Source organism: Oryzias latipes, chromosome 18, assembly GCF_002234675.1.
Source record: "Oryzias latipes chromosome 18, ASM223467v1".
Taxonomy (NCBI): domain Eukaryota; kingdom Metazoa; phylum Chordata; class Actinopteri; order Beloniformes; family Adrianichthyidae; genus Oryzias; species Oryzias latipes.
In genome coordinates, this window is record NC_019876.2 from 1,268,512 (window position 1) to 1,411,567 (window position 143,056).

General features: G+C 44.7%; 1 protein-coding gene across 2 annotated transcripts; it reads left to right on the forward strand.

The window, feature by feature from the left end:
• The first annotated feature begins 56,135 nt into the window (after positions 1 to 56,135).
• On the forward strand, positions 56,136 to 111,778 carry LOC101162714 (neuropeptide Y receptor type 2). 2 transcript variants are annotated; one of them, XM_020711532.2, is made up of 6 exons: positions 56,136 to 56,615; positions 93,115 to 93,344; positions 93,520 to 93,652; positions 104,019 to 104,184; positions 107,027 to 107,180; positions 109,242 to 111,778. In XM_020711532.2, exons 2-6 carry the CDS (start codon positions 93,159 to 93,161, stop codon positions 109,815 to 109,817), a joined length of 1,215 nt encoding a protein of 404 aa, XP_020567191.1. In that variant the 5' UTR covers positions 56,136 to 56,615; positions 93,115 to 93,158; the 3' UTR covers positions 109,818 to 111,778. The 2 variants fall into 2 exon arrangements, with proteins under 2 accessions (XP_020567191.1, XP_011485483.1); XM_011487181.3 differs by lacking the exon at positions 56,136 to 56,615 and adding an exon at positions 85,365 to 85,448.
• Positions 111,779 to 143,056: the final 31,278 nt, after the last annotated feature.

Consider the following 143,056-nt stretch of genomic DNA (forward strand, 5'->3'; position numbering starts at 1 on the left):
GAGAAAGAGCGCGCAGTAGCGGGGACGGGATGTGTGAGGGAGAAAGCAGAGGGTGGGGGGTGGGGGTGTGTGGGCACGGCCAGTAAGGTGAATCGCGCAGGGATTGTAAAAACGTAAACCCGCTGCCCGTCACTCACTGCAGCGTGTGAGAGTGTGTTTGGTTCCATGTCTGTCTCACATCTACAGAACATTCAGACCTACGATCACGTTTAAAGTCTCAACGCCTGCATGAAGCAGAAACTCACCACGTATCAACCAGACTAGACCATCAGCAAAACTACCAAGAGAAATACTCATCATTTATTAGCAACAGCATAACAATGTTATTAAAAAGAATCCACAGACTTATTGTACTTTAAAAATGTTGAAATTAAATCAAATGCACACATTCACTTGTATTTTTAGTTTTAAACATTTTGTTGCGGTCTGAGTTGGACTGGGTGGGTGTTGGGCCGCGTTACAGGTTCTGGAGTTCATTAAACGCATCAAGCAGAGATCTGATTGGCTCTCAGTTCTGTCGCTCAGCTTGTTGTTAGGTAGTTTGGACCAATTGGGTTCAGCTATGGGCCGAATAAGGCAAATGGGAGGGCTGACGCGGCAGTGAGGGAATATAAATTTGGGAGAAGCGCTCTTATGAGGCCAGAACAGTTCGCTCTCGTCTCGGCGGGAGAGATTCAGGAGTTGCTGAATTAATTATACGGCGTTCGTTGCGGTCTAGAGTAACCAGAATAAAGAACCTTAAAAGAGGTTAAGTCTCCGTGCCTCAGTGTGGGAAAGGGACGGTACATTAATGTATGGCTCTTTCAAAATTACATTTAAAAATATGTGGCGTTTAGGGCTCTCTTGGCCAAAAAGGTTCCCGACCCCTGCTGTAACAGATTCTCCCTTTAAAGGCCTGACGTTCCTATGTGTTGTCATAGTAACAGCGGCATCTCTATGATAATTATTTCCAGCTCTGATCCTTCTGTTCTCTGCTGCTCTCCGAAGACTGATGACGATGATGAGCCTTCATCCTGCAGAGATCTTCATCTGAAGCTGCTTCCTGCGCGTTTGTCAAAGTTTTTCATCCAGTGAAACAACAAATTGGCTGAAGTCATTTCTGTTAAACTATAAGCTTTAAGTGAAAAATGACCAACGTAAGAAAATAAATGTTTTATTAGTGTAAGAAAAAAACTAGGAAATACATGAAAAATAAAAGGAATTATGGGTAATTTATACAAAACAGATGAGTAAAAGTTAAAACTCTGAATACAAACAAGAAGATGAGGTTAGGAAATGATGTGGAAAACAGTGAAGCTGATCGACTGAAACGGCAAAGACCAGAGACTGGAACCACGCTGGTTAATAGCAACAAACCTTTGAGGTTCTGTAACACAGCCGCTGGGGGGGGGGGTTCTACGTTCTACGTTCTAATGCTATGTCTGAATTCCCACCCTGTGCACTATATAGTGCGTTCTCCATTTGTAGTTCCTTCCAAAATCCAGTGTCCTAGAAATTTCCTAGAAGTCTCTGTAGAAAACCAGTGTGGATCGATGCTCACTAGATCGGTGAATATAGACCACAATGCATTGCGTCAGAACAATTTCTGCAAAAAAATGTATTTAAACGTAGTTTTTAAATAAATCGTTTTCCTCTTCAGTAGACAGTGGATTTATAAATGCCAATAATCGTCGCTAAACGCTCATATCGATTAGATTTTGACGTAACAACGACGTCATATTTGCCGTTTAAGAAAAAAAAGTAGTGGGGATGGTGTCAGAATATAGTTTTTTAGTAGTTTGGGGTTATGGTGAGAACTGGGACAACGTAAGTCCATAGGCTGTGCGACTGTGGCGCCCTCACCAGGCTGAGAACATTGTTCATGGACTGAAAGGTTCTGGTGGGTGACATCAAACTCTGGTCCACTTTGATCAATGACAGCGATTTCTACGGCGATTTATTTGCATTTAGTGCAACAATCCATCAGCACAGATTCGCCTTACGCCAGGTTTACACGGGTCCGTCGGCGGTGCGTCTCCTTTGCGTGGGGAGTCTGTCTCACCTCCGTCAGTTAGTTTACATCGCCTCTGTTACGTCTCCGGTCCGTCCCCCAACCCCCCCAGGGGAGTGATCTGTCCTGCCCCCCCCCCTGTCGAACAAACTGCATGTTTGTATCATCAATGATGTGTTTTTGTACTTCCAAAATTCAACTTTTGTCACTGAACACCGGCGTTAACGTGTATTACTGCATGAACACGTCACCTTGAATGTGAAATAGCTTTATTTTGACAGTGCAATGGGAGTTTTTATTTTGAAACTCCAACCTGTTTCCTGTTTCTCTGCAAAGTGGAAGCACCAACGGACTGACAAAGCAGACATTACGTGAACAGAATGAACGGACTCTTGTATGTGTTCAGCATGACCTCAGAGAAAAAATGCATTTTCTCTCTGCGGGTTCGTCTGGAACAAAGACTTTTTGGGAGAACAGGCTGCATATGTCTTATTTTAATGATTTCATTGACTTGCTGTGACAGTACCACATGTTTTTAGAGTGTTAACAGCTTTGCACTCACAAACCCCTCAGGCCTTCTCTGTTTGGCCTTTTCATCTGATGACAAGTGAAGGCGTCGTTTCTGAGCTACAAAGACGCTATGAAGGGACGAACATGGAAGAAGTGGTGGAGTGACGACAGAAATCAATGATAGAAATGTTGAACACATCTAGCGAAGGTGGATGCAGAAACACTTGAAAAGCAACCTCTGTGTTCACGGAAAGGATGAAGAGACGGCGTTCAAATGAACCCCATGCAAATCGGTCTCCTTGATGTAAGTCAATTCAACAAATCTGCTTCTTAAATCTCAAAGATGAGCTGCTCCTCGACAGCTCCTCTCTGCATTCCGGCGTTGATTCATTATCTAGGAGTGAAGGTCTGATGGGAAAAGATCCGTCTGTGATGTGAAGGTGGGACCGCGGGACGCCTTCATCAGAGAAATGCAGTCATTCAGCTGGGATTAGATCAATGAAGAAACTGATGATGCTTCTCTGTTAGAAGAACCAGCCTAAAACATCTGAATGGCTCGAGTACATCCGTCTGCAGGGAGTCCGTCACAAGAAAAGCCATGGGTCAGCCTGTCTGCTCACATGGTTTCCGGCGAGTGTTTGTGGTTTTCAGGGTTCGGACTGAATGCTCGCACACCGGATCTTTGGATTTCAGGGGTTCATCAGTCTACTGAGGGCACAAAGGGTTTACTAAACACCTTTCACCAAATGTTGGATTACAAACGAAGCAAATCGTGACACAGCAGGACAGTTTCTGATAGGTTGAATAGAGTCTGGAAGAAATCAAAAGTTCTACTCGGATGTTTTCCAGCGAGTATTCATGGTTTTTAAGGGTTTGGATCTTCACACCAACCCATTGACACGCCAGATCTTTAGCATTAGTGTTTTGTCAGTTTTGAGGAAACAAGAGTTCTTAAAGGATCCACCAAACTGGAAAAAGGAAGAGGAGGTAGCGTTGTTCGTCCAGGAGAACCTGAGGGTCCAGAGACCAAAACTTCTGGAATCAAATGCTAGATTTTAAATGAAGCAAAATTGTGACACAGCAAGACATTTTGAGAGGTTGGATAGAGACTTGACGAAAATCAAAAGTTCAGAACAGAACCGCCACCTTATTGTGGTGGAGGAGTTTGAAACCTCAAGGGATCCTAGGAGCTAAGCTGTCGGGGGCTACCAGGGGCTCAAAAATCTGGAGTCCCTTAGGTATCTGGACACGACACCAAAGTGTAGCAGCTTCCCTATTCCTTTGGATCCATCAACGTCGTGGAGAGGGGCGACCATGGGCAACAGCCTGCCCTCTATTATTTCCCCACCCTAGCTAGTATCGGATAGGTCATCCATGGTCATCAGAGGGCTGAAGGCGCTGGAGGGACGGGCCATTTGAGCAGCCGCTGATGTCTGTAGACGGCATGAAAGATCACCTGAACTCTGGAAAGTTGAAACTTTGTGGATCATTCAGAGTTTGGAACAACTTTTCCAAATCCATCTGCTGGTGATGGAGTCTCTCAGGTGTCAAAACTTAAAGCTAAGGAGAATTTACAACTTTCTATTTTCCTGAAGCCCTTTTCTTCTCTAAGCGTGGACGAAGAACTGCACCTGAAGGAGACATGAAAGATTCACATCCGTTTGAGTTATTCTGACCACTAAAAAAGTTTCTAAATCCTTGAAAGATGGAGGAAACTCTGGAGAACTCTGGGGTCCTCTCCTGGTCTTCTGGGGGCTGCAGGTTCTGGATGAGGCTCGGACACGGCGGGGGTTCTGCTCTGATCTCCTGGTTTCTGTCCTCCAGGGTCACAGGCAGGAATCAAAGCTGTTGTTCCGGGTTTCAAACCGCCAGCGTGGCGCGCCGGTAATTTCTCCCTCACATCTCAGCTTTGATGTGAGGCTCTGAAGAGCCAAGGTGTGTTTGAAATTCTGCGTTTGAGCCGAGCTCCAGAGGAGGAAGTTTGAAGAAGATTTAAAAAAAAACACATGCAAGAAAAATTTTAAACTCTCCAGAATGTTTTAAAACAACAGATGAGTTTCTGAACCGACCTGAAGCTTTGATTTTTGAAACTGAAAACATTAAAATAGTTTCACATTTTCCCATGAAGGTTTTATTTTTCTTTTAAATAGATTTTTATCAGCTCTGTTCTTGGATTCATTTGTCTTTAGTTCCCCCTGCAGTGTTCGTCATAGTGGGACGGGTTGACTGAACCCTCAGGCGGACGCCATTGTTGTGTTTCACACGGAGAACGGACTCAGTGAGTCGGGTTTAAGCTCTTTAGGTGAGACGGAAACCCGTTTACTACGACCCAGAGAGAGTCCAACGACGACACGCATGAAGACGGAGAAGAAACCGTCAAAGCTTGGCTGGAAATGAAGCAGAGGATACTAAACTCCTGTTATCTGCTGCTGTCATGGAGACAGACATGACCGGAACCTCACACAGGTGACAAAACACGCACATCCGTCCTTCCATCCGTCTTGGTTCAAAGGCCTCTTAGAAAGAAGTCAGCAAATGTCGGAATTTTCTGTAAATAAGCAGAACATCTGCTGGTGGTTTTACCAAGAATTTCTTTTTTAAGAAAAAGATTCTAGTCACTCGTGCTCTGAACTTATTCCAATAGAGGATTGTGGGTAATCTCAGCCCCCTGTGGGTTCAAATGGGGAGTTGGTGCTGCACAAACTCTTCGTGGAGTTGATTGCACCACAGCGACTCCGAGACCTGTGGATTGACAAACTGCAGTTGATGCTGAGAAGAAGACTGAACGTTGAGCTTCCTGCACAACTTATAGAAGAAGAGCAACGAGCACAAGAAGGATGAAGAAGTAGAATGTGAGTTGTAAATGTCCAGTGGAGCAGAATGGCCCTCTTTGTATTTACCCCACCGGAATGAGCGATGGATAATAAACACTGTAGCTGATATGAACGACGCCGTCCGGAGGCATTTACACATCGAGTGGTCAGAGGTGCTGCCGGCTGGCCGGCGATCTGGCCACCACTGCCCTGTCGCCGGGTAATGGCGTCATCCTCAACTTACTGCCACTGTCCTCATTCGTGACCACGCCAACGGTTTTCAAAAAAACACACGGAGGAAGAAATCCTAGAGATTGTGCTGATGCGTCCACATCCCACGGGGGCAGCTGTATTTGTGACCGTAGCCTAAAACACGCTTTTTTAAATGAGATTATTCTGCCAATGAAAACATTTCATACAGGACAGAAAATAAGACGATTTGTCTTAAAACTAAAATCTTTTTTAATTTTCTGAGATTCAGTGTTTTTAGTCTGTCTGTCTGTCTAAATACATAAATACATTTGTGTTAAAGCTACTTATTAAAAGAGCAAAGTAAAACAGCCGTTGGAACAGCTGGTAAATGGTGTATAGAGTACTTCTATAGCGCTTTTCTACCTACAAGGCCCAAAGCTTTACAGTCACACACACATTCACACACTGGTGGCAGCCACCCTGCCAAACACAGGCGCCGGCCTACCACCATAGGCAAGATGGGGTTCTATGTCTTGCCCAAGTACACATCGACTCATGGGCATGCAAGGCGGGAATCGATCCTGCAACCTCACGATCATGGGTCGACCGCCCTACCACTGCTCCACGCCGCCCCCAGTTCCTGACAGAGCAGATCCAGATCCTTTCAAACGGCAGACAAATGTTTTAGTGTGAGTCCAGCGAGGAGGAAGAGGGGTGGAGGTCACAGAACAGAAAGCAGGCGGGAAAAGATCACAGGGAGGAGGATTCAGGACGTCAGAGCAGCTCACAACATTCACTCTGACGTTCTCTGGAGAAAAGAATGCGGCTGAGATACAAGCGAAGGACTCCTGCACCTCCTCATCAGCAGAGGAGCAGGAGGCGCATGCAGCCAAGCATAGGTCGTCTGTTTCCTCCTCTTCACTTGTCGGCTTCCTGCAGACGTTGACTTGATTCATCTGTGGGTGAAGGTCGTCGCTCCTCCTAACCGGCTGGAAATCAGGGACGAAAGATGATCAATAACTGAAGAGAAACTTGAAGAGGAGCGCCTCCTGATGGATTTCAATTAAATCTGTGCTGGAGAAATGAAGAGGAGCGTCTGATGGGGAGGAAGAGGAAAAGCTTGTTTAATAACAATCGTGTTTCTCCAAACGCTCCAGCGGCGGTTTGAGCTTTGGGGGAGCGTCAGCCTGTGGCGACAGTCCTCCGGAGATCAAACAGCTTCTTGAGCGGATCAATGGGAATATTTGAATCGATAAATAACAAACAGCCAGGGGGATGTTGTCTGGCTTTGACAGGAACTTTAATCAGGTCTCATCTGAGGACGCCCACGCACAGACGCAGGTTTGACAGCCAGACTCCCCATTTATCAAGGAGGAGGACGCTCCCGACGGATGATCCGGCTCAGAAGAGTGACGACGAGGAGAATGTGATCCCAGGAAAAAGTAGTTTTAGATGAAAGATTCATCAAAACACGTTTTAGTCAAATAGAAAAACTGTGTTTGAGGCTAAATGATACATTTAAAGATCTGTCCACTATTCTGAACATCAAGAAGGTTTTGTGAGGCACAGATCACCTGACCAGCAGAGGTTAAAGGTCAACCAGGAAATCCTGTCTTGTCCAGTCAAAGGAAAAACAATTCTGGTAAATGATGGAAGAAGCATCCATAAAAATAAAGATATTTGAACTTCAGATGTTGGAGCAAATAAGGTCCACAGCAGAGCTGATGTCCCACTGAGTATCCTCTGATGTCCCTCTGATGGCCCTCTAGTGATCCTCTGATGTTCCTCTGATGATCCTTTAGTGATCCTCTGGTGATCCTCTGGTGATCCTCTGGTGATCTAATGATGTCCCACTGATGTCCCTCTAGTGATCCTCTGGTGATCCTCTGAGTTTAGCAGGTGTCCCACATTCTCACCCTCATCTGTCAGGAGGAAGACATTTTGGAGAATCTACCGACAGTAACATTGAAATGATGAAATCTTTTTTCTTTATTTTGAATCTTTTTCGATGACATTTTGGAGATCTAAACTGCAGAATGTCAATTGTTTTCCAGTTCTTGACTAACAATTATTTTAAGACACGTGAAAGTTTGATTGAATTTGTTCCTCTTTTATTTGACAGCCGTGTTTGTGAAGGTGAAACAGGACTCCATGCTGCTGCTGCTGCTGCTGTTGCTGCTCTTTTCTTCTTCTTTTCTGTTAATTGTGTTTCCATGCTGCAGCAGGCAGACGTGGCGATAAGGACTCTGCCTTCAGTGGACTATCTTCTTCATGATTGTGTTTGTATTTCTCCGTCCTCTCCTGAGTTTGCCTCATAACAGCCCACAGCCCACTGATTAGGTTTCACTGCAGACCGTGTAAATAAAACGTGGTTTGATTGGAAAAGGCCGTTTTTCTTCCAGCGCTCTGGAATGAAGGCGCGTCCACCACATTCTCAACGCTCTTTTCACTTCTGTAAGCATTTATTGATAAGTGCATAGAATATTAAAACACATTTTAATTAGCTGGAGTTGGACCAGACTCAAAGAATTTAATTATTCTGGGTTTGATTGAAAAAGTTTACCTTAAAGTATAAATATGCAACATTTGAATCGTTTAGTGTACTATAGAAAAGTTAAACGTAGAGCCATTGAGGCAGAAACTGCTGTGAGGTTCTGGTCAAACTCCACCTGACAGTCAGAACCTTCATCGTCATCCACAGACCATGACTCAGCAACTCTGCAAATGTTTTGTTTACGTCTGACTCCAAACTAGGTAAAAAACAAATATTTTCCACTGATTCAGAATGAAGCGTTCAGGCGACAAATGCTAGCTTGGAGCTAGTGCCAACGTTAGACGGGACGTTTGGAAATGATTTCTACAAATATTTGGGTCTTTGATGAAATTCCAGCTCCTGAAACTGTTTCAAGTTGGAGGAATGTTTACGGTTTACTGAAAATGCAAAATCACAAAGAATTTATGAATTTGTGTGTCTATGTCTGTGCGTTTCTGTATGTGTATGTGTGTACAGTTTGAAATAGTTTGTGTGTAGCGGTGTGTTTCTATGTGTGTACAGTCTGACATATTGTGTTTATCACTGTCTGTGTGTGTGTATTTGTATATTAGTGTGTGTGTTCAGTCTGAATTCATGTGTGTGTGTTTTGTACTGTCTGTGTTTGTAGTTGTGTATTAGTATGTGTGTGCGTGTATGTGTGTGCAGTCTGACATAGTGTGGCTGTGTTGTGTATTTGTGTGTTTCTGTGCTTCATTTCATTTTTCATTCGTATCATAAACTGCTTTCTTCTCCTCCTTTAATAATTGAAGATCTTCATCATCTCTGTGTTTCTCCTCCTCCTCTTCTGCGTCCAGTCCTCCCCTCCCCCTCCTCCCCCCCCCCCCCCCCCCCTCGTCTCCACCTGAACCCGTCTCTGCTTTGTCCTCGGGGAGGGAGGCAATGAGGGCAGGGAGGGTGTTGCAGCAAGTGTCCGGACGCCTTATCCATCATGGTGGACCTGCGGTTTTCCTCACACAACAACACAAAAACACACATCCATCCTCACAACCTCAGCAGTTTCTACATCTGGAAGGAAACCTTTGGTCCACTAATCAGAGCTTCAGCCTCGACCCGGACCGGTTCTGGTTCTGGAACCTCAAATCCTCATTTCTGTTTCCTGTCTGCTGAGTTTCAATAGTTTGGTTTACATCACAATGTTGTTCCGTGGTTTACGTCGTTGACTCCATCCACCTATCCATTCATCCATTCATCCATCCATCGTTTGCTCTACTGGGACCTGTGGGGGGCTCTCCTCCGAGCTCCTCCCCATCTCTAGGGGAGCGTCTTGCCCCCCTATGAAGGAAGTTCATTTCAGGTTCTTGGGTTCTGGACCTGGTTCTGGTTCTGTGACCAAAGGTGAGGAACGATGATCAGCCAGTAAATGAACTGCTTTGCTTCATGGCTATTTTTCTTTCTGAAACCGCATAAATAAATTTTGTATTCTGTATTACTTTGCATTGATATGAGATTTCATTATTTACATTGTTTTACTTGGAGTTGGACCTATGATGAATATCTCTCATTCTTTTCTCCTCTGAAACAGATTTGATTAAAATCGTGTCTGGGCTGAGTTTCTGTTCTTCGTCCGGCCGTTCCTCCTCTTCATCATTTGCTGAGCTGCTAGTCTGGAGGGTTTCTCTCTCTTCTTCCACCAGAGATATGAAGCTGCTCTGCTGAGACTGGAACTGTTTGTAAAACAGTGACTCATCCTCAGAAAGGCTTGAATAGCTGTTTCTGCTTGTTTTCCTCATTTCTACCGTTTCATATCCGCTCTGCATTTGAATCAGCCACAGATGGAAAATGACAAAAGGCTTGAGGGTGGGGGGCCCCTGAGGACCAGCACGTCTAAAAACATCCTTCATAGTAATTACACGGAAATGGTCTGAAAAGATGCACTTCAGAGGAGAATTTCAGCTGTTTATGGAGAATAAAATGAAGGTTTGCCTTAAAGTTTGACAGGGAAAAAAATCGTAGACGAATATTCGCCAGGCGTTATTCGCCAGCGTTTTTCGCCACGTTTTTTGTGTTCACACCCAGGCGATTTTCGCTGACGATGAGCCGAGCGAACATACAATTTCCTTCCCTGACATTAGATGGCGCTTAATGTAAACAGAAATGCTCCTGTACACAAGGTGGCGCTGCGCAACTTTACGCTTCTTAAAGTCGCTTTTCACTCAGAAGAAGAGAGCAAGTATTTACGCGCTTGTCAGAATAATACAAAGAAAACATGAATATTTCAAGCACCAGTAGCTCCAACTGGTGCTTGGTTCGGGGATATTTTAGAATGTCCGTCATTATTTCTCCGTGGCAGTGTTGACGCTACTTGGCGTCTATCTTCTTCGCTGGTATGTGTGCTCAGCAAGGCAGTTTTGTGTTTGAGCGCCCCCAAGTTGTGTTTTACTGTAGCTTCAGAAGCTCCAGACACGTGTGCAAAAGCGCCGTTCTCATTGGTCGAATAGATTTCGACGCGTGGCGTTTTTTCGCGTCGGTGTGGACACTCTCATTGGTGCCTTTTGTTTAGTCACGAGGCATTAAACATCGGCAAAAATCGCGCGCGAAATTTGTCCCGGTGTGAACAGGCCTTAAGAGATAAATTCTCACGTCTGTAAATGAAAAAGGACGTATATTTAATTGCAGGAAGGTTTTATAATTCCTCTAAAACAAAGAATTTCAGTCAGAGAAGACTTGAACCATCAACGGTTCTGCCCTGACCAACTCTGCTGACAGGAAGTGAAGGCGGCGGTTTTTACCTGATGGTCGTTGTGTCTTTTCGGTTTGTTCTTCGGTGCAGAGACTTCTCTCCACGTCTCAGAGCTTTGGGACGGTGGAAGCTTCTCTGAGGGAAACGACGAACATGAGGTAACTTTGCACTGAAAACCTCAGTTTGATGACGAATCTCTGATTCCCTGTTGGGTTTTTTGACTCGAACAGACTTCTGAGAAGATGGAGGAGCATGAAAAGACGGAGATTCTGAGTCTGAACCTCAACGAGAAGAACGAGTTCTGACTGAATTCAGAGGAACTGAGGAGAAAATCCTGCATCTGTTCAGTTCATGTTTGAGGGTCTCTGTCTCATCAGGAAACTAGACGGGATGGGACGGCCCGGGAATTTCTTCATTCCCACAGATGTTTGGCTGAAGCTCTACCCTATTATGGGATGGCCAGAGGACATGCGGCTTGGGGACCATTTGGTGGTAAAGTGTGACATTTGGGGATTAAGTCCCAGCTAGGGATTTGAATCCCTAACCTTTGAACTCATGGAGCATCATTGAGAAGCTACGTAAAAAAAATAGTTACAAATAAAGTTTGTAGATTTTGAACAGCGTTAGCGTGGTTAGCTCACAAAAGTGGCGTTTCTCTACCGCTCATATTTTTTGCTGGAAATTGTAAAACATTGTATTAATGAATTCCTGTCTCAAGCTGAACAAAATGATGGAACATACAACATGAACATAGAATTTGTGGGCGTGGTTAACAAAAAACCTCTGTTGCCAACGAAACCAAAAATGTACTTTTTGCCAATTCTTCCAAAAACAGCATAGATCTGTTCATCTCCTTCAGGTAACCAAGAAATAAAATGGTTGCTATGGAGACGAACCAACAGAAAAGCTGCCATTTTGAACAAAAAAATACGTTTTTTTTTCCCCTAATTGTTTTTTTTTCTAGGAATTTGTCACGTACAGCCCTGTCGTATGGTTGAAGGGGGGGGGGGGGGTAGTCCTGCCTGTCATATGCCGCAAGTAAATAAAAGTACTACTACTGCTATACTTCACGTCTCCATCACAGGGTTTGACTCTCTTGTAATTTGGCTTATGGCTTAGAGCGCATGTGTCAAACTCAAGGCCCGCGGGCCAAATGTGGCCCGCCATGTCATTTCATGTGGCCCGCAGGTAGGGCTGTGATGATGACCTCATCACCACATCCCTGCAGTGTTTTTTTTTAAAGTTTTGCATATGGTGCATGATTGGAACTATAATAAACACATTAAACACGTTCATCTTTGCTGATTATTTCCTCTTTCTGCTAGTCCTGTGTTCAGACTTTCCTCCTTTCTTTCAGACCGTTCTCTCCTTCTCTCCCACCGCGCCTGTCACTCTCTCTCCTCGCCGCGCTCTCACTGCCTCTGCTGCACGCGGCTCCCTTTACACACACGGGCGCCGCTTTCAGAAGCACACATCCTCATTCTACAACAGAAGTTTGGTCTTGTGAGGAAATACGACAAATTTACTGCTTTCTAATTGTTAATTTCCATTTGTATTCATTTCCGTTACTAGCTGTGTGCGTTCTTGAGTGCGCGACACGGCCGCCCGCCAGAGGATTTTGTGTTGGGGGGGTTTATTACAGTTCTCAGTCACTCTGTAACACCAAACATGAACGCGCGCTGTTAGATTTCCATGAATATCACTACATATTTTGTTTGGGAACTATTTTGTGCAGCGTAAAGTTACGTGTCTGTATAAATAAAGGCGGAGCCTCCTGCCCCGCGTTCTTCATGGTGTCAGGCTTCATGGCTACCAGAAAGGTGACAAAGTGTCTGCAGTCTGTTTATTTCTGGGCAATATAGAATATTCTGAGAAGATGTCTGTACCAGAGAGCACAGGTGAAGGCTCACCTGCAGCTAGAGAACGGTCCACTGCAGAGGAATCAACACGCACCCCCAACACACGTGTGCGCGCTCCCTCCTCCCAGTCCTACACACGACGCAGCGCGCTCACACAGTCACAGTCAATCTACATCACCTATATAGTTAGTTCATTAGTTAGATAGGTAGTAGTTACTGTTATTTGTTAATAAAGAATACTGCGTTGTAATTGTTTTTATTTCTGATGCGGCCGCTGCGTGATTTTGTGGTTTTTTTTGGGGGGGGGCTGCGGTTATCCGCGACACCACGCCCCCTGTTGGTTCATCACCGCGGTGATAAAAAATGCGACACGTCACAGCTCTACCTGCGAGAGCATAACAGTTTTTCATTTCTTAAAATAAAAATTGTTGTGTATTTCTTCATATCTAGGGGGAATTGGAATTGAAATACCAGATTGGTCAACTATACATTAGGACTTAAACACTGTTCATATAACCTGACCTGACAGAATCAAATGTAAAAGGATTTATGCTAAAGTAACAAGCAAACATGTTTTCTATGCAACTGGAATTGTCAATTTAAAAAGTTATAATAAATAAACAATTAGTTATTTAACATTAAGGAGTTGTTACATTTATTTTTCATTACATTTAGTTACATGTAGAAGTTATATCTGGTCCTTTGAGGACAGACACTATACTGGTGTGGCCCCCAGTGAAAATGAGTTTGACCCCCCTGGCTTAGAGGCTCCAGTGTTGTGCACACATACTACCGGAAGTTTAGACTTGATCTATAGGATTTCTGTCAAATTCAAACTTCCTGTTTTCCCTTGACGGAAATTTTTTACTCAAAGAAGTAAATTCCTTTAAGGGGGCTGATTAACACTCAGATACGTCATTGGCCCGGTCGTGGGATGTTCAGCATTTCATGATGTCATCACTTTGCTCCGCCTTTGAGCGTTTTACTTCTTCACATCTGTGCTTCCGTCTGTTTTCTGGCCTTTCTTTGCTCTGCATTCCATCGTTTCCTCTCTGTGGTTCCCTTTTATTCTCCGCTCTATGGAAGTCGGTGTGCGTTCACACTGAAGTGAACCGCACCTGAGTCCACTTCCATGACCCCAGCTCACCGGTTAGCCATGTTTAACGTGGTCCATGCCTGTGAAGGGCAGAGCTCTGAACTCTAAAAGGTGACATTTGTCCGGTTCACTGCTGTGAGCTCAAACTGATGCTCACATCATGACCTCCAGCAGACGTGGCTGTTGGGTCGGTGGTTCAGGCTGCAGGACAGCCGCTCCATGTGACCCGCTGGTCTCCATCCGGACGACTCTGAACTCTGCAGCTCCGCTTTATTCAGATCTCACATTTCTGAGCAGAAATCACTGCATTTTCTTTGCTTCTTTCAGAAGCAGCCAGGCTGCAAATTGTTTCTAAAGCAGAGAGAGAAAAGAGCGTCGCTGCAGATGACAACAGCCCGACGCCAAACTGAAGGCTGCTCATTGTGTGGAGACGGCTGACAATCAGGACCAAGAAATGACAGCAAACACAGTCAACCTTTTCAAACCCGACACGCAGGAAAGAGCGGCGATAAGCGGCAGAAAAGGTTGTTCCAATCTCTGGAACTTTTATCAGTTGGGAGGAAAGAAAAGACGCGTTCAAGTTACACATTTGAACGCCCCCCCCCGACACTTGATGCCCCTCCCCCCGCGGCCATGGCTTCTGCTACTGTTCGGCATCACAAAACAAGAGGCTGTAAATAATGACTGAGCGAAACATAAGAGAGTCATTCAGATTCTACAGAGACGTTTCCACAAAGGTCATCATGCAAACATTGACTCTACCGATGTGCAGCCGATGTTTTACACTAGCGGGTTCTGGAACCTGGCTGGGTTAGGTCTAGCTGGGTTCTGGACTGTGAGGACGGTTAACAAACTCCAGCTCACAAACTTCTGTCTCTCTTTATGCGCCGCGTAGTTCGGTGCGGCTTTCATACGACATCATTTCTAAAATAGCCCCTTCATGTCCAGTGTGCCCTATAGTGCGTAAAATAGATCCATTTATTTATTTATTTTTGTTTGTGAAAGTATTTGTTCAATAGAACTGATCTGGATTACATCTGAAAATTGTTCTAACACATTTGTAAAGAAAAATTGACATTAAAAAGATAATTTCAAGGAGGTTTTTTAAGGACCAAAGATTTTAGCTCCCGCTTCGCTGGATCCCGGACAAGCCCCCACTTCTGTTCCAGCTCAGTGTGGGACATTAAAAGTGGAAAAACCTTTGGAGCTGACATAAAGAGACAAATCCATAAAAAAAGCCTCTGCATATTTCATGATTGGACCACAGAGTTCATGGGAAAACTTTTCTGTGCTGCTCTAGGCTGGTTCCTCTAATCATCATCGGGAAAACCGATGCCTGCTGTTCCAGCAGAGCCACAGATTTGTTCTCACAAATGATGAAAGTGGACCGAGTGCAACAACACACACAGCTGTATGACTTTAAAAAATGTCCTTTATTTGCTTTAAAGCATTTCTCTCCAAAACCATTGATTATGCGCCTCTACACAGAGCTCATTTAGTGTCATTTTTCCCATTTGCTGCCCCACTTTTGCTGCTTTTCACGTCTCCATCACAGGATTTGACTCTTGTGTAATTTGGCTTATGGCTTAGAGGCTCCAGTGTTTGCTGCACATTTTACGCTTCCAGACTTCCAGGGTGAGGACTTGAAATAGCTTTCTCTCACAAAGAACAAGGGTTTTTAGACACAGAAATATAGTTTGTGGAGTACAGTATGGCAGCAGGAAGTCTATATCTGCTCTGCTGGCAGACCAACACCTCCTATGGAGCAGACCCCCCCCCCCCAGTGGAGGTGCAGGCTGGAAGCCAACATCAAGGGAACTTTAAGACCACGAGGACAATGCAGAAAAAAGCACCACGCCACGGAGGACGAGTCTGCTCACAGGCCTGGACATCAGGGTTCAGTCGGAGGGCGAACGCCGTCACCATGATCTATTGAAACGGAACCAAATAGAAAAAATAAACCCCAAAAATGAGGATCTAAAGAAAGCTGGTTGGAGTCTGCAGAACTATCTGTAGATTTCAGTGCACCTGGATAACGCACGCCGTCTGACATGACGTTACTCTAAGACTGTTTACGTGAATCAGCTGATGGTGACGCGGAGAAAAGTGAATTTTCTTATCGGCTTTGCATCGTTGTGCAACACTTTGCTAACAATGTGTTGCACAACGACACAAAGCTGCTTTTCTCCTCGTCAGAATCCGCTGGGGTTACGATGATTGCATGAACGGGTGAAGAGTTACGGTGGACTGCAAACACCGGAGCTAAAGCTCTGGGGCTTAATGATTGAGTTTCAAACGCACCCGGGGTCGTGGAGAGGAGTGGCCGTATCCTAAGGTCGGTGCAGGTGTGAGGCCCGTACGGCCACCTCAAGGGAAGTCATAAAAGTGGAATGTATCCCATTGTTGTGCACGTGGAAAGTGTATCGTGAAGTTTTTTTAAGGCCAAGGGAAGCTTCATGCACTTCTGACGTACGGGTGATGCTGTCAGACGGTGTCTTTACGCCAGTCGTAAACCTGAATGCTGCTCTGACGTTATTCAGACCTCTTTGACCTCAGTCCTCAGTGACTGACGCTTGTCTTCTGTGTTCTGCAGCGGCTGGATCCAAATCCTCGACTCGTGTCAGAAATCTTGCTGTGCTTCTCCTCATCCAGGCTCCAACACTGGTGGATGTCTGGTGTGTCTGCTGCTCTCTGCCTTCAGTGCTGCTCAGTCAAACCAGCAGCTTCAGCTGGTGGAGATTATCTTCATGCTCGGCGATGCAAACATGATTAGGAGTTCAGGTTTTTTGGAGATGCATTAAGGAGTTCCGTCTTTTTCCATCGCTCGGTCTTAAACCTCCAAGCGGAGCTGTTTCTGCCAGGACGGCCTTCTGCCAGCCAGGGAGATGATCCCGAGGCCCAGTGGTGGAGCAGAGCAGGCTGAGACCGAGCAGGAGGCGTGTCCCGGTGCGTCAGGAACAACAGCGGAGCGTCGGCGCCGAAGCTGTTCACCTGCAGACAGGTGGGTGGAAAGCGGCTGCTTTAGCTAAAGGAGAGTAAATCAGATGAGATCCCACCTCCTCCTGCATCTCTGTGAATAATCTGCTTATGTAACAAAAGCATCAACGTTCTGATCCGGAGTCTGTTTTCCTTCCAGATCCTCCTCTGCGTTTTTCCACGGCCTCCTCCTTCATCGCCCAGGATCAGTCTGCCGTGGAGATCTGTTTCAAAACAGTGAAGTTCTGCGTCTTTTTATGGTTTTTAGGGTTTGCAGTAAAATGAAAAAACATCACTTGAACTCTTCATAAATGAACTTTAGCCCCTGCTTCTGTTCCGTCAGCTAAACGTCCTGGAAGGTTGGTAGTTTGAATCCACAGGCTTTTTTCCAACTGTTTTCACGAAGTGTTGACTCCATTCAGGCTGCAGATGAGTTTCATGACTTCAGCAGCTTCCAGAATGTTTTATCGCAGAAACAGAAATGTCTGATTGTTTTTCTGCAGCAGAAACTTCAGAAAAGGAATAAAGAAACGTTTTTCCACGATCGTGTGTTTGGTTGATAATAGAATCTTTTCCACGTCTTTTTATTGCAGTCCTTGAAGGATGTAGAGCAGAGCGGCTGAGGTTCCTCGAGGTTCGTACCACCACTTCATAGGACGTCATGAGAACGGAACGTACCATTGTCGCGCGTGTGGTAAGTGCACTCTATGCACTTGAGACGCCACTCTCTAGTCGTCTGTTAGGTGTGAGAAGCGGCGCCTTACAGGCTGAGCACAGGTGCACGTGATGTGCAAGTGCCCGTAGGACGCCGCAGCAAGGAGCGTGCACGTGTCACGTGAACATCACTGACGGGATCCTTTTGTAGGGTTTGAGGGGTTAAAGAAATGAAAGGTCTGAACTTGAGTCTCAAGTCTTCGCCCTCGCCGAGCCTCACGTGTCACCTGACCTCTACGACCTGTCGCCCGCAGCACGCCATGGATAAATGTAGTTCACCAAACGTCTACGGCCTGAATATGTGCTTTGATCAGCTGTGACCAACAACCAAGACTTTGAGGAGATTTTCTGGATCAAAATCTGGACCCAAACAGGAAATCCGGTGTAAGCTAAACCTGAACTGGTTCCTTCTGTTCATGAAGGAAGGTCTGCATCTGAAATATGATGAATTTAAGCAGCAGTGGTTCTTGAGGGGAGGGGCCAAAGCACCGACCTGTAGGAACGGATGGGACTCGAACTTGGATGACCTCCTTGACTCGTCTAAAGAAGACCTGGACCTGCCCCGTCCTCTAACAGACGTCTGATCCGCTCCCTCCATCCAGTCACGTCTAACCTCTTGGTTCCGTTTGGTCCGTTCAGAGCAGGAAGTTCTGGTTTCTGCTCCACATCAGAGGCTGCAGTCAGCTGGACGGACGTTTGCATCCAGCAGCCTCAAACCCTGCAGTGAAGGAGGGAGAGGATGCCTTCAGCTTCCTGGAGCTGCTGAAACGGCTGGGACGTTTCTGTCCTCCTCCTCCTCCTCCTCATCCTTCAGCATCGCTGTCTTCAGGTGTTTTTTTCTGTTTGGGTCTCATTTTCTGGTGAAACTTTTAACCAAAAACAGAAAAAGAAACGAGTCAAAAGGACAACGAGGAGCTTTCTGGTCAGAGCTGGATCTCCTGTTTAGACGTCTGGATCCTGTCGTCTTCCTCATTTCCTGTATCTGTGCCTTCATGCCGCTCCTTCACCTTGCTCCTCCTCAGATGACCCCCCCTCTCTTCATCATTTCCCTCCTCATCCTCCCTGTCTTGCCTCCTGTCCTCGTTCTGCTCTGCCTGATACTTCCTCTGGTTTCTCAAAGGCGCCGCCGCTCGTCTCCCTCCTCTTCCTCTGCCCTCCTCTCCCTCTGCCCTGCTCTCCCTCTGCCCTCCTCTCCCTCTGCCCTCGTCTTGTGAGGAAGCTCTAACGAAGCCGTTAGCAGGCAGATTCCCAGACGACTGGGACGAAGCATCAGAGAGAGTTTGGCTGTTTTTTTCTCCTCCTTCATCCTCTGCCTCCTTCCTTTTGTCTCAAACATGAACTCCTGCTGAAATGTGGAGGACAGAACATTTGTTCAGGAAGATCCGGACGTTCTTCACCAAACAAAAGCATCCCCCCCCCCACACACACACACACACTTCTTTCTGAGGAAATGTGAAGGAAGCATGAGTTAAACACAGACTGCAGGTTCTGGCTGTCGCCCACAGGAAGATGAAGAGCTGCTCTTTAATACATGGGAAGCATCGTCATGGTAACGCCGTTAAAGTCAACAACTCCTGAAACTGACCCCAGGTGACTTCCCAGTGATGTGGGCGGAGTTTGGAGGAGAGAGGTTGGAACCTCCATGAGGATTCAGATGTGTGGATGGCAGCCTCTTCCCGAGGTCAAAGGTCAACTAAAGTTCACGTTCGGTTGCAAAGGAGAATAGTGAAACAATCTGGTCCTGAGGCGGGACGGAATCAAAACCAAGCTGGGGGGCTGCTGACGACACTTCCATGGAGGAGATTTTTAGAACAAATGTTGAAGAAGGTTTACAGATGCAGGTGTTCATGGGAAATGAAGCATGCGGAGGGCGTGGCCAGCAGGTAAAAGGGGCGTGTCCCCACCCCCCTCACATTTGAAATTAGAATACTGTGAAAATGTAAAACGTGACCCTAATTGGGGTGGCAGGGCGGAGGGGGCGACTGGGGGCGAGTAGCAGCCGCTCAGCCCGTAGGGGTGGGTCTAAAGGGGGTAATGGCTCCTTAGTGTGGAGGAGGAGGGGGGTCAGTGGGATTCCATCTTTTTTTAACTTCCTGGTTTGTGGTGAATGTAGTTTCTAGCTTCCTGACATTTTAACAACATTTCTTTACAGGAAAGGTTTTTCTTTTTTCAGCGGTTAAGTGGAGACGTAAGGCTGGAAATGTCAGCCGCCGCCTGTGACCCGTCCGTGGGGGGGGGGTCGTCTCTGTAAAAGCCTGTAATGAGCAGCTTCACAGCTGAGAGCGGCTAGAACACACGGTCCTGCGCCTGCAGGCGGCACTCAGGGCGGCTTTCAGGGCGGCTGTCGTGTCCTGGTTTCTTCTGACGTTCATGTGGCTGGAGCCCCCGGGGGTGAGGGTGGGGGTGGGGGTGAGTTAAGGCCGACAAAGCTTTCAGAGACGACAGACAGCAGCTGGATCTGCTCTTCTGTCTGCTCTTCATCCCATCATCATTAAGCTTCACTCTCATCTGCCTCAGCATCTCATCCATCTTTCACCTTTCACGGATCCCTCACTCTGTGTCAGGTGCTGATGAAGACTGATGAAGACCGCTGTGAGGATCCAGTCCAGTCTGGAACGGGGATCCATTCTGGGCTTCAGCCGGTCCTCCGTTTGGACTCTGACGGTTCTGACAGGAGGAAGTGAAGCCTGAAGCGTTTATCAACGGACCAAACATTTTGAGCTTGAAAATAATCAAAACATCAGACTTGATCAGGTTCCATTTAGGCGTCAATCTAGATTTTTTAAATAGATTTAACATTTTTACATTTTGCGATCATCCCCCGGTGGTTATCTGAGGGACTGCAGCATTCTGGAACTCTAGAAATGCTTTTATTTAGAGAAAGAAAGACTCAAACATGACGATCCACTCTCACAGGAACTAAACCTTAACTTTATTTTGGGAGGGGGGCTGGAGGGCTTTTTAAATATTTACAGTTTTCTTTGCTGAAATGACATTTTTATCCAAACAATGTGGCGTTTTACTCGCCAAAGGCCTCCCATGTGTCTGGTTCTGATTGAGGGCCGTCCGGCTGTTGCAGAAACATCCAGACTTTTGGACCCGGCGGTCGTCCAGGTGGGACAGAACCCCCCCATGTGGCTCCCTTGTCAGATGAAGCAGAGCATTCCTCTGTTAGGACATTTGGAAGATTTTCTTGTTTTTGCATTCAAACCTCCCTTCCTCCATCCCTCCTTATCTGCCTTTCTACCTTTACCCCCCCCCCCCCTCCCCCTGCGGCTGCTTGTTGTATGACAAATGCTGACAGGAAAGGGGGGGGCTGTGAGGCCAAAAACAAGGCAGACGGGTTAGGAGAAACCTGTGAAACGCCAGCAGGAGCAGGAATCCAGGCAGCCAATCAGAGCGCAGCTGCCGTTCACGGATGAAGCGGGGATCCAGAGGGGCCGTCAATCCTCGGCACGCCGTCAGGCGGACGCGGCCACAATCGGTCAGAGCGGCGGTTTGTGACGAGGCCGCGATCACGTGACGCTGGTGAAACAAACGTCTGCAGAGATGAGAAGCAGACGTCTGGTCTGTCCTCCAAATAACCACGGCGTCCTCCACTCAGGACGCCGTTCCAGGACGCTGTTCCTTCATTCCTGCTCTAAAGACACGAGCTACCACCACTAAAGTCCAGACTGACCCTACAGGCGGATCCGGCTGTCTGCAGGTGGAAAATCCAGGTTGTAAATGGCTCAGAGAACCAGTAGAGAGAAAATGTTCATGCATTATTTCTAGGGTCATGCTGTGGGCCAGAGGTCATACAGAACACTTCCACAACACGTAACGGTACGGAAGGGGAAGTAGGTGACACTCAGGTGTGTCGTGCTGATTTGTGACTTTTTCAACCCCTCAGATCCTGCAGACTGAACAAGGGGCCGTTCACGTGACACATGCACGCTCCTGGCTGCAGCCTGACTGATAGGAATGAGGTTTGTGTGGACGTCCTTCAGGCGCTTCCAGATCACGTGCACACTCCGTGCATTCATGCGGTTAGTATGGAACCAGAACTCACTCCTCCATGATCATGGAGACTAAACAGACTCACCTGATGAATGTGGCCGTGATTCTGGGTTTGTGACTCATATGATACATTCTGTGCATAACTGCAGCTGTGTTTCCATCCACTCTGAAATTGTGCAAAATGCGATAATAACGTAACACGACATTTTCAGAAAACTCGTCTTTGGATGAGCTGGATTTTGAATTTGAATTTAATTTGAAAAAAGCGTTTCGGCTCCGGTTTCAAATGTCAATAAGTTAATAAGTCCCGTGACCAACAGCCAGTCGTCCCACAGCGTCTCACGGCTCAGCAAACGTTGGGCGTGTCATCATGTCGTGTGGAATTGTTGGATCCACAGCTCCTCTGGAAAACCACCAACCACCATTTTCCAAAACGGCTTCATCCGTAGCCCCTCCCACGTGTACGGAGCTCGCCGCTCCACGGCCTGAGGAAGACGCCGACGTCTCCTTTGATGGATGATGATGAGCGCTAGAGCCGCGGCAGAAATCTGAATGGATCTGCTGTCAATCAAAGAATATTTCACATCCGTCGCCGTGTTTCTGAATGAGCTTTAGTTGGTTTTGTGTTTATTCACGTATTTATGATTGAATGGAAACAGTCTGACTGAGAAATTATGTTTTGTTTTTGACATTTCTAGAATTTTGATAAAGTTTTGCACATATGTGTGATGGAAACACACATATTTGTACACAAAGCAGCTGTGTACAAATATTTAAAAAATACAGAATATAATTTAGGTTCTCTTCAAATAATGGAAATGAAGGGTTGTGTGTAGATGATGCGTTTAAGTGCTGCTGGAATGCTGGGTCTTTAGGGTTTTCTGATCAGCATCTTTGAACTTAGACAGTTAATAATATCTGGTAAAAACACTCCTCACCTTTTATTTTGTAGTTTTGCAGAGCTACTTCCTCCTCGCGGTGGACCCGCCCCTCACAGCTCCTCCCCGGGTTCTGGTTCTCTGTCACGGCGATAGCGGGTAGCCCCGGGTCCTCCTCCACACCCGGGTCCTCCCCCACTTCCGGGTGGATGACAGCCAGAGAAAGTTAGAAACCAAACTTGCAAAAGCTGCACGTTTGCTATTTTTATTGTCCGTTGGTTTCAGAGGAAATGTAAACGCTTGATCCCTGCAGAAAACAGCCAGCTTATGTTGTGTTTTGGTTCCATGCCAGGATTCAGCTTTGAAATCAGCAAATAATGGTAAACATACGGACTATAATTGGTCCTGAGGGACTTTTGGAGACAAATAAACGAGCTCAAACAATCTCCTTCATTAGATTTTCCTGCAGACTGAAGCCTGAATCTGTCAGATTCAGCGTCACAGCCGTGTCCTACATGTACCCGTACCGGGGGTTGACCCGATCGGGCTGTGCGGGTGGTGGACAGCTTTAGGGGGGCGTGGGGGTGTCTTTGCCTTCATTTGAGGCTTGTAGGGACATCTGTAGGGAGATCATGAACATGGAGCGTACCATGTGGTAAATGGGGGGAAAGGTGAGGCTGGAGCGGCGTTCTAGTTTCAATGTACAGATGACATCTGAGGTCCTGCGGCGTGAAGTGACCATCAGACACGGTCAGGTCGTCTGCCGACTTTGTGTTTTGGGTGTCAGAGCAAAAATTCTTCAGCATGAGTTCAAATATCTGAACTTTGAAAGATTGGTGTGGCGTTAACCAATCAGGGACTTTGCTTTGACCCGAGTCCCAAACCAACATGGAGGACAATCTGATGGTTCCTTCCCTGAACTTAATTTGTCCTATTTTCATGGAGACAGTAATGAAAAGTTTCTCTTTTTTCCCTCATGGACTGATGACGGACAGCTGTCCGTCATTCAGCTCCTGCAGTGATGCTCCTCCTGCTGGGAGAGTCTCTGAATGATGTCATGAACCACACATGAAGATGGGATTACCTACCCATGAGCCCGTCAACATTAATGGACTGACCTCTCAGCGTCATCCATCCCTTCTCTGCATTGACTGGATATTCGTTGGTTAGTAGCCCCTCCCACACGCGGCTGTAGCCTCTAGCTTAGAAACACAGTTTTGAATTTGTCGTGCATCTAAACGGAGGAAAATTCTTTCATTTTGAACGGAAGTTACACGCATTCCTGACAGTTACATGATGCTTTCGGACGATGCCCTCACGCCACACTCTAGTCGTGAGTAACGGCGGGTTGTTGTGGTTTTCCAGCAGGAGAAGGAACATCGTCATAAGTCGTAAGTGTACTGGGAAGTTTTTATGAGGCTAGTGAATAGTACTTGTATTTATGATATTCAGGGATGCTGCCGTGTTCTTAGGCCACGTTTCAGTCATTACGGTGAAATACTGGCTTCTCCTTTACCTTAGCATGTTGCATACGTGTCCTCTATGCCATGTGGTCAGGGCACGGCTGTAGATATAACATGTTCAGTGAGCAGTCTGTGACCTTGATGCAGTATTTGCTGCGGTTGACCGCCTCTCACCTGCAGGCAGCCCGTTTCCACCTGTTGAAACCAAAACTTGACTACATGAACTCCACACATTCCTTCATATGTAACTTCATGACCCACTTTCAGATACATGTAGGTTGTTCTGATCTGGTTCATCCAGACTAATGTTTAATATTGTTTTATGAGACATTAGAGAATCCCTTTGAACAAAAGCAGACCTGATTTCTGCATCAGTGCTGATAACAGCTGCTTGTGGTGCATCTGATCACGATAAACCTGTTTGTCTAAGGCGACACTGTGTGGACAAAAGCCCTTTCAGCTCGCTGTTGGCCCCCAATCCAAACAGTCCAATCTAATCTTATCGTGGACCTCAACTTAGGATGAAGTCAATCTTTAACCAAACCTCAGCTCCGGTGAGCGCCGCCTCCAGCACTCAGAGAGAAACTCCGACTCACACAGAGTGTAGTGTTGCTGAATCCTCCTGAGACCAGGTTGAAACGCAGAAACAAGACAAAGATATGGAGCAGAAAAACCTAAAAGACTTAGTATCCCACCGAGGAGAACTTCACGTCTTTTGTTTCTGGATTTGTTGGCAGCAGAACAGACAGAAGCTGGGAGTCAGCGGGGACGGCGGAGTTGTCCAAACATGAGCTAAAGCTGCTCCGACATTCCTGCAGTTTGTGCCGCGGCGGCCCAAAGAGACGCCGTTCTGCTGTTTGGCAGCCGCTTCCAGAATGCTTTTCATCAGACAGTTCCGATTAAACGCTTTACTCCACGCACAAAATGAGGGGGAAATAAGAAATGCTTCGGTCCTTTGAACATTCTGCCCAAAAAAACAAAACATACAGCGCCGTGGAGAAAAGGAATGATGGGAAAGACGGCTGTAAACAAACAAAAACAATCCCAAAGTGAGCAGACAAAAAATGAACGTTTGGTTTTTCTATCTTCAAACCGGCTTCACCGCCACAACGTCAGGATTCTGGAGGATCAGATTCAGTTTCATCAAGGCGGTCTACCCAACAGGTGCTGAAGATCATCAATGGTTCAGGGAGGATGAGACCAAACCAGGACCTGAACGGTTCTGTTACGATCCAATCGAATTAAAGCCGACAGAAAAACAACCTTATTGATCATAAATGGAGGCTAAAGCAGCGGATCACTCAAAACGTTTGTAACTGGAGCCAGAAAACAGAAACACAAAACTGCACTGTTGTTCAGTTACACTGAAATCCAGAATTGAGTCTAAAACTTTAATTTTAATTTTTTTACCCGGACAAGCCCCCAAAAAACCTTTTAACCCCCCCACCCTCGGGTCGATCTTTGAGGTCTGCAAACCCAAATCTTCTGGAAAATATTTCAATGATTTTTCTCTGAAACGAAGACGAGAAACGAAAGAAACAAATGTGGAAAAGTCACACACGGATCACACAAACACACAAATAAACACACTCCACAAACACAAAAAAGCATAAAGAGACACACACAAACACACACCCAATCCCAAAAACATAAAGAAACACAAATTTAAAAATAAGCACACAATAAAACACACAAATACACAAATCCAGATACAAGTATAAATAAACACAAGCAAAAAACAAGCACTCAAAAAAACCTGAAAACACAAGAAACACATACAAACGAAGGCACATATAAACACACACAAATACACAAACCACACAAAACACACAGTTGTGTCTCACTGTGATGAAAGTTGGAACCACAGAGTGAAAACAGACGTTGACTCCGCCCACAATGCTGATCTGAACGGTTTAACGGTTTAAGGTGTGTCCAGAACCCTCAGACTGGACGGGTCGTGTTTAGGACCGATGGGACGATGACAGGAACCTTTCAGAAACTCAGAAATGTGGAAGAACAAGATTCAGTCAGTCGCTTCTGGATGCAGGATTCTAAGGTTCTTTAGGGTTCTACAGTTTGTGCATTCTATTAACGCAGAATCATCCATCCGTCCGTCTGTCCATCCATCGATCTGTCCGTCCGTCCTCCCATCTCCTGCAGGAGGACGGTGGGGTGATGTGTAAAAAGGGCCAGCAGACCAGCGACATAAATGTCAAAGCTGCAGAGCCGCTCAGGTGCTGCTGAGTCGTCTTAGATCAGCAGCAGCTTCTGGATCACTGAGCCTGTGAGTCATTAGATCGATGTCTCACCTCAGATCCTCTGGTTTCCTCTGGGGGTGCTGCTGGACGTCCCGCCGCTGGACTGTGACAGTCGAAGCAGCATCGGTCTGGGACAGAATCCCATATAGCTGTGGAGCAAAGTTCTGATGTTTCTGGTTTAAATTCTGGTAAAAACAAAATGCTGAAAGTGTTGAAGGGTTTTTGTGAAGTTTGAGAAACGAAGATGAATCAGAAACGTTAAAACATCCAAACTCTAATTTACTGAATCATTTTGAAACATTTCAATGACAGTAATGGACATTTTTTAAGATAAGAATCCTCTTCCTCACTAACTCTTCACTGGTTTAGTGAATTATGTTTGATCCTTTTCTCCAGTGTTTTCATTGATTAGAAAATATGTCATCTTCACTTTTGTTTACCTTTAATTTATGGCATAAAGCTCTGGGGTCAAATCAGGATTAGCTTTAAGTAAAAAGAAAACCAGATTGTAAATAAAAAACAGAATAATATTGAAAACAGTTTAAATGAAATGTACACATTGTTGGAAATTTGAAGAAATAATGAAATCTATAAACTATAAACCTAAAAGTAAAAAAAATAAACAAAAAAATGTTCTATTAGTAGCTGCTGTTCTGTATTTTTAATTTTGGTTTTTCGTTTCTCTCCCTCCTTATTTTCAGTCTTAATTAACAGTTTTAATTTATACTTCGTGTTTTTGGAGTGAAGCACAAATTTTAGTTGGGGGCGGGGCTTGGAGCCCATTGGCTACCAGGACTTGATAGGCAGACATATCCTTTGGGATGGACTTTCACTGTCTTACAACAGAGACGGGAGGACCTGATGTCAGTCATGTCCCAGGAGCCAATGGGCTGAAAGCCCCGCCCACATGTAAAATAGGCTCAACCCACTGACGTGGTCAGAGCTCTGAGTGTGACGTCGTCCATAGAACATGGTTTACTTCCTGCTCCAAATGAAGTCAATTCTGTCGCCATTTGCTGTTCAGGAGCCGCCATGTTGGAGCCAGATGTCGTCATGAGCAGTGATTGGTCCGAGTCGGTCTGAGTTCCCATGGCAACCACTCTCACCATGCAGGAGGGGGCTTTTTTAAAGACCACACCCCTTCCATTTGAACGTGAGCCACACAAAACAGTCAAGACGTTTTTAATGTGGGGGCCAACAGGCTCCACCTACTTTTTTTGAGGCGTCTGATTGGTCAGTTTATAACTTGAAAATGTGAAATACAGAAGAAATATAAAAAAGAGGATCATCAAAGAGATCTGAAAAAAACAACAGTTTTGATTCAAAAATACCTTTTTTGTTTCATTTCTTTACAGTTAAACAGTTTCCAGTTTTTCCTTCACTTTCATCCTGTTTGACCCCTTATGACCCCCCTCCCCGTGTCTGTGTGTGTTTATTATCAAGGGCCAGGAAAAGAGAAAGATTCCAGCTGCTGTGGCGGTTTTTACATCATCACTTCCTGCTGCAGAAACTCTCCGTCGGGCTCATTTGTCTGCGTTTTCTCCTGTAAGACGTTTTTCCTGGTTGTTGGGCCGAAGACATTCGCTGCAGGAAATGCTCTGTGAGAGCGTTGAGGGGATTTAAGCGTGTTCCTGTTCCTGCGCTGCAAGCGTGTGCGGGGATTTCCTGCCGGTCTGAGCGTGAGCTGGCTCTGCAACGCCGTCCCTGCAGCAGCTGCGCCTGTTTGCCTCTTATCTGTCCATTTCAGCCGCTAACAGCACCAGGCGGCGATAAGCGGCAGATGCAGAGGAGATAGACCCAAGGAGGACCAGAGCAGGGAAACAAGGAGATGATGCAGCTAGCATCTCCACGCCTGCTGCTCTGCTTTAATTCAGTTAAATCTCAGCGCTGCCTCTGAGAAATAAAGTGAGATGGAAAATAAATTAATTGAAAAGAGCTGGGAGCAGCCGAAACCATTTTTCACATGTTTGATTGGAGGTAGATTGAATTTGCAGGGAGGAAAGAAAGGACGACTGGGGTTTGCCTGTTTCTGCTCCTCCATCTCTCCCATCGTCTCACTCGTCGCTTGGACGGCGCTCAAAGCGGAAGCGAAGCGGGAAACGCGCCTGAGCGGCCGGCGAGCGGCGCCTGATGGGGCCTGAGAGGAAAACTGACCTCACACACTAACGGAGAGGAACCGGTTCAGAGGCATCCATCATCTGAATGCAAACCAAACTGAAGCTGAATCAGGTCCCACACTGACGTGTTTTCTCTGTCTTCAGGTGAGGAAGATGATGAAGAGCTGATTGTAGTCAAACTGCTGAAACAAAAGATCCTGTTGTGTCCTAAACGAGACAAACAAAGAAGATGTGACATCATCAATATCTTGCTTTGGTAAAAGGTCAGAGACACCAGTGTTGGAGGGTTTACTGTAAAGAGAGACCAGTCCGGGTCAGTCCAGGTCACTAAGGTTATCATGGTAAGTCCAGATCAGTCCAGTTCAATTATAGTCAATCCAGGCAAGTTCAGATCAGTTCCATCAATCCAGGTCAGTTCAAGTTAGTCGGTTAGTCCAGTTCAATCCAAGTCAGTCCAAATCGGTGAATCCAGGTGTAAAGCAGGTGTGCTTAAATCAGTCCAAGTTAGTTAGTCCAGGTCAATGGGTGTCAGTCCATGTCCATCCACATCTGTCCACGTCAGTCTGGGAGAGTATAGGTCAATCCAGGCCAGTCAAGCTCAGTCCAGGTGAGTCAACAATTCCAGCTCCAGAACATTCAACCATTTACTGCCCCCGTGCTGGCAGATCTAGAATAGTCAGCTCTAGAACAGTCAGTTTAATAACAGTCAGTTCTAGAACAGTCAGCTCTAGAATAGTCAGATCTAGAACATTCAGCTCTAGAATAGTCAGATCTACAACAGTCAGTTTAAGAACAGTCAGCTCTAGAATAGTCAGATCTACAACAGCCAGTTCTAGAACAGTTAGCTCTAGAATAGTCAGCTCTAGAACAGTCAGTTTAAGAACAGTTAGCTCTAGAATAGTCAGATCTAGAACATTCAGCTCTAGAATAGTCAGATCTACAACAGCCAGTTCTAGAACAGTTAGCTCTAGAATAGTCAGCTCTAGAACAGTCAGTTTAAGAACAGTCAGCTCTAGAATAGTCAGATCTAGAACATTCAGCTCTAGAATAGTCAGCTCTAGAACAGTCAGTTTAAGAACAGTTAGCTCTAGAATAGTCAGATCTACAACAGTCAGATCTAGAACAGTTGCCTATTGAACATGCAATGGTTTGGGTCTGTCCTGTGTTTTCAGTCTATAGGTATTAAAAGAAAACTATCAACTATCATCAGTAAAACATCATTAACGTGAACCAAACAGTGTTAACTCTAACCTCCAACGTTTAAATTAAAGGAGGAGAGTAAAGAGGTACAGACTGATCCACAGCAGAACCAGGACCCCTTCAGGGACAGTGGAGAGTTTGTAGTGAAGGCTGTGAGTCGGTTCCTGCGGTTACAGACAGAATCTGCAATGAGGACAGAAGAGTGACAGCTGAAGAAGATAATGCCTCAGGCTTCTCATTTGACTGTCAGAAGACTTTCAGCTTGTCCTCTCTGCCACGTAATAGAAGAGCCTGAGCCATGAACGTCCAGAAAGTGTCTTCAAATGAGTGTCTGCATCTTTAATGTCCATAATTCTTGTTCCGCTGGGTTTCAGGTTGGCAGGATCTGAGCCTTCAGCTGTCAGTTTACTGTCACCAATGATGCCCACTCGGCCCCTCCCACTCTTCTCCTTTAACCTACCGCTGACATTAAGGTCGGTAACCTTCCTGGAGTCCGGTTCTTTCCCATCTTCTCTCTTACTTTGGTAGGGCTTGAGGAATCTGATCTTGGACTTGTGGTCTTGTCTGCTCCTGACAGAGAAACGTGTGGGTCAACGTGACCAGAGCTTTGAAAGCCGTGCATGTGACGCACCATCACAGATCCTGGCTGGTTGGGGTTGGCTGCAGGCAGATGTTGTCATTTTGAAGTGACACAGATCCGAGACTCAAATGTCACTACGTTCCTATAGGAACACGGTCGATATTTTCAGACCTTCTCACGCAGAAAAAACCGGAGGCTGTGCAACAACGTATGTTGACGATGCAGAAGGATGACAGTGGAAGCCACCTCAGTCACCTGACCTCGAACTTACCCCCCCCCCCCCATTCACGCCGCGGCAGCAGCAGCACATGGCAGCAGGGTTCTGTGAGACGCGAGGAACCCGGTTTTAACACGAGAAAGTATGTCCGACGTGCTTCTGACCAACGACTTTCTGTTTAAACGCAAACATTTAAATAGACGTGTGGGAAACAACCTGCTGCTGAAACAACACCCATGACGTTTTCAGTTTAAAGTGATGCTTTTGAATAGATGCCCATGAATCCACCTGCTGCTGAAACTTTTATGACATTTTCAATTTAAACAGACACTTTTGAAAAGACACAGCTGACAAGGCCTGCTGCTGAAACACTATTGTCTGGTTTAGTGTAAACTCGTACTTTTAAATTGACTCGCTTGACACTGCGGCTGAAACCCCCTTGTGAAGTTTTTAGTCTAAACTCATACTTTTAAATAGACACAAATGACATGGCCTGCTGCTGAAATGTTGCAGTGAGGTTTTAGTGTAAACTGACACGTGAGTTTTTCAATTTTAAACTCGTACATTTAAGTGAATTGACTTGCTGCTGAAACTGACCCAAGACATTTTTTTAGTTTAAAATTATCCTCTTGAATAGATGCCCATGAATCCATCTGCTGCTGAAACACTCATGGCGTTTTCAGTTCAAACACACTTTTCAATGGACACAAATGACATGACCTGCTGCTGAAATGTTGCAGTGAAGTTTTAGTGTACACTTGAGAAAGGACTGGAGAGAAACAACCTCCCGCTGAGACGCATCCATGAGTTTTTCAATTTAAACTCGTACATTTAAATGGACACAGATGAACCAACTTGCTGCTGAAACGGACCCAAGACATTTTTATTTTAGACTGATGCTTTTGAATAGATGCCCATGAATCCACCTACTGCTGAAACACTCATGGCGTTTTCAGGTCAAACACACTTTTCAATGGACACAGCTGACAAGGCCTGCTGCTGTAACACACCCAGAACATTTTTAGTTCAAACTGATGCTTTTGAACAGATGTCCCTGACACAACCTGCTGCTGAAATATGACGTTTTCAGTTTAAAGTGCTGCTTTTGAATAGATGTCCATGAAAAAACCTGCTGCTGAAACACTGTTGTCTATTTTAGTGTAAACTCGTACTTTTAAATTGACACGCTTGACATGTGGTTGAAACCCGCTTGTGACGGTTTCAGTCTAAACTCATACATTTGAATAGACACAAATGACATGACCTGCTGCTGAAATGTTACAGTGAGGTTTTAGTGTACACTTGAGAAAGGACTGGAGAGAAACAACCTCCCGCTGAAACGCATCCATGAGTTTTTCAATTTAAACTCGTACATTTAAATGGACACAGATGAACCAACTTGCTGCTGAAACGGACCCAAGACATTTTTATTTTAGACTGATGCTTTTGAATAGATGCCCATGAATCCACCTGCTGCTGAAACACTCATGGCGTTTTCAGGTCAAACACACTTTTCAATGAACACTGCTGACAAGACCTGCTGCTGAAATACGGCTGGAAACATTCCACTGTGTATTCTGGGTGACAGGATGAGCATCATCTCCTCCGTCTGGATCTGTGGGGTCCTGCTGGGATCATCACAACCATGTGACGTGTTCTTAGAGAGACTTTCTTCACGTAAAAGGTTCAAGTGGGATCTGTTAGCAACAGTTTCTCTGCCGCTCAAACAATGGGCTGAACCGCCGCCGCCGCCTGCGGCTCCCTTGTTAACATCCGACGTTGAACGCTGTACATTATTCACGGGGACTCCGGGCCCCACAGAGTGGGGGTGTTTTACAAAGTGGTCTGTTTGCTGCAGATAAAGGAATGTGGGTCAGAACGCGCTCCGGAGGCGTGGCTCATTTACCCGTTGGGGCCCGGACGGGCCCGTCTCCATGATGACCTCCACGTTCTGCCTGTTTCACATACCGTAACAGGAAATCCTGCTCAGAAGGTTCAGCTAACGGTTGAACTTGTTGTAGCTCCTGCAGGTGATCATGTGACTCCTCGCCGTGGGGGGGGGGCCTGCAGGCACGCCGAGCCGTCTCCGTGACGATCTCATAACCAAGCATGAGGAATCACTCCAGGGACCGGCAACTTCCTCTGAAGAAAAATCCGCTTTTTCTAAACCTTTTTTTTTATTTGCCTCATTAAATATTCATTTGTGTTGAGTAAACACAGCAGGGATTACTAGTACTACAGTACTTTCACTTCAGTATCACTGCTTTCTCCTTTCTCACTTGAAACGTATTTAAACTTTTTTTTTTCAAAATTTGCTATAAAAAAGTGGATTTAATCCTAAAACACTTGAGGCAAATCTGAGTTCAGTTCCTTTTGTCTGCATTCTGATCAGGAAGGAATCCTGAAGAACGAAGAGGATTTTCCGGTCAGTCCTCAGTTTTCTCCAGAATTCCCATCTCCTCCCTGAGATTCAGTCTTTCAGGTTCCAAATTTGAAACACGTTTTGGTCCCAAACCTTCTTTCAGGATGTCATGATACTTCTATCATCGAGGGAATTACCGCCGTCTTTGGCGCCGGGTCGTCTCGTTTCCTTCATGTGGGGGGGGGGGGGTTTCTCCTGGGGGAATCAACTTTACTCTCAAACTTCCTTCTATTCGTTTTCCGGTGCAGAAACTTGAAATGTATTTTTCTTATCAGGGTTTTCATTTAAATCCTCTGGGGTTTGGGAGTTTGGGACTCATCTCCATTTTCTGGGGGGGGGGGGGGGGGTTCCTGCAGACATCCCCCCTCCAGGCTTCACATTTGACAGCCATAGTCCCCCCCTCCCCCTCACAGACACAGTCTTTTTACTGCGTGTTAGTCGTTCATATAACGCTAGAACAGCGTCCGGCAGAGCGTTTTCTCTGTAGAACAGCCAGCTGGCTGCTCAGACCTGACTTTGTTCGGTTCATTCATTCATCCATTCGTTCATTCATCCATTCATTCATTCATCCATTCATTCATTCATCCATTCGTTCATTCATCCATTCATTCATTCATCCATTCATTCATCCATTCGTTCATTCATCCATTCATTCATTCATTCATTCATTCTTTTGACGGTTGTTAATGACGATCCCTGCCCCCCATTGGTCAGACATCTTTAAGGCGGGGCAACTTTACTTCTACAACTTTACTTACTTCACTGATTGTTTTTTAGGTTCCTACCGTCTGCTGTAGTAATAAACTATAGGATTAAGGATCACAATCTTTGCCTTTTAGTTTTTAAAGTTCTGAAACACCAACAGTCGTGTCGTCCAGCGCAGTGAAATGAAACATTTGGACGTTTTTTTAAGGTGTTCATTATGACTTTTTAATGGACGCCCTGCAGCCAATCAGAATGGAGCATTCACCCGGACCTTGAACTTGACTTGTTCATCCAGCTGAAACAGAAGTCTCTCACTTTGAGAAACGGTTGCCATGGCAACGTAGCATGAAGGCTGGGGTCCTTGACTTTGATGACATTGAGCCTGAGAGTCAGGAACTCCTTAACTTTGATCAAACGTCAGAGTAGAAGCGGTCGAAAGGGCTTTGGACCTCACGGTTCTAACGGATGACGGAGGGCTGACGGAGCGAATGTTCATCACAGAAACCTGACCCCACCGGGGGCGTCAGCCGCTCCCCGAGCGCCAAACCATCAAAGGAAACGGCGTGAAGGAGGAGCTGCTGCTGGTTATGAACAACATTTGAGTCAATTATAGCAAACGTTTGGACCAGGGGCGGAGCTACAGGGGAGCTAGGGGGGGACAGCTGCCCCCTCCAGCTAAAAGCTTTGGCGCTGCCGTGGTTTGAGTTTCTTTGTATTAGTTTTTGCTTCTGTCATGTCACTGTCATGATCTGAGTTCTGTTTCCTGTTTTATTTTGAAGGTTTCCTGCATGTCCGGTTCCAACTCTCCTGATCGTTGTCAGTCCTGTTTTTTATTTAAGTCTTCGTCCTTCGGCTGCTCCAAACGTCTCTGTCCTGTTTACCTGCTCAGCCCACAGTGAGCTTTTGGTTGGTTTCCCTGCTCTGCAGCGCCGTTTGTTTGAGAATAAAGCCTTTTCTCCAGAACCGTGTGCCTCCCGTCTCTGCATTCTGGGTCCTTCATGCTCACCAGCCCCCCCCCTACCTGACAGGCTCACACCTGCCCCCCAAAATATGAGGTATTAATAGGCTCATTATTGACAAAGATTAAGAAATCTTTAAGCAAAAATAACAAACATTTTTGAATAAAATAACAATAAATGGTCAGAAAAACATATTCTTAATCCTTTCATTTGGAGTGGTGTCCTGCCCCCCTCCTGCCCCCCATATAAAATGTTCCATCTCTGCCCTGATTTGGACCCATGTGGTCCTGTCTTCCTCAGTGTCAGTCCTGGAGAACTGCAGGTCTGTCCAAAGCCGCTCGGTGAAGGTTTCTCTGCGTGGTTGAACAAACGTTCCCTTACGTAACGGCGCCACGGCGCCAGCATCCAGAAGTAGGACACCCAGCGACGCTGTCATCTGGGAATTAGAGCCCCCACACAGCGGCAAACAAAGCACACATGCTGCATTAATAACAAGCTGCTGGCGGTTTGATCAGGAGCTGCTGCTGAACGTCTCTGTCAGGACGTCCTCCTCTCTGGATTCATCACACCGTCCCAACGCCAGACAGTCGCTCTGACGTCCCGCCCAAACGCCACAGAGACACCGCCGCTGACAACACCAAATTGCTTTTTGTACTTCTTAAAAATCAATGTTTCCATTTTGAGTCGGCATCGATCGGCCCAAACGCCGCCGGGCCTCTGGTGAAGGTAACCTTACACCACACGACCCCGAACCTCCGCCCCTCTGCCCGTCAGAAGAACTGGACTCAAACACAGACTCAGACTAAAACAACTTCTGTCCCGATGGACCTGCAATGATGGTCTATGGATTTACTGAATACTGTTGTCTGAAGCTCTAATGTCCCAGAGATAAAGTGAAGTGAAATGCCAAAGGTTGGACCAAACAGGTCCCAGGCAGCTGTTAAAGTCCTTCTCTGGTGGTGACGACCGCTCTGCCCCTGCACCACAGCTGCTCAAACAACAAAAAACATTTTTCTGTTTCGTGTCATGTTATGACTCAAGATGGTGCCATCCGAGAAGGTCAGAGGTCAAGACGTACTGTGAGGGTCACGTGCACCAAAAGCTGTTAAGTTTCATTTCGTCTGTGCCCTTTAGACTGAAGTTTCCTGGTTGCCATGGCAACATTGGAGTCAATTCAGCTCAGAAAAAATCTTGTTTCTATATGGGGGGGTGTGCATCATTTTTCCTATAAACCCTTGAAAAAGCATTTTAAATCTTATCTCTTGTGGATCTCAGACCCCCCCCCCCCCCCTCACCATGATAATCCCCCCTGCTTCGCTTGACACCCCCTAAGCTGCTTGTCTTCAGCGCCTCTTAACAGGAAGCCGCGCGCGTGTTCAGCCCTTAATTCTAATCCTAGCTTCCAGCGCCGGCCGCTAACCGGAGCAGATCCACGGGCCTGGATGCCTCCACCCGTCCCCACAGACCTGGTGGGATCCCCCCCAAAAACATGGTTCAACTGCCCCCCCGGGGCTTCCTTTGCGCCGTACGGATCACGTGACACCAGGCGCATGCGGCACTCGTGTGCGAACAAGGAGCCAGTACTCACACCGTACTGACGACCAGCGTCATGACTGCGGCTAATTTCCATGTTCCTCACGATTAATTCATGACACACCTACCTACACACCACAATGGAACGTTCCATTTTCATGAGGTGGTCATTCGAGACTCAAGGGAACTGTAGGACACACCTCCACTCCACTCCACAGGCCCAGACGACCCACCAACCTGCAGGACCGGTACGGGTCAACGGCCCATGCAGGTCATGTGACTAAAGCTTTAGCTTGAACCTAAAGTTAAACGGTTTTATCAGTAAAAAAACTCCACTTCAGTCCAATAAAAACACATTTTTGCTCCAAGGTTAGTCTCTAAATCTGCAAACAGCAATTATCCAGACTTTAAATAATGACTGGATGTTTTTTTAGGTGCATTATTGAATCTTAAACCAACATTGTGGATCGCCTGAATAAAATGTTTGCATTGGAGTCTATTCCTGCTCAGAAAAACATTTAGATGTTTTCCTTACAAGCCTGCGCCGACAGCCATGACACGGCCCGGCCCGCACTTCCTGTATGTCAGCGCAGGGCGACACGAGCCCTCAGGGGGCAATAAAGGCAGAAACGTTAACACCATCCCAGGAGGAAGATATGGAATCATTGGGAGAAAACGATGATGGAGCGGAGCACCGGATTGACATGATGGTGATATTGCAAGAAAGAATCACATGAAAATGTCATCAAAGCGCTGATGATGGCCGACTAATGAAGGGAAGGGACGCCTCTGACGACGGAGAGGCGGGGGCTCGACGCTCCGGGGTAGAGAGGTGGTGGGGGAGGCAGCTGAGGATGATGGGAGGGAACGCTGTGATGAGTTTGATGAAAGGACACAGCAGTGACAGCGGTGTGCAGGTCGGCGGCACAACCGCACACGCTTTCCGGACGGGAAAATGAATTTTCATGGAGCCGCCCCGGATCAGGAGCGCGGCGCCGTCGCTGGGATTTCTGTCAAACCCCAAATTATAACCTGGATCAAAAAGAGGCCGCTGTTAACCGTGTTTTCACCTGGGGGGTTCTGACTGTAAATGAGAGCTGGAGGGAGTGACCCCGCCCCCTGAGCTTCCAGACAGGAAATGAACAGCTGGTACTCAGTCATTCCATTATTTAGAAGAATTATTCTGGTTCTGATTCATTTTTCTTCTTGATAATCCTCATTTTTTCATGATAGTTTTATAAACAGACCAATCAGATGCCTCAATAAAAGTAGGTGGAGCCTGCCGGCCCCCACGTCCAACGTTCAAAACCTTTGATGGATTCTGTGCAGTGTGGTTGCCATGGAAACTCCAACTTGGACCAATCACTGCTATCCAACATGGTGACGCCTGTATCGCGGTGACTGAATCAATTGACTTCATTTGGTTGGAATAAACCATTTTCTGAACGAGAAATTCTGAAAATTCCTCGTTTTTGTTCCTTCTTTGATCATTGATGATAGAATAGAATAGAATAGAATAGAATAGAATAGAATAGAATAGAATAGAATAGTATAGGTCTTTAATAATCCCTGAGGAAATTTAAATAGAGTAGGTGCATGTTTTCACTCATCAGATGCATGAATCTGACTCCTCCCAGTTTTATTGATATATTGTGGGCATTAATCCCGGACAAGCCCCCACTTTTGTTAGAGTTTTTAGACTTTTTCACTGAAGGTTACATGAAAACTAAATAAGATTAAAATGTAAGTTTAACATTTTGCTGTTTTCAACACTAAAAGCAGTTTATATAGACTTGTGTTCTTTCTTTTGTGTTTGATAGTTTAAACCCATCATGTCCAATTTAGGCCATTGTTAATATTTATTTAATTGTTTGCTGTATTTTTATTTTATTTTCCTTGTGTATTTTTATGTATTTTTCGTATATTTGCTGCTGTTAATTGCTGCTACTTTAATGAGTAAACAAAAAATATATAATATTATAGCCAGTAGTAATTTATTCTTGGGTTCTTCAGGATAAAAAATAAAAATTTGTGGTCAATTTTGAAAAAGCAAAGTTCAAAATCATAAAAAAAATCCTGCTAATCCCAAAACATTGGTTGAATTTTTAATTATTGCAAAATCCCACCGGGTCTAAAGTTTGCACTGTGAGTTAAAATCTCTTAATGTTGACCTTTAATTCTGTTCTAAACGTGTGTCATTTTCACTTTTCTGCTTTGTTTGGAACAAAACTTCAACCTAGACTCACAAACTAAAGCCCAAAGTAAGGAGGCAACTTTACCTTCAAGGAATCATTTCTTTGTTTTTGGTTCATTTTGTACGGTGGCCCTGAAGTGCAAAGCATTCAACAAATCACTCGATACAAAAACATTTTTAAGAACACAACAACAATTAAAAAAAAAAAAAAAAAAAATTAAAAAGCAGCATTACATTTTAGAAAACAAAACAAAATTTCAGAAACCAAAACTTGAAAAACAAAAATGACAAAAAAAAAACATTTCAGAAAACAAAATTAATTTCCAGGAAAAAAAAGAAATATTAAAAAATGAAAACATTTCAGAAAAAAAAAGTAATTTCCAGAAAAAAAATGAAATATTAAAAAATGAAAAACATTTCAGAAAAAAAATGAAATTTTAAAAAATGAAAAACATTTCAGAAAAAAAATGAAATTTTAAAAAATGAAAAACATTTCAGAACACAGAATGAATTTCCAGAAAACAAAACGAAATCTTCAAAAATGAAAAACATTTCCAAACCGGAAGAGGCAGGTACTATGGGACAACGCTGATTGGATGATGATTTTTGTCAATCATTTGAACTGAAAAGTATTTTAAATGAAGCAATGACGGATTTTATCGTCCAAACAACAATGTACTATAATAATCCACGTATTTCCCATTTATATATCAAATAAAAAATGCAGCAAACTGTTAATGAACTTTAAAATTATTTTTTTAACATTTCGCCTGACACACGGTCACCCGGAAGTAGTTTGTGAGCACTTTTACTTTGAACGCTGTGCGCTAATGTCTACGGCTGCGACGTTCACGCTGTCAATCATCTCTAGGTAAGAATCAATTCTGTGATCTTTTCTTTTGTCAGTCACATGTCTCTAAGGATGTTAATTTTAGGATGTTAAAGTGCTGCTTTGAAAAGATAATTTATTTTTATCTTGCGCATGCGCAAAAAGAACCCCATGGAGACGAACCGTCTTCACATGATAGCCGTTCCCGTTTTTGGTGACAACATGAGAGAAAAAGCTCCGAGCCAGCCTGATTCTGTGATTTATACAGTAATTACAGTAATTATACGGCATCAGTGTTGCTAAAAATCGACTTTAAGACTGAAATCAGTAAACAAGTTCTTATGGGAAATAATATTTAAGTGCATTGTATATTTTTGAACCATGCATATACACATATACTGAAACTTAAAATGAACTTTAAAGTTTATAAAATACTTAATTGAATTAACATGTGATATTTCTGCAGGTGAAGTTTCTCAAAGCGAAGTTCCAGAAAGGTTTGCGCTGCAGAAGAACAGATGGCAGCTCTACATGGGAATACAAGAAGACTAAAGTCATTCATATCATTGTGCAGTGTACAGGCAAGTCACCATAATTTATGTGCAATGTAATCAATAAATATTATTTAACCTTAATATCTAAATTTTTTTTTTAAATTGCAGGTCCTTTAAAAAACGTCTTTAACCTGCTGCATAAGCCTGATTAGTTGTAAATGATGCAGTGGGGAGTGAAAAACGAAGCACAATTCCTGGCTTTAGCGTCGGGCTGATGATCTGGAAATCACATCTGAGGAATCGCATCAAACACTTGTACAACTCCAAACAACTTAATGTTCCTTTAAGCAAAACTCCAGTTTAAAATGTTCATATTAGGCTTGCTTCATTTAGGAGTTTTTCCATGTTTACCATTTTAGGTTTTAAAGCTTTATTAACAAAGATGATGTTTGATTTTCAAAGCTGTTGTTTAGAAATGTTTTTTTGTCAATGAAAAAACTGAATGCTGACGTGAGGATTGTAATAATGGGTATGAAAATAAACAAATTTGTTTCATAGCAATGCAGTATATTTATTGAAAACTTAACATGAATATGTTATTCAGTAACAGAAACAAAGAAACGGTTGTGGATTTTCCTTTATGGGCTTCTTCATGCAGTCAATCAAATGTTCCGTTTACAATCAGCATTTACTCAGCGTACCTGTCAGTCACATTTATTAGAGGAAGAAATGCATCTGGGAAAAGTCTGTTTGTGCTTAACAACTATATCAAAAAGAGTCATGTCAGGAAAGGTTTGTCCACATTGCTGCTCAGCATCACATCCAGAGGAAGATGCACAGGTAAGGGGACCCCAGTTCCTGCTCGTACATGCTGGCAGCTTCCTCTGCACTGGACTCCAGCTCCATTGAAATCCCTGACAGAGATAAATTAATAAATTAAAAATCCCTGACAGAAAAACATCAGCTGCCGTTCATCTTTCATTCAGGAAAAAGTTGAGTTCATCAAAATGAGGAGAAAATGGGTTAAACCAGAAATTCATTAGGGAGGGGTCAAAACACCAAACTCAGAATAAAATACATTATTTCAGTCTTATAAAAAATACATTCTAAAACAATTTGGTATTCCTCCTCTGCCTGAAAGACTAAAATGTTTTTTTTTAAAGAATCTTTTTAGACTACAGACTTTGCCACCTTTAGTTACACACCTGGACGTGTGTGATGATGAGCCCATCCAGTCATTTACTGTCATGTTTCTGTGCACTGACACACTCTAAAGTCACAGATCTTAATAGTGTGAATAAGAAGCATTCATAAATGTTATTCTGAGACACAAACTGCTGCAGTTTACCTGACCGCTTTGCTGATTTATGCGGCTGGTAAACCTGTCTGAGAATCCTGCCCACGTGACCCCCCCTCTCCAGCTGATGAGGTAACCTGTCATTAACGTATGACTGAAGGATCTTGGATCTGTCTGTAAACACCCACTTAGAAATCACGTTTAACGCTACATTTATTAGATCAAACAAATGTGCCTCCATACCTTATCTGTGGATGGCGGGACTGCATTTCCTGATGTGCGCCGTCTTTAACACCCGTTTCTTCGCAGCTGCTGCTTTAGACAGAATCCTCTCACGACATTTTGAAACATTTGTAAACCTGGTTGGTGTTGATATTTCTGGGTGCGTTCTGTCATCACATCCGCTAAATATTCAAAGATTAACGTTTATGTTAACGTTTTACCGTCCCTTTCTTTGTTTACCTGCAGAACGGACGTCATCCACACAAACTACTTCCGGGTGACCGTTCTGCTTCAGACGAAATATTCAAAAAATAATTTAAACCTTCATTATCTGTTTGCTGCATTTTTGATTTAATATGTAAATGGGAAATACGTGGATTATTATAGTACATTGTTGTTTGGACGATAAAATCCGTCATCGCTTCATTTAAAATACTTTTCAGTTCAAATGATTGACAAACATCATCATCCAATCAGCGTTGTCCCATAGTACCTGCCTCTTCCGGTTTGGAAATGTTTTTCATTTTTGAAGATTTCGTTTTGTTTTCTGGAAATTCATTCTGTGTTCTGAAATGTTTTTCATTTTTTAATATTTCATTTTTTTTCTGAAATGTTTTTCATTTTTTAATATTTCATTTTTTTCTGAAATGTTTTTCATTTTTATGTATTTCATTTTGTTTTCTGAAAATTATTTTTTTTTCTGAAATGTTTTCATTTTGTAATATTTCTCTTTTTTCCTGGAAATTAATTTTTTTTTCTGAAATCTTTTTTTCTTTTTTTCTTTTTTCTTTTTTATGTTTTGGTTTCTGAAATTTTGTTTTGTTTTCTAAAATGTAATACTGCTTTTTAAATTGTGGCTGTGATCTTAAAAATGTTTTTGTATCGAGTGATTTGTTGAATGGTTTGCACTTCAGGGCCACCGTAATTTTGTGACGGCCCTCAAACCGTGGACCTTCAGGTTGCAGTTAAGTCTGACATCTTCAATTTAGAGTTTAAGGATGGCGACATAACCTCCGGAAAACCCAACAAACTCAATATTATGATTAAGGGAAAGTTGACCACATGGGTTTCTCAATCTATTGATAAAAAGTCCTGAACAGTTCAGGTTGTTTGGTGGTTCCAGTCTCAGTTTTCTGGACAAACATTTGGGGCTAAAGGTCCTGTAAAAGACCTGTCTGTACACTCGATGGGTCACCAGACTTCAAATCAAATCAAATCAAACTTTATTTATAAGCTCAAACTCAAACTTTATTTATTTATAGCGCCTTTCATTTCAGTTAAAAACACAAAGCGCTTCACATAAAAGCAGATAAAACAGTCATAAAAACCGAAAATTGTTAAAAACAGCAAACAAAGGACAATCACACAAAGATGGGACCCATTTTTGTGTGATTGTTTATGGGTTTATGGGTTGTTTATGGGTTTGTGGGTTTGTTTGGACTCAGCTAAGTGAACATTTCTTTTCGATGAGTGCTACAGATGAAGTACAGACATGTGAAATAACAACTCCTCTTTTCTGTTAGTTCTGTTTTAGGTCCAGACACGTTGAGTCGGAGAGTTGAATCTGAAAGTGAGGAATTGTTGAAAACCTCGACCTTCCTGCTCCGCTCGGCTGGTCGGGGTTCCCACCTCCTCTTCCTCTCTTTGGCGGATGTAAAGGAAATGCAGAAACCACGAGCGGCGAGCAGAGAGAAGTACGTGGAGCGGACTGAAAGACGCGTTTGTACTTGAGAGTTGAAGGAAACGGAAAGACGAGCAGACTGCAGGAGCTGGGCGGTCTCCCTGGAGGTTCATAAAACAACCAGCAGGAAACAAACGTCTGATGTGGATCTGAGCGAAGACGCTCATCAGAGCTGTTTGTTCAAAAACGTGATGCTCATACGCATGCTTTAAGAGGAAACCACGCTTACGCTCTTAAGGACGGAAGCCTTTTAGGTTCAGTGTTGCAGCGATACATGTTTGGTATGCAGGTTCTGATAACGTTTAGTACAAATCTCCCTCAGGTTCCTTTAAGAACGACGTTTTCATCCAGAAACATTCAGGAGAAACTCTTTGCAGATGATGCTGTTCTGTTTGCTCCGGTCGTGAGACGTGAAGTAGAGAACTCCAACGCAGAAGACCAGAGCCTGGCTGCTGGAAAAATGTAGGATATACTCTGGGAGTGTTTGAGCCCAAAGTCTGGCTTGTTTGAACGCCATGGTTCTGAAAAAGAAGCTCCACGAATCACAGGAAGAAGACAGTCAGGAGGACGCAAAAGGAAATACAAAGTCCATGGAGAAGATGAGAGGAACTTTGTACTCAAGTCCCTTTAAACATATTTTCCTGTAGTTTTGTAAACGAAGAACAGAACGTGAGAACCGGAGGAAGAATATCGTGGACTAAAATCGAATCCATACGTTTACAGTAAGCGTGACGTCATCAATAGAAAAGTCACCATATTAGTGCAGTAATTTGCAGAACTTGCTCTACAGAAGAAAATATCATGAAGAAATGAAAATTATCAGGAAGATGTTGAAAAAAAAGATATCAGATCCAGAATGGTTCTTCTGATCAATAGATTGTCTCTGAAACAGAATCTTAAGGTTTTTTAAGTTTAAATAGTTTTATCCACTGACTGCTCTGGCTGATGCACCCCCCACCCTACCTTCAGCCTCACTCGTTTCGTGCACCTTCGTTCCTCCTCTTCCTCTTTGGACGCTGCATTCATTCTCGGTGTGACAGATGCAAACCGGGAGACGAATTACTGTGCAGAGACAGGAACATGCAGTTTCTCCATATTTGGTGTGTTATTAAATCTGACGTGTCGATGCAAACGTTCTGTGCGTCTGCCACACCGTCGCTCTGCACTCAGACTCGTTTTTAGAGCTGCTGCTGGGAAAACAAGTCGACGCAGGTCGGAGCTCCTCGTCATCATCAGCACGTCTGGAATCAGAGTCGCAGATGTTCAGGAATAAAGTCTGCTTTGTCTCTGAAGGGATAATAATACATTTTATTTATTGCCAGTTTCATTTCAATTCTAATCTCAAAGTGCAGAGGAGGATTTGTCTCTTAAAACAGAGCTTTAGGATTCTGAGCAGCAGGTCTGAGAGTTTTTTGATCGGTTCAGGTCCCTTTGGTGAGGAAAACCCCTCTAAACGAGCGTGTGTGGGGTCTCTGCCTGAGGGGGCAATCAATAAATATCAATATTAATGTAGCGAATGGAAGCCGGGAGCAATGAGCCGCAGCCTGCAGCCCCAGAAAACATTAAGTGGAAGCGGTGGAGCTGATGGAGTGATGGAGTGATGAAGGCCCGACTTCATCGGTGGCTCCTGAAAGACGTGATGATGATGATCTGTGGTCCAGAGAAACTCGACATTATGGTCTGTTCCCCGCACACACGGCCTGTGTTCCTAATGATCCCAATGGGTTCTGTGATGGAAACGTTTCACAGAAACCTTCCACCTGTATCGTAAGTTACAACAAAACACAGTTTCCTTCACCACATTTGTATTCTATTTTTTATCCATCGTTCTTCTTCAGAACCGCTGAATCCCTTTGGGGGTGACAGGGTTGCTGGAGCCTATCCCAGCTACCGTTGGGTGAAGATAGAGTTAACCCCGAACAGGTCATCAGTTTGTTGCAGGGCCACGCACTCTCACATTCATACCTAGAGACAAGTTAGAGACACGGATGAACCTGTGAAGCATGTTTATGGACTGCAGGAGGAAACCAACACGCGAGGAGAACACGCAAACTCCACACAGGAAGGTTCCAGCCGGGATTTGAACTCCCGCCGTGAGGTGACAGTGCCGACCACTCCACACTCCTTCTGTCAAATCCCCTAAAATACTTTCATTTTCATCCATTTCACATGTGACACGTGTCAGATTCTTCTTTTTTTGTCTCTGATTGTGTGGACCAATCACACGGAAGTTTCCTTTAGTTTCTTTGTTATTTGGTTGTTACATGTATTGGTATTTTGATTAAATACAGACAGAAGTCAATCATCGTCTTTAAAAGTCACCTTTCCCTTTTGCACATAAAAATTAATAGATAACTATCTTGTAGCCCAACGGCGTCTAACTTCAAAATTAATTGAAAATAATTCCTAAATATGAATTCACCCGTCTGAAGTTCTTTTTGGAGTCAAAATAATGACTTTTAGGCAGGTGGTTGTCCATAGCAACCATTGAGTTTTCTTCTCATGTGGGTCTGATAAACATGTGTGAACATTTTTTGAGTCTCTGGGTCACAATAATTTTTCCATCTTTCTTTAGCAACCAGTTTACGGTCACCACATCATCAATTTTAGATAAAACACTTTATAAAACGGTTACGGTCATACATTATTGGTCACAGTTTCACTCAGCTGCTAAAGTCAGAATCTTTCATTGGAGTTTTGAGTCAGTCGCTGTATAGAAGGACGTCCTGTTCTCTCCCCACCACACCTTTGTCTGCTGTGAACATCGCCACGCTGTCGGTGAAAAACCACTGCTGGAAAACGCCGCCTCATTCCTTAATCGTGCTTTAGAAGAGCATCTCTGGGTGCTCGGCAGGTTTTGAAAAGACATTCTGTGGATTCACTTCTCTCAGCCTCGGGAACATTTCACAGCCAGACGGTAGACGGAGTCCAAACAGCGGCACGATCTGAAAACAAACATGCTTCCTAAGATCCATACAACAGCGAGAACAGGAAGATCCCCCCGACCCAAATCCACCGTGGATGACCTCAGGTGGTGCAAACGAGATCAAAGTTAAAAAGAGATCAAAGAACAAAACCTACAGGAGACGCCAACCGCCTCAACCGCCTCAACCGCCTCAACCGCCTGAACCGCCTCAACCGCCTCCCGAGTGGAAACTTTTGTTGAAGAAAAGGTTTTTCTCTCCAGCATTTCTCATGAGCTCATAGTCCCATCAACCAAAAACACAACCTGAATGTTTTCCTTATTTTAAATGGTACATTCCAGAAAACAAGCTGCTGAAACGGTGAATCAGGGGTCCTGTTGATGATGTGAGTAACTAATTTATCCTCAGATTTCACAGACATGTCAGCAGCGTTCCAGAAACGCTCTAGTTATGGTCTGCTGTTCTGACTGTCGGTTCGACCCTGCCGCGTGAAACGCCGCCAGCTCGGCGTGCGAGTCGGTATCAGAGGAGACTGACCGTGGTCAGGAGGCTGGTTCAGACAGGAAACCGTTTCCCTGGGGGGGGGGGGTTCTGCATCCCATAACCTGAACTCACAGTGGCAGAAGTTTTTAGTAGAGTTTTGTTCTGAAAGTTGCTTTTTTTTCATTTCTTTGTGTCTTTTGTCTTCTTCAGACGTGCAGAGGGAGGAGGAGCTCAAACAGAAGTGTAATTATAGATACTGCACTTATTTAAAGCGTCGTGTTTCTAAAGCATGCAGTCATTTTACAGCAGACTTAGGATCCGGGTTCATTTACTTTCATTTACTTTCTATCTGGAAGTTAAAACTCGTCTTGGTTGAGTTTGTTCAGCATAATGTGAATCCCAACAGAACGGCGTATTTATATTCATGGAATGATCAACATGTAGATTCCTGTTTCAGTGGGAATGAATGGATCATGTTTCCATTCAAATCCAATTTAAATGCAGAATCTGAGCCCCGTGGCGTTTGGCGTTCCCTCCCGCTCGCCCTCTGATGACATGAAGGGGTCGGGGATCTGCTGTCGTGTGTCTGCCGAACATCCAACCCGTAGGATGTTAAACAGATACTTGACACTCCCAGCATGCCTCGCTCCTCCTGCTTTGAAAAAAGCTCAGCCAAACACCTCTGGATGACGGACACATCTGTGTCCACACCAGTCCAGCTTTTGTTGGGGACGTGTCTTCATGTGAGCTCCTGTCACCGAGGCTGACGGAAGCCCGAGCAGATCCAGACGACACGGAGACGCCGGCGTCTGATGGCAGGCAGACACGCCGGGACGGAGGACCTAAAACTAAAATAAAAGGTTTCTTTTCTGTTCTGGCCGTCCAAACGTCTGTCCTCTTCAGGTGGTCTGGATGCTGCCTCCAAAGCAGGTCAGCCCAGATGTTCACGCCCCTGGAAAAGCGGTCCAGCTCCTCCAGAGGGATTATGGGATGTTGACTCGTGTTTTCAGTGAATTCAGCTTCAATAGGGCCAAACGTTTGGACATTGATAGTTTGCATTTGATCCAAATATGACATTATTTTCTCTGTCTTCTGACAGGAAATACAGAAATCTCTATACAGCAGATGATCTTTATACAGTCTTGCTGTTTGGTAGATTATTTAATGCCATTTTTAGCATTTCTTTTACAGTTTATTCTGTTCTGCTTGCCAATCAGAACTTTGTTTCTATGAAGGTTTGAAGTTTGAGTTTAAACGAGAAAGAAACGTGTGAAAATGTTCATGTCTATTAGAGAAACGTGTAGAAAGTGTGCAGTGAAGTTTTTGATTCAGATTATGCTGTTGGTGCTTTTTATTCCATTGATTAATTGATTGATTTCTAGCAATTTTAAATACACAATGGGAAAAAGACAATAAAAGTAAATACAGACATATCAAATCTGTTTAATATATTAATTCATAAATTGATGGTAATAAATTAAAAAAAGTAACTGGTGGTAACTTGTTGACATTATCATCACTACCAAACACACACAGACATATGTACATATATACATACATTATATGATTGATCAATGAAGTGATTCTATTCCTACCAGCCAATCAGATCGGTCGGTCTGAAGCATGTTGGTATTCCAACCAAAGTGACCAATACTATTAGAACTCGTTTCATTATGAGATCAATCATGAGATAAAGCAGCAACAAATAGACGTCCATCAGAAAACAGGTTTTCTTTGGTAGAAAGGCGCAGGAATCAAAAAGAGGGGGGGGGGGCTCTGAGGATGTGGGGGGGGCAGCAGACGGGCTGTTTCTGTGGCATGAAGCCTTTTTTCTGACTCAGCTGGAGGTCCTGACGGCAGAAATCTGTCTTCTGACGCGTCCGGATGCACAAACGTCCTGCAGACGCTGCTGTGGATCCGGGAGGAAGCTCTTCCTGACGAGTGGCACATGCGTGTGAATTCTCACATGTGAGGTTTTACTGGCAGTCGTTCTGTGGCAGGTTTCCTGTGTGAGTGATGTCTCTGGAGTTCATTTGACAAAAGAGCTCAACAATCATAATTAGGAACATTTTCTGCAGTGTGATGATGACCCCCCCCCCCCCCCCCCCTTTAATTAAGTGTAAATACTGTTTGTTGATCCCGGCATTCCGGGCTGCGGCGTTCCAGGCTGCGGCGTTCCGGGCTGCGGCGTGCGCACGCCGGCCTCCTTCACACAGACGTGCTTAACACAGACATCACTGGTAATTGGGCCTCAGAGTGCCCCCCCCCCCCCCCCCCCCCCATGTGTGCTGGGACGTTCCATCAGGCCTTTCAATGAGCTCTTTACGAATCGATCGGCTGTGTGGAAAGCCATGCAGCTGGTTTGTGAAGCGGAACGCCACGGCGTTCTGGTGAGGGCTCAGGCGTGTGCGCTGACCTGCCGTCTGTCCTCACGCCGTGGTTTTACGTGTTCTCTGTTCCTGAGATCTTTCCTGTCAGGAGACGCTTGTTTAGACGAACCAAAGATGGAACTCAAATAGAAGCGTTCAGTCATGACTTCATTAGTCAGTTTGAACTCAAATACATGTTTGCTTCCTGCTAACCGTTAAAAGGCGAGCTGGATTTATGACAGCAGCTATGACATCACGTCTAGCAGCTGGAGAGGAGAAGCCCAACCCTGTCAACCCTTTATCATCGGAGACGTCAGCAAAACAACAACCGTTTCAACCGTCCTAACTCTTTGGGCTAACAACGTGATTCCAGCGGATTCTGAGGCTCTGTGCTGATGAGCAACACTGTGTTAAAATGCTGCTCTTCTCCACGTCAGAACAGTTTCGTAGGAATCACGTTGATCGCATAAACAGTTGAGGAGTTAGGCTGGTTCAAAGGTCGTCAACACTAGAGCTGAAACTCAATATCAACACAATATCAGCACAATATTAACACAATATCAGCACAATATCAACACAATATCAACACAATATCAGCACAATATCAACAAAATATCAGCACAATATCAACACAATATCAGCACAATATCAACACAATATCAGCACAATATCAACACAATATCAGCACAATATCAACACAATATCAACACAATATCAGCACAATATCAACACAATATCAGCACAATATCAACACAATATCAACACAATATCAGCACAATATCAACACAATATCAACACAATATCAGCATAATATCAGCACAATATCAGCACAATATCAGCACAAAATCAACACAATATCAGCACAATATCAACACAATATCAACACAATATCAACACAATATCAGCATAATATCAACACAATATCAACACAATATCAGCACTATATCAACACAATATCAGCACAATATCAGCACAATATCAACACAATATCAACACAATATCAGCACAATATCAACACAATATCAACACAATATCAACACAATATCAGCATAATATCAACACAATATCAACACAATATCAGCACTATATCAACACAATATCAGCACAATATCAGCACAATATCAACACAATATCAGCACAATATCAACACAATATCAGCACAATATCAACACAATATCAGCACAATATCAACACAATATCAGCACAATATCAACACAATATCAACACAATATCAACACAATATCAGCACAATATCAACACAATATCAGCACAATATCAACACAATATCAACACAATATCAGCACAATATCAACACAATATCAGCACAATATCAACACAATATCAGCACAATATCAGCACAATATCAACACAATATCAGCACAATATCAACACAATATCAACACAATATCAGCACAATATCAGCATAATATCAACACAATATCAACACAATATCAGCACAATATCAACACAATATCAGCACAATATCAACACAATATCAACACAATATCAGCACAATATCAACACAATATCAGCACAATATCAACACAATATCAGCACAATATCAGCACAATATCAACACAATATCAGCACAATATCAACACAATATCAGCACAATATCAGCACAATATCAACACAATATCAGCACAATATCAACACAATATCAGCACAATATCAACACAATATCAACACAATATCAGCACAATATCAACACAATATCAGCACAATATCAACACAATATCAGCACAATATCAACACAATATCAGCACAATATCAACACAATATCAGCACAATATCAGCACAATATCAACACAATATCAGCACAATATCAACACAATATCAGCACAATATCAGCACAATATCAACACAATATCAGCACAATATCAACACAATATCAGCACAATATCAACACACAATATCAGCACAATATCAGCACAATATCAACACAATATCAGCACAATATCAGCACAATATCAACACAATATCAGCACAATATCAACACAATATCAGCACAATATCAACACAATATCAACACAATATCAGCACAATATCAACACAATATCAGCACAATATCAACACAATATCAACACAATATCAGCACAATATCAACACAATATCAACACAATATCAACACAATATCAGCACAATATCAACACAATATCAACACAATATCAGCACAATATCAACACAATATCAGCACAATATCAACACAATATCAACACAATATCAGCACAATATCAACACAATATCAGCACAATATCAACACAATATCAGCACAATATCAACACAATATCAGCACAATATCAACACAATATCAGCACAATATCAACACAATATCAGCACAATATCAACACAATATCAGCACAATATCAACACAATATCAACACAATATCAGCACAATATCAGCACAATATCAACACAATATCAGCACAATATCAACACAATATCAGCACAATATCAACACAATATCAACAATATCAACACAATATCAGCACAATATCAACACAATATCAACACAATATCAGCACAATATCAACACAATATCAGCACAATATCAACACAATATCAACACAATATCAACACAATATCAGCACAATATCAACACAATATCAGCACAATATCAACACAATATCAGCACAATATCAACACAATATCAGCACAATATCAGCACAATATCAACACAATATCAGCACAATATCAACACAATATCAGCACAATATCAGCACAAAATCAACACAATATCAGCACAATATCAACACAATATCAGCACAATATCAGCACAATATCAACACAATATCAGCACAATATCAACACAATATCAGCACAATATCAACACAATATCAACACAATATCAGCACAATATCAACACAATATCAGCACAATATCAATACAATATCAGCACAATATCAACACAATATCAGCACAATATCAGCACAAAATCAACACAATATCAGCACAATATCAACACAATATCAGCACAATATCAGCACAATATCAACACAATATCAGCACAATATCAACACAATATCAGCACAATATCAACACAATATCAGCACAATATCAACACAATATCAGCACAATATCAACACAATATCAGCACAATATCAGCACAATATCAGCACAATATCAGCACAATATCAGCACAATATCAACACAATATCAGCACAATATCAACACAATATCAGCACAATATCAACACAATATCAGCACAATATCAGCACAATATCAGCACAATATCAACACAATATCAGCACAATATCAACACAATATCAGCACAATATCAACACAATATCAACACAATATCAGCACAATATCAACACAATATCAGCACAATATCAACACAATATCAACACAATATCAGCACAATATCAACACAATATCAGCACAATATCAACACAATATCAGCACAATATCAACACAATATCAACACAATATCAACACAATATCAGCACAATATCAACACAATATCAGCACAATATCAACACAATATCAGCACAATATCAACACAATATCAACACAATATCAGCACAATATCAACACAATATCAACAAATAAACAAAAAAAAAAAAAATATCAGCACAATATCAACACAATATCAACACAATATCAACACAATATCAGCACAATATCAACACAATATCAACACAATATCAACACAATATCAGCACAATATCAACACAATATCAACACAATATCAACACAATATCAGCACAATATCAACACAATATCAACACAATATCAACACAATATCAGCACAATATCAACACAATATCAGCACAATATCAACACAATATCAACACAATATCAGCACAATATCAACACAATATCAACACAATATCAGCATAATATCAGCATTGCGCTGATATGCGTTTGATTATTTGCATTAGCTATCAAGGAATTTGGGTATTTCAAAAAACGCCAACAGTCATTCATCGAGTAGCCGTGAGGAAACTGGGACTGGAATAAATCCTATTGATTATCCTCATTGATGTTTTATTTTCCCAGTGGTTTTGGTGTCTCCCCACAGATGGTGCTCTACAAACGAACTGTCCAATGTGTTCCAATGTTTTCCGAGCTGGAAAGTCATTATTCCGATCATTCCAACAACACTTGAACGCAGCGTTTCTCTAAGTTTGCATTTTTTCCTGAAGGACATGGACCTATTGATGCAATTGGCAATAAATGAGAACAATGCCACGGAAATAAAAACTCCAAAATGTTCTTACTTAATGTAGATATCAGTTAATATGAATCAGTTTTCAATCAAAATATAAGCATTTTCTTCATGCAGATTCTATGTTGTGTCTTTCTCTTAACCCTTGTGCTATCCTAGGCACTTTAACATTGGGAGTTGGGTCATCTAGACCCACTAGACAGTGCTCTGAACCTTTTTTCTTCAATGATTTGTGATCTTCACAATCCATGGATTACATGAAATCTTTCCACCTTTATCCACATTTGTCATGGTAGGGAGAACACGTCAATGGAAGGGGGGGGGGGTCATCTAAGATAGAACAAGGGTTAAAAGGTGGATTACCAAAACACACCAAACCTCTGGTTCGGCCCTTGTGACAAATTTTAGAACCTTTGTGGCCCAAAAGTCAAAAAGTTTGCCCACCCCTGTTATAGAGGATCTTTAGATCTAAGTTTAGGTTCCACTTGTAGTTGAAACGCAACCTGAAAGTCTTCAGTGACAGAAGCAGTGACAGCTTTTTGGTCTCAAACGTTGGGACGGCTCTTCAGCAGACGGCCTTGGGCTTTAATCAAGACTCGGGAAAAACCATCAGCATCTTCAGAAGTGAAGCGCATTTCCACAGGCCGGTTTCTGGGGGTAGTTTGAGGCGTGTGGGGAATCCTGAGTGTCTGTCCTTAATGCTCGGCTGGCTCCATCTTCAGAGGAGCCGGTGATGGTCACGTGCGCACGGCGAGCCTCGCTTCCCCCTGAATTATGGCCGCTCCGACACACATCCAAACGTTTCCTCACGTCCCCGTCACAGCACAGCAGGAACGGCCGCAGCCGGCGTGACGCAGAGCCGCTCTGACGGCTCCTGCAGACGCAGACGGCTGGCAGACGCAGGACGCGGCGCCCTGCGTCTCCTCGCCCTCTTTCAGCTGCAGAGCGGCTCCCAGTGGTTTTTCAGAATAGCTGACGGTGAGCAAACAACCCGATTGTCCATCCATCAAACAATATTCCTGGCTCTGACATTCCCAGCCTAAGCTGTGGTTTGTGTTTGAGGCGAGCAGAGGCAGAACTCTGCATCCATCATGATGCTGTGGCAGCAGACAGGACAACCAACGCTGGTGAAAGCCTTTAGAGCCGCTAGAAAAGTCTGTTTGGAGATCCACAGGACCATTTCTATTATATTATTCCAAAGAAAATCTGTTTTTCAGGGCACTGAGGTTTAAAAAAATGAAGTTTGATGTAAAATCCTGATCCAATGCCTGCAGCACGGAGACGTAGACTTCAGGTATTTGTTAACACACCTGTGGGGCTCCCATAACCCTCACTGCAGTAGCAGACCACACTCTGATTGGAACTGGAGCCGTTTATGGGTCCACCTCAGCATGGAACCAAGACTTCCAGATGGAAATTCAACTATGACCCTTGTGCTATCCTATGGGGTCCAGATGACCCGATCCTAACATTGACGTGATACTTTTCAGAAAACCGTATGGGAGTGGCTTCAGACTGTATGGGAGTGGCTTCAGACCGTATGGGAGTGGCTTCAGACCGTATGGGAGTGGCTTCAGACCATATGGGAGTGGCTTCATACCGTATGGGAGTGGCTTCAGAACATATGGGAGTGGCTTCAGACCATATGGGAGTGGCTTCATACTGTATGGGAGTGGCTTCATACCCTATGGGAGTGGCTTCAGACTGTATGGGAGTGGCTTCAGACCGTATGGGAGTGGCTTCATACCGTATGGGAGTGGCTTCAGACCATATGGGAGTGGCTTCATACCGTATGGGAGTGGCTTCAGAACATATGGGAGTGGCTTCAGACCATATGGGAGTGGCTTCATACTGTATGGGAGTGGCTTCATACCCTATGGGAGTGGCTTCATACTGTATGGGAGTGGCTTCATACCCTATGGGAGTAGCTTCAGACTGTATGGGAGTAGCTTCAGACTGTATGGGAGTGGCTTCAGACTTTATGGGAGTGGCTTCAGACCCTATGGGAGTGGCTTCAGACCATATGGGAGTGGCTTCATACCGTATGGGAGTGGCTTCAGAACATATGGGAGTGGCTTCAGACCATATGGGAGTGGCTTCATACTGTATGGGAGTGGCTTCATACCCTATGGGAGTGGCTTCATACCGTATGAGAGTGGCTTTAGACCGTATGGGAGTGGCTTCAGACCGTATGGGAGTAGCTTCAGACTGTATGGGAGTGGCTTCAGACTTTATGGAAGTGGCTTCAGACCGTATGGGAGTGGCTTCATACCGTATGGGAGTGGCTTCATACCGTATGGGAGTGGCTTCAGACCGTATGGGAGTGGCTTCACTTCTGTAATAACTATTATTGATATTTGATCCAAACTTTGATAAAGAGATGTTTGGAAAAATGACTGAAGCAACAAACCAGCTGGAGGTTTCTGATCAAACCGGATCAGGACGGCGTGGTGACCAGCGGTAAAACAGCTTCAGCGCTAAGAATATGGGATAAAGACATTCTCGGGGCTGATGTTTCTAAAGATAAGTGGTGGGCGGATTGGGAGAGTTTTAATCAATAATCTGTCAGGAAAAGGAGTCCGTTCTCCCCGATGTCTCCATTCCTGCTTCTTCATTCCATCACAGATGACTGCTCTCACTGCAGAGAAAAAAACAAGTGAGGCTGAAAATGAGTTTTCGTTGTATGCACGCTCCGTGTTCCACAGTGAACAGTGCAGTAATGTAATCACATTGCATGGACTAAGGCATGGAGGAGGCCTGGTGCTCCTTATAGATTATTTACGTGTCTTTAATGCGAGGACTCAAAGGCATATTTGATGAAGTTCCCTTTAGTTCCACATTCTCACCGTTTGGGGGGGAAGTTTGCCTCTGATGATGGAAGCGGAGCAAATGTAAATGAAGGCGGTTCGTTCACATTACCTCTCATTCATTTAAGCTATGAAATTCATTATGCAGGTTACCATGGCAACATAGCTGGCAGCCAAAACTGAAGTTCAGTTTATTGAACAGAAAATCTAACAAGAATTTAAAGAAAAGACAAAAACTCAAATTAAGACAAAGACTTGATTTTTAGTTCAAGAATGAATATTTACATCTTTAGCATGACCGTGGTTGGTGATTATGAATAGAAACCAGTGGAGTGGTTTACTTTGAATTGAAAACTAGTGGGTGTAGTTTTTTCTCTGATCTTAAACTAGTGGGTGTGGTTATTTATTTTTCTGTCTGATCTGCGACTCTGTGTTAATGAACGCCAGGAGGCGGGAAAAGCTTTCCGTCCAAATCACCAAAAGGTTTTTGGAAGTCTACGAGTCGTGAGACTTGATCCTCCGTGATCGTTGCTTGGGCGACCTCGCTGGTTTTCCTCTGCTACTATTTCCTGTCGAGTTCATGGCTCGTTTCGGACAACAGCGCCCCCACTAGAGCAGCTGGAGGAGCTGTGGGGGTGTTTCCATGTTCTCTCCTGAGAGGCTGGAGGTCAGCAGCAGTTCTGCAGACACAGAAATGTGTGGAACAGCTGGATGCTGGTGAGTCTTTCCATTTTTATCAGCAAATAGAAACATGGATGGAATCTTTGGGATGTTTTAAGATGAATCAGCTTCATGTCTTCTATATTTTTATCAGGCGTTGGTCTTTTAATGATGACTTTGTCTAAATGTCAGTCAGGGAGCCTTCACGGACTCCTTCTTCATGTCGCGCTCTCCTCCCTCCATCATCACTTCTCTCCTCCTCCTCCTCCTCCTCTTCCTCCCGGCTTTGCTCTTCCCTTCATCCTCCCGAAAGAAGAAGTGAGACAGTGAGGAGGACAGAGACCCCTCCTCCTCCTCCTCCTCCTGTCGTCCCGCCGCGCGTCAAGCGCTTCACTCCGGTCTCTGTGTCCGGAGCGCACGGACGCATTCGCGGGGAGCGGGAAGACAAACGAGCTGGCCGGGGAGGGTTCGATCCCCACTTACTTCGTTCTGATGAGGTCCACAGCCGAGGACGTGGGGGGCGATGGAGGGCAGGGGCTGGGGCGGACTTCAGTCCAAACTCCTAATGTCTGATTTTAACAAGATCTGACGGATTACGCGCGAGAATCCGGAGGATTTACCGTCGCGCGCAGCTCTCTGTATTTTCTTATTAAATTCCCGATGGCAGCGGAGAGCCGCGCGGCAGCCCAGACCAGCGCGCGCGGGAACCAGAGCGGACCGAGCCGGCATCCGTGAGCGCACCAAACGCACGCGCATGGAGGAAGTGCACGTGAGTGTCAAATCATTTTATTATTTTTTTTAAAGAGGAAAAATACATTTTTGTTGAACACAAAAAGAACGAAAACTTATCTTGGAAGTTCGATGTATAATGAAGCGGCACACTCACGCGCCGGCGCGCGCGCGCACAGGTCCGGTGTGAGGGCTGATGCCATCAGGCTGCAGGTCTGAGATGCGCGCAAACAAACGGCGCAGCTGCAGAGCGGATGTGCTGCTCAGTGACAGAGAAACAACCGGCGGGAAGAGGATGCTGAGATGTTTGCCTCTCATCCCTCCACACCACTCCTCCTCCTCCTCCTCTTCATCATTTGGAGATGAGGAAGGAGCCCAGCTCTTCTCTGAGGACCATCTCACCCTGAATGGATCCAGGAGCTGACAGCTGCTGTGAGTTTCAGCTGATGGTTCTGGAAGAAGAACTGCTTCATGGAGCTCCGGTTCTGGTCTGAACGTTCAGCCCGGCTGCAGCAGTGGACGGGGAGAAGTCCAGAACGGGCTGACGGCACATTAAATCGTCTCATTACAGAGAAAACTTCATGAGCCACAATCATCACAAACGAATGCATGTGGACGGCACGGCAGCACATTCCTGGAAACTGGAGATTCCTGAAAGTGATGTGGTTCTGTCATCGCCGAACCTCCTGTGAAGACCGCCTCTGCTGAAACGGAATTCCTGCAGGACCCACAGGCTCAGACGGAGGCCGAAACGCTCCAAACTGAGACAAACATGAGGACAAACCAGACCACAAGTCAGAAAGAAAGGCTTCTTCACCTCCGTTTAGTGAATGGACAGAATATTTTTAATACATAAAAACTGAAACGGTTCATTTCAAACTAAATGAAATAAAAAACACAGAAGAGCGCCTCCACCACGAGTCCCAGCAAATGTGACCAATCAGAAGACAGCCCACCCGAGCGGCGGGAACCAACGTGGCCCTGAGGGCCCAGAGCGACAAGTGCATCTGTTCACGCTGCTGCGCAGCCGGAAAGGGCCCCCCAGCTCTCCGGGGGGGTGGGGGTGGGGTTACAACCTGCTGCAGACGGCGGCAGGTGTGTGCGGTGCGGAGAAACACGCAAAAGACGTGTTTGTTTTCACATCTGATCGTAATCTCCGTGCTAACGAGCGGAGCCGCAAATGTTTGAGGCCGACTGAGCACTTTATCAGCAGCCACACACACACACACACACACACACACAGAGACACACACACACACACCGACACACACACACCCCCACACACCCACACACACACACACACAGACACAGACACACACACACACACACGCACACACACACCCACACACAGACACACGCACACACACACACACACACACACACCGACACACCCCCACACACCCCCACACACCCACACACACACACAGCAAATGAACTAATGATTGCTGGCAGCTGAGCTTCAAATGCATCGTTCCCCCTTGAGGCAGCAAATGTTCTGTTTGTAGCCCCGCCTTATGTGACATTTTAGCTTCTGTCAATCATTCTGACGGCCCGCCTCTCGTCCCTGAACATTCAAAATACATGCAAGCACAAAAAAACCACACACACACACACACACACACCTCCCCCATTTGAGCGTTGGAGGCTGGCGGCTAAGTCATGTCCCTTGGTCTGTGTGCGAGCGGCGCCACCACGCATGGCGGCGAGTGCGAGGTGGAAGTTTCAGCTAACGTCACTCCGCCTTTTCCTCCTGCGTTTGTCCCTCTGACGTCACATGACAGGAGCTGCTGTGGAAATGATAGTTCTAGGATGAGCAGATGATGGATTTTCCCACAGTTCACCTGTAAATTCAGGTGTTGGGGGGTAAAGTGACCGGTGGCACCAACCCGGTTTGCCCCTCAGAACCCGGTTCTGGTCCTGCAGAGCGGCATCGTGGAGCGTCCTGCACATTCAGCAGTTGGATTAAAGAAGAGAAGGGCCAGGACGTCCAGGCTGGTTCTGGTCGTTGAGTCAGGTGCAGAAACTGTTTCCTGCGCCGCAGCAGGTTCTGACAGGCGGCGTGTTTGTTGCCACACCGCAGCAGGAGATTAGAAACTGTCACAGATTTGTTTTCTGAAGAAAACCCAAGAAAATAACCTGAAAAAGCAGGAGGTTCCTGTGGACGGATTTGGTTCTTTGGTGACGGGCTTTTCATGAGGCGCTGACCTGATGACATCAGAGGTGGACGATTCAGTTCAGTTTTATAGTCCAACATTACAACACAGTCGTCTCTACGGGCTTCACTAATCATACAAAACCTAAAATCAGTCATAAATACAGCAGCTGGTTGATAAACCAAACTAAAGCCGCTGCGTACGTTTAGCGGATATTGCATGGATGGAAATTGGTCACACGTGAATTTACATGGAGACAGAGAGAAAAGTCGTGGTCTTTACGTCAAATGTTCACTGATGTATCACAAATAAACCACAAAAAAAGAACACGTAAACCAACGTAGACCATGAACCGAGTAATTGTTTCGCTGTTTATGTGTAACACATCTGTGCGTCAGTTATTTTAACGTGGCATGTGCGCCGTATACGCGATATAAAAGGTAAACATCGGTGGTTAATGCGCAAAAAGACTGTTCGGCATGTTCTACATATGTGGAACGGTCAGGGAAAGACACACATTTGTGTATGCAATCTTGCAAAAGATACACACTGTTGCGTAAGAGTTACGTAATAATTGTGTGTAAACTACGTAAACTTTGTGACATCACAAAGTGAGGAACCGCCCCTTCCAGGAAGAGTTTTGAAGAGTCTTTTCTATGGATCTACAACCAACGGGGGCCCAAAAATGGTACGGTTCGGTCCGGCTTAATGGGTCCATTTATGGTGGAAACGCTCAAAATACCGGACCGGACCGGAGCCGTCAGGGGAAACGAGGCATTTGGTTTCTACGACAGAGGATGGGAGGAAAAAAGTGAAGAGTTTGAATTTAGACGGATGCATGTCAAACGTTTTTGATGAAGCTGTTTTACAAAAATCGGTCTCTTTTTTTGCGTGATTGCAGCCAGAGGTCAGAAATCTGCAGGTCTTTTCAGAAGAACAGAGCAGCAGTAACTGGATTCTGTGGATGAGCTCTGACATGTGAATTCTGGCTAAATATCCATGAAGATGAAAAAATCAACGTGGACTCGGCACTCAGGAGTGTGTGCTGATTCTGTGATGCTCTGATGGAAAAACCGGAGAACTTTATTAATAAGAAGAGCTGACAGATCGATGCTGCTTGGTTTTAGTTGACTGTTGTCAAACATTTGTAGCTTTGATTCTCTTAAATGTCAAAACTGAAAAACACTCAGAATCTGTGTGTGTCTGACTTTTTTGGTGTCGTTTTTTATCACGGTTATGTCGTTTTGTGACGATTCCATCATGATAAATAAATCCTCAATTTATTTTACTGCACAGTTTTACTGTTTCTATGAATTCTCTTTGTTTTATTTATTTGTTTGTTTAAATCTAGTGTACAGAGAAAGTCCAAACCAGTTTTTAGCATCCACCTTAAAGGTTAAGGGGAAACTTCAGGGAAAACCTGCAGTATGTCACATAAATGCATAGAACACTAAAGCCTCGTTTCCACGGAGTGGTCCGGTCCGGTCCGGTTTAGAATGGTCCAGGCCATTCAGGTGAGTGTTTCCACTCAAAGTTGGACCATCATGGTGTGGGGTGAAGCTAAAGACAACAATGGAGGTCATCCAGCAGCTCATTTTTCAGCTTCCCTTTGGTTTTTTGTAGACACAAAGCCTTTCGGGCGGTTTGAGAGAAGACTGCAGGCGGCTAAGAGGAATACAGCCACTTTCCTGGAGCTTTCTGAGACCATTATGAACCTGTGGAGCCAATCAAAGGGTTCCAACAGTGGCCATAACGAGTCCGTTCTATTTTCTATTGATCTACAGCCAACCAAAAATGGTATGGTTCGGTCCGGCTTAACGGGTTATGGAAACGCTCAAATACTGGACCGTACCACTTAGTGGAAACGAGGCTTGAATCTACAAAGAAAGTGTAAAGCAGCTGCAAATATATTACAGAGGACAAAGCTGGCATCTGGTTTTTAACCTCCACTTTTAGGATTAAGGGTAAAGTTAAGGTAGCACGCCGTTCTTTAATGAGTCTTCCATAACATCAAAAGAAAAAAAAATTATATATTATACAGAGGAGGAAGATGGACTTTCCCCTTAAAAGTTAACGGAAACAGGAATCCATCAAATCAGACGCCAACTTCCAGTTCGTACGTTTCTCCGACGGTAAACCGCTCGGTGGTCTAATAGAGTTTGGAGATCACTGTCATAACACACTCTATCATCAGCATACAGTGTTTGCTGCAAGCTCATCTCTTTCTGATCGCCGCCTTGTTAGCCTTATAGTTCACTCATCTGCTGAATAATCTGCCGGTTCTCTGTGACACGCCATGTCATCGCATGTTGCAAATGATTGTGTTGAGACAAAAGTCCAGGAAACTTGTTACCGTAACTTGCATGGCGTGGCTCACCGACGCCACCAGGCGCCTTCAGCTTCGTCCATATGACCTTAAAGTGGTTGCATGATGGTCATTTATGCTCCAACATGTGGAGTTTCTACGACCAGAAAAGCTGGTAAATCCCGTTTGAAAGGCATTTGTCAATAATTCCCTGACAAATTCAGGTCAATGAAAAATAATATTTTCAAAGAAACCTCTTTTATGGTTGTGTATGTATAATATACTACAGTTTTTACCTGTACTCCTGAAGCTGCTGGACTTTAGGTGTGGTGAATTTCAGGCTGTCCTCGCTGTGGAGTCGTGTTTAGACATAAACTCAATCCAGGAGTCAGGGATGTGTTTGTGTAGGTGGACGTCCCCGTGTTTGTGGTGCTCGCTGGAGCGTACCATCAGCGTGAGAAACACATGGCGGGGGGGTTAATTAAGGTCTGCTGTAATATTTCTCATGTCAGCTATCACAGAGCACACAGGTTTACTCAGGCTCTGTTGTTTCTGCTTCCCTTTTAACTCTGTTTGTTCACAAAGCCAATTTCCTGTTTGTTATTTGACCCTTTGTATGTTTTTCTCTGCCTTAATCTAAATTGTGAATTAATAGAGTAGAAGTACGGAATATAATGTCATATTGACATTTAGTTCAGTCTTTCTTTTTGGGTTTATGTATTAAAGTTTTACGTTAGGACTCTATTTTTTCCTTTTGATGACCTTTTAAAATTTTATAGACCAGTTTTCATGCTTTAAGAAACCAATAGTAATTTAAAACAACTATTTCAGGTCTGGTTGGAGCATCCAGGCATTAAATGCCACTTTTAGTTTCTTATCAACAGCTTCAGTGAATCTATTTGAGCTCCGAGGCGGCGAGCTAAGCTTCCATTTTAATAAGTCAACATACACTGCTGGCCTTGTAAACCAGCCTCCAGATTTAGTTCCTATTTGGAGTTTATCCTTCATGATTATGTTTGGTGGCTTCTCCTTGGAAGGTCTTTATACACTCCAGTGTCTGCTGTTGGTTTGTCTAAGAACAGTGCAGTAAAGAGGAGAACGTTTGCTTTCAATAAACCTGGAAGCATTTGTGCTACGTAAACTCTAAAGACCGTTGCATAAGTACAGACTGGTACTAATACCAGCGTATGCCGTACTCCTGGTATCGTATAGAAACGTCATTCATTCATCCTCTGAACCCGTTTTGTCCCTTTTGGGGTCACGGGGATGCCGGCGCCCATCCCGGCCCCTGATTTCAGTGCTTCATTTAGTTTGTTTCTGACTCGTCAATCACTTGTATTCTGTTAAACCAGTTATTGTACCTTCCTAGAGATTGTGGGCGGGCTTATGGAAGAATGGGTGGGGCCATAAAAGTGGGCAGAACTTCATATAAAATACAGAATAGCAAAAGGTGCTTCACCGCTAAAGATCCTAATTCAGTGGTTGATAGGAGTAACGTGAACAACGCTCCGTAAAAAAGACAGTCGTCGTGGCGATGAGCGGGGAAATACGTGTTTACTTCTGCGTGTGTTTAAGTAAGTAAATAAGTAAGTAAGTAAGCGTACGTCCCTCATCCTTTGACGCTGTTTGAATGTTTTGGAAAAAATCGTCGTGGTTTTTGAAGCCCGGGATCGAACCCAAATCCGGGTTTGGCAGCGGATAAAACCCTTTCGGTACCGATCCGATCCGATCCCCATGTTTACGTTATTATGCGTAGTGCCTGTTGTTGCCAATATGCTACAAACCACTTTGGTGATAATAAATAAATCAGCTGTTTGTCATTTTTTAAGGATCACAAAGAAAGTCAAAGTTAAATCAACATGACGGGTATTCCATCATTAAAACTAGACCTAAATGTATAATTACTACATGTGGTGATAATAAACTACAGCCTACGTGTTTCATGGGTTAACATGGGGGGGATTCCAATGTCTGTGCATCAAAGATTAAACATATAATTAGATCTGCTACTTCCACTTCTTAGATCTAAGCTCCCAGAACGTCACAGTTTGTGAAGAACCTTGTTTCTAAATCCTCTTGTTGTGTTGTTCATTGTGTAGTTGTGGAGCAGTGTGTGCTCTTGCCTGTATATGTGCTGCTGTGCTCACCACAGACGCTTCTGGAGGGGGTTGCTGAGGCGGCGCTCTCAGTGGGATTGGATTGAATTTGTCCGACCGACCTGGCAACGTTGTGAAGCATTTAACAGCAGGGGGGGGGGGGGGGGGGTTCTCTGACAAAGATAACAGAGTGGAGAATACTTCACCTTCTGACACTCTGATGGACTCCACTGTGACCAAAGCCGCTGTGAAGCGAGGCCGGATGGACGGAGACTCCGCTGGTCTGGGTTTCAAAGTCCTGAGCTTATTAGAAATCATGATTCACATAACGTCTATTACAGACCAACCAAAGAGGAAATCAAACTAGGAAAGTCTCCATGGATGTGACGCTGGGCCCCCTGCTGCCTTTGTTCTGGTCACGGAGCCGTTCTCCGTCATTGGTTAGCTCTGGAGGGCTGTGACGTTTGTGGCACGTCGGCAGTAAACCTACTGTCGGCGCGTCCGTCTCAGCAGCCTCAGAGGTCAAACGTGTTTGTCCACAGACGACAGCAGAACAACCTCTGTGCCACATTTCACAGCCGTTTATGGGGAAGCGGAGGAGGCTGAGCGCCGACAGGCCACGCTTTTTATCTACGCCTCCTGCTCTCCAGCAAATCTTTGATGGAACTGAATGTGTTGCAACGTTCTCTGTGGTCCTGAAGACACGCTGATGTGAAGAGCAGCTTTTGTTAGGGACAGCAAAGATGTTAAAGCCCTTCAGTGTTATTTAGATTATCTGGAAGTGGGCTCTGCCCCATTAAGAGGAAATATTTACACCTAGAATGACTTTTGAGTCAAGCTTTAAAACAGTGAAGTCTTGTTTTTCTAGGACATAGTTTCTGCAGAGCGGTGCATATGCATAATATATTTGAACTTCCTGTTCGTGCCTGATGTGAGTCTGTTAGGGTAAAATGATATTCTACTTTGACTTTGTTGGAGGACTGTAATCATGCGACCGTCTGATTTAAGGGTGTTTTTTTTCCCGGATGTTCCTGAACGCCTCAGAGGTGAAGCATCTGCAGACTCCTTGGTGTTTTTCTGTAACCCGCCCTGGCAGCTCCTCTCTGGTGGAGGTAAAGTGGTTTTCTTGGTGTGAAATGGTCTCGTTGGACACAAACGTGTTTCCATTTTCCCTCGTCTGAGCTGCTTTGGAGGAGTTTTCCTGCTGGGTAACGCTGACATTTCCATCCTGACTCACTCCTCCCTCCATTTCCTTTCACTTCACCTCGCCACAGCTTTGACGCTTCCCAACGAAGCCAAAGCCGGGTGGCCTGGAGGGGAGACGTTCGAGAGCAGCTGCAGAATCCCCACGCTGGAGATTGAATCCGTCTGCTGTCGCTGTTTATTACCTGCTTCACTCTCCTGGCTTCCACCTGCTCACCTTCCTCACCGTTCTTACCCAGTTTCCCCTTTTTCACCCGTTTTTCATCCTCTGTTCTGTAATCCTAAAGGTTAGAAGGAAGCAATGACGAAGACAAGAGAAACTAAAGTTTCTAATATTTTCATGCATCTAATAAAAGGCAAACAAAATCAGCAAATAAAAGAATTCTCATTAACCTGTCATCATACAGAGGAATTACAGAGGAATCTCATGTGACACGGATAGACGTACGCTTTGCTGTTGCTGCTACATTTTCGTTATGTGACAGATAAACTTGGGGTTTTTCGTTGACTCGTTAATTTCAAAACCCTAAAAGTCCAGCGTCTAAAAATCACCTGTCTCTCTTCATCAGGTTCATCGTCTTTCCCACCTTGACTGGACGCCAGATTTTCTAGCAGTCATTAAACTGCACAACAGCCGTGGTGAAAACTGGATTCTGATTGGCTGCTGGATGTCCATCAAAAAGTGATAACGAACACAAATAATCAGCTTCTTGTTAAACAATGATTTAAACATTTAAAATAAGACAAAGTGCTACTAATTGATTCACTATGTATTGCCTTCGTCAGGGACCATGGTGTCCATTATCAGAAATCTATTGTGTCTAAAAGCTAAAACTGAAGAAAATACTCAAAACCCAAGTTAACAACGTCTCCAAACCAAACAGAAAAACACATTTCCCTCATATTCCCTCCAATCCAGTCATGTAAACCCCCATGGGCCTCACAGACGGGCCTCAAACGTCCAAAACAAACACCCACGCTGGAGCCAACGCCTAACGAGGCAGCAGCACCTCTGGGTCTTTGGGGGCTCCTTTTTAAATGACTGTCCGCCAGCTTACTAGCTTACACCACATCAGAGGATCCACTCACATCAGCTGTGCATGAGCGGCCTTCACCTCCTGTGATAGAGGCCAGCGCTGTAGAGAGCCACCACCCAACAGCATAAAACCCAAGGACCCCGTCCCCGATCCTTCAGAGGCCGCTCCGTCATCAATCTGACTGTCAGCCAAGACCCTTGGATTCGTTTTTAACCCTGTAGGGCCACGACATCGAAGAGGTGACAGAAAATTCTAATTCTTTGGACTTAAGATGTTTTAAACTCTAGAATGAAAGCCACCATAAAGATTTGGAATATACAAATACAGACGGTGTAAATGAGGATCCATCTGAGTGATTTGGTAAGTTTTAGTTTATAACAATGTTAAGGCCCGTACACACCGGGACGAACTTCGCCCGCAATTTTCGCTGACGTTTAACGCCTCGTGACTACACAAAGGGCACCAATGAGAGTGTGCACACCGACGCGAAAAACGCCACGCGTCAAAGCGTCACTTTTTAAAAATGCCTCAGGTTCGTTTTTCTTTTTTTGACGCGTCGCATCGAAATCTATTCGACCAATGAGAACGGCGCTTTTGCAACCGTGTCTGGAGCTTCTGAAGTTACAGTAAAACACAACTTGGGGGCGCACAAACACAACACTGCCTTGCTGAGCACACATACCAGCGAAGAAGATAGACGCCGAAGAAATAATGACGGACATTCTAAAATATCCCCAAACCAAGCAGCAGTTGGAGCTACTGGCTACTGGTGTTTTCTTTGTTTGATTCTGACAAGCGCGTAAATACTTGCTCTCTTCTTCTGAGTGAAAAGCGACTTTAAGAAGCGTAAAGTTGCGCGGCGCCACCTTGTGTACAGGAGTATTTCTGTTTTACATTAAGCGCCATCTAATGTCAGGGAATGAAATTGCATTTTCACTCCGCTCATCGTCAGCGAAAATCGCCTGGGTGTGAACACAAAAAACGTGGCGAAAAACGCTGGCGAATATTCGTCCCGGTGTGTACGGGCCTTTAGATGCAAAAATGTTGACATGACTGTTCAGGAAAAAAAGCACCTTATTTACCGTCTGTGCTAAATGTCATCCTCCCATTTTGAACACAGTGTAACTGGATGAAGAAAAGAATAACGGCATCATCAGAAACTAACGCACGCCGTGGAAGCCTGAACCATCCAAAGCAAAGTGTAACGCACATTCTGCTAATACACACTTCAAAGGCCATTGACCCGCTCACCATGGTCACTTACAGAAGAAAGAAATACTTTCTAGTACTTTATTCTTGTTATTTCTTTTATTCAGATCACTTTTTTCACAAAAAACGTGTTAGGGATGTTTGTTATGTGGTGCGGTTGTTATGTTACCGTGAGCCGGCATCTATCTCGACCACGGCATCAAAGTAAAGTGTTATATCTATGCTGATGATCATGATAGCGCAGTGATACAGAACATTTAAGCCATGTGACTGGAACTACTTTTTTAGGTGTACACTAAAAAATCCACACCCAGCAGCCAATCAGAATCGAGTATTCACCCGTATAAAAATTATTAATTATATTTAATTATTTCAATTCAGAAAGTAGTCATTTAAAACAGGAAATTACAATAGAAGAGTCATTCTCAACAAAAAGTTTTTAAAATTAACAAAAGTGTTCCTGGAGTCAGCCATTTTGAAATGAGCAGGAAAAGACCCTTGTACTGCCCCTAGTGGCATGATGATGCATTACATGGAGTGAGTTATTTACTATATGGGTTTATAAAGCAGGTTTTGATGGTGCTGATAATCAAAGTGGTCTCAGAAATGCATGGATTACATATGATACCGGGCAGACTTTCAGGTCAATCATTACAAACTCTGGGAGGGTCCTCCACAGGAGACGGTTCACGGTGATTTTTCATGATGGATGCCATCAGAGATATTTTGTAGTGAATCATCTCATTTCCCTCAGCGTGTTCAAAAAGCCCTGTGATGAGAAAATCCAGTCTTTTAATAGACGGCGACCGTGTAATGAGGGGTTCAGACGTGTTCAGTGGAGTTGCTGTTATCTTCTAAACGAGCTGAAGATCACAGGAGGCTTTAACCTTGATTTATTTGTAATAAAAGAATTGGCGTTTCTGCAACACACGTCGCCTTTGGCAATGACTTTGGCAATTATTCTGTCCACTGAATCAGAGAGGAAAGTGCTGAAGCTTCCAGCTCTGCAGCCCTGAATGTTCCATAGGTTCCAGTTTGTCCCAGAAGAAACCCCCCCCCCCCTGCTGTCCACTCCTGCTTGTTTTGTCTAAAAACGACAAAGTGAGGGACACAAAAATACAATTAAATCTGTAGTCAGTAAAATATAAAAAGGAGTGGTTTTCAGTAAATGTGAATATTTATGCGGCTCTTTTTTTGCACATTCAGGAAAATAATCCTGGAGATTCCTGGTTGGTTCAGACTGAACTTCTCTGTTCTCTGTCTGCATTTAGATGTGCATCACTTTCCTCTGATTTATTCATCACTCCATTTTCTCACTTGCTTGTAACTTGCAGCACCTCTATTTTTGTCCTCGTCTCAGGGAGGAGAGTGAGCGAGCGGCAGGACGCCTCGCTGAGCTGAGTGTCTGAAGGCGCTGAGCGTGGAATTCAGTCTCGGTGAAAAACCTCCACCTTCTCAGGACAGCTGTCTGCCGCGGTGACAGGTGGAGACGTTCTGTCGCCTAACTGAGCCCAAAGTCATTGGGAGACGCCCAGGCAAACGGTTTGGCTTATTTTGGGTCACTTTGTCCAAACATGACAGTAAGCCCACGTTACAACCATTTCTACCAAGATGTCTGACTGAAGGTTTAAAATACACAACTGGAAAACAAGAAGACCTGGTGTCTGACGCCTCAGTCACATGACCTGTACCGGGGTTGTCCCGTTTGGCTGTTGTGGGTCGTCTGGGCCTGTAGGGCGTCGTTGAGGGGAGCGGTTCCATCTTCAGGAGAGTAGAGGTGTGTCTTGCAGTTCCCTTGAGGCTCTTAAGTCGTGAAAATGGAACGTACCATTGTCACGCGTGTGGTGAGCGTATCGTGAAGTATTCATTAGGCTGATGGAAGTTACACCCACTTTTGATGCATGGGTGATGGTGTCCTGACCCCACACTCTAGTTGTTAGTGAAGCGTGAGTATTTGCCTCCTTACTGACCATACGTTAATGATGCACACGTGATACGTAGGACGTCCACACAAACTACAAATTGTCCAGAGTTCAGGGACTTTCTGGGCCTTATGACCGTCGGCATGTTTCTGTGTTTCATCCGTGCTTCTTAACTTATGGCACAAACAGATGAACCTCAGAGATTTTTACAACCATCTGTTCTTTTTTGCTTTTTGTTTGTGGTTTGGATTGCTATCGTGGTTCCTGTTTTTAAAGTTGACTAAACTAGACATGCAGAGCTTTTCCTTACCTATTTTTTTAACCATAGTTTTAACGGCCAACAGGAACCCAGACCCATTTTTCCTTAAGAAAATAAAATGCTTTGGAATATGCCACAAACCCATTCGTGGTGTTCTCTTATGGGTCTTATGGGTTAGGCAGTTGGTCAGAACTGGGGATGCCCGTTCTTGGTTTAAAACCGAACCGTATGTTGCTGGATTGAACTGAATCATGGAGAAAGTGAATGGTTGCATCCCTACTGCTGCTATTAGGTCTACATATAACCTGTCACACATGTTTTGTGCTAAATTTAAGACGATGTTATTGTTTTATGACATGCCACCAGGCTTATTATGAGCCAATAAGATTTTTTTCATTGCTACTTCCTCATAAGCAAATTAGAAACAAGATTTTTCAGAATGTTTCTGTTTTGTTGTTGTTGTTTTGTTACATACAAATGAGCCAAAACAAAATCAAGACCCAAAAATCAGGGTTGATACCAAATCCTGAAGAAAGTAATTGGATGCTTTGTTCCAACTGGAGAAAAATATCCAACAGAAGATGAATCCTTTTCTAACCCTTGTGCTATCCTAGGCCCTTTACCATTGGGAGTTGGGTCATCTAGACCCACTAGACAGTGCTCTGAACCTTTTTTCTTCAATGATTTGTGATCTTCACTGGTGTCCATGGATTACATGAAATCTTTCCACCTTTATCCACCTTTGTCATGGTAGGAAGAACACGTCAATGGAAGGGGGGGGGGTCATCTGGACCCCATAGGATAGCACACGTGTTAAACCATGTTTCCGATCTTGAAGGAGCCTGTCAGCGTCTGTCATCCACACTCTTGTGAAGTAATCCCGATGAGCTAAACTCTGAGTTACTTGAATGCAAACTGATTCTGTAAGTGCATTGGAACAGATGCTCTTAACCTGAGTACTTTCACCATCGTGCCGCTTCTCTCATTACTTTGAGTGAGTCAGATTATTATTCACTGAGTTCTGGAATCTGTTCTAGCTGTTTGGTTGGGGGTCATTGACGGACCCTCAGCGTTCTGCCAATCCATTAATCCTCCTACACTCTGCTGATCCTGTTGGAGAGTTCCCGCCTGAATGCAGAGACCAGGAGAAAAGATCAAACTCTGAGATCGGCATCAGGCTCCACGGTCAGAAGTTCTCCACCGTCCTGAGCGGCACACAGACTTAGGGATGCTTTAGACTCAGACAGAGCGTGGCCTCTGCAGCAGCTTAGGTGTAGACCTGTGACGGTCAGGCCGTAATCCCCACACACCAGCTCTGAATGCCAACGCGACGCCAGCTGCTGGCTTCACATCTGAAGCTCTGACTTGGAAAGAGAAGTTTGCTTTGACCTGCTGAAGCTCATTAAAGAAGTGCCAGATATCCTTTTGGCGTCCTGTAAAACAGCACTAGGTCAGTTCAGCGGGTAACCATTAGCTAGTCTATAGCACAAGTTAGTCACCATTCAATACAATGGAAAACAGTAACCAACCTACAGTCAGGTTAGATGTATTACTCCTGACTACTATGCCTCATTTAGAAAAAAAACATTATTTATGCGGCTGGGCTCCACAGAGGAGCACTCGTTTCCTTCCACGGTCCAAAAACACGCCTCATTGGTTGATCGGTTCTGCTTGATTGTCCTTTAGGTTTGCATGTTGGTGAGTGGCCCTTCAACAAACTGGTGACCTGGTAGTTGGAACAGGCTCCAGCAACTCTGTAACTGCCAAAGGGATTCTGCAGGATCTAAAGATGGATGGATGGATGGATGGATGGATGGATGGATGGAAATTGTGTTATTATGTGGGTGTCGTCCTTTGGTTGTCAGACAGGCATTTGATCACAATGACCACATGATATCTTCACTTCCTGTAGCGTCCACGGGTCATGTGATGACTCAGTCATTGTAAATTCTTCCTTTACCTTCAAGAGATGTTGAAGTAAGAAGAACTGCTCGATACCTTTACGTTATTCCTGTTTTGAGCTGTTCAAAATTTTTGATTGGTTTAGAATTTTACAGTTTATTCGTATTTTATGTAGTTTATACCCAATAATTATGTCAATCTTACCCAATCGTGTGTGATATTTGGGAGATGCAAATGTGTGTCTGTCCACGACTGTTCCATGTTTGTCTTGACTTTTCATGCATGAACCACCGATGTATAACTGCATACACGGCGCTCATATCCCTTTAAATTATGTAATTGATGCAGGAATCCCTGATGAATTGCAGGTAAACAGATTATCACGCACAGTTCATGTTCTACGTTGATTTACAGGTTTGTTGCGTGTTTTATCCGTGTTTTTAACGTGGTTCATTCTTGATAGATATGTGAAAATTTCATGTAAAGACCAGAACTTTTTGCACTTTTTCCACGTATACTCACGTATTACCAGTCTTCATCCATGCATCATGTGTAGATTGTATGCAGTGGCTGTGTGACACTTGTTGTTGGTTTACGGTTCAGATTTCCTGCTGTTTGTCGCCTCTGAAGGGACTCTGGTTGTGGTGGAAGGATGGAGTCGTGTGGTCCATCCGTAGAGGCGGGGTTGGTGTTAGTGAGTGTAGATTTTGGGCTCTGCAGGTTGAGTCCTGCCTGCAGTCAGTCCAGGAGCCGCAGGTGTGGGCCACCGTTTATCCGAACGCTGGTTACGTTCGGCGGTTCTGGAGTTCCGCCTCAGCTGACATGATGTCATGAGACACTGCCGGCTGGAGTTCTGAAAGGACATTAAGAGCTTTTCCTGCTTTTGTCTTTTTCCACTGTTCTTCTTTGAGAAATGGATTTGACTTTTCTCTCTTTCTTAACCTTGCCCATTAAAACCGTCCCTTTGGCAGCAGCTAGCCGGGCTTCAAAGACTCAAAGTGCCTTAGGATGTGTTCACATCTGAGGCATTGAGGGTTTGTTCTCTGCTGGAAAATCCTTCAGTTTCATTTGGCTGCAACATTGTTAGTTTCACTGTTGAGGATTTTGGTTAGCTTAACCCTTTAACTCTGGGACTTCAGCTCCAGTGTTGACGTTCATCAAACTACAGGACTTCTTCAACCATTTACCATAATTCTAACAGAATCTGATGGAAGGACAAGCAGCTTTGCACCGATATGCAACACTTTACAGTAGAAACATTTTGACCCAAACAACGTAAATCTACTGATTATGAAGCAGAGAAAAGCAGCTTTGTGCTACAAAACACAAACTGTCACATTCTCCTTCACGCTGGTTTTAGACTCCACCCACTGATTGCATCAGGTCCTGGGCCAAAGCTGAGTACCTGATTGGTCGACACAACATGAATCCTTCCCCAAAGATCAGATGGTGGAACTGTCAAGGCGTCTGTACATCGACTTAAACTGGACGCCAGCGCTGCGTGATTCGCTTTACAGCACATGTGTCAAACTCAAGGCCCTGGGGGCCAAATGTGGCTCTCCATGTCATTTTTATGTGGCCCGCGAGAACATTAAAGTTTTTAATTTCTTAAAATAAAAAATAAAGATTGGTGTGTATTTATTCATACAGCGGGGAAAATAAGTATTGAACACGTCAACATTTCTCTCAAAAAACATATTTCTGATCGAGCTATTGACATGAAATTTTCACCAGATGTCGGCATCAACCCAAGTAATGCACACATAGAAAGAAATCCAAACATTTATGTCCATAAATGAAGTTATGTGTAATAAAGTGAAATGGCACAGGGAATAAGTATTGAACACATGAAGAAAAGGAGGGGTAAAAAGGTCTGGCAAGCCAAGAAAGCAGCTGGAGTTTGTCAGTATTCAGAAGGTTAACCTGCCCCCTATTAGTGCAAAGTAATATCAGCTGGTATAGTCCTGATTGATGCCTTTTAAAAAGGTTTCTCACCAGCAAGGTGTTAGACAAGAAGCACTGCATGATGGGTAAAAGCAAAGAGCTGTCCAAAGACATACGCAACCTAAAGGCCCGTACACACCGGGACGAATATTCGCCAGGCGTTATTCGCCAACCTTTTTACGCCACGTTTTTTGTGTTCACACCCAGGCGATTTTCGCTGACGATGAGCCGAGTGAACATGCAATTTCATTCCCTGACATTAGATGGCGCTTAATGTAAAACAGAAATACTCCTGTACACATGGTGGCGCTGCGCAACTTTACGCTTCTTAAAGTCGCTTTTCACTCAGAAGAAGAGAGCAAGTATTTACGCGCTTGTCAGAATCAAACAAAGAAAACATGAATATTTCAAGCACCAGTAGCTCCAACTGGTGCTTGGTTCGGGGATATTTTAGAATGTCCGTCATTATTTCTTCGCGGCTGTGTAGACGCTACTTGGCGTCTATCTTCTTCGCTGGTATGTGTGCTCAGCAAGGCAGTTTTGTGTTTGAGCGCCCCCAAGTTGTGTTTTACTGTAACTTCAGAAGCTCCAGACACGTGAGCAAAAGCGCCATTCTCATTGGTCGAGTAGATTTCTTTTTTTTTTTTTTTTTTTTTTTAACTTGTCCTGTCCAACAGCTAGGCAAACAGATGAGAGCTGAGGGCCTCTTGTGTTGGACATATTTTATTCTAACAAGAGGGGTTATTCATCTTCAGACAAACCAAAGGTATGTCTGAATAAACCCCTTTTGTAATTGAGGCCAAACTTTATTAATTTCAATCATGTTTGAAAATCTTTGGTGTTGGACCGGACGGAAAAGGAAAGAGGGGAACAAGAGAGAGGGACGTTAGAGAGAGGGGGGGGTAGGAGGGTGATAATAGGAGGGGAAGGGGGGTAAGACCATGAAGCAGCATAGAGCAGGCAGGTTTACTGGTTGTTTATCGTTACGGTACGGTTCAAATGTAGTACAAAAAGGGCGGGGCCTGTTCACACACACTCAAATATTATCAACACACCTGCTAGCCGCAGAAATGTCCACATGTCAACATGCACACAAAACAGATAGTGTTCACGAACGCATACTTATGCCTTTAAACCAACTAGTGTGAAATCTTTCATTCATTCAATCATGCAAACTATTAGTGCAAAGGTGAGCTAACACCTGTGCTCAGGTGAGTGTTTATGTTCTTCTAAAATGGATGGTGGAATGTGAAAAGAAGGAGGAGGAGCGCCCAGCCACCCCCACACCCATACCCCCGCCGCAGCAGCAGCGGCAGCCGGAATTCCCCCAGCGCCACACGGGAACAGGCAGGGAACAACCGCCCCCCGGGCGACCAAGACCGCCACCCAGGCCAGGGCCAGCAGGACCGCCGCGAGGCCCCCAGAGCCAGAGAGCAGGGAGGCGCAGAGGGAAAGAGAGCGCCGCCCCAGCCCAGCCAGGAAAGCAGCCCCCCGCCGCGCCGGAAGAGCCCAACGCAGGGCCCCACCGGAGAGGGACGCCCACAGCCCCAGACGAGCACCCCACCACCACCCAGGAGTTCCGGGCATCCCCCCGCCCCGACCCCAGGTACGAGCCAGGACCCCCCAAGGGAGACCCGCTCCGCACTCCAGGCAGCCACCCACCCGGCCCACGGTTGGTCCAGGTAGGAGCAAGGCAGGGGCCCGCCGCCCCCGCCCAGGAGGGGGGAACCCCGGGGAAAAAAGGGCGGCCCATAAGGGATGTTATAAATATGGCCCGACCAGGCTCGGCCATGTTGGAAGTTTGGCGGGGCCCAGCGCCCAGGGGCAAGGACCAGGACCCACCCCCCAGGGACACGAACACCCCCGGCTCAGGTGTAATATGAACCCCCCCACCGCGCGGAGAGAGCACCGCCGGGCCCAGGGAGCCGGCACCCAAGGGACACGGCCGCCATCGCCAAGGGGCCCACACCCCCCACCAGGGACGGGGTAGGGGACAGATGGACCCAGGTCCCACCTTCCTTGTAAAATGTGTGTGCGTGTATGGGTGTTTGAGAGGGTGTTTGTGTGCATGTGTGTGTGTTTATGTTTGAATGTATATATTGAAGGGGGAGGGGTGTGTGTACTAAGGGGGGTGCAGTTAAAATTGGCGAGTAGGGCACTAAGGGGACATCTCCTGATTACTCACAGTGATGTCCCCTCACCCTCCACACCAAGGGGCCCTAAATGTCTAAGGTGCGGTTAAAATTGGCGGGTAGGGTGCCAGGAGGACATCTGCTGCTTGCTGGCAGTGATGTCCAAGCACCCCCCCTACCAAGGACCCTACGTGTCTAAGGTGCAAATAAAACCGAAAGAGGGGGGGCCCACTCCATACGGCAACCATAGGAGGGGGGCCACTCCCAAGTAGCCCCCCCCCAAGGCGCATCGCAGGCTAAACCCCCCACCCCCTCACCCTAATATGAGGTTATATAAGGAAGGGGGTAAGTTGGGGACAGCTGGTAGACTGTCCCCCGGTGGTCAAACAGCCGTCCCCCAGCCCACCCCCAGCAAAGGGGCCAGGGCCACCCAGCCCAGGGGCCCACCCCCGGAGGCGCCGACACCCCAGGCCCGGCACCACCCACCCCACACAGAGAGAGAGGAGCCAGAAAGCGTCGCCCCCCCCCGGAGCAAGCCCAGGCCCCCACCCCCAGACGCCGGCCCTAGAAGAGCTCTGGTCAGGCCTCGACGGGACCGAGGAGGCCAACCGGCCGAGGCAACCACTGATTGCCTCAGCGGAGACCCCGACCCGCTAGCCCCCCCGACCCGTACTAATAATGGGCCCCCCCTCCCCCCCAGAACGCCCCCCCACAGGACAGGGCCGACAAGCCCCCCACCCCACCCCACCCCAGACCCCGCAGCCGAAGCGGGTGACACCCAGAGCGACCGGGGGCCCCGAGAGGGTTGTCCCGTCCCGTCCCAGAGCCAGGGAAGGGCCGATCCCAGCCCCAGGTGCAGATGGGCAGCCCATCCGGCGCCGCTGGGCCCCCCCCACCCGAGCAGGGCCCCCGCCAACCCCCCCCAGCACAGGCAAAGGGACCACCCCCCCAAGCCAAGCCAGACCACCACCCCACCCCCCCACCACGCACCCCCACACCCAAGCCCAGAGGACCACGCAGCGCCCCAGCCCGCCCCACCCAGGCACCGGACCCGACCCCCCGACCAACGGAGCCCCCCACCGCCCCCGCCAGGCACCGGAAGCCCCGACCCCCACCCCAAACCACAGCAGAAGGGCAAGGAGCAGCGACGACCAAGCCCCCCACCCCCTAAGTCATGGAGTCAACCACAGGAGACCAGAGAGACTGAATTCTTTCAAAGTTACTTGAGCTTTGGGCTGACATTTTTTCCAAGCTGATATGATCAAACAGCAGATTTCTGTGTTGACTTATGTTTATATTTTTCTTGTTTTTCCAATTTATTAAAATAGTTTTTTTGGCAATACAAAGAGTTATGAAAATGATAGATGCTAATCCTTCTTCTATATCGATGGCACTCATGTCACCAAGCACACAAAGTGACGGTGAGGCAGTGATTGAAACCTTAAGCCAGACTGATAAATCGGCACATACCTGCTGCCAGAGAGCCCTGACAGGAGTGCAGAACCACAGTGCGTGCATGTAGCTGTCGGGTAGATTATTATCACAGTGCTCGCAAATGTCTGAGTTACTGAGACCCATCTTGAACATCCTCTGTCCAGTGTAGTAAATTCTGTGAAGAGTTTTGAGATGGATTAGCTGCAGATTTGGACTTTTTGTCAGTTTAAAGGTGTTTAGACAAAGTTCTGACCAGAAGCTTTCATCTGTGCTGATGCTCAAATCTGCATCCCATTTTTTTGTTGGAAGGGCAATATTGTTATCTAAATTACATAAAAGTTTGTATATTTTGGAGAGAGTTCTATTCATTGAAAAATTAATCAGAGTGGTAACTACATCTGGTAGCTTTAAATCGTCGTCTTTAATTTTATACTTTTTAGTAATACTTGATTTAAGTTGCTGATATTCCAAGAAGTTATTTATTCCATGTTTGTCTTGAAGTTCCTGGGGGTTATGAATCTTCTATCAATAATTACGTGCTCTAGTTGTTTTATGCCCCCTGCTTGCCAAGCTGGGAAGTGAATCATTTTTTTGTTAATAAGGATGTCCGGGTTGTTCCAGATGGGTGTCATTTTGCACGGTTGAATTGATGATTTTGATATTTTGAGAAATTCCCACCAGGCTGTTAAGGTGGCATTTATATTAATGCTTTTGAAACAATCCTGTTTTTTAACTGTTTGGCTAATAAATGGTAGCTGTGACAGGTTGATCTTTCCACATAACACCTGTTCCAAGTCTAACCATGAGTTGGTTTCTGGATTATTTTTTAACCATTTTAAGATATATTGTAATCTATTTGCAAGAAAGTATTTGTGGAAATTAGGTAGTTCTAATCCTCCACAGCTTTTTGCAGATTTTAAAGTTTTTAGACTAATTCTTGCAGGTTTGTTGTTCCATAGAAAGCTTGATATGGATGAGTCTAATGTTTTGAACCATTTTAATGGCGGTTGTGTGGGAATCATTGAGAAGAGATAATTAACCTTGGGTAAGATTTTCATTTTAACCGTGGCTACCTTGCCCATAAGGGACAGAGGCAGGTTGGTCCAGCGTGTTAGATCGTCCTGTATGCTTTTCAGTAATGGGGTGTGGTTTAGCTGCACCAGTTCTGATAGTTTGGGGGAAAAGTAGATACCCAGATATTTGATATTTCCTGTTTTAACTGGAATTGTGAGTCTTTGTTCCATATTCCTGTTGAGTGGTAATAAAACAGACTTATTCCAATTAATGGAATAGTCTGATATGGAGGAGAATTCATTTATGATCATTGCTGTTTCATTTACAGAATGTAAATTCCTTAAAAACAGTAATATGTCATCCGCATAAAGACTAATTTTATGATGGCTGTGTTTGGTTTTTATTCCTATAATGCTCTCATTCTGTCTTATTGCTGCAGCTAAAGGCTCAATGAATATAGCAAAAAGAGAAGGAGAGAGTGGGCAGCCCTGTCTGGTTCCTCTTCCAAGAAAAAACCTGTTTGAAGTCTGTTTATTAGTTCTAACTGATGCATTGGGGTTGTGATATAATATTTTGATCCAATTGATGAATGCTTCTCCAAAACCAAACTTATGGAGGGCAGCAATAAGGAACTTCCAATTAACTCTGTCAAAGGCTTTTTCAGCATCCAGCGATAGTACCGTCATTTCCTGTTTTTTAATGGTGGCAAAGTCTATTATATTAACTAGTCTACGGACATTATCATCCGAGTGTCTGCCTTTGATGAATCCAGTCTGGTCGAAGTGAATTATGTGAGGAGTGATTTTTTCTATTCTCTGTGCTAGTGCTTTGCAGATAATTTTTACATCTGCATTGATTAAAGAAATGGGGCGATAGCTTGAAGGACTAGTGGGATCTTTGTCTGGTTTTAGAAGAAGAATTATGTTGGCTGAGTTCATGTTAGGTGGCATTGATTGGCTCTCATTAATAGATGTGACAGTTTTATAAAATGTTGGTGCCAGTTGTTCCCAGAATTCTTTATAAAACTCAGCAGGAAAGCCATCAGGCCCTGGTGCTTTACCATTGGGCATAAGTAACAGAGCTTCATGAAGTTCAGACGGCAAGAGCGGAGAATCTAAGTTTGTGATTTGATCCTCATTTAGCCTGGGTAGGTTTACATTATTAAGAAATGAGTCAATACTTTGCTCTGACGGATTGATCTGCGGTGTGTACAGGTTTTTATAAAAGTTTTCAAATTCGTTATTAATTTTGACCGGGTCATGGGTGACATTTCCTGTTTGGTCCATAATAGAGGTGATTGATGATTTTTCTCTGTTAATTTTAAGCTGATTAGCCAGAAATTTGCCAGATTTATTAGAGTTTTCAAATCTTTCAAGTCGTAGCCTTTGTATTTGAAATTGTGTTTGTTTATTAATGATGTCATTTAACTGCAGCTTTAAATTTTTCAGATCTCCCAGAATGTGCTCCTGTGCAGAAGCAGCATAAGCAGTCTCCAGGGTTTTGATTTTATTTTCTAATTCTAATAAATCTGCTTTCTCTTTGCGTTTTTTGTGCGTTGAATAAGAAATGATTTTCCCTCTCATGACTGCCTTTGCTGCTTCCCAAAGAACGCACGGTGGGATGTCTGGAGTATTGTTGAAGTCTAAGAAGGTTGCCCACTCTTTTTTAAAGAATTCAAGAAATTCCTGGTCCTTTAACAGAGACGTATTAAACCTCCAGGTTGTACCAGAGGGTGTGGATTTTTCCCTAGAAATGTTTACAGAGACTGGTGCATGATCACTGATAATAATTGGATGGATATTGGAGCTTTGAATATTTTTTAAAAGAGAGTTACTGATTAATAAATAGTCTAAACGGGAGTGTGAATAGTGAACTGGAGAAAAAAAGGTGAACCCTTTAGTGCTTGGGTGACATGAGCGCCACGCGTCGCAGAGACCCAGATCATTCATGTACTGCTTTAGAATACTTGCAGACCGCCATGTACGCTGGTTTGCTGCTGTGCTGAGTCTGTCAAGTTCAGGGTCCAAAACAAGGTTGAAGTCTCCTCCTATAATGATTGTGGAGTCAGAGTGAACTGAGAGTGAGGTGAAGAATCTGTGAAAGAAGGAAGAGTCGTCAACATTAGGACCATAAATACTCACTATACAATAGTCCTTATTCTGAATGGATATATTAATGATTACAAATCTGCCTTCTGGGTCAGTAACTGTATCCTTATGAGTAAAATTAAGATTTTTATTAATTAAAACAGCAACTCCTCTTTGTTTGGAGTTGTAACTGGCAGAGTATATAACTGGAAATTGTAAGCAGCACATAAGGTGATTCAAAGAATTTGATAAATGGGTCTCCTGCAGTAGAGCTATATCTGCTTTTAGACCATCCAGGTGATTTAACACTTTCAGTTTCTTTGGCTCAGAGCCAAGTCCACGCACATTCCAGCTAACGATGTTAAGACTGTTCATAACTGCTCTGACTGAAAAGGTGTAAAGCTAAGTAGTGCTTGTGTGCCAGTCCGTGTGCGCGTGCCCGCATTTGAGAAGCGCTGTGCGCGTGAACGTTTTCTGGCTATGTGAGCTGTGTGTCGCGTGCGTCCTATGAGAGCCTGTGTGAGGTGATTGCAGTATGTCAGCGTGTGTGTGCGGGATCGCATGTGCACGCCCCTGTGTGCGCTTGTGTGTGCGCGCGCCCGTTCCGTGCATAAATAAATACTTACCGAGGATGAGTTGCTTCCAGGTGATTTACATATAATGAGGGGGGAGAGGGGGGGGGGAGAGTAAAGGAAAGAAAAAAAGAGATAGAAGGGAAAACGAAAACAACAACAAAACAACAATAGAAACATCAGTGGGACTGAGGTGACGAAAAAAAAAAGACTGTTTTCCTGAGATCGAGGTGTGGATTATTGATGATCCGGTTTTCCATTCATTGAAGTAAGTTTAGCGGGTTTCTTCTGGGCAGCGCAGATGTTCTCAGCGCGGATCTGAAAGCCTTCAGCACAGCCAGGGGGTGATCTCCGGGTCCCGGAACAGCCGTCCGTCCACGTACAGTTTGTCAACGGCCACAATCGCTCTCGAACCAGCAGCAAGATGCTTCCTCCTCAGCGGGAACAGGATCTTCCTTCTACGGAGGATTTCTGCCGGGAACTGGTCATTCACGCTGTAATGCGTGCCTTTCAGTTCCCGTCCGCGGCCCTTCACCAACTCCTTCTGTTTGAAATGTTCGAATTTAGCCACAATAGGACGCGGGCGCTGGTGGTCGGACCTTCTTCCTCCGAGGCGGTGAACCCTGTGGAAGGAGATCTTCTGCACCTCCTCCTTGGGGAGCTTCAGGTGGACCTGTAAAAAGGATCTCACGGTGGCTTCGGGGTCTTCTCCTACCTCCTCTGGAACCCCCGCGACCACTAGATTGTCCCTCATGCTCCTCGACTGAAGATCCAGGAGGGTTTCCTTGATGGATCGGTTCTCCTCGGAGAGACGGGCGGTGTCACTGCTCAGGGTCTTCACGGTCTCTCTGAGGGCCTGGTTCTCCGCTGCGAGCTCCCGCACCTGCTGCTGGCTGAATTCCAGAGACTCCCGCAGACCTTGAAATTCTCTATGGAGGATCTCCAGCAGATTGAGGCGGCCATCAAAGCTGGAGAGCTTTTTGTCAATCGAATCCAGGATATCGCTCATTCCGCTGCCTGGAGAGGACACAGCCCCGGGAGAGTCCTCAGGCCGTTCACGCTTGGCGGAGGGGGTGGTGGTGGCGGTTCTGGGCTTCACCATGTTGCAGGTATTAAAACACTCGTCAATGAAATTCTCCAGGTCCTCCAGGCTGACAGAAGCTTAATACTCTTAACAGGTTATGTTAGTTAGCAGGAAATGTTTTAATATGGCGGAAAAATGAAACAAGATCGAAAATGTTTGTTCAAATGCTTACGCGCCGCCAAGTCGACTCACCACACTCGTCTCGCTGGGTCTCGCGATACTACAGCATCACCTCACCCATCCGACCATAGCTTAATCACCCACCCGAGTAGATTTCGACGCGACGCGTCGAAAAAAAAAAACGAACCCGAGGCGTTTTTTTTTTGACGCTTTGACGCCTGGCGTTTTTTCGCGTCGGTGTGCACACTCTCATTGGTGCCCTTTGTTTAGTCACGAGGCGTTAAACGTCGGCGAAAATCGCCGGCGAAATTCGTCCCGGTGTGAACAGGCCTTTATTGTTGCAAAACACACTGAAGGCATTGGTTACAGGCGCATTTCTAAACTTCTGAAAGTTCCAGTGAGTACCATTGGGGCCATCATTTGGAAGTGGAAAGAACACGGAATTACCATAAACCTGCCACGGCCAGGTGCTCCTGGCAAGATTTCAGACAGAGGAGTCAGAACAATCATCAGAAGGGTTCTCCAACAGCCCAGGACCACTCGTGGAGAGCTTCAGAAAGACCTGGAATCAGCAGGTACCGTTGTGTCAAAGAAAACAATAAGTAATGCACTCAACCGCCATGGCCTCCATGCACGCACACCACGCAAGACTCCATTTTTGAAGAAGAAGCATGTTGAAGCTCGTTTGGAGTTTGCCACACAACATTTGGATAAACCCATGACATTCTGGGAGAAGATACTCTGGTCAGATGAGACCAAAATTGAACTCTTCGGATGTCATAAGACACAACATGCTGGAGGAAAAATGGCACCGCACATCCCCCCCAAAACACCATACCAACAGTCAAGTTTGGAGGTGGGAGCATCATGGCGTGGGGCTGTTTTTCAGCAGGTGGTACTGGTAGACTTCATATCATTGAAGGAATAATGACTGGAGAAAAGTATGGAGACATTCTTGATCAGAATCTGCTGTCATCTGCCAGGCTGCTGAAGATGAAAAGAGGCTGGATCTTTCATCAAGATAACGATCCCAAGCACACGGCCAAGGTAACACTCAACTGGTTGAAGAAAAAGAAAATAAAGCTGCTAGAATGGCCCAGTCAATCACCAGACTTGAATCCAATTGAAAATCTTTGGAAAGAACTGAAGATCCGGGTTCACAGAAGAGACCCCCGGAACCTTGAAGATTTGAAGGCAGTTTGTGTGGATGAATGGGCCAAAATCACACCTGAGCAATGTATTCCACTGGTTTCTCCATACAGGAGGTGTCTTGAGGCTGGAATCACCAACAAAGGTTTTTGCACTAAGTATTAAATACATTTCAGTAAGCGTGTTCAATACTTATTCCCTGTGCCATTTCACTTTATTACACATAACTTCATTTATGGACATAAATGTTTGGATTTCTTTCTATGTGTGCATTACTTGGGTTGATGCCGACATCTGGTGAAAATTTCATGTCAATAGCTCGATTAGAAATGTGTTTTTTGAGAGAAATGTTGACGTGTTCAGTACTTATTTTCCTCGCTGTATCTAGGGGGAATTGGTCTTGAAATATGAGATTGGTCAACTATACATTAGGACTTAAACACTGTCCATATAACCTAACCTGACAGAACCAAATGTAAAAGGATTTGTGCTAGAATAACAAGCAAACATGTTTTCTATGCAACTGTAATTGTCTCTTTAAAAAGTTATAATATGTAAATAATGAGTTATTTAACATTAAGGAGTAGTTACATTTATTTTTCATTACATTTAGTTACATGTATAAGTTATATCTTTGAGGACAACCACTATGCTGATGTGGTTTGACACCGCTGGTTTACAGGGTGAAGTACAAACATGTTAGTACAGTAGTTGTTAGTACTTCTATGTACTTTATTTTGTGATATAGCAGAATAATTTAAAGATGTGGGGGTTTGGGATCTGACTGGTTGCTGGGTTCCACCCTCTGGAACCCTCAGCGTCCAGCAGAACATGAGGGAACGTCTGCTGCAGGTTTGAGCTCTGAGCCGGTCGCTCCAAACCTGAAGTGGGTCAAAAAGTCCTCAAAGCGGAGGAGGTAACTGCATTTTACCAGCCTTCTTCGTTCTACGTTTTGATGAAAATACCAGGATTGGAACCGTTGAAGGACGGGTCAGAAGGGATGAGCCGGTTCCTCTGGTTCATGTCTGGTCCGTCCCCGCTGGGATGATGCGATCCTCTGTGGACCTCTGTCAGTGAGGCTGGGAATGACTGGGCGGTGATGTGGATTCATTAAATCCTCTTAATGAGCGGCTCATGGAGGGCTCCGTGTCTCACTCCTGGGATTACTTCTCAATCAAGACGCCATCCTCCGTCGTCTGGCTGCCTCCCACGTGGCGAAGCGTCATGACAGAGCGCCGGAGTTTCACCGAGCTGTCACATTCCACGGCAGATTTTCAGAGAAGCTGCCCTCCTGATGCGCCGCTGACCCGGATTCTGCGTGCTGTGACTTCCTGCGTCAGAGCGCGGCGCGCTGCGGGCTGACGGATCTGTTAGCGCCTCCGTCCGTCCGTCTCCTTTCTCCTTGCTGCGTCCCGGTTGCTCTGGGACACGGCTGTTCACATCCTGATTGTTTGTTCCAAACACCCCCACTGTCAACAGGCATTATGGGGAGAACAGACCCACCAGCACCAAGCGGCGGACGTTTCCACGTTTGGAGGGTTCTGTTGGGTTCAGAGTCACAAATCAGAAATGTTTCATTGAACATTTTCCCACAAAGACAAGAAGCTCCAGCCAACTAGGGCATTCAGCAGCGTGGAGTCTGGATGTCAGAGTTTATGTGCAGATTTGTTCTCTTTGCTTTTGACATTTTCATTCATTCTGGCCCTCAGCAGGGGGGGCAATACTGGCAATTTGGGTATCATCCCATATCAAGTCACTACAGGGCTCGTGTAGCCGATACCGATCTCGAAATGCCAATATGCTTCTTGAAAGGTGGAGATTATAGAACCATTTTAGAAATGCATTATTTTTGTTTATTAAGTGTATAATAAGACAAAACAGAGAATTTCAGCAAATATGAACTAATTACAACAATCTCAACTGAACATACATCAAATACAGAACATATAAATTATTAATGACATAATAGAATAATAACAATATGAAGAAAACTGTGCAAAAATAGCATTGTGTAACAAAAATATAAGAATTCCAGCCCCAGAAAGACGTTTTTTTTTTTAAATAAATAAAGGCAGTAATAAAATATCTAAGTCACTAGTGACGGTGTTGATGGGGTGAGTGTCCCTGCCCCAGGTGGAGGAGTTTAAATATCTTGGGGTCTTGTTCACGAGTGAGGGAAGACCGGAGCGTGAGATTGACAGGCGGATCGGAGCGGCGTCCGTAGTTATGCGGCCTCTTTGTCGGTCCGTTGTGGTGAAGAGAGAGCTGGGCCAAAAAGCAAAGCTCTCAATTTACCGGTTGATCTTCGTTCCAACACTCACCTATGCTCACCTGGGTCATGACCAAAAGAACCAGGTCCAGAATACAAGCGGCTGAAATGAGCTTCCTCCGTTGGGGGCTGGGCGCTCCCTTAGAGAAACGGGGAGGAGCTCGGTCACCCGCGGAGAGCTCGGAGTAGAACCGCTTCTCCTCCACATCGAAAGGAGCCAGTTATGGCGGCTCGGACATCTAGTCCAGAACGCCTCCCTGCAGAGGTGTTACAGGCATGTCCCACTGGGTGGAGGCCCCGGGGAAGACCCAGGACACTCTGGAGAGACTATGTCTCTAGGCTGGCATGGGAACGACTCGGGGTCCCCCCACAAGAGCTTTAGGAAGTGGCCGGGTAGAGAGAAGTCTGGGCATCTCTGCTTAGACTGATGCCCCAGATAAGCGGAGGGAGATGGATGGATGGATGGATGGATGGATGGATGGTGAAAACAGTACACAAAAGTAATACTGTAACATATATGTGATAGAAACAACAACAAAAAGTGAGTTGCAGCAAGACAGGTGGAGGTGCGTTGTTTACATGAACCCAGTGTTGCCAGATTTGGCAGTTATTTGCTCCAATTGGCTGTTTTTGACCCAATCTGGCAACACTGCAGACAGATGGATGCTGCGCTTGCCTCTGTCAGTCAATTCAAGCTCTTTGCAGTACGTATGAAGAAAACTACACACTACTAAATCCTCTGTTGCTAAGGAAATCCAAAAGTTTACTTTTGCAGATTCTTCTAAAAATCTCAAAGACCTGTTTGTCAACCCAAGGCAACCAAAAAATGAAATGGTTGCTATGGAGATAAACTGACAGAAAAGCAGCCATTTTGAAAATTGTGTTCCTTCAAGAATTTGTCACATGCAGCTATGAACAGAGTGTCAGGGGCCAAAGGGGGAGAGTGATGGGCATTTAGCAGGCACTCAGCCAGTGAGGGCAGGTAAGAAAGGGGGTAATACAACGCCGCCAGCAGCTTAGATTCAGTTGTTATTTTATTCTGATGTGTGAAATCCTCGGCTTTAAACTGTGACCTCGTGTCCGTGTGGCGCGGAGCTGAAGCCGTCACAGATGTTTCCACGGTCCCTCCCTTTTCAATAATTCGCTGCCCCGGGCTCCTGCCTGCATCTTTTTAGCACATCCGTGTTTAAAATCACCAGCGGAGTCAGAAAACGTTCCGGGTTTTGTCTCTCTGTGGGGGAACGGCTGCTGGAATTTGACTTCACCTCCTGGTCTGGAACATCTCTGCTGCTGTGGGAGAAAGAAGTGAAACTGCTTCAATCGTTTCTGAAATTAGTCAAGCAAGATCCAACAAAACAGGGCAGGAGAGGTGACCGTTTTTCCATTTCCATGTGAAAGAAAGAACGGCTGAAGGACGTGCTGTTCCGGATCCTTCTGTGCTCTTTTTTCTGACTTTCTCTGAGAACAAAATCCTCCGTTTTATTCGTCCTACGAGTGTTTGGGACCTGAAAGCATCAGTAAACAGCTGATTGAGATCACTTCAGATTGTGAGTGGGGGGTAAACGCACACCTAAGCCCCCCTCTTTACTGCCAGAAACAGTAAAGAGGAGAGGGGGGGGTCAACGCAACATTTTTCACTCCACTTCAAACAGAGAAATTAGTTTTTCTAGATTTGTTGGGGATTTGTTGTGTCTGAAGGCAGGAATCTTTCTGAGCTCCAAACTGCAGAAACCTAGGATTCAAGTGACTGTGGGAGGGGCAGAGTTACTGATGCAGCATCAGCTGATGACCCAGATGAAGTCAAGAAGGAAGCTGTAAACTGGCTTTATGTGGAATCGATTCAAATCAATGGATTGTGACGACGTCCTCTTGACTGAGAACTTTTCATCTGAAACAGTAACTTCTGGTTCTCTGTAGGCGGCAGCATGGCTCAGCGTCTGGGTGTGGGAAAGTTGTGCAGGAAACCAGGGTTTGATTCCCAGGGGGGCACCGTGAGCTTCATCCAGTGAGGGTCCTGAGGCAACACCTTTTGGGCCACTGCCTCTCTATGCAGCCGGCACAGGGAGGCCCCCAGCCTGGATAACATACAGGGTTTGTGTCAGGAAGGACATCCAAACCCCTGATGGGACCCCCCCCAACAGGTGATCAACAGCAGGTTCTGGTGCGTCTGTTCAGTCTTGTCCTTCCAGGATGGTCCAAGGCCTTTTTTATCACCTCTTAACTAAAATGTTTGTGTTTTTCTGTCAGGGCAGCGTTTTCCTAATAGTCACATCTATGGTAGATCTGAATTTGTGACTGTTGTTGATTAGAGCTTTTCTCGGTTAAGCTCTGATAGTTGATGCTGTGTTTGTGGACAATAAAGCTTTGAATCAAATAACTTGACAGCTTGACACACAAATTTATGTGTGTCAAGCTAACAGCCCTTCGTGTTTCACTAAACTCTGTATTGCTATATGTTTGGTTAAACATGGAGGCTCTGGTGACTTTAGGATACAGCTAATGGACTTTTACTTTGTTTGTCACCAAAATGAGTTAAACAAACACCAGCAGATGGAAGGCAGCCAAAGACGCCTTTAAACACACAGTTTATGTTCGTCATTCACAGCCAGATCCGCCTGAACACGAAGACATTGTGTTTTAGGGAAACAAAGGAAACAATCAACTTTATCAGATGAGATTGATGAGGAGAAAATGTTTTCGGTCCTCAAATTCAGCAGCACCGGCTCAGATCTGGGAATCAGCTGAAAGAAACTCAAAGCTGCCATTGTGAGTTGAGAGAGTCTTTGTGGAAAGTTGTATCCCGGTGCCGATGCAAGATTAATGTCTTTGTGCCCAAAGAGAGAAGCAGACAGATTGTGTTTGTGTTGTTTCCAGGAGCTAAAATGAGCTTCCCGTCCTCCAGTGTGTGTAGAGACAGCAGAACCCAAACGCCGTGCCTCCGAGCTCGCAGAACGCCGCCGCCTTTCTGCACAGCGTTGCTGCGGTTATTTTTAGGCCGGCGCTGTGTGTGGAGGGGAGCAGGTGTCAGCCTTTAGAAGCGGCGCTGCCTCATTTTAGAAATGAACTTGTCACATGAGCGTTGTGTTCGTTTAACCTGAACGCCACGCTTCCATGTTCACACTTGACCTGCAATGGTGAGGAGAGTTTGGGTTTAATGAGGCGGGGCCTAAAACCCCCCCAACCTGCGGGAAAAGCTGCTTCCGTTGGGGAATCCGGCCGACACGTGACCCTAACGCTGACTGCAGGCAGAGCTCTGATCAGACGGAGCGGAAGTCCTCATGTTTGACAAAAAGGGACCGAATGGTTCGTCTCAGCGACACGGTTCCTCCTTCCTGCTGGGGGGAAGAGTCCCAGCAGATGGTTGAACTTTCCCTCTCAGGGCTTTGTCCTGAACACTGTGATGGATTCTGGGAGATTAGTGCTCTATGAACCTGGAGGTGTTTGACCGGGTCCGTCGGGACCTCCTGTAGGGGAGCGTCCAGAGGTATAGGGAAATGGAAATGAGAAAAAAACACATATGATCCTAATTACTGGCACAGAGGACGAGTCTTTAGCCTTGGTCATGTGGGGGGGGGGGGGGCTGCAGGTTACTGGGTTGTCTGGGCCGTGGGGGGTCGTAGAGGAGAGGGGCTGCATCTTGATGTTCCTCTTTGATCTTCTTTTGATCTATCATCAAAGCCTTCCCAGAGGTCTCATAGTTATGAGAATGCCGTTTTTCTGTTTACACTCTCTCCTGCTAGCTTACAGCCGCTCACGACCCCCAAGCTAACATTAGCGGTGGATCAAAAAGGTAGAGCAGTGTCAGATCCATCCATCCGTCCAGTTCTGATCCAGATTCCAGCTCAGAAGTGGAAAACAAAGACGTTCATGGATCTGTTTTTCTGATAGTGGGTCCATTGAAATGAGGCGGAGCCGGGAGCTTGTGGCCCTGCCCAGCATATTTTCTGCGACACAAATACCAATGAGTTATATCAGTAGAGGAGACATCACGGGATTCCTCATACAGAGGAGAGCACCGCCATCTTGGTGAGGTCAAGTCACTGCTGCAGTTCAGCATTTGAACACATTTTTTGCATAATACCAGTTCATTGTTTGGGTTTCAACTGCCAAAATCAGAGAACTGAGTCCATGAAGGAGGAAGGTGTATCATTTCACAGGTAAGTACTATAATTCATTTCTTTTAATGCTGCAGGGGCTTTATTAATAGAACACATGTTGACATGTATGATGCTGCAGAGCTGTTATCAACATGCTGGTTGATGTACGGATAAATTGCTGTCACCATAAATGTACACTTTATTTTGCTAAACCTGTATACAGCATACTAGGCTATTATAGTAATATAGATTTATACATTTCTGACTCAGTGACTGAACTTTTCACTATTCACTATTCAGACTTAAGGAAAAAGTGGATTTTAGCAATAAAAAGAGTTAACCCAGATGGATCACTGTGGTACCAACTAGCAATACAGTTTGGCTATGTTCAAAAGATTTGTGGAAACACATTTAGATAAGAGGCCAGACTGTTCGCTTGAAACCCGACACCATAACATCTGTGTTACACTAATTGATCACTAACATGAATCAGTAAAATCTATTGTTTTTCTTTGTTGTTGTTGCTTTTGTAGGGTAAATCTATTGTTCACTTTTGGACTTCTTTTGAATATTTATTTTATTTTATTATTATTAGTATTATTATTAATAGACTTATTTTTATTATTTATTGACTTATTATTTATTTATTGTTTGTATTGACTGAATATTGATTTATTATTATTATTAATATTATTATTATTATTGTTGACTTATTGTTGGGTTTTTCTAAATAATTTAAATTACATGTCAAAGAGGTCTAAAACTCCTAAATGTTTAGAAATTATTTTTAAAAATTGTTTGTTATCATTTTTTTATTTGTAAGAAGACCTGCAACAATGCATTTTCATTAAAGTTTGAGCTTTTAAGGCTGACTGTTTCTCTTCTTTAACTACAACAAATGATGTATCTATATATATATATATATATAAATATAATATATTTACATATATGTATAAATATATATAAATTTAAAAATATATATAGTATATAAAAGCTATTTAGACACCACTAAAAGCAATAGAAATCATTGTCATGTGGGCGTCGTCGACCTCACAAAGATGGCGTCGCGCTCCGCCACCCTCGGCCAGGCTTCTAAAGCGGGCGTGTCTCCTCTAGTGATATAACTCATTGCACAAATACAATATATGCATTTTTTCATGTGCTCCGGATTCACAATAAATAAATACTCATCTTAATTTTCTTTCTTTATGTTCTCTATCATCATCAAAATGTCACCAGATGACGTTAAAAACACAAAAATAACCGTTTTTTTTTACGGCGTGGCTCTTCAAAGCCACTGCAGGTGTGTCTCATTGAAAGTGGAACGTTCCATTGTGGTGCGTGTGATCAGGGCATCGTGACGTTTATGTCAGGCTAATGGAAGTTTCTTGGACTCGTGACGTCTGGGTGCAGCTGTGGTGGAGTGTCCTTCAGCCACACCCACTCCAGGGGCATCCAGACTGGTGGGGAGGTCAGTATTTGTGAAGGCCAACATTCTTTGAACCGTTAAAACAGCATGTCATTTGAACGAACTATTCAGGGAAAATGTTATTTGCAATGGCAGAACAGAAAATCAGTGAAGCACATTTTTACCTCAATAACTGAATTTTAAAGACCAGACATCGCTCTGGTCCAGTTAGCTTGATGTCGTTAGCATGTCTCGTCTTCTTGATGTCAGATCTATGCGGACACACATGCTAATTTTTTTTCCCAAAGTTGACATTTTAGAAACGAGCTAGAAAGTGTCCCTAAAGGAGCCTGCAGGCTGGTGGAAATCCCAATGCAGGCCGCATTTTGCCCATGGGCCGGACTTTGGACATGCATGTGATATGGGATGTCCACACAAACTCCACTCGCCTTGTTTCCTCCCTTTCAACTGTGAGGAGCGCGCACGGATCACCCGGACGTCACTGACAGGATTATTGTGCGGCGTCTCACCTGCGTCCCCCCAAGTGTTCACTACGACCTTTTCTCTGTGTGTTCGCTGAGCGTTCTACCCCCCCGCTGACCGCCCGTCTCCAGCCTTCAGGGCAGCTGGGGCTGCAGCTTTTCATCCGGCTGTGATCAATGTCTCCTAAAGACGTCAATGTGAGGAATGAGGAATCTGATCTGTGACTCGCTTCACTTCGTGGCTCCAAACACAGAAATAAGACTTTAGAACAAAGAAAAGGTAAACGGTACAAAGCCTGACAAAGGTTTTCCTTCACGATGAAACAAACACGTCAAGCGGAAGATGAAAAATGACTTCAGACACATCAGAGACACAAAATCCTAATGACGCTGAAGCGGCGGGCGACCTGAGGTGACAGCAAACTTGGCGACCTGAGGTGACAGCAAACATGGCGACCTGAGGTGACAGCAAACATGGCGACCTGAGGTGACAGCAAACATGGCGCTCCACAAACGCACTGAAGGACGAGATGAAGCCGTCACCTCTGCAGGGATCCGCCGTTTTCCAGAGCAGTTTGGCGTTCCTGCTGCAGGGCTGCCGTGTCTGGTCTTTCCTCTCTGGGGTGTAAACGCGTCGGTCAGGTGACGTCCCTCTAACCTTGTTCTGTGTGGGGGTGCAGGTTGGCACAGGCGCCCGTTCTGTCAGGCCGGCCGCGGCGGCAGAGGGCCCAACGCCCTCGGACAAGTCGCTTAGCGAATCAGCTCAGTGGAGTGTGAGGGAGCGTGCGCGTGGCTCGGCGGGGGCCGAAGGCGTGTTCCCATGCGCGTGTGCAGGGGGGGGGGGGCGTCCCCGTGAGGCTGTGGGACTGGCCTACATCGTGAAACGGAGAGGTCACAGCTGCTTGTGAGTGTGAAGAAGTTATCGCTCAGCTGGTGTGACGTGTTTTCACCTGTGAACGCCGTCTGCGTCTGCGCCTGCGTCTGCGCAGGAGACGCTGTTCCCCACCAACCAAAACCACAATTTTATCCTGAATTATAAATATTCCTCTAATTTCTGGACAGATTAAATTATTTCAAGTCTTTTTTTTTAAACAAGTGATTTTATTAGTGACATGTTACCTCCTGAGTTATTGTGTCATCAATAAGTTTATTATGAATTCATTTTGATAATGTGTGTTTTTAAAGGAGACGGTGACACTGATCAGGCAGGAAACAGTACATTTCTACAAATGAACAGGACTTTGCAGAGGTTGAAGTGTTTGATGCAATCTTGTTTTGGAGGAATGCAAACGGTGGATTACTTTAAACTGCATGAGTTGAAGTTGTGCACTTATGGAGCAACACTTGATCCCTTTCAAAGCGCTTATCCACAAACTAATGGGGATTTCTATTCCAATGTCATCTGCCCATGCAACCTTCATATGAGCAGTCTTTGGTGGAAAATAAAAACATCAGACAACATTTGAAATCACAGTTTTTGATGTCGACGCTTTAATCAAAACTTTGTAAGATTCAGGTTGTGTTGGCAGTTGTTGAGAAATAAGACATTTTTCTGGGGATTTGTCACCAAAATGAGTCGATCAGTGATGGAGGATCAATCTGACGGATCAACGACTCACAAAACAAACACACAATTCCTCCTGTGTAGCACATGCTGTTGGAACGGTTGCTACATGTTTGTGTCTTTACTCATGAATTACAATAAAATGTGTTTAACCGCCAGTAGAATGATGACAAGAAGACAGTAAATAAAGACGCCTGCATAGAAATAGAACAACTAGAAAACACTCACAGTCCTTTCATGTAAACTCCCTAAACCTAAGATGAACATTTTACAGATTCGGTTTCCGGGACGACTTCCCCTCATGATGGCAGACAGTCACATGACGTCACATCATTGATCACAACATTCTCATAATATTGATTTATTATTCATGATGTGCTTTTGCTCAAATTGTCGACTCTATTTGAAACAAAATCATTTTTTCAGGATTTAGTCTTATTTTTTCCATCTACGGAAAACGCTTTGATACTTAAACATGAAAACGAGAGCCTTCACCAACACTTTATTGACAGTTTGTTTGGTTTATAAAACATTCTTCTACCATAAATGACATTACAGCAGAAGAACTCGATTTTTCTGGAATAGATCGCAGAAATCCGTGTTTTCTGAAACTTGTTAGACTCGTTAAACCTGAACCCAAAAGGAACCCAAATCACTTAAAAATCTTGGTTTTCAGGTTGTATTTCAGCCTCATCGATGACCTTCGCCCTAAATTCTGTAACTAAACTCGACGGTAAAAAGTCGGTTCCTCTCCTCCGATGTCACTGATTTACAGATAATCTGCCAAAATAAAAGCGTCTCTCTGAGCCAAACAGTACATGGACAGTAAGAAGTCACAGCATCTGACACTGCAGATGAAATGAGGTAATCAGATTAAAGCAGGTATATTCTGGTTATGTCAGTCTGATTGTGGTCAGTTTTCTGACATTGGCCTGGAACCAAACCAAACCATTTTTGTGTCATGTTGGAGCACAGCGTCTCTGCTCCGTGGGACGTCTGCGGTGCAGAGCAGACCTGGTCTGTGGTTCCAGACCCTCAGAGTTCTGGCGTTCTTCCCCGTGACGGCGGTCCTGATGTTCTGCTGTCTGTGCTTACAGGCCGTCTGCGTGTGAACGCATGTCAGGAATGGAGCTGCGCGCCGATGACATCTGACATGGAGGCTGTGGGAGCGGCGAACACGACGCAGGCTGGACTCCGCCTCTTGGCCACGCCTGACGACGGGCCCAGTCATCTGGATTACCGGGATTACGCCCCGTTGCCGGCTCTGCCCACGGGCTTTGAGGGCGTCAGCTTCCCGGAGGACCCCATCCGCCTGCTGAGTGTGCAGGTACAGCCTCACACACACCTGACCAGGTGTTTTGGTTCCGCCTGAGCCCCTCAGAGGCTTGTGACCCTGAAGGTCTGTGACGGGCTCAGACGTGGAACCACCGGTACCGAGCAGAACCTGCTGCTGCGGCTGCAGGACGGCAGCTTTCACATCATCTGCTCTTGTCTGTTTGAAGGTGGTGTTGATCTTGGCCTACAGCACCATCATCGTGCTGGGGGTTCTGGGTAATTCTCTCGTCATCTACGTCATCTATCGCTTCAAGACGCTACGGACCGTCACCAACTTCTTCATCGCTAATCTGGCCGTGGGTAGGTTTGCACACACGGCTGCTCGCCGAGCACACGCCGTCTGACACGCCCTGCCGCGTTCCGTTGATCTAAAGGTGAAAGGTCAGCGCACATGTCAGCCTCCACTTCCTGTTGGGGGGTTCAGAGGGAGGAGCTGAGGTTTGCTTCCACTTAATGCAGCGGTTGATGCTGAAGGTTTAATGACGGTTGGATGTTTGAGGAAAGCCTTTCTCCTCATGGATGGATCTCAGTTCTTCTGGGTTTGTCTGGAACCAGAACTCATGAAGCCCTTTGATCTTCCTGGCGGTTCTGTGTTCATTGAATGTTCCAACGCTGGAATGTTGCAGACAATTATCCATCAGATTTTGCGGTTCATGTACCTTTTGCAGCGTGTACACCTGAGGGGCTCTTCACAGAAGAAGACCCGCCCTGAACAGGATTTATGGGACACTTTGACTGAATAAACACACAAACTCTTATCTGTCTGTTTAATTATGGAAAAAGAAAAAAGCTTTCAGTTTGTTTTTAATGAATCAACTCATTATTGTTCTGCTAAAAAGTCCACCTTTAGTTAGGTGTTTAGGTTAGTTTATGAAAAAACTCTTTTGGATGGAAATGAAAAGATTGAATTAATATTGAATCACTTTTAGTTGAAGGTTGGAATACAAATGATTAAACATTTGGGTAGAGACAGCCAACCTCGTGTCCCGAGTATAGAAGAGAACTTAACAAGTGACTCCTCCCCCCTGGTGTTACAAACAGGAAGTACCTGCAAAATCCTATAGACATCTATAGAGAAAGCCATTATTTAGTCTGATTCCTTACTTAATTTTATTTTTTAATGATATTCTTCTGTAGTTCAAGTTATTCAAGTCATACACTGACCAGTCCAAGTGGGTGGAGCCTGCTGGCCCCCACATCCAACATTCAAAACCTTTGGTTGACAGATTTCGGGTTTCAAATGGTAGAGGTGTCCGTCCAACAAGCTCGCTCCTGATTGGTGAGAGTGGTTGCCATAGAAACGTTAACCAGTCACTGCTTACTGATATCACCTGGCTCCAAAAAATGGCGACTGACCTGACTTAAATTGGTTGGAGCCAGAACAAACCATTCTCTTTGGATGACTTGGCCCGGTTCTGTGATCCGGTCGGTGGTTCTGACTTGTTCATGTCGTTCATTTAGAGCTACGCGGCTTTCAGATCTTTTCCGGTTCTGCGTCTTTGCAGATGAATGAAGCCCCATCAGGTGGGCGGGGCTGTTAGCGGTCCGGTTCTTGGATGGACGTTAAAGTTCCTCCGGCATCATAATCAACCATCGACTGTATCTGAGACCTGGACTGAGTGAGTCTGGCGTCCCTCACAGAAAACGGTTTCATTCAGGCTCCAACCAAATCAAGTCAATTCAGTCGCCATCTTTGTGTGATACCGACACCGCCAGATGACATCAGTTAGCCGTGATTGGTCTGAGTCAACGTTACTATGGCAACCACTCTGGCCACCACTACCATCTGAAAGCGACCTCGAAAACGTTTGGAGCATTGGAGGTGGGGGCCAGCAGGCTCCACCTAATTTTATCGAGGCATCTGATTAAAAATGTGATTTTTTTTTTTTTTTTTTTATAACTTTTCATTTGATTGGTCAGTTTCTAACTTGAAAGATGTCCCATAAAGAGAAAATAGGGGCAAAACCCCCCCGAAAATGATCAAGAACATGTTAAAATAAGGTTGCAGATTCTACACGTACTTCCTGTTTGGAGCACCAGGGGGAGGGGTCACTCAGTCCAGTTCAGTAACATCAGGAAGGAAAGGACAGACTCGTTTCCTGTGAGTGTGTCAAAGACCAAAACACCTTTTGACATGAACAGATGCTCATCCGACATGAATCCACCCACAGAAAACGTGGACGTTTCCTGCTGAAGCCAGACGCCGTCGTGTTTTCAGAGCGTCTGCTGCCAGACCAAAGTAGAAAGAGGTGTTCGAGTCCCAAAACAAAATAAATAAATGAGGATGAAGGAGGGAGCATCTCTGGAGGAGCCAGCCTCACAGGTCTGCTAGTTTCTGTCTCCAGCCTGAAGACCCCCCCTCCAGACATCTGTCCCAGGAGGTGAAGTGGGTTTTATGGTACGTAATCTGCCTGGCAACTATGACGTAATCTGGATTACAGCTGCTACAAATCTGCATTTATTAGATCTGCAGGACAGAAAGATCCACTTTTGCTGATGTGACAGAAAGTTTTTGACAACATTAGCTCCAGTCATTTTATAAGATCTTAGTTTTTGGAGATTTTCACTTATTTGAACTAATGAAACGAACGTAGAATTAAGAGTTTGAGCCAAGATGAGTCAAAGCAAATGAACAGAAGCTGATCTGTAGGCGGATGTAGTTTGCAGAATCTCCACTGTGGCGCAGTGGTGAAGCGGTCGAACTCAGATTGGAAGTCCCCTGGTTCGGTTCCAAGTTTGGAAATCTTGGTTGTGTGATCGAACCGCCACACGGCTTGGAGTCCTTCTCTCTGTTTGATTGCTATAATTTTCTTATGTTGTTAACAGGAAGAGAGGAAAGTGATCCCGTCTTACTCTGATCAGATGTCTCAGATTTTGCTGATTATAACGTGTCTGTGTTAACAGACAGAGTCAGGAAGTGGTGCTGTGTCCGCGAACACTAGACAGGAAATTGCCGGTACCCCGTGGTGTTCCCACCGGACCAGAACCGGACCGGCAGGACGCGTTCATCTGGATATATGTCTGCCTCCCACGGTGGAACAGGGCTGCTGTGGAACATCAAAGCGGTGCGGATCCCCCCGTGGATCTCTCTCCGGGTGTTTCCTTCACAGCTCTATCAAAGACTTGGTGTCATAGAATTCCATCCAGGCACAAACCGCATCTATTATTTCTCCTCCGAACCACAATCGTGTTCACAGCGGCCGATCCTCCGGGTTCTGAAAAAGACGCTCTCCACACGGCACTTCCAAACCCGACTCCCTGAGTGCTCAACGTTTAGCTAGTTGAGCTTTCTGGCTGAGTTCAATGAACTCAAGAAGAACAGTCGCTCCCTTCTTCTTCTGTTTCGTCGCCAGCGTTCGAGGACACAGCGCCACCTACCGACACTTTATCAACACAGACACGCAATTAGCGGCTAAAGCGGCTGCAGCAGCTCGTCACATGTCCTCAGTGTAAGATGTCTTAGTAACCTTTGTTTGACCTTCATCAGAGTAAAATCCCTGTTTTCCTGTTGTCAGCATATACAACATAAAAGCGATCGAACAGAGAAAACGATTCCAAGCGGTGTTGTTTTCATTCTATCACTCATGGTAGAGACTTTCATTGTCTGGAACGACATTAAAGCTGCGTTTAGGTGACGCTCTTTTGTTTTTCTGCGCTGTAATCCAGTCGGGGAAGCTCTCTGTTCTTATGTCAAGGACAGACACAGTGTGCACCATCAGAATGAACGCACAGCTGGAAGTGGAGGACGGTTGCTTCTGTAGCGTGCGTTCATTCTGATAATACACACTTCAAAGGCCTTTAACCCTCTTTAACCTTGGACACTTAATAAATATTCAACCAGTTTTTAGTCCTTTATTCTTGTTATTTTTTCGGTTTAGATCGCTTTTCTTTGCTAAGTGGTGCAGTGCGTTGTCACGGTAACATGACAACACATCGACCTCGACTGTAGCGGTGACAAATATGGAACGGCAAAAAAAAGATAGAACTGTCTGGAAACGCTACCGGGAGCTGAGCTTATTAATTCAGGAGTTTTTCAAGTTGTTTTATTTGGTTTCAAATAGTTCTGGCTCCGATTTGACTCCACAAAAACCGAGATCCCATTTTACTGTGAAATCTAGTGTATGAATAGAGCGGCTGCAGATATTTCACAGAGGATGAAGAGGAACCTTCATCTCAAACGTGAAGAGAAACTGGAAGCTGAAAAAAAAGAAACAGCAAATGTTGTCGGACATGAAACGGGTCGTGAAGACGGTGAAACGGTGACGACCACTGATCTAGACTGAGGATCATCTTAGGACCTGCTTCAGCAGACACCAGCCGTTACACAAGGTCACATGACAGTTTCAGCGCTTTGGGACGTTTCTCCTCCGTCAGTTGGAGGATGCAGAACTCAGAATCCAGAACCCTGCTGGCGGCGTTCCTAAAGGTTCTCTTCTCCTCTCCGGTTGGGGTTTATGCTCCCCAGACGCTGACAGAGCTTCAGAGTTTTTCCTCTGTATTTGGTTTTTATTCAGATGTTTTTGCTCACTCCCACCCCTCCATTAATATTTCACAGCTCAATTAAGGACCATAAATACATTTACAAATCAGATTCAATAGAAGCAGCTGCTTGTGTCCACATGTGGATGTCAGAACTCCTGTTTTTTTGGGCATTAATTGACATGTTGTTCCTTTTAGTGGCGACACGTTTCACCTGACGTCTATTATCTTTGCCCCGTTCCTGTGAGTCACGCCTGAGCTCATGAAAACCTCTGATTTCAATACATGGAAGCGCTTTCATGTAGAACATTTCAGCCTTTTAAATAAAGTGTCTACATTTGGAGCAGTCCTGCCAATTTCAATTCCATTAGTCTGTTTGGAAGCTACATTTTTCATTTGTTTGATGGGCTTTTGCCCGAGAATCATGAATAATTTTTCTGGGTTTTGGTTGGTGTTTTTAGGTCATGAGTGAGAGCAGAGAATTAGCTGAGTCATGTGAGGATGCTGTGAGTGCTGGGCGTCAGAGAGGCGGTGACGCCATCTGCCCGGAGAGCCGCCGTCGGACCGCCGGTCACGTGACCGGCGTGTGAGCGGCAGCGTCCCGGTGGGGATCGGTTACAGCTCCAAGCACATGAGGGGCGGGGCTTCACCTCCAAACGGACTGACTTCAGCTGCGTCTCCTCCAGACTGAGCTTTAATCCACAACAGGCTTTTGTCCTCCATTAAAATCCAAATAATCCTCAGCGATGTGAAGCTTAAAACCGTCTGAAGGGAAAAACTAAATGCATATTTCAATTATTTTGACTAGTTAAAGTTTAGAGAAACCAAACCAGGCTGCTGCTTCCAAATCTAAATCATCAGAAATATCTTTAAAGCCTCTTGATTAAAAATGTCTTTTATATTTACTATATGTATTTAAATAAATAGATGGTTCAGATTTGAGAATTAAAAGGGGGTTTCAGCTCCTTCAATCCGGAACAAGTACACACCAGCATGTGTTGCGTGTTCCAGACTGGCCTAAACGGGCATTCCTAACTCAGTTTTTAATGTTTACATTGGACTGACGCTACCCAATACTGCTGATGAAAGTACAGTTGGTGGTTCAAATCTGGTCCAGGCGTCTCCTTTCACAGCTCTGTTCCCAAATGTGGAGAATTCCAGCAGGACACCAACCGCAATTATTCATTTCTCCTTTCTGATCAATTTTCCAACGGCTGGTACTTCCATGTTTGGAAACGGACGCCGTCCATCCAACACTAGCCGATTGGACAAAGCTCCACCTGGTTTAGCTTTGAACGCAAGTTCAAAGGTCGTTAGTTTTGTTTGTGGAGCCAAAAAATGGACTTAAAAACGTGTGAACTGGAGTTTAGGACCAAAATACACGTTTATATAGATTTCTCATGAAATGTGGTCATTTAAATGCATGTTTCTGAGTGAAAGTAGGACCACATTTACCCAAAACATTCTTTCATTGAAGGCAATAACCTGTCCACTAAGGAAATGAGAGTCGTGTCTGAAAGATCTCCCTCATCCTGGTCACGTTCTCACAAAGGCGGCTGATTTTTGGAGAATCCTCTAGAAGTCGTTTGTTCTGCTCGTCTCTACTTTACTTCATGTCTCCTTACTTTCCAACCACTGATAGAGAATTCTGGGTATTTATGGGCCGACTGCGTCAGAAGGATGAAAGTCTAGAAGAGCGTTTCCTCGTGGAACGGTGTCCTGCATTCTTCCTGTCCTTTTTCTACGGAAACACACTTCCAGGCTGCTGCAGAGCTGCATTATGAGCTGAGCCAGGTGAGTTCAGGCTGGCCAACATGGAGAACATGCTCTGATATCCCATAAACAGAAGCACTGGTCTAGATGTGCATGTCAACCATCCGGTTACTGAGGTGACGTCCCACAAACACCCATTTGTCAAGAGTCACATTGACTTTTGGCTTCTCTCTGGGTCGGCTCCTCTGATCAGTTCTGGGTTGTTTTCTTTTATTAAACATGTTGAGACACTGAAACATGCTGTGAAATCCATCAGCTGATGCCTTCTTTGAAACAGTTTTTTGGAGCGAGACCGCAGAACCTTTTGGAGCCATGAACTGTCCTGAAGAAGAAGCCTTTTACTGTTGACCGCACTCGTCTCCCGAACCAGCCGAGGCCCTTAACCCACACCTTCATGTCAGCATCCATCCTTCTCCTCTGACGGTCTCTTCAGGAGACAGCCGGTACATGCAAAGGTGGTACGGGATCGTCCCCGAATCCTCCCGGATCCTCCAAAACCAACAGACTTTTATGACTTTTTTCTTCTTCTTTGACCCTCAGCGGATGATCTAATGGTCCATCTTTAGCTTCAACAAAGTCCTCCAACGGACACATGATTGGATGTGACTGCTCCTCTGGGCTCGTAGGAGCAGCCCAAGCAAACACGGAGTCCTTTGAACCCCTCCATGAGAATATTTGGAAGCAGGGCATGGTGTCAGAGCGTGTTATCCCAAACCCAGAGCCCTTCATGAGGTCTGCTGCCGACTGCCTCTTTTGGTTTTTCTCTAACCTATCGAGACTCTTCAGGCCAAATTCTGACAGAAACAGCAGGACATTTGGGAAGATGGCGGATGAGAAACGACAGGCTGGAAGGAAGAGACGAGAATCTCTGAGTCACATGAAATCCTGGTTCAGACATTTGCTTTTCCCTGAAAAACACAGTCTTTTATGGAGAAAGCCTTTTCCGTGGCATTAAACCTCCTTTTCCCGCCTCTGATGCTCATAAAAGGTCGATGTCAGACACTTGTGGTTTGAATCCATCAGTCCTCTGGAGCAGAAGTGTTTCAGCGTCTGAAGAGCAAAGCTCGAGTGTCTAAGATGCTGCTTGACTCTACCTGGCCTCTCCATCTCCATCCCAAAGTACCGCGGCCTGTTCTGGTTGGCTGCTTCTTCACGCTCACCGAGTCAGAAAACGCCAGAGTCTGGTTTCCTGGAATGACTCTGATGAGCAGGAAAGCGACAGAAGTGACGTGGAGACGGGGAGTCCACCTGACTGAGGTCACCTGCTCTGCAGGACATGAAGAGACTAAAGACAGAGCATGCTACTGATGATGTCATGCAGCAACATCTGCATCTCCAATGAATGTCTGTTCAGTGTTACGTTCACATCGCCCTTGGCAACGCGCAACGATTCCAATGAAAGTCAATGTTCACACATGTAAATGTGAGTTCTAGGCTACTGCCTTCAGAACTCTTTCCTTCAGGCGGCTCGGCACACGTTTGAGGTCCGTCTTTGGGGTCGACGCACAAAACCAGCGTAGAAAGTTGCACCAGTTGAACTTTGACCAATCAGGGACTCGGGTTTGGTGGTGACGGGTGGAGAGCGGCCAATCACTTATAAAGAGAAAATATTATCTGCAGTATGTGCCCGGCTGGATTTCTAAACGTTTTTCATATATCGGAATAGAGCTGGGAAAGAAAAAGCCTGGATTTAAACCGCCACCGTGTTTCAGACCAGGCCTCCTCCAGTTTGACAAATCTGAACACTTTTTGGAAGAAATAAAACATTTACAATGTTTTGCCCCATTTTGAGCTGATCTAACTCACTAAACTGTTCATTCACATTAAAATGTTTTAAGAAAAGGAGCTGAAAACCTGTAGAAATGGTGGTTTTCACGTGTTCTTCTGTCATTTTTCAGATTCCATTTCTAAAGAAAATGAAGCTCTAAATTCAAATCACTGTAAATCAGGAGCAGATGAAAAAATGACATTGAAAAAGATGGTGTTTGAGACGGAGAAGAAATGCTGGGTGGGACCGCAGGCTCTTCCCTCTTAGCTCTCAGATGCAGGGGGGAGAAAGGGGTGGGGTGATTCTGCGGCAAAGGTCCCGCCCACAAGTCAAAGGTGAAGCTCCTGCTGCTCTGCAGAAACTATGTCCTAGAAAGTGACACAGGTTTTTTATTATGAAAAACCATAATTAAAAGAAAACCACAGAAAATTGATGGGATTTTAACGTGTTTCTACTTGTAAGGTTGAGCGGTTTAACTTTACAGTGAGTGGAGGCGGGTGTAGTTATGTGATACGCCACCTAGTGGTTACCTGGTGAACTGACATGGCTTCAGGTGAACCTCCTGTAGTTCTTCTTCAGAGATCCAGCTCAGCCCAGACCTGCTGCCCCCTCCTCACATTATGGAGTGAGGTTCTGCTGAAGCCCCTGTTGTTGTTTCATTCTCTAGGATCATTTTTCATGTTTGAAATCTTTCTGAAGGTTTTTCAGAAAGATGCCTTTTGTTCGTTCTGCCAGTCTGCCGAGTGTCTCAAAGTTAATGAGGCGGCAGAGAGAAAACTCACAAATGAGCATCGTGTGTCACTTCACAGGCGGGGGACGTGTGAACGCCGCCCGTCCACGCTCGCCTCGTTAGCCATAAATAAAGGTGAGAGCGAGCGCGTGGAGATGACGGCCTCCGCAGTGGGGAAGCATCTTGTTTCAGCCAAACTGTCACGATGGCGATCCGTCACTGACGGACGTTCAGCAGAAACGATTGGAGACGTTTTTACTCACCAACAAAAACATTGTACATGTACATTAATAGGCATCTATTCAAAGAGTCATGGGATTGATGCTAATTTGCAACTGTAGTCCCCTGGCAGGTACACAAGAAAATAGTGAACCAAATATCCAATCGCAAACACTACACAATCGTAATAAAAGCATGGCTTTCTGCAATCAGACGTTGTCATTCTAGTCCTCACACTCTTACATCACACGAGCGGTGTCACTGTTCTGGTCCGGCTGCGGTCCTGAAGGTGGTTCAAACCCAAATGTTCCTGCAGAACCGTGTGGACCAGCAGAGAGCCGCAGGAGTCCTTCACCGTTTGGATCAAAGGCAGCAACCGGCGCTCCCATTTATCGGGACAAACGGGGCTTTCCAGAGAACGATGCTTTTCTGTCCGAATTCCTGCTGGTGGTCAGACAACAAGCAAAGCTTTGAGATGTCCGCCTGGTTCTGCTGAATTCTTTCCTGAGCTGCAGAGATTCTGACATCAAATTCAGCCTTTTGGTTCAGTCTCACAAGAAAATGGTTTTACTTTAAACCGGAAGAGAAAATCTGCAGAGAACCAGCAGAATACACACAATCATGAACACACAACAGTACACACTGACACAAACACACAAACACACATAAATATGGAGACACACATGTAACAAACACATACACATAAAGACACACAAACACACGTTTGGAACAGGACTAACAATCTCACAACTGATCAAAAGTAAACACAGTTTTTGCTAAATTTCAAATCAAAGTTGTTGTTTTTTTCTGTCCTCTCTTGTTGGTTTCTTTCTCTTGCTTTTCAGTGATACTACTCAGACCAGTGGCCTTGTGGTAGAGTGTCTGCCTTGTGGTCGTGAGTTCAAATCCAGTCATACCAAAGACTCTCAAAATGGGAGCCATTGATCCCTGCTTGACACTCAGCATTAGGGGGTTGATCAAAATGATGGCTGTGCCCCAGGAGATGGGTCAAATGTGGAGAGCAAAGATTACTGGACTTTAACTTCTCCGTCTTTTGGTTTGGTTTCTAAACTACAGTTTGTTGTAAATATACTGAGATGAATCACCTGAATAGTTTTTGTCACGGCCGACTAAACTGAAGAGTTTCTTGAGATACCAGAGCATCCGTCAGAAGATAAAATGATGGTTAGGAGCTGCAGGAGTGACATGTGGATCACGGGTAAAGCAGAAGACACAGGACAGATGGACACGGTGAAAAATAACTCCTCGTTTTAACCAGAACAGCCAGGTTTAGGTCCAGAACAACTTCACCGTCATCACGGGTCGGTCATTCAGGTTCACCTCAACTATCGGCGTCTAGGCGGTAGAGATGGCGCCTATTTCCTGATCTGAAACAGGAAGTTGGTTCCACCTGATATTTGAAGGCTCCGCCCCTTTCTACATTGAGGAATTCTAGGAACAAGCAGTAATCCTGCAGATTATGTTCCCTTTGATGAATCCTTCTGTTCGGTGAGGCTTTCCGTGAATCACAGGATTTATCCCCATGACATGTTAGTACGGATTTATTGACATATTTTGGGTTCAGGAGGCCGTCCCTAAACGGCGTCTGCGCTGCAGCGCCACCAAGGCCTGTAATCTGTGTGGACCGGCCCGGATCTCTGTCAGCGCCGTCGGCTGACGTCTGCTCTTCTCTGCAGCCGACCTGCTGGTCAACACGCTGTGCCTGCCCTTCACTCTGGTCTACACGCTGCAGGGCGAGTGGAAGTTCGGCAGCACCCTCTGCTTCCTGCTGCCCTACGCCCAGGGGCTCGCCGTGCACGTCTCCACGGTGACCCTCAACGTCATCGCCCTGGACAGACATAGGTGGGTGGAGCTAAAATAGGTGGGTGGAGCATGGTTGTCCTCATGCCCCGCCCACATGATGATTAAGGTGTGATGAGAAAGAAGAGGATGAGTGGAGGTAAATGAGGTTTTGGGGGCTTTTAACAGAAGACCGCCATCTTTGTGAGGTCACCACAGGAAAAGGAACAATAAAGTTTTTACTTGTTGTCTGCAGACAAACAAAAAAATGTATATTTAGGTTATAGGTCAAGTCATCGCCTTTTTACACCAGATGCACAATTGGAACAGTAATATTATGGGAGCTATGATGATGTCATGAGGGGGCGGGATCATAAAAACACTTTGAGGAATAAAAACGACCAGGTTGGACTTTTTTCTTTTTCTGAAAGTGAAGTTTGTTTAAATCAAAGCAAACTTTATTTCTAAAGCACTTTGTATGCATCAGTAACACAAAGTGCTTTAGATTGAAAAAACATTCAACCTAAAAGGCAAAAAAGAACTAGAGACGCGTTTCCAGAAGAAAATGCAGGGTTGGTGCTGAATTGCTGAATGAAAATGAAACTTAAAGGGTAGAAATTGGCACAAAAAATAAAGAAATTATCAAAGTTAACCATAAATAAAGTGAAAACAGCACAATAACAAAAAAGATGTGTTTGTGAAAAATACCAGAGCCGGGTATCGAACCAGCGAGCTTCTGCACCAAGGATTCCCCATTTCTTTCAATGGAGGCAAAAATCCTGGAATATCTGGAAAAGTTCAAGGATTTGAAGGAGCAAAAGTCAAAGCTGGAAAAAGCTGAAAGAGCTGAACATTTATTAATTGAATGGTTAAAATAGATGAAACACTGTAGGAGTTAAGCACCAAAAAATGGTGGAAGATACCAGAATAAAGAGAAACAGGAAAACAATGGATTGAATACTTTATAGTATGTTACCAAATAAAAAATTGATGAATTAATTTCTTTACTTAAACTAAAAGTTTTTATGATTTGACAAAATTGGAATTACAGTTTTTTTTTGCTTTGTAAATTTCTTAATTGGAACATTTACCCTGATTATAAGTTGAATTATTTTTTTTTTTACTTTTTTTTTTTTTTTAGTTTGTTGTTCGTAGATAAACTGACTTTTAGCATGAAGTTCTGTTTGTGCGTATTTGAATGCAGATCAGATCGGCTCTGATGCGGCTCGTTGTCATTTTCCCCCCCAAAAGTCCTGCAGAAATAAATAAATAAATAAGTGGAGAGTAGATTTAAAGTGAGACTTATCATTTCTGGGTAAAATCCATCAAGTCAGATCAAAGATAACCTCCACGCTTTGCTCTCTTTGTGCCCATCGACCTCTAAATGACAGAAACGTTGCTTCCATCCCCTCCATGCGCTGTCTGGAAAAGAGGATTATGCTGCGGATCTGCATGCAAACGCAGCCTCTGCCGGCCGCCGCTCTGAGCCGGCCGCTCGGCCTGCTGGGAGTGCAGTTGCAGTGGAGGTGTGTGGAGCTTCAGCTGAAGTCGTTTGGATGATTTCAGCGGCGTGACTCCGGAGACGACGTTTACGGCGCAGAACTTCTGGATTCAGGATTAAAAAGTGAATCTTCAACGTAAACAAACATCCAGTAATGAAACCATGTCTGCAGACTGAAGGGCGCGTTTGCTCAGCGCACATCCAGAGAGACGGTGCTGATATTAAAGCACCTCCACATGCATCTGATGTCACATGGAACGTTTGAGTTCTACTTCTGTTTTAAGGTAGACTATTAAAGTTTCATGCTTTAATTCAGTCCATTTTTATTTCCATAGCCAGTCTATATTACTGCACAGTCGTCTAAAGGGGAGTCCAAGTGTGAAATATCCTCACTTTACTCGTTAAGGTAAATGTGGAGTTTTACAACTTCAGAAAGTTTGAGTCATTAGGTGTTTGAGTCAGTACAGTCACAGGTCACTCAGTTCTTTAAGGTAAAGTCCAGAGTGTCAGCTGTACGCGTCTTCGAGTGCGGTCCGAGTCTCCTCTTCATTCTGTTGAGGCTCTGTGGTTGTATCGACAAGTGTCTCCACTTCCTGAGGAGGAGGCCTGGAGGTGTTTTTTGGGCCAAAGTCAAGTCGTGTTTCAAGTCTTTAAGGAATGGTCCAAGTAATTTTCAGCATTAGGTCCAAGTCCCATCGTGGATTCGTTGGGATAAAAGTCTAAGATTTAAAAGTCAGGTCTCAGTCTTGAGACCAGGTTGAACCAAAAGTCTCCAGTTTTTCAAAGTCTTGACTGTTAAAACTATCAGAAAATCGTCAAACTACTTCAAAGCTGCTGGTTGTAACGTTGATTTTACTGATTGTTTTTTATTTAATAAGCTCATCTTTCAGTTAAAGAGCTGTACTACAGTACCTGCAGTACAGACCAAAAGTTTGGACACACCATCCCATTCATTATGAATGGGAAGGTCTGTACTGTACATCGGCACCATAGTTTTAACTTGTCAGCTTCCTGGTCCAGTGTTGGGTCGGGTTCTGTCTCCTGTGGTTGACCTCAGCCGTAACTCCACCAACTGTCTGCTGTCTTTAGCTAGTAATCGCTAACCGCACTAGAAAATTCCCTTCTTTAGATCAGTGGTTGTGTTGTCGAAGACGGCAACATAAGTCATACCCACAAGAGAAAGCTCCCATCAGAGGAGCGTGCCGTTGAATAAATAAACAGGATCATCAGACATGGAGCCACACAGACTGCAGGTTAAAAGACAACATGAGGAGGCCAAAGCTCTCAACACGTCAGACGGTGCAGCTCCTCGTCTGCTCCTTCATCTTTGATTCATCAGTGCGCCGGCGTCCGTTTTCTCCGGGCTGACAGCCGGCCAGACTCAGGTGTGTGCGTCTGTTCCAGGTGCATTGTGTACCACCTGGAGACCAGGATGCGCAAAGACGTGTGCTTCGGCGTGATCGCTCTGACGTGGGTGCTGAGCGCCGTGCTGGCCAGCCCTCTGGCCATCTTCAGGGAGTACGGCTCCTTCACGCTGGAGCCGGGACACACCATCCAGGTGGGTGCACGGTGGCAAGCCCCCACACCTCCACCTTCATCCTCTGCTGCCCCCAAACCTCCACAAACCTCCTCCCATTAACCCTTCTTCTCTATTTCCTCACCGACGTCTCATTTCCATCTATTTCCAGCAAGGAGTCTCTCTGAGCCTGCTGTCATCTCGCTCAGAGGGGATTGTTGGGTGTCTGAGATCAGATTTGTTGTGCATCAGTGAAACAAAAATAGAGTCAAACTGAATCCAAAATGAAATTAAGTCTGTGACATGAATTCTGGCTGCAGTCTTTTCTCTCCAATTTTTCTTCCTGATTTAATCTCATTTGATTTAATCCGAATAAACAATTCAAGTCAAAATTCATTCCGGTAATCTAATCAAAGTGAAACAAAATCAATTTGACCCAAGCTTCAACAAAAAAACTAATCTAATCTCCTTAGAAATAAATCTAAATGGACCAAGTGGAGCAAACAGAAACGGTCCTGTTACACGGATTCCATCCACAACTGAGCGACTTCTGGTAGATTTAGGAAGAACGACGTTTTAAATGAGCCTTCTAAGAAAAAACAAAACAATCAAGTTGACTGAGCTAATGCAAACGTTCCACTTTACTCTGTCTGTGAGTCACGGACCAGAATCCATTTGATGCAACATTCAAGTTTAACAAACGGTGGAAACTTTTAGGCTCTGCAGGATAAAAAACCTCTCCAATCCAGTCGGAACAAACATCACTGATTGGTAAAGTGAACAAATGTCAGGAAAGAAGAAAAACCGTGTGGTGTGTTTGATGTGCAGTGATCCAGACTGACCTCCATTTATCGTCTCGTGTCTATACGGTAAATCCATTGGGGGGGCTCCGGCTCAGTGAGCAATATTCCTGTCCTTCAGTCACGCCGACCATTGATCGCTGGTTTCACTGATATGTTTTCCACTAACCCACCAGATTGAGAGGAAGTTGACTTTTAAATCAATAAAATGTCAAAAATGTTCAGACTTTGGTGCAGAAGAAACCTCACATGACATTTCCAAATGTCACTTGGAGAGTCTGAACATGCTTTCTATTAGATCTCTCTCAGACAATCAATGCTGTCATCAAAAACAATGATAAGTGATAAAATGCTATTACATTAACACACACAAAGATGTTCATGGTGTCTGGAAAGTACAAGAAGCACCATGACTGTGTGATGGTCTTTTCTGACTCACCAGTCTTGTTTTAAAACACATGTTCCAGTTCTTGTTCTTTCTTTTCTGGAGTCTAAAACTCACCTCTCTTGTCTTATAACAGATGTTCCAGTGGTTCTAAGATGGTCCGTTAGCTTTTTTCTAGTTTCTAAACCCCCAGTCCTGTCCTGTGACAGATGTTCTAGTGGTTCTAAGATGGTCCGTTAGCTTTTTTCTAGTTTCTAACTCCCCAGTCCTGTCCTGTACTGGAGGTTTCAGTGGGTCTGTGATGGTCGTCTTCCTGTTTTCTTATTCCAGCTCTGTCCAGCTCATCAGTCTTGTCCCAAACACGATGTCCCAGTGTTGCTGTTATGATCTGCTTCCTGTTCTCGTATTCCTGCAGTTCTTATCTCACTTCCCTGTCCTATAACAGATGTTCCATTTATTACGTGGTGCTTGGTTCTTGTGCATTTATTCCTACAGTGTCTAACTTACCTGTCTTGTCTCCTAACATCTGTTCCAGTGGTTCTGTAGTGGTCTGGTTCTCGCTCTCTGATAGTTTCTAACTCCCATTTCTGATTCCAGTGTCTCTATCTTCCATTCAAAGGGAGTTTTCCTTCTTTTTGGTTTGCTCAGTACAGACCTTTAATGTCCTCCGATGGTCACTTCTACAGACTGTTATTGTATGTAATGAGGACTAACATGTATTTATGAAATATTATATGTTTTTGTCATAATTGGAGAAACGTTTTTGACGTTCCCGACAAAAGCTGACGTATAAAAGATAAAAAGCAGTAAATCAGTCAAACCTGATCAGGGATGACATGTTTTGCAGTGAGGCCAGTGACCGGGCCTAGAACCAGTTCTGAACAGAGTTCTGTTAACGCAGTTGTCTCCTCGTCACAGGTCTGCACGGAGAAATGGCCCGGAAAAAGCACCGACGGCACCATCTACAGCATCTCCATGCTGATCCTGCAGTACTTCCTGCCTCTGTCCATCATCTCCTTCGCCTACGCTCGTATCTGGTCCAAACTACGGGGCCACGTCAGCCCAGCTGAGGGCGGCGCCAACAGCAGCGCCGGCTCCGAGCGCCACCGTCGGCGACGGAAAACCACTAAGATGCTGGTGACCATGGTGGTGGTGTTTGCCGTCAGCTGGCTGCCCTTCCACGCCTTCCAGCTCGCCACCGACATCGATAACAAGGTGCTGGACATGCGTGACTTCCGCCTCCTCTACACCATCTTCCACGTGGTGGCCATGTGCTCCACCTTCGCCAACCCGCTACTCTACGGCTGGATGAACCGCAACTACCGCGCCGCCTTCCTGGCAGTGTTCAAGTGTCGCCGGGGGGCGGACAGAGGGAGGAGCGGTCGACTGGACATGGTTCATCCCATCAATGGAGGGGGCGGTGGGCGGGCGAAGAAGATAGTCCTGGAAACCCAGGAAGCCGTTTCTGCACACCTGGACGCCACAGATGTTTGAGATCGTCGGGGAGTCTGAGACAAGGAGAAGAAATACAGATGGTGGTAAACTTTTCTCCCGTTGAAAACAATAGATCCACGCAAGGACTCAACACGGAAGAGAGGCGAGATAAAGCAAAAAATAGAAGCGGCGGAGTGGGAGGCAGCCAGCGGTGGGGATTAAAGATCTCTGAGAAACCCAGAACAGATGAGGCAGAGAAGACAATCTGGGATTAGATGGACCCTTCAGAGGAGACATGCTTCTTTTCAAACAATTCAAGCATTATCTTCTTGGGGACGTGACCTCAACATGGAGAACACGGTGGATGGATTTGTGTTTAGGAGGGAAAGATGGGTTTCTAATAGGCTTTAGGCCCGTCTTCACATGCTGATTCAGATGCTGTCAAACGGCTTTTTGAGCTTGGAAGGACGCGTGATGCAAACTCGCCAAAACCTCAGACTTCAGAGCACGGAGAGGCGTTTAAAATAAAAAGGAAGAAGGACCAAAATTAGACCTTACAAAAGGTAAAAAATAAATAAAAGTGTCTCATTTCTAAAGCTTTGGGATGGGAAGCTTTTGTTTTATTGCTTGTTACACGACAGTAAAAAAAAAAAGCAAAAGAGACGAGGGCAGGAGAGGAAGGAGCGCCGAGGGCATCAGTGGGAGGCAGAAGGAGGAAACTGGGGGCTAATGAGGCAGAGAGCTTTCACACCAACCAGCTGTAATTGGGTTGACAGACGGGCAAAAATATTTGGAAAACCAAAAGGTTATGTTGGCGATGTTTTTCTTTCTGGTTTAACTGCTGATGCCTGTTTGTCCCTGACCACCATCGTCTCATGTTAGACTCTGAAAAGGAGCAGATGGTTGTTTTAAAATGATGATAAAACTTTCATTTAAGGATAATTAGATGATCTTTGGGGTTCTGCCGACATTTGAACATTTTATTTTATAAATAAATAATCATTTTGGAATAGATTTGATAAATGATCCACCTTAAAAGGAGAACATTCTCATCTATTTGGCTGCTGGGGCTCATAACTGGTTACTAAGATGATTTGTGTAACAAAGACTTTACTGCATTTTAATTTGGACACGTATCTATTGTTATATTCACTCAATCTATCAGGGGTCTCTGTTAGAGCTACTTTAGGTCTTACCAGTAAACTGGTGTTACGCTGTCTGCTGTAAGCCGCTAAGTAGAACCCAGTAAAGGAGGTTTTAGTTCCAGTTCCTTCTCAATGCTTGACGTTTCCTAAAGAGTCATTGGCCCACAGATGCAGTGGCACTTCTGGCTCGAAAGGCATTTTGGGCAAACCACTCCAGATCGACCCCCCACCCCTTACACTTTTTTCTGAGAATTTTAGTTTTTTCTTGGAAATAATTAAACAGGAAACCATTTATTTCTTTTGTTGAAAAGGAGTTAAAATGCTCAGCCAGGTGAGACTTGCGGTGATAATTACAGGTACTGAGAATGACGTCTTTGTGCCTTTAATTGTCTTTTGTGCGACTCCTCATGCTGCCCCTGACTATGACCTGCAAACCCTCGTCTACATCAGTCAGATGTTCCAACCTTCACATGGAAACTCATTTTTAATTTTAACCGGATTTGTGATCCGCTTGTTACCTAAACTGACCTTTGCTGAGGTTGTCTTGTAAACGTTACAGACCTGCTGGAGGTTCATCATCTCTCTGTGTTTGGAGTTTTTAACCAGCATCTATCAATGTTAACTGCTTTTCTAATTCACTAAAGCCTACAGGCTGTGTTGAAATAATTCACATAATATTAACTAGATGGTTGATAATATTAAGCTCCCAGCCATGAGTTTGTGGTAGAAACACAAAAGGTTTACCACTCCGAGGATCAGAATTGGACCTTACAAACAAAACTTCTGCTCTGAGATACTTCAAACATCAACAGTGCTCCAAAGTATTACAATTAACCCTTGTGGTATCCTGGGCACTTTAACATTGGGAGTGGGGTCATCTAGACCCACTAGACAGAGCTCTGAACCTTTTTTCTTCAATGATTTGTGATCTTCACTGGTGTCCATGGATTACATGAAATCTTTCACCTTTATCCACCTTTGTCATGGTAGGGAGAACACGTCAATGGAAGGGGGGGGGGGTCATAGGATAGCACAAAGGTTACAGCTTTCTAGCTTTAACAGTTTTGTGCAATTTATCAAAATAAATAGATAAATAATACGGTGTAATTATTAACAGATGAATCTATTTCTATTCTAACGATCCAACCAGATCGATCTGTCTGAAGCAAGTTAATAATCAAATCGACCTATACCAATATAAAATAAATTAGATAAATTGATACATTTGGATTGAGACGCAGTAGGTTTACTTTACTTTAAAATAAAATCGATCACGTGGATCACAGCGGACAACACTGGAAGTCACGCTAGAAGAAATTCTGACTAAAGATGTTCTGGATCGCATTGTACAAAATGAACCAATATTGACTATGAATCGTGCCGTCAACCCCTAATGATGACATGAGTCGAATCCCTGTTACAATGAAGAGTTACAGCACTGATAAATAAATGATGCAAACATTAGCATTTGGTTACAAACACAGTTGATTTGTACATTTACAAAAGGAAAGATGAAATAAAGGTTTCTCTCTTAGTCAACGTCCTGCAATTGTGATGTTTGTGTGAGGTCCATGGAGGATGAAATCAGATGAAACTTTTGATGACCTGGCTTGGTTTTCATGGATTTGTGTTTTTAACATTACATAGTTACATTACATTAGTAATGTAACATTAGTTACAGTCCCTCACAGTGGATTTGTGAATGGGAATTGCAACAGAACATCCTAAAGTCTTAGTCTTGTGTTGCCTTAACCCTTGTGCTATCTTCCATTGAGGTGTTCTCCCTACCATGACAAAGGTGGATAAAGGTGAAAGATTTCATGTAATCCATGGACACCAGTGAAGATCACAAATCATTGAAGAAAAAAGGTTCAGAGCTCTGTCTAGTGGGTCTAGATGACCCCACTCCCAACGTTAAAGTGCCTAGGATAGCACAAGGGTTACAATTGTAAAAATAAAATGCAACAAATCTCTTAAAATCGACACAGATTTTTTGTGTGTCTCCATTAAGTTTCTGGTTGTCAGGAAAAGCAATAACTGTGAAATTAAACTGTCTCTGGTTGGACACAGAAACTCAATTAAGCCTCCCTTCTAAGCAGTGACAGCCACTGATGTCGTCAGCAGCATTCAAATGAGAATTTTGAAATGTCTAGAAACACAACGGGGTTCTAACTACCCCACATGTACAAAGCATCAATCCATTGGCGTTAAAACTCAACAAATTTCTCTAAATAGTCACAAATATGGGATATGCGTCCCATCTCCAACAGGTATAAGTCTAGTTTTTAAAGGTCTAGAAATATAAAAATGTGGGATAACTTTGAAAAAAAAAGTGACAGAAATATTGTAATCGCTTAAAGACGGTGTGTCATATGATGTATACCATAGAATAATTATTCAGAGGATTTCCCACCAAAAGTTATTTTCAATCCGTTTTTTATCACAGTTTTTACTTTAACCAACCCTTGTGCTACCCTATAGGGTCAAGATGACCATTGACGTGTTCTCTCTACCATGACAAAGGTGGATAAAGGTGGAAAGATTTCATGTAATCCATGGACACCAGTGAAGATCACAAATCATTGAAGAAAAAAGGTTCAGAGCACTGTCTAGTGGGTCTAGATGACCCAACTCCCAATGTTAAAGTGCCTAGGATAGCACAAGGGTTATCTATTTGTGATCTGTGACAGCCTAGTGACGTAAAAACCTAACACGTCCCTAAAGACAAATGGGTCAGAAGCTTCGTACGGTGTGTGGGGTAAACTTATGTTGGCTTTTCTAAATTGCTTTAAGACCCAAAGTGTTTTACCGTCACAGTACCAGTCACTCCGCTGCCGGAGCTCTAATATGTTTTGTTTGCCGTAAACAACAACTAATTGTTAATTATTAAGTGTACTTTTTTGCCTGACTACATTTATTAAGATTGAGAACCAGAAATCTTGGACATCACAAATATATAAACTCAGATTTTCAGAAACCGATCTTGACTGTCCACCCTAAAACGGAAAGGTTTGTATTTGTATTTATTTAATAAAGGGACAAACAAAAAACAATGTGGAGTGCTCCAAAAAGAGAAACACTGTAAATACGCAGGATTGTAGCCTTAGCTGATTTTCATCCTCTGTCCTGTGTTGACCACGGCCAGCCACCAAGAGACTGTAGATACAATAAAATAAATAAATAAAAATTTACATTATTGATATGAAATTGCATGAAATGAAATGACATTAAATTAACATTAGATTAAGTTTAATAAGGTTTAAAATACATAGCTCCCCATGAAATACATCAATAAAATTGCTTAAATTAGAACAATGCTACAAACAACTATGACCACTCCCCCCCCCCCCCCCCAATGTTTTCTGTTGTCTTTTGTTTAGGAAACAGTTTTATGGCATTTTCCCTAGTGTTAGTTTAGTAAGTTTGGTTTTGTGGAGGGCTGTCAAATGCTTTCTGGGGTTGTGTTCCAAGTTTGAGAGGCTGCTAAGGAGAAAACCGCCAGTCCAAACAGTCTGTGAGTTGGAATCCAGGCCGAGTCACAGCAGACTCTAAAGATGGGACCCAACGCCTCCCTGCAGGACACTCAGCATTACGGGGTTGGATCGGGTGGTTAAACCGCCAAATGGCTCCCGAGCGCGGCTGTGTCTGCAGCTCACCGCTCCCCCAGGGCAGGGGTCAAATGTGGAGAGCAAATGTCCCACACCAAAGTGCAACTACTACAAAGTACAGCTACTGGGGCTTTCACAGGTTGTTACGGCTCTAGTGTTGATGCCATACTAGTAATCTGATCGGTTGGGGTGTTGTTCTACTCTCTTCCTTTCTAGGTTTCTATTAATCACCTTGTTTTTGTCGCCTCTTTAGCACCTTTTAAATTGTCTTTGATGAAGAAGTGTCCACAGTTCTGTTTCACGGCAGCGGGAGAAGCCATGGCAACCCGACATCGCTTCGCATAATAAGGTGGAATTGAATTGGGATGATTAAACAGATTCATTTCAATATTTAGTAGATTGATTTAAATTACTTTTCCTGCGCCGTTAATCACTGAAGTGAGATCATTTCAACCTGATGAATGTGACGGCGTCCTCCTCTGCAAGTGACCTTCACGTGTTTGAGAAGCTAAACTTTTGGGTCCATTTATGAAAATGACGGCTTCCTCTCTGCGGGGCTTTTGTCGCCTGATGGGTGATAATGAGCTGCAGACTCGCAGCATGTGCTGCAGCTCCACTCTCTGTTGTCTGATCGGTTGGTTGTCATACGAAGATACCCCGCCAATTTCCTCATAGCAAATCAACCCCATTGTTCAAATGTCATTATCATAATGAGCCTTTTAACGCGGGTTCAGACGGCCGTTTCCTGGTTTTCTCCCTGCTTCAACATTTGGGTTTGAAGAGTGTGACCTCAATGGACGGAAAGCTCTCTTCTGAGATGGTCCACAAACGTGTAAGCGGGGGATCAAACCCTCGCACAAATCCTTCAGTTTATCCTCACACGTCTCTGTGAGCTGGACTCCCACAATCCCTCTCTTCCGTCCCGCTGAACTCGTTTATCTCTGCCCTCGTTTCCTCTCCTCGTCTGTGTGCTCTGCATCCACTGTGCTGATGAATGCATGCCTAAATAAGCTCACAAAAAGAGAAGAAAATGAACAAGGAACGCCTGTTCATCTGCATATGACCAAGTGCTGAGTCGCTAACGTACTAGATGTTGATTATGCCTGCTAATTATACTGAACTGCAGCGTTGCATTTTAAAAGAGCTGAAATATTTTTGTAATGACTTCAAATTATTACCATAATGTGCTTTAGTTAAATAACAAGTGTCTGAAATGAATATTTAATTTACAAGACATTTTGATTTGGATTTTATTATCTAACAGGGCAGAAGAATCTGAAAACATCTGCTTTCATTCAATGGTTGACTGGCTGTTTCTGAGCCTCCACATGTGAAAACATTAGACTACCTATTCAGGCTTTTGTTTCAAGTCAAAAATCTCTTTTATGTATTTATTATTTACAGTTAAAATTTTAAATGTATATTTGCAGTTGGAGGCATGTAATCCTTCTGTGTGGAGAATAAGCACAAATATGAGTCAGATACAATTTCCCATCTTCGTCTTTTAGGGAAATTATCTGTATTTAATCACCAAATATGTAACAAATTTACAGTTTTTGCTCACAACAATAAATATAGATTAATATATGGAATTTTATGACCTTAAATGAATGTTTAGACCTTTAAATTATTATTATTTTTTAAAATATAATTTAGCTTTGAAAGCTTTTTCAGGGTCAGAAAGCTCAAAATCTGAACATTTTTAAGGGGATTTTTTAGCTGCATTAAAATGACCCAGCTGTTTTTTTTTGACAGATTCTTTTTGAGCTTTAGCTCCAGTGTTGACTTTGAATTACTGGAACTCTTCAACAGTTTACGCACTTAACGTAATTCCATTGGATTCTGAAGCTAAAAAGCAGCTTTGCACCCATTTGCAACACTTTACAATAGTTTTTTTTACACAACTGTTGTGAATCAGCTGATTCTGACTTGAAGACAAACACCTTTGGTATGGCATTAATAGTGTTGACTGTTTGCTGTCACCAGCATTAATGGGTTACGTGGTTAGCCATTCATCTTTTTATTAGTTATCCTATAACTAATCCTGGATTTGGATAAAAACATTTCATTGACGAAAACACTGCCCTTTAGAAGAATAAATATTATTGAGCTAACTAGCTAGCGAGGAGCTTTAGCTCCGGTGTTAACCTTCCATAAATTGTTGTAATTAACGTAATTCTAACAGATTCTTAAGCCGTTGGAATTACTGTAGTTGCGTTAAATGGTTGAAGAGTTATGGTAGTTCAAAGAGCGTGTTATTCTGCCGTTGTCGGGTACAGCTTTCATGTTAAAGGGTTCGTCTAGCTGGGCTAAAGAAGCTAGCAGGTTTGCTCAGCAGTTTTTATGTAACTATGAATCCTGGACTGAAAGCATGCTGCTTAAGGACTACCTAGTTAACTAACTATGTAAGGTTGGATTGATTAGAGATCCATAACCTGATCAAATCCTTTTGTTCAGATCTGTTGCTAACCTAGCTAACTGTCAAGCTAATGAGCTGCAACTTAACTCTTTTGGCCAAACCGGTGAGGTTTTTGGTTTCCAGAATTTTATTATTGAACACTTTGTGTTAACATTTTTTTCCTTGTCTTCATGCTAACCTGGTTTACATTTTTGTGTCAGCAATCACAGTGTGGGGCAGGTTTTCCCAACAAACTATTATTATTTAAAAGCTTGTAGTTTTTTTCATGTTGTGTTTAAACTGCCTTGTCATTATAGCATTTTGCAAAATTTTGCATCAGAATAAAAATGCTAAAAATGCTCATTCTGGCGAAAATGACGGACGCTGCTTGACCTTTATCAAACGTGAATGTAAACTTCTGTGTAACTTGGCTGTAATGTTGAATATTGTAAAATTCTGTGTACATATTGCCTATGTGAATGACTGTAACCGAGCACAAACTGTTGGTCATTATTAAGTCCAACAACACATAATACTCTTAAGCACAATGGTACCTCTGGACTGCTTTGTTATTGCGTCTGTGCACGAGTATAAGTCTTGAAAATGTGGTTAAACTGAGCCGTACCAACTGACTTCATTCTTTGGCACGTACAGTACACTATTTATTTATTAAGGGGAGACGCCAGATGAAAGGAGAGAGTTGTATCACAGATTCTCATTCAATCACAATATTTAGGTAAATGTAGAAAAATAAAATCCTTAAAGCATGAATTTAAAGTACGGTAATCCAAAAATACATCTTGTAAGAAGTTTTGCTGTTATTGGTTAGGCCTTAGTCCCGACTGCCCTTCAGGGTAGATATGGGCTATTTGCAGGTGAAAAATCAGTGTAGTTTATGTGGGCGTCCTAGGGGCATGTAGGTGTCACGTGCGCACACTGTGCATGCAGCATTAGCGTGGGGTCAGTATGGAGCCAGTACTCGCACCTCACTAATGACTAGAGTGTGGCACAAGGACATCGTCATTAGCCTTCCTGATACATCTACCACACACACGACAATGGTACGTTACATTTTCATGACGTCCCTTAAGGTGGACATATGAGCCTCAAGGGTACTGTAGGATACAACTGCGCTATCCGTAAGGTGCAGCCTCTCCTCTCTACGAAACTACACCATGGGAAAATCCCCAAACCCGCTCCACCCATACAGGTCAACCCCTGCACGGGTCAATGTGACTTAAATAGGTTTCACGTCCTTGTTGGGTAAATATTTATTCAAGGGTATCTGCAATTCAAAGATACCATCGAAAACGGTAAGATCTAGCATGATAGAGAGCACAAGAGATTAAGTAAGTGCTCTACTGTATAACATGTCCAGAGTCAAAAAGCCATTTCCAGGTCTGAAACAGTGCTAGGCTTTTGTAGGGGGTGTAAGATTGTGATACAGAAGCTTAGACAGGACATCAGCGGTAAGATACTGACCTTTTTAATAAAGCTTTAGCTTTAAACAAATAAAGTCTAAGCTTTAAAGCTCAACATACTTTACAGTCACAGTCCCATTCATCCACACGCACTGATGGTGGCTTTACTGCACTGGCGGGAAACTATAACCACGAGAAGCAAGATGGGGTTTAGAAGGACACGTCAACACATGGGTGTGCAGGGCATTAACAGAATCTGCAATTCTCTGATCAGGGGTTAACCGCTCATCCACAGCTGCTACAAAAATTCAACTTCAAATATTTGAACAGCAAATATTTGACAGTTGGAGATTTAATGTACCATTTTATTTGGATATGCGTACCTGATATGGGTAGAAGTACCTGAATGTAAACTCTGTGAGGCCGTATACTGAAAAGCCGGAGACTATTTGGACACATTTTTACTAAAACCACCAAAGCTGAGAACATATGAGCCGAAGAGATTACATGCAACCGGAATGTTAACTTTACTGCTAAGATGAAACATAATTTGACATCTATGATTAGATCATTTTTACCAAACGAAAAAAATGAAATGTGATTAAAAAATGGTTGGAACTGAAGCAGAGGTGAAGGACTACTGTTACAGACAAGAATAGTGCAGGAACTGTACATTAAGACAGACAGAGGCCTGCCCAAAGGTAGGATTAAGAGTAATTGCTTATTTCAGTCAAAGTATCCTTGCACGTTTGGAGCTGATGGGATAACAGTTGATATTCAGAGATTGGTGTTGACCCTTTTGACCAAATACTGGGTTCCAATCTCAGTGTGGGGGATAATGGCTGTGGCCAGCGGGAAGGTGTTATGAGCTGTGGAGGCGGGCCGGATGCTGCCTGCTATGATAATAAAAAGGCAATTTTCTGTGGAGTGTGTTTTCAAACTGAAAGGGGAAAAGAGACGGAGGCCAGGTGGGGGACTCGTGGTTGAGTTGAAGTAAAAATTGCCTGATCTGTGGAGGGACGTGTTCTGAAGGAGGTTAATGCATCGTGATAGAGAGTTCACAAGCAAACAGAGTGAAGATTAGGGGCTTTACGTCTTTGAAAAACATCTTAAAAGAAATGCACATGGTGGATTTTTGTGTGCGTGTTTTCAGTGTGTCCCCTCTTTTTACATCATTTCAGAGACATTTTTTTGACAACAGGGTCAGTTTTAAAAAATAGACTGGAAGTTGAACATGGAGTCCTGTCCAAAGACTTGAAAGATTTGACATCTCTAGTTTATAGTGGTCATGTTTTTGTACCAGATGGTTAACCTTCCACCACCGTGAGTTATTTCATTTTCTCTCTGCATGGAACGTCTGAGGAGGTGGGGCTTTAATTTGAAAAGCAAAAGGATATAAAGAATCTGCGTGTAAATGAGGGGGTGGAGGGAGGTTTCAGGTGAGATGTGTGACCAAAGGTGTAGATGACTGTAGTGAGAGCAGGTTTTCCGTCATGCAACCCCCTAAAATCCTGCTGACTGTTGAAGAAGCCCATTGGTACTGTTCACGTGATCCGTGTGCGCCCCCTGAGTGCAGCCTGACTTAGAAATGAGGAAATTAGACAATCAGAGTGTAGTTTGTGTGGACCTCTTACGGACGTCCTACGGGCACTAACGTATCACGTGTATGATCCGTGTGTGCAGCATGTGTTTGCGGTCCATAAGAGGCCAGGCCTCCCACCCTACTATCAACCGGAGTGTGGCATAAACAGCATCAGCCGTTTGTCATGAGTGCGTGTGAGTTGGATTAGCCTTACGTATACTTCACGATAGACGCACCAAACACTCGACAGTGGTATGTTCCATTTTCGTGACGTGAGCCTCAACAGAACTGCAAGACACATCTGTATCCCTTGAGATGTAGCTCCTCCTGTCTACAACCGTCCACGATCCCTGACACCCCAAAAATCTGCAGCACCCGTTCTGTCAACGGAAGCATGTGGCTAAGGCTTGAGCTTAAAGCTACTTCCTGATTTATCACATTAATCTTGTTTATGTTCCAACATCTCCAGACTTCGCCTTTTCTTCTTCATACCTGCTGAAGACCAAATGTTTTTTTAAACTCTCCATAAACCATTGAATCAAAGGAAGCTGTCCTTTTCCATCATTTTTATCAATCGTCACCTGGAGAGACGGGTTTTGGTTGACTTTAAATAGCAAGGTTACTTTCTCAAGTCTCAGGTGGTCTGAATAAAACACACGTTGGGAAAGCTGCAGCAGCTGCTCAAGGCCAGCAAAACTCAGCAGAAGACCAAATGTTAAAATAATAAGATCAAGGACACAAAACCTCAGAAATACTGGAAAACTATTTATGAATAGAAAACAAAAATAAGCAGAATTTAAATCATCTGACTCCAATTAGCAAAAACCCAGCCAGATTCCACAAGTAAGAGATTCGGACAAGGTAACCGCTTCTTGAAATTCTTTACTCTGCATTCAGTGGCATTTAAAAAGGTCACAACATCTTGTAAAACCAATTAATTTAATACAGTATGTTATTTTTGAAGGTTTTTACCTCACAAATATCGTACAAGAAATGATTGTTGTAATGTAAAGTAAATAACTACAAGGAGTCTAAGAAGAAAAAACGGATTGTGCAATAAAATTCTTTATGTTTAAGAACTTATCCTCACCCAGGTGACTCAGTAAAATACAGGTTTTTTTTTTTGACATAATAGTGTCCAACCTTTGCTCTCCAAATTGGAACCATCCCATTGCAAAGTTGGTGCAACACTCCAGATCAAATTGTCCAACCATCAAGTCCAAGTCTTCGTGCTGCTAAACAGCGAGGCTTCCTGAAGCCATTCATGGATTTGAACCCACGATCTTCTGGTCTCAATAGGACACCGTACCAGTAGGCCAATGTTTTCCACCAATCACGTTTTTCTGATTTAATTATCCTTACTTGAATCTAATAACAATGAACTATTATTGTGTTTATTCAATTAAATGAAAGCAGTTTCCATTAATTTATATTTAAGTTTGGAGGAGGGTAGAGATAGGCTCCAGCAACCCCATGACAGGATTTAGAAAAGGAATTGATGGATGGGTGGATGGATGAATGGATGAATGGATGAATGGATGGATGGATGGATGGATGATGGATGGATGGATGGATGAATATATGAATGGATGGATGAATGGATGATGGATGGATGGATGGATGGATGGATGGATGGATGGATGATGGATGGATGGATGGATGAATATATGAATGGATGGATGAATGGATGATGGATGGATGGATGATGGATGGATGGATGGATGAATATATGAATGGATGGATGAATGGATGAATGAATGAATAGATGGATGGATGGATGGATGGATGGATGATGGATGGATGGATGGATGAATATATGAATGGATGGATGAATGGATGAATGAATGAATAGATGGATGGATGGATGATGGATGGATGGATGGATGAATATATGAATGGATGGATGAATGGATGATGGATGGATGGATGGATGGATGGATGGATGGATGGATGAATATATGAATGGATGGATGAATGGATGAATGAATGAATAGATGGATGGATGGATGGATGGATGATGGATGGATGGATGAATGAATAGATGGATGGATGGATGGATGGATGATGGATGGATGGATGGATAGATGATGGATGGATGAATATATGAATGGATGGATGAATGGATGATGGATGGATGGATGATGGATGGATGGATGAATGAATGAATAGATGGATGGATGGATGGATGATGGATGGATGGATGCATGGATGGACGGATGGATGGATGATGGATGGATGATGGATGGATGAATGAATGAATAGATGGATGGATGGATGGATGATGGATGGATGGATGGATGGATGGATGGATGGATGATGGATGGATGGATGATGGATGGATGGATGGATGGATGGATGATGGATGGATGGATGGATGGATGAATGGGTGGATGGATGATGGATGGATTTGAAGGAGACATTGTTTTACTGTTGGAAATGTGTGCAATCTGAAAATAATTACAAATAAATTAAGTAAAATAAAAATTACAGAAAGAAAGTAAAATGTAAAGTTTTTTCTTGAGCACGTCTACAATTCTCCAACACAGATCCAACACACACACATCATTCTCCTCTCTTTGGTCATGTCTTACATGCTGACAGCAAACCATTACTCTGCTGGTTGACTGACCCTCAGCCTCCAACCCAACATGGAAAACAAGGTGACGAATGCGGGCGAGCTGCCACACGAGGAAGAGGAAGAGGAGGAAGCCAAAGCTAAAGGACACAGTGGATTTTGTTGGGTGAATGAAACACCTGGATGTGCTGCTCAGCACCGACTCAGCGTGTCCCTGCTGTGGATGTGAAGCGTGCAGCCAGGTCCACTTCACACTCTCAGAGTGGGCGGGAAAGCATTAGTGAGCGTTTATCAGCACCTCAACAACACATTTTCCTACTTCATGAAAACTGAAAGAGGGTTGAACTGGTGGACTAGTTGAGTGTTTTGTCAAATGTTAACTCGTTAAAGAGAAGCCAAACCACGTTTGGAATGGTGACGTAAACTGCCACAGCTAAGAAAATCTCTACACAAATAAACTTATTTCATTAAAGTAAAATCTTGATATCAAAACGAGTTTGGTCTTTTTGTCAGAAAGATGCTCTGCTGAACGGAGTGTTTTCTGTTCTGGACTCCCAGCATCCTCTGTGGTTCTGGGGTTGAGTCTGTCAGAGTCCCGCTCCCTCAGGCTCCTCTCCGTGTGAAACATGTCAGTCAGTGTTAGGCTGCTGTGCCCAAGAGAGCATTAATAATATGCTTCCATCACACACGCTCAGACATAATCCTAATCATGCCCCAACACACACCCACACACACACACACACACGACGGTCAGTGTGCACACAAACACAGCTCTGTGGGAACTTCACAGCAAACAAGCTTTTCATCTGATCAACACCGGACTCCTCTCACCCGTCTTAATTAGTAATCAGTCTCTTAAAAGGAGGTCAGAAGAACCAAATGAACGAGAACACAAAGACTGGAAAGAAGCTTTAGCATTTCTGCAAACTGAAAGCTCAGGATGTTTTTTCTTGATAAACATTTTTGAAAGTCATCACTCTCTGCTGCTCAAGCCAGGAGATGACGGCGGTAAGAAGAGATTTCACAGAAAGTCTGATGAATGAAGCCAATGGTCCATATTTGGTCAAGTTTCTTCTTGGAAACCATTTGGAGACGTGATTAATTCCTCCTGCAGCTGTGCTGACAACCAAGCAGAAAGTCCTCATTTACGGCTGACATGAAAACACAATGATCTCTGAGACGCAGAGACGGAGAAGCAGCGTTGGAGATTCTCCAAGACCCACGCCGACGAATATGGTAGTTTTGGACACGTGTAGAGAAAATAAAGCCTAAAATGACATTTCTGAGTATCATTTATCCAAAACGTCTATCAGGAGCTGATGAAATGATGGCGTCTAAAAAAGTATGACGTAGGAAATACAGTGGGCGGTTCACATTACACCTGAGCCGGGGGTGTTCGTGTCCCTGGGGGGTGGGTCCTGGTCCTTGCCCCTGAGCGCTGGGCCCCGCCAAATTTCCAACAGTGGCCGAGCCTGGTCGGGCCATATTTACAACACCCCTTGTGGGCCCCCTTTTTTTTCCCCCGGGGTTCCCCCCTCCTGGGCGGAGGCGGCGGGCCCCTGCCTTGCTCCTCCCTGGACCAACCGTGGGCCGGGTGGGTGGCTGCCTGGAGTGCGGAGCGGGTCTCCCTTGGGGGGTCCTGGCTCGTACCTGGGGTTGGGGCGGGGGGATGCCCAGAACTCCTGGGTGGTGGTGGGGTGCTCGTCTGGGGCTGTGGGCGTCCTTCTCCGGTGGGGTCCTGTGTTGGGCTCTCCCGGCGCGACGGGGGGGCTGCTTTCCTGGTTGGGCTGGGGCGGCGCTCTCTTTCCCTCCGCGCCTCCCTGCTCTCTGGCTCTGGGGGCCTCGCGGCGGTCCTGCTGGCCCTGGCCTGGGTGGCGGTCTTGGTTGCCCGGGCGACGGTTGTTCCCTGCCTGTTCCCGTGTGGCGTTGGGGGGATTCCGGCTGCCGCTGCTGTTGCGGCGGGGGTCTGGGTGTGGGGGTGGCTGGGCGCTCCTCCTCCTTCTTTTCACATTCCACCATCCATTTTAGAAGAACATAAACACTCACCTGAGCACAGGTGTTAGCTCACCTTTGCACTTATAGTTTGCATGATTGAATGAATGAAAGATTTCACACTAGTTGGTTTTAAGGCATAAGTATGCGTGCGTGAACACTATCTGTTTTGTGTACATGTTGACATGTGGACATTTTCGCAGCTAGCAGGTGTGTTGATAACATTTGAGTGTGTGTGGACAGGCCCCGCCCTTTTTGTACTACATTTGAACCGTACCGTAACGATAAACAACCAGTAAACCTGTCTGCTCTATGCTGCTTCATGGTCTTACCCCCCCTCTCACTATCACCCCCCCCCTCTCTAACATCCCTCCCTCCTCTTCCCTTCTTTCCTTTTCCGTCCGTCCAATACCAAAGATTTTTAAACATGGTTGAAATTAATAAAGTTTGGCCTCAATTCCAAAAGGGGTTTATTCAGACATACCTTTGGTTTGTCTGAAGATGAATAACCCCTCTTGTTAAAGTAAAATATGTCCAACACAAGAGGCCCTCAGCTCTCATCTGTCTGCCCAGCTGTTGGACAGGACAAGTTAAAAAAAATAAAATAAATAAATAAATAAAAAAGGAAATACAGTGGGCGGGGCTAAAGTCTTCCTGCTCTGCTCCATTCTGATCATCCACCGTCAGACAAACAGATCCATGAACGTCTTTGTTTTCCTGCTTTGAGCTGGAACCTGGATCTGAACTGGATGACTAGATAGCTGCAATGTTGCTCGCCATTTTTGTTGCACCGCTAATGTTAGCTTGGGGTTGTGAGGGGCTGTAAGCTAGTGGGAGTACGTGTAAACAGAGAGCTCTCAGTACCAAGGCGCACTGTATTGAGTTGTTTACTTTGGGGAATCGGTGGAGCCATATTTGCTGGTGGGACTGGTTTATAAAAAAATACATGAAGACACATTTTTTCACATGAAGAATTTTTTAAACACAATGCATTGTGGTCTATGTTGGTCATTCTAGTGAGCATCTATGGACACCGCTTTTTCACAGGGACTCATGGGAAATTTCTGGACTTTGCAATATTAAACTCGGACAGGCCTGCAAACTGATGAACACGATGTGTAGTGTACTTTGTAGTGAGTAGTGAAGGAATGCGGATGCAATCCATGACTTTTACAACTACCTATAAACTATTAATGACAAAACGTATCAGCTCCTTTGATCTCCTTTGATCCTCATAGATCAGTCAGATTGTGAATACAGTTATGGTCATTTATTATGTGAGCATTTCTACATGTTCTCCAGCATCTTTACCGCCCACAGAGACGTTCCATTGTTGACTCCAGAGTGTTTTATTTATGCCAGTTCAATAATATGAAAGGACGTTGGGTCCTCGTTCGTCTTCTCCACGTGTCCCTGAAGAGACGCTCTTCCCCAATCAATGCCAATAATCCAACCAAAGGCTCACAGACACTTAAGGGGACATGTTTTATTCATGGAAACTGGATGCTTCATTTCTCCCTGAAGACTCTCATGAATGAACAGACGTTTATTTGTCTTAATTCTATTCTGCTCTTAGTTCTCTGCTCTGAGCTCCTCTCTGATTGGTCGGATCCATCAGGCCAGCTCCCCTTCATCGCAGCGTTTTCCATCTGATGCTGTCTTCAAAGATAACCTTATCTGCTTTTAGGAAGCTGTTCACACTGAAACCACTTCTCTAATTGTTTTTTTGTTTCATTTTTACAACATGTGGTGGATATTTTTATTCTTTAAAGTTGTTTTTATATTTGCTTCAGAAAGAATCTGTTTTCAAGGAAGAATGCAAAGTTGATGAAACGGTTAAGCCGTCAAATAAATCTCAAGCAGCTGGAAGTGAAGCTCCCTCAGGAGATCCGTGAAATGTGAACAACACTCTCTGCTCGTTATTTAGGGTTTCTGTCCTTCTTTTTGAAGTGGTAGTTTTCTGCACTGAGCACAGTTTGTTCCTAAAGATACGTGGAAATTGTCCTGAAAGCCCCCCCATCTGAGTCCAATCATTATCTCACTTGGTGCAAATACTTTCTCTGCTTTATTGAGGTTTTGCTGGGCAGTAAATTTGAAAATAAAGGATCTTAAACGAGACATTTAGGGAGAAATAAGTCTTACTACTACTGTGAGTGTACACCTCAAACAGTGTCTGAAGGGCAACTCTGAAGTTGTTCCTGAATGAGATTGAATCCTTTAGTACCAGAGATGTCATCAATGATACAAAATAAACTAAAACTGCAGTAACTTTTCATCCTCTATGCTTTTCTTTGCTGAAGAATCTGTTGGAATTTCTTTAATTGGGTCAACAAAGAGTTCCAGTAGCTCAAGGAACGTCAACACTGGAGCAACAATGAAGCTAACGGGGTCAAAGCAGTGGGTGTGGCTTATTTTTTCCATGGAGAAACATGGATGTTTCACTGATTTCTATCACATCGCTGCCTCCCTGTGTAATTGAGCTTTTTATCTCTTTATTGTAAAAGTTTCTTAATTGGAAATACCTAAATAAGTCTGTGTTTTCCAGTTCAAACTCTTCTTTGAGCTTTTCAAATGTTTTGTAAATGTTTCCATCTGTTAACGTACATCTTGCAGTCAATCCTCTATCTCTCCATTTCTTAAATGTGTTTTATTGTTCTTCTTTTTGTCCGTCACACCAGTTTTAGGTTCAGGTCTTCTGTTGGGTTCTTTGCCCTCAGCCCATTGAAGTGTCTGGTTTTCAGCTCTTTCCTGCTTTGCCACCTTTTTGTTGCCCCGTGGTTTTGTCCTGTTTCAGTCGGTTTTTTAAGTGTTCTATTTTCTGTCACTATGGACGGTCTCCTGCATGTTGGGTCCTCCTCCTCCACTTCCAGACACTCATTCTCTGAACTCCCTGACTCTACAAGTATTCATGCAAATCGCTTCATTTCATCAGATTCTGAAGGGAGAAAAGCAGCCTCCTGCTGGAATTCAACCCTTAACTTCTGCAAAGTGTTGAATCAAGTGTCAGAATTTATTGGAACGATCTAAATTGCAGACAGACTTCATACTTCACAACACTTGACTAAAGAGGCAACTTCAAAGAAGGAGGACTGGATCATTACAGTCAATATATTATGAAAATGAGCATAAATGCGCGACTCCAATCAAATCATCATTCATACCAGTAAATGTTTTGGTTTTTTAACATTTTTTGGGGCTTTTCTTAGTGACTTTATTTATTTAAAAGTTCTTAGCAGGATATCAGAAAAAGAACTGAAGATACATTGAAGATCAAATGTTGAGCCTTGTTTACGGCGGGAATAAAATGTATCTGTTTTTAATGAAGTAACGACTAAAGTGTGTAGATTTCTAGTGATTTATCATTACAGAAAAAGTTCACATTTGATGAACTTTAATATCATAAACGTTCAAAAGTCAAAACTGTGGAAGACAAAGTCCATCGTAAGATGAATATATTGCTAAAAATAGCTGGAAACGTACTCGTCTACATAATGTTACGATAAAAAAGGTCCACATGAACGACAGAAAAACACGATTTATTGATCAAATCGAAGTGTGAACGTAATTTCTAATCTTCTTATCCTAGCCATAAATTTTGAAACTGGTGTTTAATTCCTCCAGAGACGTTTCCCTGCAACAGAACGGACAGATGTATGGCGGTACACAGACACGACCCGATGCAGTGCAGTTGATGCGATCCATCATCCCGTGTGGGGGGTCTGATTACAGCCTCTGCACAGCTGCTACAGATGTTCCAGAAGGCCCATGAATGAATCACAGACGCATCGATTCCAGAGAGAATGACCCGTTCATGACAGCATGGTGAAAATCCAAAGTTTTTCGTCTTTCTGCAGAAACGTTTCTGCTGTTTTTTAAGGAGAAGCTTCCAAAGCAAACCTCCTTTTCCTCAGTCACAGGCAGACATGAACCACCTCCACCCGGTTGATGAACCACCTCCACCCGGCAGATGAACCACCTCCACCCGGCAGATGAACCACCTCCACTCGTTTGCTGAACCACCTCCACCCGTTTGCTGAACCACCTCCACCCGGCAGATGAACCACCTCCGCCCGGTTGATGAACCACCTCCACCCGGTTGATGAACCACCTCTGCCCGGTTGATGAATCACCTCCACCCGTTTGCTGAACCACCTCCACTCGTTTGCTGAACCACCTCCACCCGGTTGATGAACCACTTCTACCCGGTTGCTGAACCACCTCCACCCGGTTGATGAACCACCTCCACCCGGTTGATGAACCACTTCTACCCGGTTGATGACCCACTTCCACCCGGTTGATGAACCACCTCCACCCGGCAGATGAACCACCTCCATCCGGTTGATGAACCACCTCCACCCGGTTGATGTGCTGCTAGTTTGGGTTTGGATTGACTGGAGCTTCACTGAACGCTAAAGAGCTGCTCAGATTTGGAGTTTCTCTCATTTCACAGCGTAAAGACACAGATCTTCAGATTTGTTCACTGGAGCAGCTGAGCGCTGCAGCACAGTGGGGGTTCTGCCTGCTGGGGGGGGGGTCCTCAGCAGTAGGTCTTGTTTGTAGACGGGAGCCTCCCAGAAGTCACGGTTTCTACCGAGTCTGCGCCGCCGTCTGTCGTTTCTAGTTAAATCTCCTTGAAATGCAGCGCAGCTCAGAGGGTTTGAGGCTTCGCTCGTCTCTCAGGTCTGACCCCATCCTGACCGTGACCCCCCCCCTGCTGCTCAGCTGATCTGCACATTAGCTCAGTCTGTCTTGTTGCCAGACCTCCTCAGCAGCTTCATGGTCTTTCTCTGATGATATCATTAGTCTTTCATGATGTTTCGTGATGGTGACGGGGCGTTTCCTCTGTGGGGGGGCAGAGCGTCCACACAGTGGCACTTCAGTCAGGACTTTGCCTGTCTGAGGGGCCCGGACGGAGTGACCCCCCCCCCTCCCTCCCTCCTCCCCGGCGTTCCAAGAAGCCAGAAGCATAGACTTCTATATTGTTCAGTCATTGTGTTGGTCAGAAGAAGCGTTTTTGGTCTGCATTAACTTTCATGTTAGCCCAGCGGCAACAACCGCAGACCCTTTGGTCTGCGGTTGTTGCCGCGGTGGTTGCCTTCACAGGGCGGTTTCTATCCAGATGTGTGGCTGAGGGATGAACTGGTATGAATCGATTTCCAGTATCCATTTACAAACGGGTTCAGAAAATGGATGAACGGGCAGCGATGAGGACCTGCTGCATGAGTGGCTGCAAACACTTCACATGTGAGGGAGAGCTGCAACATCCCATCATTTATGCGGATGTCCCGTTCCGCAGCTTTGAATTTGTTTTCAGGTTTTCTTGGTGAGAAGAACGGAGGTGAACGCTGCACAAACACACACAGATTCCCAGCGACAGGAGGTCTGATGAAAGGACCAACATGCAGAAATCCTTTCAGATGCTCTTTTCTAACAATGAACTGCAGGTTTTCATAGTTTCCTGGAAAACACCCAGAGGCCTCTAATTAACGTGTGTGTGTGTGTGTGTGTGTGTGTGTGTGTGCGTGTGTGCAGAGTTTCATGGTTCCTCAGACAGAAGCTGGGATGTTCTCTCATTTTTCCATAAATTAAACTCATGTACTCGTTAGAGTCTGTCAGGATCCTCACCATCCACGGCTCAATGGTATAAAAAAAAAAGAAAGTTTTTTCAGTTTGTGAAGCTTCACTGACTCCAGCTCAGACCCCCCACCAACAGCACTTGATCACAGGCTTCTTTCTTTGGAGTTGAACTTTGCATCATGAAGTTCCAGCTGAGAGCTCCTGGTGCTGAATCCACGTCTTCACACCTCTGATGCGTCTGACATTCGCCGAGCAGCAACGCTCCCGTCGCGCTCACACGTGCCGCCCTGAAACTCTGCAAACTCTCTCTGCCCCCGCAGATGCAGAGCTGACCGCGTTTCTCACCAGGAGGAGCTCCGGCGTTCATCTGGGCGGCATCGCCGGGAAGCAGACTGTCTGGTGGAGTTCAGGGGGCTTTCAAAGCTGCCTGAAGGGGGGCACTGACGCAGGAAACGACGCTGCACAAGGTCTTAGTGCCCACTGTCATTACCGGTGGATATCGGCTGAAAAATGGTCAAACATTTACGGATCAGGCAGGTGGCCATCAAGAACCCGTAGAGAGGAGACATTCATGCACGTTTTCTACAGACATGCTGTGAGTGACATGTCGGGGTAAACGCTGACACAACACGTAAGGGGGGAGTAGGCGAGACGCAGGCCTGTCGTACGGATTTTTTCATTGTTTAAACAAAGTGTGGTTTGTGTGGGCGTCCTACGTGCACTTACGTCTCACGTGCACATCCTGTGCGTGCAGCATTTGCGCACGGTCAATAAGTGGCAGAGCCGGGTAGTTTGATATTTTAGACACATTTCGTGGTACAAGGACCAAACCAGACATGGACGTACGTTTCAGAGGAGCCACGAAACATGGCGGCCATTTGTAAAGATGGCGGCAGCACACTTATTTGATACAAAAATGTTCAATGTCTCTTTGCCTCAGTCTCACTGACATGTGCTGTTCAAGCACAAAATGAAAGAAACGCTTTGAACTTGAAAGGTACCTATGAAATCCTATTATATGTATATTACATGTAATTTATAAAAAATTGAAAATCTTAGATTTTCTTGTGGCAAACATGCTTTTTTACTCCATGCCAAATGTGGTGTTTGCACAACATTATTTTAATATCAGGCCCCACTAAAAGGGCCAGTTCTTACAGCTTACTAATGACCAGAAGGTGGCGCTAGTCCGCTCCACAACAGCATCGCCTGTACATCATAAGTGTGTGCACCTTCCATTAGCCTTACAAACACTACATGATACACCTGCCACACACACGACAATGGTGCGTTCCATCGTCATGACGTCACTGAAGGTGGTCGTACGAGCCTGAAGAGAACTGAAAGACAAACGCTCCGTAGAGAGGAGAGGCTCCCTTTAAGCTCCTGTCTATGACCCTACAAAGGCCCAAAGAACCCAAAAACCCGCCGCTCTGGTATGGGTCAACCCTCCATACTGACACACGTGACTAAAGCCTCCGTTTAAAGGCTCTCTGTCTCTGAACCCGTCCTCAGGCGTCTGTCTGGTTCCACTGGCCTCTTCTTTGTTGGATCATGAAGATCCAGGTTCTGCTCACTGATGAGAAGCCAGGCTAGTTTCTGAGAAACTGAAGCTGCTCAAATGATGTTTAGCATCCGTCTTGGTTACAGAAAATACCATAATATATGAGAGTTTTAGAATAAACGGAGGTCAAACATAAAAAAAGCCTCTGAATTGTCCTCCCTCCTCCTCCTCCTCCTCCTCCTCCATCTCTGCAGATATTTTCTCCCTCGCTGCGAGTTGAAAAGTTCAGACGCTTTTTCCCGAGCAAACTGAATATTTGCAGCAGAAATAATCCCAGAGAGAGACGAGGTCAGCGGCGCTGGAGCAGAATCATCCAAACAACGAGGTTCGCTCCAATTTCTTCTGAGGGTTAGGTGTTTAAAGCGAATCCTAACCAGAGGAGTGTGGAAGCCAGCATGAACCTGTGGTTACGGAGCTTTGCCGAAGGAGTAAAAAGCCAAAAAGGCTGGAAATACTTTGCATTCGGCAGAAACAGAGGATTTAGAAAGATGATTTCTCAGGAGTCGCTGAGCGAACGTTCTCCTATTCTTCTGGTCTCAGCTTTGTTCTCCGTCATTGTTTCTGATGGTTCAGCTGAGGATCCGCCTGTCACGTGACTCCGTTTCATCTCTGACATTTTGCTGCGAGCGCTCAGACTTTTCCTGACGTCTTACTTCGGTTCCCTCGTGATCTGACTCCTGACAACCTTCTCTCCACGATCAGACGAGAACCGTCTGCCAGCCAGACGGGGTCATTCCGGGTCAAACTTCACCTGAGAAGTCTCCGACCCGACCGTCACGCATGAGTGAAGGGGCGGGACTGGAGGGACCCGACCTGGCCCTGATGCCGCGACACCTCCAAGGTGATGAGGTCCAACAGAACCAAGCGTGTTTCTTGGAAAAGGTTGATTGGAGCAAACGACCAATCCAGACACTCATGCTAGCTTCTGACTCAATGAGGAACTCGGTTGACCTTTGTGGCTGCAAAGTGTTCAGATTTTGGGAAGACTTTCGGAAAAGAAGAAAAACGGCTATCCTTCAGGTGCCATCTTCAATTTGAAGATGCAGTTTGTAAAGAGACGCTCCTCCAACTCAACCTGTCAGGAACCGGTGGTGAAGAAGCAAAAATGCAGGAGAGCATGGAGGCCTGGTGACGGAAACTTAAAACATTTACCAAATACACTGAAACATGAAAAACCAAACCAAGAACAGAACAGAGCAGACCAAAACAACAACAGAACCCTTACACAACCACTGACGTCAACATGGACGTACAACTAGAACATAAAGGACGCCAAAGGCAAAGGGACACTGAAAGTATCGACTATTGTTGGTCGGTAGATGGAGCTTGATTGCGTAATAGGAGAAAATCAATGGACTGCAGCAGAGGTCAGAGTAAAGATCAAGCAGACCTGACAGTCAGAAACCCTAACAGAGGATCAGTTCAGGGGGTCCTGAGTTTCAATGATCCTAAAAACCTGGTCAGCTGCCTTTATATTCATAGCAGAAACCAGGTTACCACACCTCCACCACCTTACCTGACTTACCTGTTGCTCCATTAAACGTCGGGTGCTGAATGTCGGAGGACAGTCGTTTCTCTGATAAAATCTGCCCCAGGAAACCACGTTTGCCGGATATTCTCCTCTGGTTACGGAAACCAGGTTTCCTGTTTTCATCTTGGAAACTGCGTTCGAACACGTCCAACATGTTCTGCTCACTGATAGTGGAACGGTCTCATTCAGAATGCGTCTGTCCTGCTAAGAGGAGGTCTTAAGCTGCTGTCACCACGCCCTCTGCAGCATCCTCTATGCATAAATGTGCATATCCAGCCTTTTAAAACTCTCACCTTCACATGTCGCTAGTTCCTGTGACCATTTCTGGGCTCTACGGACAAAACGTGTAGCCACTGTAGACACAATGAATGTTGACCAATCAGGGCCTCTGCTTTGGTAGGGATGGACAGCAGGCGTTTTTCATGCATTGATCATGGAGGAGAAATGAATGATTATGGTTTGTGCCCGGACGTAACTCTATGACACCAAGTCTATCATCTATCGGAATAGATCTGTGAAAGAAAAAGTCTGGATGAAGATTCACCAGATTTGCACCAAGACTCTTCCAGCTGTAGGTGGAACTCTACCCGAGGCTTTCGGCATGTTCTGCATGAACGTGTCATTAGGGCAGTGCTTCTCAATTATTTTTTGCCAGGCCCCCCCTAGGAAAAGAAAATGTTTCGCGCCCCCCCTGACCCCCCCCCCCCCCCCCATAACCCCCCCACACACACACACACACTCGCGCGGTGACAATACATCAGGTCAGTATCTATAAAATTTGTATACCTAAAATTGTATCTTTTAACACTAACAAAAGAAAAAAGCAAAATAAATCCACTTTCAACAAATATTAACTTTATTTAGCCACAGAAACCCTGTTCTAGTCTAAAACAGAAAAGAAGCTGAAAGTACCTGAAATAAAAAAAATCTGTCATTCCTTATTTAAACTAGAAACATTTTGACCAACTGAACCATTTGATGCTGAAAAAAATAATTCAATCAATAAATAATATTAAATCTAAATTGATCTGAAACATTAACACAGCAGCACCAATATATTTAACGTTTTTAGTCTGAAGAAATAGGTAAAAACGTGCTGATTTTTTTTTTCTAAATGACGGATTGTTTATTTCTGATCTCATAAAAGTGCAGCTGTTTTCCTGCATTACCTGCTGTCTTTATGTCTGTCTGACACCAACTAAACCACAGGCAGACAAAGAAAACATGGATGGAAAATAAAGACACGTCATCAAAATGTCTACAATAGTTCATAAAGAATGACATTGTTAGCATGAGCTTAGGAATCTAAGGGCAGCGGTGATCTTGGGCAACAGGCAGCGGTAGCAGTGGTCCGCGTGCCCCGATTCCCCTGGCAGACAGGGCCCACACCACCCCTCCCCTTTCGTTCTCACTCGCGCAGCCGCGGACAGACAGAACAGACAATAGGAACCGAATAGTGGACCAGATTATTTTCCAAGCACTGAGCCGCTGTCACCGCTGCCCCCACGTTAAATTTGCGCACCGGACAAACCTGTGCCTAAAACCGCCACCACCGCGCGCCCCCCCTGGCATCGCTTCGTGCCCCCCCCCGGGGGCGCGCCCCACTATTTGAGAAGCACTGCATTAGGGAGACTCTGTTTCCATGATGCATAATCCACACTTGACCCCATCGTCCAGTTTATCTGACAGAGGAACCTCTTCAGGTAACAGCTGCCAACAACTTTCGAGTCGTGGTCCACGGCTCAGTTTGAGGACCGTCTGACATGTCAGGATGAAAAACTAGATCAGCCTCTCTGCTGGAGTTGATCCACAGCCACTGAGGGCAGAGATCCACTTTTGCTTTTGCCTTTGTGACTCGTCTTCAAGCACAGATGGGACTTTTGTCCGTCACAGCAGAATCCCTCCAACATTCCTGCTAATCCCGCTCTCTGCATCACCAGGGCTGCTGGTTAGCTCTTGAGCTGCTACGAATGGCGCCCTTCTGGTCATGCGGTGTAACTAATTGCCCCCTCCAGGCAGAAACAATCCTTGTGAGTTCAAAGGCAAAAACCGGATGGCCGCATCTCCGTGGTCGATGAGGCGTCCGGCGGCGAGGCGTTAACGGCTGGGTGAAAGATATTCAGTGAAAGCGTTTAGATAATGAGCTCAGTGTTTTAGAGAGGGGGGGCTGGTTGATGAGAACCCCGTCGTCTGCTATCATTTTGACATTTTCTGCTCAAGCAGAGCGGCAGATTACCGCTCTTCTCATTTACATGTGAGCTCCAATCCCAGGTTTTTGACTCCAAGTGAGGAAGAATGAAGCAACAAAGAAAGCTCCATGGCCTCCGAATGCTCTGTTAGTGCAGGTATAGATGTTAACGTGCGTTTAGACAGTCTGTCTCCATGTTCACTCAAGGACGACATGACCCTTCTGAAGATTAAATGAGGCAGTTTCTGCTCCTGATAATCTGGCTGCTGTTTCTCTTTCTTGTCGCTCTCATTCATCCAGCAGATCAATCTTCTCCACTAATGACGTTGTCTTCAGTGTTTACATGCTGCTTCGCTCCACACGTCTGCTGTCGACCTAATCTTTTCTCAATTAGGGATAATCAGGAGACTCCTGCTTGAAAATGAACCGCTAAAGTCCGTCCGTCCGTACGAGCGGATGTAGGTCGTCTGCGGCCAAAATAAAATGGTAAAACTGTGGTTGTCACCTTACAATTACCGGTACGAAGCCCATTGAGACGACTGTTGTTGGGATTTTGGGCTTTATAAATAAAATTGAATTAAATTAAAACCCATGAGGGGCATGCAGGTGGTCCACGTGAAGTATCAAGGTTGTAGACCCCTAAGTGAACGGTGAGAGGGATCGCAACGATCCAATCAGTGCTCTTCACGTGATACGTGTGCTCCTAGCTGCAGACAATCAGAGCATAGTTTGTGTGAACATCCTACGGGGACTTAAGTATCACGTGCACGACCCCTGCGTGCAGTATTCGCATTCGGTCAGTAAGATGCCAGTACTTGCACCTTAGTAACAACGATAGTGTAGCTTTAGCCGTACGTCAGACATGCGTGTGACTTCCATTAGCCTTACAAGTACTTCACGATACACTTACCACACACACAACAATGGTACTTTCCATCTACACAACGTCCCTTGAGGTGGCCGTATGAGCCTCAAGAGAACTGCAAGACGCACCTGTGCACCTTTTAAGATCTGTATGACCCTTCAGAGCAAAACTGGGTCAACTGTTGTTGAGGGTTCATGTGACTCAGGCTTTATCAACGTTAACACTGGAGATGTTGCCAGTGACACCAAAGTAACATACTCTCTTTATACTACTGAAACGCTCTGACTTTTTACGTCATTATCGTAATTCCAACAGATTCTGACTCTGACGTGTCCCTATGCAACAAATTACGTAGGTAAAGTGTTGCATGAAGGATGATTATAGTGGTTGAGAGAATGTCAACACCACAGCTAAAGTTTTTATGGAAAGGGTCAATCACAGAGACAGTATCTGGGATTCAGCAGACTCCCATGATTGGCTGTTTTTGTTGCCGATTCTCTGATTTGGAGCAGAGAATCTTTGGAAGGAAACGGATTGTTAGACCTTAATCAATGAATCAATTTTTTATTTTATTTATTTAACCTTATTTAACCAGGAAAGTCCCACTGAGATTACAAACCTCTTTTCCAAAGGATTCCTGGCCAAGAGGCAGCACACTTTAATACAAAAATACAGAAAAACAAACATCATTAAAACCACATACATCATAAAAAGCAGTTGCACATCATAGTTTCAGTCTCTGATGCTTTGAGCTTCTTCTTAGAAAAATTTAAAGATACCAATTCAGTTAGTTTCTGGTCTTTCTGCAGCAAATTCCAAGCAAAAGGAGCAAAGTGGACAAAGGTTTTTCCCCTCAGCTCTGTCCAGCAAATGGAACAGAAAACAACAACTGGTCTTTAGATCTGAAAGAGTGAGATTCCACACTTCTCCTGTGATTACAGAACAAATGTAGGGAGGCAGTAATCCTAGAAAAGCCTTGGAAATAAAAGGCCTTCAAGACATTTAATCGTATCTGTGCCTTTTGAGGTCTTTAAATCACTAGGATATAGATTACATTTGGTGTGTTGCTGTCATGACTGGCACCTGAGCCGCCGGCGCCCTGTGCAGCTCCTGAGTGAGCCGCCGGACGGCAGAAAACCAATTTTTACATCCCAGGAACCCAAAGGCTGCTTGTGTGATTGACACTTCTATAGATTCCTTACAATGAGGACAAAGAAAGGAATTCACTCAAATCAAAAGTTCATTTTTGACACGTAAGAAAATCTGAAGTGTTGAACTTGTAACAAACTGAAGAACACAAACAGTATTTTAAATGGTATATACTTATAAAGCGCTTTCTACCTTCTTTTGAAGGCCCAAAGTGTTTACAGTCACACACATTCACACACTGATGGCGGCTCTGCTGCCGAACACTGGCGCCAACCTCCCACCAGAGGCAAGGTGGGGTTCAGTGTCTTGCCCAAAGACACTTTGACACATGGGTGTGCAAGGCAGGAATCGAACCTGCAATATTACGATCATGGGTCGACCGTTCTGCCACTGCACCAAGGCCGCCCATGTTTTAAAAGAACAAAGACAACATGTTAAACATGTTAAATCCAATCAAACATTCAGCCAAACGTTGCTTTTACACTCTGCAGCTCACCCTGTACTGAAAGGACACGAGGGAGGCCACTGAACACAACCCAAGCGGGGCAAAGGTGAGTTTCCGGTTTTCAAAATAAAAGGAAAAATTCAAATTCAAATTCAAATTCAAATTAATTTTATTTATAAAGCACCTTTCATGTCACACAGACAGCTCAAGGTGCTTTCCATAAAAAACAAACAAGAATACAATAAAAACAAACCCCACACATAAAGTAAAATAATTAAATAAGCCCCTCATAATAAAACACACAAAAACAAGCATAAGTAAAAGAGAAATAACAGAGCTTAAGAAAAGAGAACCCAGAAGGCGCCGTCCGCCCTGTCCTCCTGTTGGCCGGGGTGTCAGCATCTAAGCAACACAAGCACAACTCATCCCCAGCACCCCCCACCCCAGAGACCCCCAACCCCCAGGCCCGGAGCACCAAACGTGGGCGCACCAGGCCCGGCAGCACGGGGCACTATAAATGGATAAACAGAAGTGTTTGCTGGAACAGTTTTCACTCTGTTACTTGGAGAGATGTGAAGCAGGTCGACTGACGCTGATGCCACCTCCGTGTCCTCATACTGTGTCCTCTAACAGTTTACATGTAACCCTTGTGCTATCTTAGATGACCCCCCCCCCTTCCATTGAGGTGTTCTCCCTACCATGACAAAGGTGGATAAAGGTGGAAAGATTTCATGTAATCCATGGACACCAGTGAAGATCACAAATCATTGAAGAAAAAAGGTTCAGAGCACTGTCTAGTGGGTCTAGATGACCCACCTCCCAATGTTAAAGTGCCTAGGATAGAACAAGGGATAAAAACCATAGATTTTCTTCACAGATATTTACTCATTATATTCAAAAATAATTTCTTATAAAACCTGAAACGCTGCAACACCATTCATGGTCATTTTTACTGCTTTTAATGCAAAATCACAAACTGCTCTTATGTTTTAGAACAAAAAAGTGTCCGACCGATGAAGGGTCACTTTTGCAACCTTCACTTCAGAAGTGGAGCTTGAAGGTCTACCATTGAAAACAAAATGAGGTCTAACTCCAAATATGAAATAGGACTGCAGTGGTGTGGTCTGGAAGCGTGAGAAAAAGGCGCTCCGCTCTTCCTCTAGTGCAGCGCTGGAGTGTGCCTCGGTGCTGGTCTGTCCCCTGAAGTTGGACAGGTGCTGTAGTCCCTCCCACACCTGCCGAGGTTTGCTGTTGGAGAGGTGGTCCTCTATTTGTCTTTGGTAGTCCAGCTTGGCCTTCCTGATCCCCCTCCTCAGGTCGGCTCTGGCGGTCCTGGACAGATCCTTGTTCCCTGACCTAAAGGCAGACTCACGGCCTTTTAGGAGCGACCTGACCTCTGTGGTCATCCAGCGTTTCTGGTCAGGAAAGACCTGGATGTGTTTCACTTCAGTGACAGTCCTCATGCAGAAGGTGATGGATTCCATCCCGGCCTCTACTGTCAGGATCAACAGTCCAGGCAAAACTCACCCGTGTGCACGCACATGCGTGTTGGACGATGTCCTAAAGTTCTGGTGGTATAAGCTCAGCTCATGATGGGATGTACAGTCTGTGACCAACAAACCTGATGGCTCTGGTAGAAGAGAGAGCTGACCGTCCACACCCTCCCATCCATGGAGACGCGTCAGGCAGCAGTGACTGAAGCGACAAGGACAGGAAACTTTAGCAGGACAACAAACGTTTACGCTGAAGGTGACATGAAAATAGGCTGTGGGGGGTGGGGGTGGGGTCATCAGGCCGGGACGGGGTTCAAGGCTCCAGAAGGACAGGAGACCAAAGGCAATAAAGGCCTGAGCGACCTGCTGTAGGACAGGAAGAGATAAGAGAACCAGAAGAAAAACAGTCTTATCAGCTCTACTGAAACACCCCACAGGCACAACCCCCACCCTCTCCCCCTCCCCCAGAAACAGACCAAGTCTGTTCATGACAGAGAAACACACAGAGACACAAAAAAACCCACAGAGACACAAAAAAACACACAGACACACAAAAAACACACAGACACACAAGGCCCTGACCAAACTTTTTCCCATTTTTTAACTTTGTTGTGTCTCTCTCATCCGTCTTCCTGTCTTTTACCTGGTTCAATTGATGTGTCGCCATAGCAACAGCCTCCTTGTAGTTCAGGTGAGACAGACAGGTGTCAGCAGTGAAGGACTGACCCTTCAGTCTCCATCTGGTTTTAAAGCTTTGGTCAGAGAGGGAAAAAGGAGGTTCTGCCGTTCCTGAACGTGTTCCTGCATCACAGCCGTCTGACGTTTAAGAACACGGGTTTGAATCCGGCGGCGCTGCGGTTTGCGCTCAGACGCCATCAGTGAAGATAAACAATCAGCAGCCGTTTTGGTTCCTGCAGGTTTCCTCCTGCTTCTCGTGGCGTTTGGCGGCTAATCCTCACAGGAGCGACTTTGAATGACTTTAATTCCCTCCTGGCTGCAGCTTCATTTCCGTCCAGCATTGTGATCCACTCTGCCGTGAGATTACACGGGAAAGACTGACGCTCAGAGCTGACATTCAATCCCCGGACTCAACTCCTCCTGAGTCAGACGCCGTCTGCAAAAAGAAAATCATCTTTTCTGCAGATTCATCTTTCACAGGATGGAGGACGCAAACACACACATCATGCAGTTTCTACAATTATTTGAGAAGCTGAGACATCTGAAGGTGTGTGTTGCTGTGTTTGTGTGTGTGTGCACTCATAGTGTCTATGTGTACAACCACATTGTATGATCATATGTGTATAACCACGTATGAGTGTGTATTGTCATGTCTGTGTGTGATCACATATATGTGTAATATGATGCAAATAAGAAACATATCATGAAGTCCGGCAGGAGGAGGATCAGACTTGAGACTCCGCCCACTGATCGCGTCACTTAGCACGTCATGTGCTCACAGCTAGAGAGTAGAGGCAGATTTTTTAAATCTGGACGCGCCCGGCGCTCAAATCTCACCGCAGGACAGATGGCGTCCGTATATTGACACTGGACGCTTCTGCCGCCTGAATCGTGTTCGGCGTGAACGCAGCTTCAGTCAATTTCCTTTTTTTTTTGCTTTCTTCTGTCATGTTAACACATAAGTTTAGAGTTTTCTGTCTTCTTCGCAGCCTCCTGGTCCGGTTCTGTTCTGGTTCTGTGTTTGAATCTGTTTTTTCATTCAGAGGGAGCAGAGACTCCATAAAGGAGGAAACAGATGACTGAGTTTTCCAGCCAAGTCAGAATGTCTCCATAATTTTATCATCCAAATCTTAGAAAGCGGCTGATGGAGTTCTGACGCTGCAGACGGACTGGATGTTGCTGTTTGATATTTAAAAAGCTTTTTCTGTGGCGCCGAGCGGCTTCAAAAAAGCGCTGACTGCTGAAGTGTGAGGCCGTCCCGAAAGCCCTGAGCAGAGCGGCCGTCCCTGCATTAGTGGAGGTGTTCACATCGTTTGCAGAGTCACGCCGCCGTCCTCGGAGACTCGGGCCTGTCCAGGCAGAAGGAAAAGCAGAGGGACAGCTGCAGGCCGGGTGTCCGGCTGAAAACCCGGGGATGATGGGAAAGGACAGGCTGTCTTCTGAGTTGAACTCAGGTCCTCTTTTCCTGTCCTTGGGGAAATTGTTCTAGTTGTTAAACACGCTCTTTCAGAGCGACTGAGCCGTGATACTCAGACGTTTGCAGATCCAACAAGCAAATGCATTTCTCATGCTGCCATTAGTCCCGCGGCGTTTTGTCTACAACCATTTTTCAAACGTGTTCTGAGCATCAATGAGGGTCTGACATGGATGGATTACTGAGAAACTCTCAAAACATTAAGAGCAGGAAGGAAAATGAATCCTTCATGAAGTTACGTCAGACGTGTTTTATGAATCTGGTCTCAAAAAACGTCTGGACCAATGAGGACATCCTGGACAGGTCGCTGGTCTGTCACAATCACACACCTGTAGAAACAGTTTAGAGAAACCAATGAACCTATGAAGCATGTTTTTGTTCTGGTTCAGGTCCTCCAGCCGGGACTTGAACCAGGGGGCCTAGAGCGCAAACCACTGCACCACCGTGCACCTTTTTCTACCCCGAAGTTGTCTTTTTTTAAAAGATTCTTTTGCTCTGAGGATGAGTTGAACTTAAGAGCAAAACTAAAGTCAACCCCAGTGACTAAGATGGAAGATGCCACCACAGGGGGGAGGGGGGGGGGTCTGCTTCTCTGACAGAAACTCTGTCCGTCATCAACAAGTTTCAGGGAAAGGCTTCCTCCAAAATCCAAAAGCAGCAACAGAAAGACTTTCATGCTTCCGGGCTGACTTCCGGTAACAACGAAGAGGAAGAGGAAGGATGCGTCCAAACATCCACAGACGGAGCGGCAGAGCTCGCAGACGTCTGCTCAGTCATGACACAGAGCCGCCAAAATGACTGCACATTAAAAATGCATCACAAGCCAATTAACAAGCGTCTGCGGCTCAGCAAGAGAGGAAGAGGAGACGCGAGGAATAAATCAGTAGAGAAGAAGACAAGATGAAGCAGAGACGGCAGACGACAAAAGAAAGAGGAAACCAAGAACGGAATGGGAGGAAACAGCTAGACAAGGTTTTCCTGGTTACATCTGTCTGTTGTCGGCGTCCCGTGGTCACAGAATGAGGAACTTCTGTTTCTCCTGTTTGTTTTTAGCTCCAGTCCCATGAAGACATTCAACGGCGGGAACCAACACTGTGGCAGCAGTTGTTTGCTGAAAAAGAGGCCCCGCCCCCACTTTGACCCACCCTCACTGCCACACACCCCCTTCTGCAACTTCGGCAACTTTTCTGTTGGTTTTATCTCCATGGCAACCATTTTATGTTTTGGTCACCTGGGAGTGACGAACAGATCTGTGTGATTTGTTGTTTTTTTTGGCATTGGGTTTTCTCGGCAACTGAGATCCTTAGTTAGCCACGCCCACATTCCTAAACTGTTTACATCGTGTATTCTGTCTCTTCCTTCAGCCTGAGCCAACAGTTCATGTATGTTGAGGTAAAAAAAAGAGGTTCTGGCACTAGACGTGATTTTTTATTAGATTTAAGATGGTCGATCTCCCTTTATGAAGATCGCTCAAACTGAATTTTTATTCTGCCAAAATCACCAAATTTCACACTTTGACACAAAATTGCTGCCAAGCCGTGGGTCCTTTGGCCATCCCATAATAACCGTAAAACTCTCTTTGGACATCCCTGAGACTTGTGTTTTGGTTTCATT

What these genes read in the sequence shown, in the direction of transcription:
- LOC101162714 (XM_020711532.2), top strand. Translation starts at nt 93,159, where the DNA reads ATGACATCTGACATGGAGGCTGTGGGAGCGGCGAACACGACGCAGGCT. An exon ending in CATCGCTAATCTGGCCGTGG is followed by an intron (nt 93,653 to 104,018) that starts GTAGGTTTGCAC and finishes TCTTCTCTGCAG; the next exon opens with CCGACCTGCTGGTCAACACG. An exon ending in AGCCGGGACACACCATCCAG is followed by an intron (nt 107,181 to 109,241) that starts GTGGGTGCACGG and finishes TCCTCGTCACAG; the next exon opens with GTCTGCACGGAGAAATGGCC.